The sequence below is a fragment of the Nesoenas mayeri genome (assembly GCF_963082525.1).
Source record: "Nesoenas mayeri genome assembly, chromosome: Z".
NCBI classification, from domain to species: Eukaryota; Metazoa; Chordata; class Aves; order Columbiformes; family Columbidae; genus Nesoenas; species Nesoenas mayeri.
In genome coordinates, this window is record NC_137542.1 from 47,646,205 (window position 1) to 47,790,383 (window position 144,179).

The 144,179-nt window shown below is 39.4% G+C and overlaps 1 protein-coding gene across 2 annotated transcripts; it reads right to left on the reverse strand.

Annotated features, from left to right (window-relative positions):
- Nucleotides 1-35,230: 35,230 nt before the first annotated feature.
- Nucleotides 35,231-118,973, reverse strand: ZNF608 (zinc finger protein 608; the record flags this gene model as incomplete). Of its 2 annotated transcripts, none has more annotated exons than XM_080363004.1 (8): nucleotides 35,231-35,316; nucleotides 36,575-36,728; nucleotides 37,619-37,791; nucleotides 38,341-38,758; nucleotides 40,487-42,938; nucleotides 43,407-43,494; nucleotides 79,492-79,747; nucleotides 118,932-118,973. In XM_080363004.1, 8 exons carry the CDS (start codon nucleotides 118,971-118,973, stop codon nucleotides 35,231-35,233), a joined length of 3,669 nt encoding a protein of 1,222 aa, XP_080219130.1. The 2 variants fall into 2 exon arrangements, with proteins under 2 accessions (XP_080219130.1, XP_080219129.1); XM_080363003.1 differs by lacking the exon at nucleotides 118,932-118,973 and adding an exon at nucleotides 114,800-115,681.
- Between the last annotated feature and the right edge of the window lie 25,206 nt (nucleotides 118,974-144,179).

Below are 144,179 nucleotides of genomic sequence, written 5' to 3' on the forward strand. Positions count from 1 at the left end.
GTTATGCTGATGGCTGTTAAATTCTGGCAGCCTTGTGTGGGGCTCAGCCCACTGTTAGCATTAGGGTTGGGGTCAAGAGAAGAGCACGCCTAAAGCTACAGTAAGAGTGAAACTGCAAAGGAGCTGCCAAAACAAAACAAGGGCTGCCTAGCAGTCACACTTTCTGCAGATTTTTATCATACACTTTTTGAAGGCTGTTAAAAAAGAATAATAACATGATATTGTATTTTTTGTTATCAACCCAGGACTACTATGCAAAGTATAATTGATTGATGTTACCCCGAAAGTCCATTTGAATTTTACAAACTTAATTCATTGCAACTTTACTGACAATTTAAATAGCATAGTTGTTGCCACAAAGTAAATCTCTAGGTAAATGTACTGTCAGCAAACATATTTTACATTTCTTGAAGCCAGTATGTGAATATTGATATTGACATTTTTGTATAGAATAAGTCAAATTTTTATTTTCAGAATTCTTTTTTTCCCTCCTCTGCATTTACCTAGAGAAACTTACAGATAGAATTCTATTTAGCCACAGTAGATTCTTTCAAGGTTAAATCCCAGGCCTCCAGGGGAATGTATTATTCTCCCTGAGACATGTCAGTGTTTCTAAGAATGGTCTACTCAGGAAACAAAAATCTTTTTTGAATAGCACAATGCTGACAACTGTTTTTTCTGGGGGAGAGCGGTTTCATAATGGTCGCCACTTACAAGATTGCTCACAATTTATTGGGATGTCTGAGCTCTAAAACTCTGGTAAAGTTAGAGATTATTCTTTCCGTGTTTTGGTGTACTAATGACTATGAAGAAATAAGGCTGGTTATGGTTTTCCAGCCTTTGTCTTTAGTGTCATCCAAATGTGACAAATACTACAAGACAAAACTGGCTTTGTAAAAGAGCACTGAATGAGGAGCTCTATGTTTTTTCCCTGTAATTATCACTGGTGAGTATTTGTGCTCTCAGCAGCAAAAGGGTTGGTTATGTCAGGAGCTGGAGGGTTTTTACAAACCGGAAGGGTAGTCACTGTGTAAACAATTAGAGGCCCATATTTTTCACTGTAACCTTGCAGTGACCTCAGCTTTGATGTATAAACTTCTTTGTGAGAGGTAAAACATGAATGCCTTCCTGTCTGTCCAGAATAGATGGCCTAAGACATGGTAGTAAATTCAATGTGCCCAAGCCCATTCTCTAGCAATGAGGACAATCTACACAGAACAGCCCACCTCCTTTTCTTTAAATTATCCTACTGTTCAAAAGAAGACAGACAAATCCAAACCTACAATTTGGGTGCAGTTATGTCCCATGCACAGCAAACAGTATAGGCTAAAATTGGGCTGAGGTAGCCCTGGCGTTGTGTTGGTATGGATGGGTAAGCCTAGTGCCCAGCACCATTCCCCAGCTCTCCTTAATTTAATGGTACAGAAATATCAAAGGGGCTTCTTCTTGTGTTCCTCATTCTTTCCAGGGAGTAAATCTGCTCACTCCATGTTCATTTTACTCAGAAAACTTTAAGGAAATACAAGCAATTACCCCTTAAAGGAAGGTCAATAGTCACCAAATAAGCACCTGAGAAAGTCAAATCATATTCGTACATTTTCCCACCTCAACTAGCATATTCCTTTCACAACATCATCCTTTCCCTGCAACCTGTATTTATTCTCGAGTGTAAAAAGGATGAGAGAACAGAAAATCAGCTCAGACATTTCTAGCTGACCTGGTTGTGTGGAATTCTGTTTGTGTCCGGAGACAGGATGCCAAGAAGATTGTATCTATGGTAAATCAATGAGTACTAAATGCTAGAGAAAGTTATCAAGGTTTAATAATTAGTCCTGCAAGGTACCATTGGGCAAGCCAACAGTAAAATATTTTTCCTAAGAGATCATCCAACTGTGTAAGAGCTGAAAAACAGTGATCTGTGATTATGCACTGCACACAAAAATCCAGGGAACTCAGCATGAGAAATTATTTGTATCAGATAATTGCGCGCACACACACACACACACACACACAAACAGGAAGACTGAAATATAACTGGAGAAAATGTGCATGTTTTTCCAATAGTTATGTAAAAAACCTAATGGGGAAGTGCCCTATCCATCCCATGCAATTCCAGAAACATGCAAACATAACAAAAAGATACTGTGAAAGGAGCAAGTATATCTGTAACATTTTCATGGACACTCCTCCTTGTGACAGAGGATCATCATCATCTAGTGTACTAAGGCACCCATGGTCCATGCTTAAGCCACGCAAAACTAAAAAAGTCCTTTTAGGAATATCTAGATATCACCAAAACATTTTTTAATAAATAAAATAAAGTAAATTAAACCAAAGTAAACTAAACAAATAAAATAAAATAAAATAAAATAAAATAAAATAAAATAAAATAAAATAGTAGTAGATACTGGATGCTGGTTAGATCTCAGCATGGAATGTTACCCTCCAGAGTTCATACCTTACCAATGGCTCAAAAATCAGCTAGAGATAATGGCCTGGATGGACATTATTCTGGGCTACATGAACTTTAGGTAGGACTTTGTAGGACAGTCCTCAACAATCTACCTTTCTGATGACTAATGTAAATCTCCTTTGCTGGAACCTCATTCCTTTTATTTTTCAGCCTATCCACACTAGCCAGAAAGTAGAGTTACTTGCCTTTTTTATTTTTCCTTTTGTACTGCTCTAATACTTTCTCTTCTCATCAGACTCTTCTCAAAACTGAAATCCTTCATTTCTTTACATTCTCATTCTCCTTTAGACTCAGTTTACTCCGTTCACATCTCAAAATGTAATGGCCAAAAGATGAACAGGCCATGGAGCCGACTTCTTCCAGTTCCTCAGTGGAGAGGGATCATTAGTTCATGTGTTAGAGGTTATGCTGCTTCATATCCCAGTATGATGTGTTGATGCTTTCACAAGAGCATGACACTGTTGACATGGTTCACTTTGATCTGTGATAGACCCCTACAGAGTGACTACCTAACTACTACTTGCATACTTTATTTTCCTGACCTATGCATCACATTTTGCATATCTTTTGCATTGCACTTTTCCTTTAATGCACTTTCAGCTCATTTCAGTTTGGTAGAAAGAATATATTTTAAAAGGGTATATACTCTATTTTATTATTTAAGTTGTTGATTAACATACTCAAGAGTGGCTTCAAAGCAGCTCAGTGGGAATCCCCTCTCAGTACACACTTTAAGTTTGACCAAGAATTGATGATAGCTGTTCTCCAAACACAGTCCACCAGTCACATTTGTTCCTCCATCACAACAGCTTAATCAACACCACACCTCTCTCACTTCTATTTAGGAGCATTGTGTAATACACAGTCAAACTCATATTAAAATCACGATAGGTAGCATCTGTTCTTATTCTCTTAATGTCCTATCAGAGAAGGAAATTTGGTTGTTTTGTCCTGTTTTGTTCTTGTTTTGTTGACAGTTTACTCAACTCCTTGTTTTAAGTGATTGCAAAGAGTTTATCCCTTGTTGTAGCATTATTCTGTGAATTTGAAAATAAGTTAGCCTACTAGACTCAGCTAACAAGGTGTACTGACCCTGGATTCCCATTTTCCCCACCTTGCAAAGCTGGTGAAATTATTGCTACAGTGTGACACACAAAAACAACTGGTCCAACTGCTTAGGCAAATAATTGTGTTTTGCACACTTACACAGACACTCTAAAAACTCAAAGGTTTTTAAGAACCTTGTGTCAGTCAGCTGTTTCAAGCCAACCATTTCAATCCTATAGCAGTTTACTCATCTCTGCTCTTACAGCAAGTTTGACAGTTGATCTATGAAAATTTGTAAGTTTCAGTCCAAATTTTTGGAAGAAAACAAAACCCAGCAACTGATGACAAAAGAAACAGATGAAAGCCCATCAGCAACTAAACAGAAGTCTCCTGGCATAAACACTTTCTCCCATAAGGTCCTTGGCCTTGTTACACTTCTAACATCAGATTGATGGTTCAAACAGCTCCCCAGCAAAAAGTTAAAACACCTGCTGAGTTTCAAGGTTCAGATTGACTATGGCTCCAGTTTCATTACCACTTTAAATAGCAGAGTGATACTCAGCAGATACTAATGTAAGTTAAACTACTAACTACGTGGGTATTAAAATCTCTCATCGAGGCCTTAGAACAATTTTTTAAGATATAAAATGCAATTGCTTATGGGGTCCTTTTGGCTGCGTGGTAACCAGAGTCCCCAAGTAGTCTCATTTTCACAATTATCATGTATTTCACATTCATCATGTATCATGTATTGACCAAGTACCTCATATATGTGGTAGCTATCTCTCTTTAACCTCAGTAAAACACCACTTGAACTGGAGATCTAGGGTACCCTGAAAGAAAGAACACAAGATCTGCAGTAATCCCTCTGCCACGGGTGCTTTATAAAACACCCTTCTGACACCAGTGTGATAATAGGTGTCCAAATGACTGATCAACAGATTTTCAGTCATTTCTCAAAAAAAAAGAGCTGCCTTCTCATTCTAACTGTATATTCACCATTAATAGTTACAACCAACAGTTACAATCACACAGACATATATATACAAAATTCCTCTGAGTGTTTGTGAAGGACGGGATTAAAGACAATAGCTATAGAAGTATTAATACTTCTACATTCCCATAATCAGGTACTACGCACTACTGTTTTTCTGGGATCTGGCCCAGATTTCTGACCTATTTCTGGGGCACTACAGAATACACTAAATTTATGTAGTAGGCCAGGATGTATGTAATACACAGAACACGCACAACAAGGAAAGCATTTCTCTACATATGGCACTGTGCAAACACAAGCCTTCACATGCATGCAAGCGTGAACTGTGTAGTGGCCTCCTTTTGTAGATTGTTGTCCTTTGTCTTTTGAATCTTTGCCATTGTTTTTAGACTTAACTAATAAAATGGAGCAAAACTTTATTTACAGAGAAGCACGTTTTAAAGAAAATGTCAGTGGCTTTAAAAGTGCCTTTTCTATCGTGCAAGAAATGTGAGGACAACTAATTCAAGATGATAATGTTAATGGAAGTTCAAAAAGTGTTTGAGTAGTCAGTTGTATGGATTTATCAAGTGAAGCATGCATCTTAAATGTATTAGAAAATTATCATCTCACACTGATTAAGGATGTAACGTTTCTTTTCATTGAGAGGTACTTTACATCTGGGAGGCTGTAATGTGGCATGCAAATGGCTTCAGTATTTCACAGACAAATCATACGTTTCTCACTTCTGCATGTTCTGTCACTAAGTGAATGTGACACTAGAAAACCAATCTCTAAAAACGTTCACTGTTTTTCCATCCAAAACAGCCTTTTCATTACAAACTAAGCTTTTTGCAAGGGCTTTAGTCCATTTTGAGATATTTCTCCTGTATTCCCTTAGCAAGCTATGACACAGTCAGACAGACATGAGGAAACTTCAGCCTTGTGAACACTTGCTCACGAGAGATGTAATCCCTGGCAGTGGTGCTTAATCACATTCCTCAGTCAAGTGTCAAACAGAGCAAAGGCACAAGCACACAAGAAAGTTTTGTTTAGAGGACCTCAAAAAAACAGCCAAGTGGCAAATCTGGCCATCTGTGCTAGACTGTGGCTGTCCTGTTTTTTCAGTCTAATCTGTCAAGATAACCATTTCCCCATTCTGTTAAACAAACACAGACTTCCTTGTTTAAACACTGCAACAGTTCTAACAGAGCACCGGTTTTAATCATTCTCTCCTAAGTACGCTAGCAAGAGACTCAGAAAAGAAGCAAAACATCTCAAGCGTAAGCTGCTGATTTTGCTGTGTGGAAAAGCACAGGGCATGTGACCCTCAGGTTTCAGACGGATTGTAAACAGTGAAATTGTAAAAAAAAAAATTATATATATATACATATATATATATATATGTACATATATACATATAGTGTGTGTGTGACTCAAAAAGAGATGAGCTCTTTTTTGCCTCTTAAGTCAAAGAGGCCAAATTAAATTCCATTCCATTCTGAAAGAATAATTAGAATAATTAAGGGGAGGGAGCATCACTTTTCTTTCCCTGTAGGGTATCCTTTCCTGCAGATTCCCTCTGCTACTCAGATTATGTTAATGTAGTACATGTAAAAGCTTTTCCATGAGCAATATAAAATGTGATGAATGTTGAACATTAGTCTATAGGTAGCCACTGTTTTTAATACCAAAATCTAGGAAGATATGCCTCTCACAGAAAGACTATTAAATATAGACTTTAAAAAAAAAAAAAAAAAGAAACCACACAATTAAAAATCAGTCACTTATTTTTCTGAATATAGACTGATATTTTTATTCTCTTCAGGCTTTCCGCCCTCCTTCTCTTTTCTATTAGTTCTGATTCTTTCCATTCACTTCTGTATTATTTTAGGTCTTTTGTTGTTCTGCATGTTGCTCTCTTGCCTTTCTCTTCCATAACTATTTGTTCTTTTTCTCTCTAAAAAGAGCATTTATTTTCCATTCATTCTTTATTGTTTCAATTCTCAATACCTTTAATGACCCAAATGCTTTCTCTTCCCTTGTCCTATGATCTTCCTCTTCTTTTGTCTGTTTCATTTCACTGAATTCTACTGTTTCTTTCTTGCTCTTCCTTACCACATTCATCCTTCTTTATTCCCAATGTCTTCTTTTTCTTGTTACTGAATCCCTCCCTTTATCTCTTTATCACTGTGGGACTTCCCCACATCTTAATCCTCCACCTTTTCCTATTCAACATATGGTGTCTCCTACCCTCTCATTCCTCACGGGCACCTTCTTCCTGTCCTGTTCCAGAGGATACATTTCTATTGACAGAAATGCTACTCTCACATTTTGCTCCTTCACCTCTTGCTTTATTTACTCTACGGCACTGGCTGAGTCTTACCACATGCTTCAGAATCAGCCTACCCAGGTTTTGGATCTTGTGATTTCCCACACAAATCATCCTAATTATTTTCTACCTGTAAGCCATGTCGATGTACTGTGGGTGTGCATTCTTTGTCCTTTTCCCTTGGGATGAGACTCTTAGCCAGGTCAGCGCAGAAGCTCCCTATCTCAGAGTTTCCTTGGTAGTTCATATAGACTCCCAAGAGCTCCTTTTTCATGGCACCCTGGTCAAAAGCAATCCTCCATGGGGAAAAAGAAAATGCACAAGGTCTACAGAGAAATTTTTTAAACACTTTATTCTTGGACAATACAGGAACCACACAGGTTCATGCACAAACAAGAGCACCTATGTCTGTCTCTCAACCAGACTTTATCCTTCCCTCCTTCCTGCAGATTCAGTTTATGATTGAGGCAGTTATACTCTTTTGCTCTTCTTTATTACTCTCCTGTTTTCCAAGACCAGTTATCAGTGGAGAGGGAGAGCAGACAGGTCTGGAGAAGATATTCATGTTCTGTTAAAGCTTTAGTCACCCCTGTCAGGTTGCTCACCACTTTGATACCCCGGTCAGATGGCTCATACTCAGCTTGCAAAGCGAGACTAGGACAACTGGCTGCAAATAGCTTAGTCTAACTGCTTTTGGCAAAGACAGTTAACAAAATACCTCCTTTCACCTCTTACATTCAGGATAAAAAGAATTAGGCACCTAGTTTTACAGCACAAGTGAGATGAAATAAACCAGAAGGAAAGTGCAATGGATAGTGAGTATAAAATACAGTGCGTTTTGACAAAACGAGATGCAGAGGAACAGGATTTTCTTGCACAGTAATGTATAGACACTGGAAATAGTATGTCATATACCTGGAAAATGTTTCTCTTACCCAAAAGATGCAGTGATCTCCTCAGACCAATACTTCAAATTGACAAAAATAGTAACTCTGAAGTGCTCCACTGATACAGTTACCCTTTCTGCTCACTGCTGAACAGTGCCAACACCCAAACGAGCATTCAGGAAGAAATAGTAGCTAAGGATCACAAGCAGCTCAGAACTGGAAAGAATAAGAAGGCATGCATGCAACCCCTAGGAGGCATATAGTCTCAGATGGTGGGAAATTAGAAATAAAAGACTGCAAATTCACCTAGGAAGTATCCCAAGACCAAGGAAATACTAGTCATAGCCACATGAGGCAGAAGTAAAAAAATCATTGGAGGGGGAATAAAACAAACAAACAAACAAATAAACAAACAAAAACCCCGTGACCCAAGTTCTGTTTGTCTCTAGAGGTGAGCTCCCCTCATATTATGCTCACCAAGCGCAAAGTGCAGTTTGCTATAGGGGATTCCATAAAGTGCCAAGTGCAGAACTGCTAGTCGTTCATAGTCTCCACCTGAAAACAGTGATTTTAATGCTTTTCAAACATTTCTAGGACCACTTACACAGAAATTCCTTCTGTTTCTGGAAAGCGTGAGCATCCTTAGAAAACCTTTAAATCCAGAACTTATTTAGAGATATATTTTAAAAATTTTGAAAATTGTTCTGTACTCCTCTGTGCTTACAAAGGTAAGTCCATCTTTGAGTCTTCTATACAGGATATAATGTCAGTGTTGTGAAAAAAATAGTTTGCATTCTTCAAAGTTGTGAGGTCTGTTTTGGAAGATTTATTCTGTCTACTATGTTGAGGTCCTCAGTCAAAACAACGCATCATTGCTGTGTGGAATCTTTCACTTAGTGTTAGAAAGTTCTGCTGAGAGTTTTATGTTTATGAAACATTATGGTGCCTTCCATTAGTTCTGATAAGAAGAATAACATTCACTGAAGGACTATGAATTAGAGACATAACATTCTGATTTCCTTCTATCTGTTCCTTCTAATCCTGCCCTACAAGAGGGTTAGCTAAACAATTTCATAATCTATAAAACACTTGAACATTCTGCAGTTATTAGTCACCTCAAGAAATTTACAGCTTGGGGAAAAGGGCATAGTTTCAACATTAATCCAAATATTAGTAAAGGCTGAGGTTATAGAGTTAAAGGATTTTCACACAAAGGGAATATTGTTCTGAAGATTTAAATGCCAGAGGTTTATACAGGAAAATATCATCTCAGTCACTGAAAAATATGACGTTTCATAGAACTAGGTGCAAAGTGCATGAAGTAAGGAATCCAGATGATGGACACTGCAAGAAACCAGAATTAGAATAGAAACATCACAGGCATGAGAACAGAACAAGTTATGAGAAAGGAGAAATCTGAGAATTAAGAAATAGAGCTCTGTCAGACATGGTATAAGTGTCTGACTATTCAGATTTCAGGCTCGTGTCAAGGTTAGAATAAAATTTGACCTGATTTGGCCCAGGTCTGGCCTGTCTTGCTGCCAAGACACACTGCTGGCTCATGCCCATCTTGTTGTCCAGCAGAAAACCCATGGCCCTTCCAGTCAGACCCTCGTCGCTGCTTTTGCTTTTGACTACTGTGCCCCAGGAGCAAGAATTCACATTTACCTTTGTGAAACCTCACACGATTCTTTACAACCCACACTTTCATCCTGTCAATGTCTCTCTATAAAGAGTGCCTGTGCCTTCCCCTCTATGCACAGCTACTTCCACTTTGCTGTCATACAGAAACTTGGAGCAGATGTACTCGGTCCTATAATCTGGGTCAGTTACAAGGGTATTGAGTACCACTGTTACTAGTATTCACCCTGAGGACCTCGGCTTGTGAGGGGCAAACAGTTTGACTTTCAGCCATTTAACACCACCAATCAGTTCAGACAGTTTTCCATGCAACTTGTGGTCCATGTGTCCAGTCTGTATCTTAGTGGCTTGTCAGCAAGGAGGCCGTGGGAGGCTGGGTCAAACCCCCTACTAAAATCAAGGTAAGTGATCTTCTCTGCTCCCTGCTCACCACTGAAGAAGTTGTTTCACCACAGAAGGTGACCAGACTAGTCACACCCAATTTACCCTTGCTAAATCCGTGTTGAAGTTTATCCAGACACATTCTTGTCCTTCACATGCCTGGATACAATAGCTTTACAAGATGACCTGTACCACAATTTTCCCAGGGACAGTAGTAAAGTTTGTAACATATTGGATCTGTATGTGCTTTGATCTAATTGTGATTTCCTGGAACTGTTCTCAGTTTAACACCACATATATTGAAAGGACACAAATGAGGTGCCTCTTAAGTTTGTGTATAGTACTTGAGAACAGGTCACACAAAATGGCACAGCAAAGGTAGATGTTCCTGTAACTCATTCAGTCCCTAAGAAGCTCTTTAGAGGTTCATTTGGGTATTAGAGAATCCTACAGTGTAGCTCATGGAAAAGTGGAGAGTTATAGAGGAAAAACAGAAGAAAAAATTGTATCTAAACTGTGAAGAATGTCTTCAGTACATATGTCAGGGCAAGCATCAATGATGGTACCTCTCACCTTTTCCCAGTGACCCACTATGTGTTCAAAACTGTGTTGCCCACATGTACATGCAAACAGAATCTGATCATGGGGAGGTCCTGCATGCCTGTAATATCAGTACCTTCACTAGTCTGCCCCGCAAGGGGAACATTTGCATATACTTTGGGGGTTCTGTATATTAATAAGTTGGGCTGTCTGTGAGTGTTTATTTATGAAGTCCAGGATGTTTTGATTTGATCTCTGTGTTGAGGAGCTGAATGTCTTGTCTGAACACCTCAAAAACCCAGGAGGTAGGATGAATATTTGTTTGACAGACTCAATAGAATAGATACCTGAGTTAATTTCTTATAGGGCAACACAAAAGAGGTCTTACAAAGTAACAAACCTTACTTTGAATATTTGCTAAGAGAAGAAAATGGTTTTGTAGAATAACATAATAGTGAAGGAATAAAATTGTCAATAATATATATCTACTGTAGTATATCCCTGCCTTTACTCTTATGCAAGATATTTTCAGATAGCACATAAAGTCACATAAAGGCTTCATTCTTTTTCAGAAAAATGTGAATATCAGCTATTCAACAGTGAAGCAGATTCAAGACCCTTGTTGGCACAAACAATATAGTTTTATGAATACTTACTTTATTAGTGTCATAAATAATTAATCCAATCCAGGTAGACTCCTTTAAAAAGCAATTTACTAAGCTTAGTAAACCATAGAGTCCAACCATACAGCAACAAAATACCAGGAATACACTTTGCTAAGAGGCATAATTTTTAAAAAGGATTAGTTACTAGATTAAAAATATGATACTTTTCTTCTGAACCTGCAGTTCATTTGCAGCACAAAAATTCACAACTCTCTGAGGCAGAAGGACAAATATATATATATATATATATATATAAAATTTTAAATAATAAATATTTTAAAAAACATAACATACTGTAAGAGATATTTCCCATCTAGAGGCAGTGGTAAATTAATGTATTACTTCCTTCAGAATGATTTAAATATTGCTCAATAATTAATGCTCTACTGTGCTAACACAGTATTATAGAGAAGAACTAATTCAAAGACAATTAGTAGTATTAGATAAAAGTTTTGCTTTAGGGATTTTTATTATTTAGAAGCTATTTTTTATCATTAATTTAAACTTGATAGCTTACACTTAGGCTTCGGTGGCTGTGTCTGTGTGCTACATACAGACTCTGCTGGAGATACATATTCCCAAACCAGTCAGTCCTCTCAGCTCAGAGACAGTGACGCCAGAACCCCTCTGCGCATTCAAGCTGTCCCATGGGTGTGCAAACATTTTTAACTCTGCCACCTCCTCGTTATTGTACCTAAGATATAAGAGAAGAATGCAGTATCCTGGCTTTGTCTTGCACTTCAGTCCCATGGAGAGGCAAAGGTTAAGAATGAGGAAAATTAGGCAGACAGCCCTGTGTGGCCCAGAGAAAGACATACTACCCTGTGGGGGCCAGGTCCCCTTACATAAATGGAAGAAAGCTCAATGAATGAGATCATTTTGACTTCCTTCGCTCACATGCTAATGTGAGCTTTCTTTCCTTTAGTTAAAGCAGGTCAGCCATGCAGGAAGGTTCAGTACTGCATTGTGAACCATTTCCGAACCCCCAGTGCCTGGGCTGCAAGTCGGGTCCGAGGGACATGTCTGACCACGATGTTCCCGTGCTGCAGCCTGTGTGCGAGGGTCCAGCACTCCTGGGATCCACCATCCTGCTCCCACACAGATCCCCGTGCAAAGCGTTCAGCAATCCACACATCCAGAGGAGACAGGGAACTGGGCTGGACTTCAGATCGCCTTTTGGGGGCTTGCTAATATCAGATTTCTGTAACCCAGCCTTCATTAATAGCAAATTAAATTTTAATGGAAGGCAACTCCCCAGCATTTAGGAATGCCAGTGATCACACACTAGTCACACTGAGGAGCTCTCAGACAGACAGTCTTTCTGCTGCTGTTTGTTCAGTGGCTTTTTTTAATCTTTGTCTTACTATGCACCCAAATGCTTTTATAGCTTTCTCACTGAATTACGTTCAGTCCAGAGAAGTGAATCCAGTTTCTTCTGTTCCCACCATAATCATCAATTCAACCTGAAGTGAAAGGGTCAAATTTAGAGGCAAGTAAATGGTGGTGTAAATTTCTCATTAGCAAATCAATGCAAATCTGTGAAATTCAGTGTAATTGAACCACAGTCAGCCCTGCTTTAAGTGAAAACAAATTCCACTAATTTCTGTGGGAATAGCATGGTTTTGACTCTGTGTTTGACCCATTGGGCCAAATTACCTCTATACCCTTGACATCACTGTGAATTTGAATTAATTAGGGAGGTCAGCATCTCCGACAGAGTAAATGTAAATCTGTACAATTCACCTGCTGAGAAAGGAATGGAGCTGAAGCAGCAAAAAAAAAAAGAGTCAGAACAACAAAATAAACTTGGCCACCATAACATTTTTATCATCACCCTGAACCTCACTGGTGGTGGCAGTTTCTACCTTCTCAAAATGCGTGCTGCATTAACAGATTAGTACACTCGATGGACTTGATGGCTGGGAAGTGGAAGATAAAGTGGCCAAAAGGAGGCTGCCATGCATACAAAGCAAAACGCATCTGTGCTGCCCTGAAGCCCACGCTTGGCTGGCACCACTCAGGCCAAGTGATGCTGCTGCATGGAGGAAAGTAGCAGAACCTCTGGATTATTGGCTAAATATGTGGTGAAAGGCAGTAGGTTATCTTACATATGTTTAAATCTTTTAAAACAAATGAGAAATAGTGATGAATGAGGAGAACACAACACACACCCCAAAATCTGTAAATGTCCTTCAGCCAACAGCTCTCCACCAGCACATGCTGTCTGCTCTCCTTCCCAGTGGTTCATGGTGCCTTGCATGCCAGTGAGGGTGGTTTCTCTCATTGCACTAATAAGAGTGGTGCAATTTATTGCTTTTGGCGCATGAAGGGAAACCTGCCACAGACATCGGCCAGTTCTGGGGGGCACTCTGGACCAGCAGTCGACAGCAGGTCACGACTTCTGCATCCACAGTCTCTCTGCTAATAAGACTCCTTAATCCTCATTGGTTTGTTTCCAAAATAGCCTTTAATCAGGCTTCTGCACTTACTGAGAAGCTAACAAATTAATTTACTTATGCCTTTGAAAATATAACATGCAATTTAATTGTTTGAAAATCCATAATGCCATTTTACATACATGTATGCATGTATACATATATATATATACACATATAAATCAATGCCTATAAAAATTTAAAAGTAGCCTTGCATATAAAGTGTCACATATTAGAAATAAGAAAAACAGAAAGGGAAAGAACTTTACTTTACACTTTACTGTGAAATTCAGTCTAACTGTAAGCTTTTTAATGAACCTTTATTAATTTAAAGTTTGCATCAGATCAAATTTTCTCCTCTTTTTCAAAAGACATCTTGCCAATGCTCTGTCATATTACAATCCCACTGTAAGGGATTTCAGTTCTTACAAAATGGATGCATTAGTCAGGTTAGGTCACATTCAGCAGTAATGTTGTCAAGGACAGTCTTAGCTGCTCTTTTTTTAATTATTTATTTTTCACATTGTCCAGATTTGCTTGATATGGCTTTGCATTTTTAGCACTGTTATCTCTCAAAGCCAGGATGAAGCATTATACAAGAGTCTTATGATTATCTCAGAAATGCATATGAACAAAGGCATATGCAAAGTATAAGCAGTTTGGAAAAAATACTATATCCAACATGGGAAATATTTCATGGATCAGATTCTAGTTGGTCCCTTTAGGCAGAGTTGTTTCCTCCCCACACATGCATGCAATTAATATTAATATACTTTTAAAGGAGATTTGTGGGCACTTAGCTCTGTGTACTTGCCTGTGAAGAGCCCTACAGAATTCATATAGCAGCCAAAATGAATTTGCAAACAAGCCAAAACAAGACGATAGCACCTACAGATGTAAAGGCCACTGAACTGTATGCCAAGCACATGGGGACTTGTTTTTTCTGCAATAGACATCAATATACCCTCAGGCAGACCGTGCTGTCTGGAGTTAGCACTGGGGTCTGAGTTGCTGTCGTGTATCTGTTTCCAAGAAAAGCTGGAGTTTGATTTGCAGTCTGCAATACTGTTCCTCATTTGACACTCACTAAACACACTTTTAGGAAATGGTAGAGAATTGCAATAAATTTCAGGACTGTAGATGTGAGGACATACAGACTTGATTCAGATTCTTGGCTCTGAATGTTTTAGATTTCAAATCTGGATCACAATTTAAGCAGTCAATGTTGGATTTGCTGTGTTCAGAGTCTCATGTGACCTGTCAACTGTATTTCCCATCAAAATAGCAGGAGTTTTATGAAAGCAGCCGTTCTAGGGAGATTTTTTGCTGGTCTCCAGACTGACTTCAACTTGCTTTTATGTACCTTGCACTATACTCAAACTCTGGGAAATGTCCTCTGCTGAGTAACTGAGAGATGAACCTGTGGTTCACCAGCAAAGACTCATCTCACCTTCCCACTTGGCTTGCTGGTGGGTTTATATATGTGAAATACTGAAATGGCAGAGAAGAACTGTGTGGTGTAGTATCTAACACACTGTCAAACAGAGGAGCAAACACCCAGTGCCTTGGTGAAGGCTTTCTCTACCTCCCTGATGTGAAGCCCCATCCCTTCTGCTGGGAGCCACAGGAATATTGAGAGCAATACACAGCTGCTGGAGGCTGTGAGACCTCAAGTATGCAAACCAGTAGTTAAAACCTCAGCTGGTCTTTGCACATCCACTCTGATGGATCATAGTATTGAAATCACTTCAGCATAAGCTGGAGTGTCATGAATTGCTTTAACTTCTACTAGCTTTTGATGGCCCCCTCTGGGGTCATTATTCTACTAGGACTGAACTTCTCAGCATACACACTCTCTCTGCAGTGGTATGTACTGTATATTACATAATTCAGCCAGTACTTCAGGAATTATTAGTCACTGACTTCCAGTGCAGTTCTTTAGATCTAACCGTCTATTTTTTAATAACTTAATTGGAAAAACAATAACAAGGATTTCTTCCAGCTCCATGGGGATAACACTCACATCTTGGTCCTATCCTATTTGTCATTAAGAACGAGAACTGATTCATGCTGCTGCTGCTGCTGTCAAACCAATATATCACCTTGGTTAAAGTCTACAAAATCACAAGAAGTATAAGGGAAAGAAATTGTTTGCTGTTACTTCCAGTACAAAAATCCATGGTCATCAAATAAAGGCAAGAGGACTGCATCCAGGACACAAAGAGGGTCCTCATGCAATGAACAATGCATGTGCAAAGCTCCTTGGCAAAGGAGGACACTGTGGATCCAAAAGGTTTATACTGAATTTAAGAGGAAATTGAACAAGCACTGGGGGGAGGGAAGTTTGTAAACTATTACACAGAAAAAACAGAAGAGGAAGTCCCTTGCTGAAAATTGTCGGAAGATGGGAGAGTATTAACATAGATACATTCTCTACTCTTGCTCTTCTCTAGGCATTTGCCTGTGGCCACTTATCGTGACTGGCCTAGCTGGGAAATGGTTGTGTTTCTGTTCTTCGACCTTCCTTTGCCCAGAGGACAACAAAGAGTGTTGAGTGAGTAGCTCCCCATGCCATGCCTGAGCGCAGCTGGCTCACTCATGGCCATCGACTTTCCTGCCTCCTGATTGATATGCCAGCACTTTGAACTCCCAGTATGGCTGATATACGTGTGTCTTCTCGAGCAATGTACACACGTCTGGAGACTGCTGCATGAGTCTTTGCCATTAATCTAAATATTAGCAGACCTGAAACAGTGGGAGTGGGAAAGTGAAATCGCTGGTGGTCTCTGCTGTGCTCTGAACCTTCCTATGGGAAGACCAGCTGGATTTCCAAGAGCTTTCAGGATCTTTGCAGGAATCTCAAAATATGTCTCACAAGATAGTTCCCAGATGCCTAACTCGATTTGATTGCAGTGTGATAGCACTTCTGAAAATACATGACACCTATCTACATCTTGAGGCGCTTAAATCTCTCTAGTGTGCTGAACCTGTGCCCTCCAGAACTTAAAAATAACTTTACCTAATTGGACTGCTACTTGACCCCAGCGTGGTCTGAGGTCTGCTCCATCTGCATAGGCTGAAAGGGCAAATGAAAATATATTAATCTGAAGTGAAAAGCACTTACCGCAGATGGAATGGGATCCCTTGAGGTATATTTCTGATCCCAAAGTTGTAGACAAGCAGAGCAATTTTAATATTAATACTACACCTTAAATAATAGAGAAGCTGTGAGATTATAAATTTATGGTGTAACAAAACACGAATCACACTGTTATACACCAGATTAAAGGACTGCAGTCTGTAACTTTTCACGGTTTTCCACTAACACAATACTATAGTGATAAATACCATTCGACAGGAAATTCCTATATGTGGAAGGTTTTTTTTTCCTTAACACAACAAAAGAGAAAGAAAGGAAGAAGGAAAGTGACAGGGAGAGGTCTCTGTAAGTGTGTTTGTGCAACACTGAGCTGAGCAAGCTGGCAGCTTTCGTGGGCAAGGTAAAATAATTTAAACTCCAAATGAAAGACCTCAGAAAGGCAAAAGACAGAGCAGGACACAACAGTATTACACTCACAGTGTGTGCACATGTGCCGAAGGTATATCTGATTATACCAGATGATCTTGCATGTATGCATATTTATCTGAGAGTTACACTAAAAACTCTAAAAGAGCATTTTTGTTATCAGAGAGAGGCATTCCTGTGTTTGGCACATTCAGGATTTATTCCCATGTCTTTGCTATTTTTTTTCCCCTTTTCTTTTTTTTTTTTTTTCATTCCAGTCTAAGGCACTCTAAGCACATTTTTTGGTTCCTGTTTAGGCAGAGATCTTCTTGTCCAATTCAAGGACACATTCACTCTCATTTTCAAAGCAGATGATTAGCTGTTCCTTTGCCAAGACAGTGGGAGTTGCATAGCTAAATCCTTGTGAAGGTCTTTGAGATTATTCTCTCTTGATAACTAATTGCAACAGCTGACCTTCCCAGTTTCACATCCATCCACAGTTTCCAAGCAACCGTGCAATGCACCACCTACTATGCCAGTTATCCAGTGACTATTATTTGCGAAACTGCACAATTTATTTATTTTTTCCTCTGCACTTCATTCACTGTTTTAAACTCAAAAGTGGGTAAATGGGTAATGTTGTGATCATGGGTCTGATCCTGCCCATCTGAGCTCAGTGGCAGCTCAGAGCTTCAGGATGTTGCTATCCCCAGCTGCCCTCCTCACCTCTTTAAAAAAAAGATGCTATGCCCATGTGAGAAGCAGCCAGCCAGGAGGTGCAGCTGTGCCTCCAGTCCCCCTACAGGGGTTGGTGTCAGCCCACTGTGGCCAACAGCATTGGTGCAGCCTGAGGCAGACATGGGACAGCTCTGTGCCATGCCACAGTGTTGTCCCTGACACAATGATCACACTCAGCCACGGGGCAAGCTGAGCACACATGTCAACAACAGCCTAAAGCCCCAGAGTTAAAATTGCCACAGCTCTTCCCGCTGCTCCCCGAGGTTACAGCTCAGGAGGAGCAGGAAATACAGAAGAAACTCTCCTGTTGCTCTCCCAGCCAGGGCAGAGGCAGACTGCAGCACTCTTGAAGGGCTTATCTGGGGTACAGTAATTATTGGCTGCATGTTTATTGGATCATGCCAAATGAAAACATCATGTCTTCAGCAACACCACAAAGGGCATTTGATCAGCAGTAGAGATGAGTCTGTATTAAAAACTCAGACTCAGAAAGTTCATGTTCAGCCTTTGTGGCTGTAACCCTGCTCAAGTCAGGATGTATGCTTCCCCCAGCTATTTATTTAGCTGAAACACATAAAACTCTTATTAGTGCAGCTTGGGTTGGATATTTCCTTTTTCTCCGTTCCAAGAGAAGCATTGTTCTACAAGAAGAAACAGCTGTGTCTTAAAGTAAATAAGATAGCAAAATAGCTGGTGTCAATGGGCAACATGAGCACTCTCTCTTCCCATAGAGAACAGCTCTTTCATTTGGGTGGTTAAATAAGAAAACAGGACTCTAACTGCAGGTACCCACATGTGAAAGTATTGGCCTGTGTTCCTGAACTGAATCCTCTCATGTCCTAATTCAATTTGTAACATTCCTGTACAGCAGACTGGTGAATACTAAAACTGGATGTTTGTTGTAAACAAACAAAAATCACCAGTGCAACTTCAGTGATAGTTATCTGAGCTCCACACTGTGAATCAGGTATATTCTTCACTTGATATTTCCTAACGCTATATGTACATGTGCCTGAATGGGGAAAAAAAGATCCCCAGCAGCCACACCAACCTCATTTGAACATTAGATTTTTCACTTTCCCAACTAATCAATAATTGTTATAATTAAAATTGATAGCTGCAAATAACATGACAGAGTGTTGCTGCCAGAATACTGATTGTGTATTTGGTTTGGAAAGATAGGTAGTAGTGTGGAACACTTATTTTCCAATTTGCTTTTAGCTGTGTGCAAATTGCTTTAGCTGTATCCAGCTGATTTAGACCTTGCCTGGAGGTACACTAGATTAATTGGTAGCCACACATTCATTGCTTACAGAATGGACTCTGTAATTGGTGAAATTTGTTATTGCCAGTTTTAAAATAACTATATAGTTCTGCTTTTTAGTTGCCCTTTCATTAGCCTTTCAGGAAAGGGAAAAAAACAATTAGAACCTTTCAGATGATCAAGATTGCTTTTAAGTCTTTATGTAAAACAACCAGTGTGACTACAGTCAATATTTTATGCAAGCAAACACTAGTATGAATATGGTATTGACTTTTTTTTTCAAACCTGAAAAGCTCTTCAGGATACACAAGAGGGATTTTTTCGTCCTTGTTGTGACTGAACTTTACATAAAGAAACAATTATGTTGTTACTACCCAGAGCTTTCAAAAGAACACTTTGTTCTTTTTTCTATCTTAACTAGCTTATTATTAAACAGTAGAACAATTCATTGTTGTTTGATGGCATCCAAAAGCATTTTTAAAAGGCTCTGGCCATAGCTTTTCTTAAATTCAGGCTCCTTTTTTTGCCAATGTGTATTTAATAGGGACATGTAAAGCCTACAGCTAAATACATAAATAAAATGGACTACTTCCAAGTTACACATTCTTGTGATTATTGATGGATTTAGTAGTCAAGAGCCATGACCTGGGCTTATTTCAGTTTCTCTTGTTCATAGCTTTACTCTAAAACTCAACAAAACCCAACCAGTCACTTTTCTTTACAACAGCTGAGATGCTGAAGATGTTCTACATCTTACTTGTAGTGCAGAGCATGGTGCAAGAGACTGGAGTAATTTCACAGACAGGGTCCTTGCCCGGCCCTGAGCACACCCCATCTTTGTGAGGGCAAGGGAGGCTGTTATGCTCACTGCTGCCTTTAAGGTTTTTGACTGCTCAGGCTACACACACAGCAAGGCCACACAGAGGAGACCCTTGCACAGCTCTCTTTCAGAGTTACTGTGACCACACCACGTGTATGAACTTTCTCTTGCACATGACATTTGAGCCATTGACCAGTTGCAATTAAACTAGATACTCTAATGACACTCCATAATTTCACATATGTTGGTAAGCAGGCAAAGGAAAGAGAACCTGTCAGTGGCCTCATTTAGGAAGAATTTAACACTTTATCTGAGAGTCTAAAAAGGCAAGAAAGCCATTGAAAACGGCTCTTTATTAGCTGCACTGTTCACAGAACTATTTGTTGAACTATTTGTTACTCTTCAAGCCTCTTTTCCTTGGTGATTAGTTAGCAATTTGTTTTTGATGGTGTCAGAAGACAGGTGTAATTCAACTGTTGATTCAAGTAGAACATCTGACCTTGATGCTATCACTAGGGACTAATGGATAGTAAATATAAGAAGTGAGCCGGGGCAAAGCATAATCCAAAAAGGGGTATGGGAATGTGAAAAGAAGATGGGGAAGAGCTCTGCAAACCTCACTGCCCTTAGCTTCCCTGATTAGATCTTTTCCTGAAAGTGTCATGTGTTTGCTTTACAGATTTCACATAGAGAGATTTTCAGTTCTCTTCCTACTGTATACCAATCTTTGGTATGAGTATAGAGGGGTAATTGTGTTATTAATACATGTTGTCTCTGTGAAATCAGTACTTGCTTTGAATTTTGTTTTCTATTGGGGAAGATCCTTTTCCCTAGGTTTCCTGTAGCAAAGACTCTGGCATGGATTCCAGAAATTCTTCTAAAATAAATAACTTACTTGCAAAGTACAACACAGAGCAGCTTGAGGTCAGTTCCTCCTGAAGAGGGACCCTCAGCAGAAAAAAAACTTGGACAATTTTAGCCCACCAAGCCCCCACCCTCTGTGCATCACTCTGAGCCAATTGCAAAATTGGAGTCTAGGGTCCCCCTGTTCTTCATTGCGTCTCTTCATTTTTGTGACACGGGCTGTCAATTAAAGTTCTGACCTTCAGTTGCTATTTTGCACCCATGGCTGGAGAAAATAAGTTCTTGGTAACAGTCAAAACATTCTTTTGTTAGACACCATTCTGTTCCTTTACTTATCTCCAAAGATGAAGCTCCCTTTGTCTTTTAGCTTAAAGACTCCATGGTCTTTTTCACTTAATGAGGCAGAAAGTTAAATGGTTCACAGCTTGCAGAAGTTATGCTAAGCAAACTCTACATAAGCAGTTTTAAAACATGTTCTATAAGAAGCAGTATACCAAATAATCAAATAAATTAAGGCAGTCTATTCTCTAACATTTCCTTTGGATCTGCTGCCAGATGCTGCCAAGAATCTGAATGATCTGTGAATGAATTTTATCCTTTTAAAGAAACAGAAAAACAAACAAACAAAAACCCTGTCAAAGTTGAATTGCTGGAGGCTTATTTTTCCCTTTCAGATGAACAAGATTTAAAAGAAACAAACAAAAAAACTCCCTGAATGTATGTGGCACTTAATATGAAAGTCTAGTACTGATTTTGAACTCGCAAGTATATGAAAAACTGCATCCTAAAGATTCAGCTGAGATCATCTAAGCTGAACACTGTAGTGCTGAAGACTAAAAATATACCAAGCAAAACAAAAGCATCTAGTAAGGACAAAGCTATCATGTTCCATGAGGGAAATATCCTTATTACAGAGAAAAATACTCAAGATGTATTCTTAAACATACATCAGCCAATTAATGAGCAGATATAGGTCCTTTGTACTGGTGGCTAGTAAACTAATGCTGCAGTTTAATGGGTCCCGAAAGAATGTAAGAATCAACCTACTTGATGACAAGAAACAACGAGAAGGAAGGTTCCAACCAGCTGCTGTGAGAGGAAGTGTAAATGGAGACACACACTTCTGGTCTGTCATGCTGCCATGTGTCGTCTCCTGGCTGATAATTTTCTGTTCTTCAATAAAGTTTTCTTTCTGTGTAAAAAAGGGACTCTTCCTTCTTCCTGTGTTCACACGGAAGGCAGAAAAGGCTGCTTCTGGGTGTATAGCAGTTGGAAGCAAGTGAAATCGTGTTCTCTTGAGGTAGGGGAGTTGCATATTAACAATGCGACAGGTGTAATGACTTCTAAAGACAAAGTCATCAAGGCCATGCTTGAACTTTAAGGCTGCCTCGTGCTTTATCCTATCTCATCTTCTGCAGGTTGCTCAGACTTAGCAAGATAATTCTCAGCACATAAACATAAATAAACCGTAAACACCCTGTCTCTTGATGCTGCAGACCTCTGCTGCCAAAGAATGCAGAGCATATTCACACGCTAGCTCAAAAGCCAGCAGCATGGAGTCCATAGCAAGCACCTGAGCATGGCAAGCACCCTCCTGCCCAATTTGTTGAACATTTTGGGATCCTTCATATGGAAAAAATACACACAAAAAGTACCTTTGATTGATACAAGAAACCGCTTGGGATAACAAAATTATATTATCTCAATATTCCTCAGACACTCTTCAGGTTCTATCTGCAGGAGGTCAGATGTGCACCAAGAGCATTTGTACCACATTAGCTGCATAGAGGTATGCCTGTCCAGTGCCGGAGCTGTCTTTACTAGGAGGCATCGCAGTCCACAGTATCAGTGTTTTCGGATTTTCCTGCACTTGCTCAGTGACTTATGAGATGCCAGGATTCCTTGTGCTGCTTGGGTGACCTCTCTGGACTCACGACTCTCCACATCACTGTATTTCAGTACAGAACTCAGCACTGAAGTCTCTAGAGCAGACTCTGGAGTTTTCAGCCAGGTCACTTTTATGTCAAAATCTCCTGTTCTCCCCATCCATCAGGGCCAGCTTTAATCCCTCCCTCCCCTTCCTGTATATATCTTGAATTATTTGCCAGGCCTATACACTGACATATGCATACTGCTCTTCTTTAACAAAACTTAATTTTAGAGAATTCACAACTCAGAAGAATTAACCCTTTTGGAAGTGGGACAGGTTTTCAAAGCTTGTGATGTAGTGCCACTGCAGAAAAAAACTCCAAAGCTTGACAGTCCTTAGTACTCTAGAGAGCTGTTTTATTGCCAGTGGGCTACAAAAGAAACCCCCAAGTGAATTAATATCAAATCACACACACAGCATTTATGTGTGACCCTCTAGCAAAGGAGAGAGTGAGCACATGAGCATCTGAGAGGCACTTACATGTCCATGTACTCAAGGAAGAAGTAAAGCACTGTACTGAATATCAATTATCACCCTGACTCAAAGGACCAAATCCTTATCTGAGTTGCAGAATCAGAACCCAACTAAGACTAATGAGAGATGCTCTGATATAAAAAACAGTGGGCTCTGTCTTACTATTTTTAGTATTTTCTTTTTATAGTTGTTTCTTCTGCACCTTTGTTCTTTAAGGGAGTAACTCCAAAAATGAGGGCAGATTTTTGGCAGATAAAGAGGAAAGTGGGCAGCTGGTTTCAGCAAAGCCATAAGCCATTTACAGAGGCTGAGGATTTGGCAAATTGTCTACTAAAGGAAGCCAGCTTCTTTCCAAGGAGGAAGATCGTGAATTAGCAGAAAGATATTTTCAGCAAAGCTTGGTATTAAATTGTTATGTTCCAGTGTACAGCATGAGGAGACATACTGTGTCATTGACATTTTAATGACCTTTTCTGTCTGCAGCTCTGCTTAAAAATCAGTGGCTTGATAATGCTCATCACTGCACATACTTAAACTGACTTAGCGGCAGAGCTGAGGAAGAGTATGGACAAAAGTAGATTATAAAAGCCTTGTTCTGGTATGCATAAGCAATGGAAAAGCAGAAACTTCAGCTGTCCTTGCAGTCCATTGTATGGGAAAGCCACAAGAATGGCGAGGAGGAACATTGTAAGTACACTCAAGTGACTGTAGCTGGGGTGTAGAAAAGCACATGAACCACAAGTAGAACCTCTGTGTTTAGATAATGGGCCTGTGAATAATTGTAAAGGCACCTTGCCATACATCCTTGAGATTCCTACAGACAAAGACCAAAGCAATGGTGCAAAATGCAGAATTAGTGCACAATGGATTCTCCCTTATTTCTAATGGGATAACCTGTCTGGCACACCCTGCTGAGACCAGTCTATTTCATCTTTTTGTCTTGCAGCTTTCTGTAAGATGAAAGTACAATATATCGTCCTATTGCTGCTGAAGGTCCTGTTGGAAATGAAGTGGAAAACCTTATTCAGATGGTCACTGACTACACTGACTACAACCAGAACTTTGAACATGATGCTTCATCCAGTTGTAATTCTGTTATTCTAACACTATTGTTACTTGAAATTATTTTCTGTATAAGAGTCTGGTGCACATCTAAGCAAAGACACCCTGTTTGTTGCGAGAAATTCCCCAATACTATGATTTGTAGTGATGTTTTATACTACTAAAGCTGTTTGCTTAGACATGAGTTCACATGCACGTTAACACTGTGTATAGATGATATTAACATTCAAACCAAGCAGTTTACCAAATAATTGGACTCTTACCACTGAACTACAATATGCCACGTATTTATGACATAGAGGCAAGAGGTAACTGCACTATCACTCTATGAGAGAACAAAGTGGGTTGACTGTAGTCAGGGGGTGGAGCATGGTGGGTGCACTCAACGACCCCCAGCCAAACCAGCACCCGTCTGGTCCAGGCTCCAGAGGAGGAAAGGGCCTGAGCCGCAGCCGGGCCACGAGCTCCTTCCAGGAGACCCACAGGGAAGCAGAACAGCAACTGAACGCCGGTGGCTTGTGGGTGCAGGGAGTCTTGTGCAGACTTTTCCTACTGTATGCGATTTGACTACGAGTCAACCCCTTCATTCTATAAATATGACAGCCTGGATGAGCCCACTTTGGGCTCTCCCTGCTAAATAAGTGAGTGGTGTGGTAATGGTTTTACTACTCACAGGTCAGTGGATGAGCCTAATTCAAGTTCAATATAGTAATCATTTAGCTTAAGTAGATGTGTGTTAAATGTAATGAGTTATTTAGAGATATAAGGTTGTATGATTTTCAATATGCTCTTTGCTTCATGTTACTTGGTAAGCTGGATTTGCTAAAATTTTAAGCTGTAAAGTTCTGGTCATATTTACTAAAAGCAACTACAAACTACACTGAACACTTATAAGATACGGCTTATTTTGCACTTTGATAAGAAAGGATTTATTCAGACAAAACAGTATCTGCAAGGCTATGGACCAAAACCAATGTCTACAGCTGAATAAAACAAAGGTCCATGTGGAATCAGAGAGTGGGGATCCAACGAGAACAAGAGGACCTAGAGGTGAAATTTTGCTGGGGGACTGGAACTTATTGTGAATGGTCTGTAAAGATATAAAAATTTGTAGTTTTCTATGCCTGGGGGGACCTCTGCGCAGGTACCCAGCTTGAGCCAGCCCTTCTGCTATTCTACTACATTCAATTTTTCGTCTTCTAAGAATTTTGCCTCCTGAAAGTCTGCTCTCCATACGATTATCAGGCCTCACCTGCAAGTTTGCCTCTGCAGTTCTAAAACACAGACGCCAGAGCGACCGGTTATCAGGGAGAGAAGAATCCTGAAAGTTTGCTTTTGCAAATGGGCACAGGCCTCGTCCGGAAGTTTGTCTCTGGAGGTCCAGGACACAGCCCCCAGAGCAAAAGGTTATCACTGGGGAGAAGACGCCTCAAAGTTTGCTTCTTGAACAGGTACGGCCATCTGGAGAGCAGGTCAGCAGCATTCGGCTTGGCATGTTTCCACCATGCAGTAAATAACAGAGTGCACCCGCCACCGAACTCTTTTAAGTTGCACTGCTCTTTAAGAAATCTAAACATTGTTCTGCAGCAAGCAGAACCTTAAATTACTCCCCCACGATATCCATCTAGCCCTTGATCTGGTTCCTCCCACTCTCTTCTGGGGAACACCGAGCCCCAAATAGGGATGCAGAGCAAGGTTTCTGAAGCAGCCAGCAGAGCTGACCACTGCTGAATAGGGAGCATCTCAAGGAGAAACCTGTTCTGTGTAAGGAAGGTGCTTCATTTGAGCACATGTATTAAGGGTCAGCTCCTTTTAAAGCCAATTGCAAATCTTATCCCTTTCAGTCATTCATGTTGTATGGGAAGAGGAAAAAAGTTCCCCTCTCCCTTCAATTCATTTCTAGTGTCATTTGGATTCTCAAACACAAGTTTATACTACTGAGGAAAAATGGGAAAAAATTAAGGAAACAATGGACTGTTTCTTCATGGCGGCCTGTTAACTATGCAGGAGGTTCTTCAGTCATAAAACTCTGTGGCTTTTTATTCCACATCTTATTTCCACTGTTCTGTAAGAGTTTGATTTGAAACATATAAAGACAAAATTTCTCTTTCACCTTTCATTTGCGTAATTAAGAAAATATTAGTAAGGGACTTACTGAAGGCTATTCCCTGCTTACCATACTATTAGAAACAGCCTAAACTCAAGCCTCCAAAGAGCAGAAATTGTTCATCCTTGTTCATAACCATGAGAGCATAGCCAGAGCTGAGGGCTCTGAGGACTGGCAGGTTACATCCCACAGACCCCAGCTGGGGAATGTGATAACTGGGGTACAACCCCAGCCCAGGGCATCAGGCAGCCCTGGGACAGAGATGGACAGACACCAGCTGAGCTGAAACAGCCCCAGGCCACTGAGCTCAGGTGAGGGGAGGCTCCATGTGGGGCTGGGCAGGGCCAGCAAAGTTTGGCAGTGCCCTCAGGGACCTGAAGACAACTAAGAGAATAGCATTTATGCTACCTGTCAAGACACGTGTGTTAATCTTTTTTTTTCCTATAATTAAGAGTTTAAACAGGCTTTCAGAGAATCTTTGCTTCCTGATTTAGCTCTTTTTCAGCAGACATTACTGCACCATACTCTTTCATGAAGAAATCATGTGGCATCATGCTCAAAGCAGTAAATAAGCGCTATTCTACCATCAGCAAACTCAAATGATGGGAACCATCTGATTACCATACACCATTATATGATCCAAAACGATTGCAGGATGCTACTGAAACAACAGTGAGGCTACTGGAACTGAACTACAGGTGTCAGCTTGGCCTGTAGGAGTTCATTTGTCTATAGCATAATCTGCTTTAAAAGTCCCCAGAGCACTTCTCTATAATATTATGTGGAGAATAACAAATTTTCTGCATGATAAATATTGTTGGGCTACAACTACTAATCATCTCTACCAAATCCTCAAGTTTGCTAATTTATCAGCCCAGACAAGAAGGTTTAGAATTGCTACTGAAGTTGAAAGCACTATGTAGCATATGCTGCACAAAAATTACTAACAGTGAGAGCACCTTAGTGATATCTACATCCTCGTCACAGCTGGGACATGTCACATTGCAATGTGTAACTTCAGCTGATGTCTCCTCCGCTGAATGAAAAACTCTTGCACTTCTTGGTAAAAGTAAGATTCCCTAAAAAAAAAACCTTACAGAAAAGGATGAAGCTGTGACAATTTAGGAAATACATAAGCAAAGAGATTACATCAAGGAGAACGAGAGTTCACAGTAACGCTATGGAGTGTTTAGTACAGAAATCTAAGTAAATGGCTAAAACTGAAACAAATTAAGAAAACAAAGCTCTTTTCCTAAAGCAGAATGAAGCTGGTTCATGAAGTAATGACTGTATGTCTCCATTTCCCTTTGATAAAAGGAGATAGAGCTTCAGACTTCCTCTATGGGCTTGGCATTGTTACCCATTTTTGAGGCATTAGACCATTTCAAAATACCTAAGATATCTTTTAAAGCTGTAATGATTTTTGTCAGTTACGTTAAGGTCCTTGTTAATAATGATCTGCTCTTGCTACTCATGGCATCTTTTGCTATCATCTCTGAGTTGCAACAGCTATTATTCAGAGGGAACTACAAATATGAACTATGCTGTATGACTTTGAAGTGAGGCATGTCCTCTGTCCCAAACACTTTAGGCTGAAGAGAGACAGGATACATTAACACAAAATAAGATACAGGAAAGAAAAACCAAAACGAAACCAAACAAACACACCCCTCCACACACACACACATGAAAAAAACCAAACCAAAACAAAAACAACAAAAACAAACAAACAAACAAAAAACCATCACAGGTCAAAGGAGGGAATGTGATAAAGAGAAAACTAATCAAGGGCTGAGATCACAAATGTATGCAGAAGGTTTTTAGCTGCACAAATAGAATGAATTTTGATTATATCAAATGGATGTAAGAGGGCTTAGTAAGTGGGTAAATGGGGCAGAGCGAGAAAATAAAGGAGTGAGAGAGTGTGGCAAGCAAACATTTGAGTGAGATTAAGAGGCAGAAAGATGAGGACAGTACATTTGTCAGTTGTGACAGTGACAACACTATGATGCCAGGAGGAAATACAACCTCGATTCCATACTTCACTCTTTCACTGGTTCCCTGAGAAGAGCCAGGCGGGGGAGCTGCAGAAGAGCACTGTGGTGTTCTTTGCTTATGCCAGTTTTTATGCTATCAAGAATCTCTGAGGTGTTTTAGTATGGATTCAGAGGGTCTTGAACTTCATGTCCTTTGGTGGCACTTGTCCATGCCAGCACTTGTCAGAGTGACAAGTAGGACTAATGACTCAGTGGTTAAGTCCAACCAATGCACCTTTCAGAAGCAAGGTGTGGGGAGGTGGGGTGGTGGTGCCACAGCACAGAATTCACTCAGTGAGTTCTCTGATGTTCCGTAAGTCTACCAGGGAATCTAAAATTACAAAACTGGAGAAATGTTACTCCCAGCCCGCATTTTCACCAGCTCTAGTCTAGCCCAGGTAGCCAGCGAGCTGAGTCAGACAGACCCATGTGGCAGGTGAACTCCTGCTCAACGTTTCCACAACTCCAGAAACTTCTTGACCTGATTATGGTCATGTATACACCCCAACTTCTAACCCCAAAGCCCAGTTCTAAGGGACAGAGGCCCCGCTTTGTGTTTTCTTATGAGACAGATCATTCTGTCACTAATTCTAGTGGTTTGCGATAGCAGTCAGTGTGGACGCTTTGGACCTGGATGGCAACATAGTGGCAAAAATGATAGTTGGATTCACATGAATGATGAATCGGACCTCAATAATAATTAATTTACCTACCCTCAGATCAGCAGAAGACCCTTTGCTGATCTCTGTGCAGGACATTAACAAATTACTAACCCTTTAACTCACATGGGAGCAATGTAATCATTGTAGCTGGAGGTTTAGGGAGACCAAGGGAAGAGCCTATACTTATATTTCCTGTGGTTGGTTGCTTGGCATGGCAGATGCTGGTTTAGTGATTATATTCTCCAACCTACCCATAAGGCCATGGGGTGGGCTTTGAATGGCACCATGGCATGCCCCAAGGTTCCACAGGGAGCTACTGAATACAGCTCTCTATAGGATGTTGATGATCATTCTCTAGTATATAGGAAACCACTAAATGCCTCATGGTGCATCAAACACCCTCTGGATGATAGCAATGAATGCCCCACTGCATGTGTTAATGATTCATTACACTGTCCTCTTAACTGTAAGTGGGCCAGGTACAAACATGCACATGGAAAAGCGTAAAGTATCTCCAGCATGGGAATCTCTTATTCGGAATTGCCAAATGGAGATGGGATGCAAAAATGTAGATGAAATGCCCCTGTTGTGGCTATATCCCCCTGCTCAAGATGCTTTGATACAGGGCTGCCCCTGCAGTAACATCAGCTATCTGCAATCCTTCATCCTGAATTGCAGTAAAACCAATTACATCTACTGCCCAACTATTATTACCATGCCAGGTTGATGCCAAACATCATTTATCTCTGCACCCCTGATTTAGTGTGGGCGTGTTCTGACGGCCACCTATATTCCTGACCATACTCAACCATTCCACAACTAGCCTGCAAAATAGCTGTGCTTTCTCTCAGTCCATTTACCAGGAAGGACCCATACCAAAGCAGTGTTGAGGCTGTATACCAAGGGATTTACACATGGGATGGCAGAAAACCTTGGCATGAGTGCAGCTGGAATCGACTTTTGGGATGGGAATTGCTCTGACACAGAACCAGCAAGCTATTCTAAAACTAGGCCTGCAGCTATGAGCATTAGCCTATGCCACATATGTTAGTTTGGGACTCCTAAAAAATCAACTACAAGTAAACTGAACCTTCAAAACTGAGCCATTCTGGAGTTTACACTATCAAAGAAGAAAGGTATATGTGAAGTGCTGAACGTATCAGCAGACAATTGTTGCATCTACATCCTGAATGTATTGATGCCACTTCAGGACCAAATCAACGAGATTAACAAAGTAGCCAAGGACTCAGAGGCGTTTGTTGCCACACTAGGATCTAATTAGTTGGAAAAGTTTTTTGGCATATATTTTATCTTTCAGGGTGGCTAACCAGTCTTTTCCAAACTTTAATAGTATTTGTAGGTGTGATTATTATAATCTGGATTATTATAAGTGTGCAATAATGAAACTTCTGGCCACCGTGGAGTATTTTCCCTCAGAATTTGTTCAGGAAATTTATGTTCCCTTAAAACCCATTCATATGATTGATGTCCCTCTGAAATCTTTGTCATACAATTTTTTCTATTGTTGACTGACTACTGATTGCTGATATCAATTTGTAACAGCCAGAAAACAATGCAGAATGATGATCCACAGTGGCTGTTAAAACTCACCAACACTGTGTTCCCTTTTAACTTCAGAGGCAAGAGATGACTACACCACTGCTCCAAAGAGACCAGCTGAAATGTGACTATGGTTATTGGGTGGATGCCTGGCATCTTCTGCCCCATGCCCCTCTCCTGCTTCCTACAACTCCAGAAACTTCTTGACCTGACCGTTGTCATGTATGCCAGGCAGTGGGAGAGTGGGTAAGGCAAGACCTCACAGTTGACAGACCCTTAGCCACTGAGATGCCTTGGTCGAGAGAAGTGTCTAGACCGCTGACCATATATGACCACAGATCTGATTCGATCTAGGGTATAAATGGGGCCCCATCAGAGATCCCATTTGAGTTGGTCCTCCTTGGAGCAGCGGGTCTGCAGTTGGAGATGTTCCCCTTGGGCTGGGATGCTGCCAAAGGACACTACGAGGACTGAGTGCCTTCATCTTTCTGGTGAGGGATCATACCTTCTGGACACTCTTGAGTGCCCTCACCTTATGGGTGGGTGATTGTGTCTTCCAGGCTGCCCTTGAGGGTCCTCATTTCATGAGTGGGTGAGTGTGCACTTTGAATCATCATTCCTGTGTGTTTAATGTGTAGCTGTAAAATCCCAGCCAGTATCTTGAACCTGTGGTTTGCTAAACATCATCGGAGTGATGAATAACTTTGGATAAACTCAGTTAAAATTGGTTTCCTGATTAATGATTTTTGGTTAGAATAAAGTTTGTCACCTGTCTGGTTTAATTTTGGGTTGCCTCCATGATATCTGTTCATGTTTCAGTCTCTAGAACTACATGATTGCTCAAAAAAGCCCCAGCCCCTTCCCTGTTCACGTCCATTTCTTCCCAGTACAAGCACCACAGGCAGCAGCCCCCTGGATGTTTTACTTGGGTCTCTGTGATGGGCTCCCACTGACAGACCATTTCTCTAGCTGCATTCCATGAACAGGCTGGACACTTAAATAAAAAGTGTGGTGCATGAGCCCTGCTTCAGCTTTGCAAGACATCCAGCAACATCTGGATGGAAGACAGGAGTAGGGTCACTGATCACTGTTGCTAGAAGAGCAGAGTGGTGGAGGCGTCAGTTGGAAGTAACAAAGAATACAAGCCCTTCCAATGGAAAACAGTGCAAACGTACCTGGACCATGCTGCTCCAGCTGCCCCTCCCGGTGAGCAGCCTCTACAGCTCTTAGTTCCCAGGTTTGTAAATTTTCTTCCTCATATTGCTGCTTCAGTTTGCTCATCCTTTGGATGAAATGACCATAGCAGCTGCATGTCAGTGCTGGGACATGTGAGGGGATACCTTTTCACTTTGGGGATGCTGAACCAGGGAGTCATGCTCACTGTTGCACAGCCTTTAGGGAGGTCAGCATGACAAGTGTTAAACCAAACGGAAAGCTATAAATGTAGAGGGAAGACTATAAGTGGAGGAAGACAATAAATGAAAATGGACGTTAGCCCCTCTTGCAGACTTCAAGGATATAATAAAGCTGTAACATCAATTATAACTTTAACTGTTGCATACCCTGTATCAATCAGAGTAATTCATTCCAGTTACTTATGACGCTCGATGTTAAACCACATTAAATCAAAATCACCAATAATGGGAATTTATAAGATCTGTTTTGCTGCAGGAGCATTAATGGTCTAGGCTGGAAAAAAAAAAAAAAATCAATGGTACATTTCAACACAAAAACCATCTGAGCCTTTACTATAGAAGTAATAAGGCATTTATTTTTTTTTTCAAGAGCCCTGCATTCACAATATCCCCTTTCAAAAGAAAACACCCTTCCGTCCCATTTTTATGAGGCTAATTTGTAGTATGTCACCACTGTGAGACTTTAGAATGTATTCAGAACAAGACAATAAGAGTAAGCCACAGATGAACGATGTGTAGTAAAAATCAATAAACCTTATAACTAGTCACTAAGGGAACTTATTTTATGCCTATAAAAATAAAACAATTATAGCAATATTAATGGCAGATTCATCATAGTAATATAAAAAGTCCAAGTGTGCTTGTCTGTTGGGAATCTTTAATTCATCCTTCTGTATTAAGTATTCACAAGGTAGAAGAAAGGAACTGACTTCAAGAACAAGTTTTAACTTGTAGGAATTCACCCTGTCAAAAACAAAACAGAACAAAACACAAAACCAAAAAAAAAATATCAGTAAAACTTTAAAAACATTTTTGACAATCAATATAACTGGGATACGTAGGAAAGGAAAAAGGTTAAAGCCTTAAAAACCTGACCAGTAGATCTGATTTTTTTTCATGTCATGATTAGTGATTTCATATTACTGTGTACTGTGTTAACCACACTGTAACAAAACAGGTGGTACAGCCACATAAAATATTTATTTTGTGGTAATGCAGGTTAAGCACAGCAAGGGACTTTTTTTTTTTTAAATTGACAGGTCTTCTGGTTTTAGGCATCTATTCAGGGGGTGGGGGGCAATACACATATAATAGAAAATTTGCCTATAATTTATAGCACACAGAGCTTCTCTAAAACAGGTATTAGAGGTTTAAGTTCCATTAATACCATACAAAGTGTTACCATGGGCCTTTTTTGAGTCTATCCGGGTCAACTGAAAGAGGTCCACTGCCATCTGGCTTGAGCCCTGCACTGATCACTGGGAGAGGACAATCTCACAGGCCCAGCAGGGACACAGGGGGTGGCTGCAGGTGCCCACCAGCAACTGAGCTCTGGGAGAACCTCTGGGGACACACACCAGCAGCTGTGTGGCACCTGCAGCCCCTGACATCTGCACCTATGACACATCTTTCAAAGTGGCCCACAGACACTAAGAATAAAACAACTTTTTTTCTTTCTTCTGATTGCCAAATTGTTTAAGGCAGGTATAAAAATGAATGCATTCAATATACATTTTACATTAAACAAACTAGATTACAGCATAAAACAAGTAACCAGGCAATGGCATTAAAGTCTCTCTTCTAAAACCGGGTAATTGTAAACATTAAAAAAAGGACTGCAGGACTATTCAAGTAATAAAACAATCACAGATGTCTTCTGGTATGCAGGCTATTAGGTTATCTGCCATTCAAGATTATCAAAAAAGACATTTCATTATTCACAGAAGTTCATTATCTCCATTTAAAATCTATACATTATATACAACACAGTTTTTGTGGTACTAGAATCCCCATGCCTTCCAAAGGTATAATTTTTCACAATACACAATTACAATGAAAACAGTGAATACAGTAACATTTTACACTTATGCATCTTAATAGGAGCCACCAAATAGACGTCTACATTGTACCAAAGTGTCATCACAGTTAGCCTCTCTGAGAGCTTGTGGGAAACATCAGAAGGGTATGCAAGGTTCAGGCACACTGATACATAACATTATTTATTTACAATTGGAAAGGGAAAAAAAAAGGAAGAAGAGAAAAGAAACAAACAGCCTCTTGCGGTTAACGCTTTCTAAACATGACAAATACATATCTCCTTTTACTGTGTGGTTCGCAACTTAGCAGCAGACCCTGTGTGCGAGCCCTGGTACTGATACAAAAAAAGTAAAGAATATATATATATTTTTATATATATATGTATATATATATATACGCATATATATATATATATAAAAACAGAAGTCTAATTACAGCAACATTTGTTACTCTGTGATAAAATCTGCAATTTACAAAAATGAAATGACTGGTTTTTGCCTGCCATTAAGGCATTTCAAATTAACACCATGGAACTGATGTCTGTAATAAAGCGCTTCCTCATGTGATCCAGTCACATGACAATGTACATCTCCAAACTCATTCTCTGAAAAGAGAAAGAAGAATGTTTTAGTATGCAATATCCTTTCCTCCTAGATTTTTCTGCATCTCGGATACTCCATTAAATGAAACATGCACAGCACTCTCAGTCCCAAGAAGGCAAGACAGACAGCCATGTCCTTGTCCCTCCCCTGCCGGGAACAACATAACAATAGATAACCTGTGTCAGGATTTATGTTCCGGGTCCTGAAACCATAGCATCCATCAGCTACAACCCTTTCTCACTCAAATAATTCCAGCTAAGAGCCTTACATGGCTGCTTGTTTTCAGAGTCAGCTTTCAGAAAGACACCCATAATCATGGAACGTTACAGTACTATTTAACACATTAAACTCTGAGACTTAACATGGCAGTGATGAAAGAAACCCTAAAGTTTTGAGTTTTTCACTTGAGATGGTATCATTATAATACAAAAGAGTCTCTGTCCTCTTGAAGAGTAAGGATGATGGTTGAAAAAGCAAATTCTACTGAAAACCTAGTAAATAACTGAGAAGCAAACACGTGAAATGGGTATGTAACTTAAATACGATATGACTTCTCATGGACTCCCAAGCAAACTTCTCTGAAAGTAAAATCAGCAAACCAGGCAGACTTGCAGAATAGATAAAATCCTGAGTTTTCCTGGTAGCACATGGATCTAACTGAACATGAACTTTAAAACCCTTTGATAAAAAATCTGGATGTTAAATCATAATCACTCTTTCTATCTCAGTACTGATCCTTAAAACACAGTCTATGGAAAATCTCAGAAGACATACTACTTGTTCCTTATCAATGACCTATGTTACAGCTAAGGGACATAAGTAAGGACAAAATGTCACCTTAAAGAGAATAAAACTACAATTAAGCCAAAGTCCCAAGTTCTTCTTCATCTATAAAAACTGTGTCAATCAAAAAACTGCAGACGATCAGGCTATAAAAGCTATGATTTGCTTTGTCCTCTCTACATTAAGATATATCATTTAAGATTTACTGGCTATTTACCTTCTTTGTGCAGGAAACATACCAGATGCAGATGCCTGTGCAGCCACCTGCTGAGTGGCAACAAGGGCAGCAGAGGTCAATCCTGAGGGAAAGAAGAAACGAAGGAATGTTGATGTACTTCTGGGTTTAATACATTTGTGTGCTCAGAGAAATGTTAGGAAGAATTTCTAAGGCAAGCAGACAAAAAAACCCCACCAACAGAAAATGGTGGGGTTTTAACACTATATAAACGGCAAATGTCTCAGGCAACAGTGTTAAGACAGTCTGCCCAGTATGATCAATATGCCTTCATACAGTAAACTGAATTGTCCTTGCTAGATATTTTACAAGAAAATACAGTATTCCTACTTATTGTATTCCTTTCCAAGTACTGCACTGCATGATGCTAAGTGGTTTGTATGAGTTCCTGAACAGGAAGCTCAGTAGAAATATCAAGTACCAGGAAACAACAAGAACCAAAAGTCACAGTGAATTACAGAAACGACATGCCAGCTGCTCAGAATACAATACTTTCATAATAACTTATCATTTTTACAGTTTTCCTACTGAACAAGCATAATGCATCCCAAAAGGCATATGGAATCACTGAATCAAACTGAGAAATGTCAAGACTTCTACACAGGAAAAATAACTGCTGAGACACCAAGTGAAGGTAATGAATTAATGTCATTTAGCTACCAATTGTGATAGCATGTACTTTGCTGCATGGTAGGAAACCTCCTTTAATTCAGCTGGAGTTCAGGGTTAGAGAAAAACAGTCCAAGACTGGTATAAAACCTAGGGAGAATGAATCACATCTTATTGTGCTGCTTTTTCCCTGACTGCAATTTTGTGCAGTGCATTTGCCAAAATACAAAGAGTCCTTTTTCAGATGGTCAAATTATAACAAGCTCAAACCCTTGTGACTGCAATGCCTTGTACTTAAAATACGTTCAGTATAAAAAGCTTTTGTCTTTGCTACACTTCTTCCACTGCTTACACAACCCTAATTATACAAAAAGGAGGTTGTTTGGTTTGGTTCTTTACTGCCTTTCAGCCTGTTAATGCCAGTTTGCAGTAGGAATCAAAACATTCACGTGAATGACAGCCTAGCTGTACATCTTTAATAATGTTACAACACTCAGTTTTGGAAAAAAACAGTTTGTGTTTCTGAGGCATGAAACTATTCATTTGCTGTTAGTCCATGCTGTGAATTTTCAAGGCTTCTTCCCAAATGTAAAGCACTTTTGATTTAACAAGGGCATCTCTCTTCAAAATGCTTCATGTAGGCATGATTTCCTGTGTCAAGGTAACAACTCCATGAGGCAAGCTAATCCCACCACTGGGAATCTTCTGCTCACCTTGAAATGGGTCATATTGTCCAGGTATAAGGGGGTAACCCATTCCAACATGTGTGTGATGGTGTGTATGGAGATGCCGCTGGCTAAAAGGAGAATGACGGTCTCGTTCCCTTTCTGCTTCCCGTTCACGCTCAGCTGCTGATTTTTCCACAGTCTAGTAATAAAGGTGAAAGAAAACTAATGTGAGAATTTTAAAAGCGACAAAATCACAACAAAACCACACTTGCCATTACCTGGCAACAACCTCTTAAATTCAAATTATGAAGCTGACATATTCTGAAGAAGTAGTATTTCTACTGGATTATTTGCACTTGATTCTAATCTAAAACTGGTGTTATCTGGATAATGGAAGATTTTCCAAGGCACAGAGATTTTGAGGCAACATGCTGCAGGCTGAAGCCACCACAATGACTTCTGGTTTTGGGTTCCCTTAAGACTGGCTGACTTGGCAATGCCTGAACAACCTAGTTAAGCTGCTGAAAGCTGATGTAAATGAATCCTCAGCCCGCTTTAATGCACTCAGGGGATCAAGCCTGCCTGAATAGCAAGAAAGCCCTTTTAAAAATAGAATTGGAGTCAGTGACTTGCTCACAATTAAAACTAGCAGCAGCTTATTTGAAAGTAAAATAAGTGTGTTTGCTCCAACATGGAAATCTTCAGAAATGCAGGCTGGTAATCTGCTATTTGGAAGATGTGGCTTCTTGGCAAATACAGGGAAGGGATATTACCAAATCCCACAGCACAACTTCCGATTTCATTATCGGTTTCCAAACAGGAGTTTCCTGTTTAACTGCAATAAACTGTGCACCAGGAGGTATCTCTAAATCTGTGTTTCTACATGAGTCCACTCAATTAAGATAGGAAGACACTGAATGCAGAACTGACTCTGATACATTGTGACTATAAATCGCATTTATTTTAAGCATTACTAAAAAGAAGCATCATGCATTCAGAGCTTGATGCCAGACTGTGTGCTTCTTAAAATGATATTCTCTACCCCTCCCCATATGTACCACTCATCAGTAACAACAGATGACGCCTTACAACAGGGGACTTGCTGCGATACTGGTTGGCATGCTGCTGGAGCAAATCCAGTGCTTTGGACTCAGTGGTTGATTTCACATTGATGCTTGGGCTGGTATTGACTTTCTCTGCCTCTTCTCTCCCTGACATCTTCCCATAAACTGGATAATGAAATCCTGGAGAGAGATAGGCCCCTGCAGGTAAACAATAAATACCACATCAAGTTACTGGTTTCACATTTTGGTTATATCAAGGTGGGAGGAGGGGATGACAGGACAGAGGATAACATCAAAAATGGATCATGTGACTATCACAACGCATCTTTGCTCTTCAATTTCTTCACCTAGTTTACCCTGCTGAATGGAGGTTATAAAGAGGGCTGAGCTGATAGCCATTTTAGTGAAGTTTAAGTGAAAGGAATAGTAACTATAATGATTCTGACACTAAGTGCTTAGAATATTTTTATAGGCAATAAATTATCTGTCAGTCTAACAGCAATAGCAGACTGTCAAGGGTTGAGAAAACTGTAGCGGAGAACTGTGACAGTTCATAAAAGGAACATCTTGTATTAAATCAGTTTCATCTACAGAACTTCCTCTAGTGGAAACACAAGCAAAACAAATGTCAGCCATGAAGATTCTAATTCAGCCTAGTTACTAACAGAAATATTAAAATGCAGGCTTTACTGCACTTTGAGGGTGTAAATCTTAACTAGTGTGCAAGGCAAATTTCAGAATACATACCAGGATAGCTGTGCATTAAGACAGGAGAGACTGCGCGATAGGCTGGATGGTTGGGATCGTACATCTGTGGATAAGGATAAGCATGCAAGTACTGGATATATGACTGATGCTGACTCATTGGTGACGAAACCGCTACTCTAGCACCTCGAGAGTCCTTCCAATTTACAGGAGTCTTTCGATCATCGTTTTTTATCTTGCTCTCATCCATTGATTGAGAATCAGAACGCTTGACCTCTTTAGGCTCCTCTTTAATGCTTGTTAATGAGACAGGAAGGTTAGGCAGGGAACTTTCCTTATTAGGTGTTTTTCTAGGGCTGTCTTCCTTTAACTTTTTCTCACGATCAAGTTCTTCTGATTTTTGCTGATCAAGGTACTTGGGCTGATAGACATAATGATGCCATGTTCGTGAATCTGGATCCTAATATGGAGGAGAAAAAAAATTTTGTTATGAACTTAGATATTGAAGTAAGATCATTATTGATACTTCCCATACTTCAGTTAATGTATTTTTAATAGCTGTTTTAATAACATATCCCTATTACACAGAGAAGAGATTTGCTTGCTACAGAGTGTCTTGAGCTCAAAGTCAAACGAATATTCCCATGAAAGAGCAAGAGACTACAATCAAAATTAAATTCAATCGCTTCATCTTATATCCTTCTTCATGCCTTTAACTAGTTTAATCATGAAATACATATGCATTGTATCAAAGTCCTGAGACCATACTATTCATAAGATATTTTAATTAAAGCCCACGGAAAGATTTTCCCACTAGAGAGAAAAAATATCTGTGAACCACAAAATGAAAGCTGGCTAATGATATGCCACAGCACTTAGACTACCTGGAACAATGAACCTGAAAAACTGATTTAGCTGGAAAGATGCTAATGCTGCCTGCCTGATGTTACAGACATTTAGGAATCAGTGGAAGTCAGACATTAAGGCAGACTTCTTCAGCTGTCCATCTTATTTCAAGTTTATAAAATTACACATGGATAAGTATTTACAGGATCAGGACTACACAGTTTAAAGTACACATATAGGATCTCATAAATATATTTTTGCACAAAATATTACATAGACTGGTTTATAGACATGTTATAGAATTGGGTAGGTGAGTTCTTTACAAGACTACACCAAATCACTGCTGAGCAGTAACAGGAAATGCAAGAGCTGACTGTAAACACTGTCTTCCATTGATACACATTTATGGCACATGCAACGGAAACATAAGCACACAAGTAGACGCTTGGACACTCTGGTTCAAGAACGCATTTGAATGAGAAGAAATATTCTCCTACTTGAGGCTGTACTACCCCACTTCCTTCAGAGCTCCCTAACGCCCAATCACCTGACCCCACCACATCTTGAAAGACAGTCTGTAAGGGTGAAGTCTGGGATGTGCCACACACCAGAACATGAAAGCATCAAGGCTCCAGTTTAGAGCACAGAGACAGTTGCATTGCCTCGAATGAAGGCAGTCTGACATCTAAGAAGGTCAGCACAAAGCTACTGGATGAAAACCTGGTTCCACTGAAGTCAATGACAAACCATCACTAACTTCAGTGGAGAGCGGATTTCAACCATTGTGTAGGTCTGTAGGGGCCTGAGGTTGGCTGAGGAGAGAAGGGGAACTTAATGGTTTCAAAAAGGTCACCTTGGGTTAAGATAAAGAGCTGAGCTTCAAAGAACCAGCTCACCTATCTTTAGTAAATGCCAACTGCCATTTAACAAAAAAAAAAAGGAACACTTCAAACCATGTTTCAAATATACTTTATAAGTCCTCTCATCATGAAAGCTGCTTATTTTGCTTGAAATTTCTCATTTCTGAACTAAGCAAATTGCTTAGAATTTACATCTGAAAGAGAAATCTAATTCTATTTTATTCATGCATGTAATTTAAAATGGTCTATTCAGGTCTTAAGCCTGGATTCTGTCACTACTTTGCAAGATTTTTTTTTCTTCTCAAACAGCTGAACTGAAAGGTGTGTTGGTCTATTCACAGACTAAAGCACTATCTAGTGTGAAAAAAAGGATGGCAGAGCTTGTTTGACTGCAAAGGTAGAAGAACATAGCAGAATCAGGGGTAAAACTTCACATGACTTAATAAATCAAGACACTCTTGCCCTGTTTCCTGTGATCTCACCTGTTTAAATCTTGTGGTTGGATCTACTCCTGTTTGCTTCATGGAGTCCATAACAGATTTCATTTCCACAGCCTCCTTTATAAGTTGGTGATTTTCCATTTGTTTGGCTTTGAAACTGTCAGACTGAAGCTGCTGCTGGTGATTGGAAAGGATCTGTGATTTGCCTGTCTCCTCACCTTTGTTAGGGACTGATGACCCTATTTTAGTGTTATTTTTGCTGGACTCTGGAGTTGAAGGGGCCTTTGAGATAGTGGCAGATGGAATATTCTTCTGCTTGTTGTCATCCTTCCCAATCTCCTTCAAGGAGGGTTCATTCTTCCTTTCACAGTCCCTCCCAGTTTGTGCCATTTTCTGTTCTGCTAGTCTCTGGTCCTCATAATATTTTTCATACTGCTGCCTGTAAGCAGGGTTAGAGGCCATTATGGACTTTTGGTCCATATAGAGCCCATAGGCATACTGTCCATAATAAAGTGACTGAGCAAGTGCAGGGTGTCTTTGTGTTATTACTGACTGATGCTGTGGCTGCAAATTAGAGGAAGTGCTTTCGCTTTTCTTGGCATCTGATGGTTCTGCCTTCTCTTTCTTTTCAGCCTCTTCCTCAGTCTCTTTTTTGATCTTCAGTCCCTGTGGGGTACTGCTGTTCCCAGCTGCTGGGGCACTGACCTGTCCAGAGTGCATGTAACTTGGGGAATAATAAGGATCGTATCCATGGTAATAGGGAGAATGGGACTCTTTCGCTTGAGCCGACTGTGCTGTGGCTGAAGAATGTCCTTTTACAACAGCGTCCTTATTAGAAATAATATCCGACGGAGAGCTGGCCTTTGACCTCATGCCCTCTGACCTGCTGTCAGACCCACCGTCATCAGCCGCATCAGAAATATCCGAGTAAGCAGGGCTGTTGGTTTTAGCAGCCACGCTATCGGCACCATTTTGTGTCAATACGTGCAGTGGCGCCATGGCAGATTGTCCATTCACCAAAGTGCTGCATTCCATCCTGGAGGCGCTCCCTATGGAAGGGCTGGGCGCATTGTCTGTGAACGTGTAAACCTTATCAGCTTCAGCCTTAATACTTGCCATCCTGCTTTCTTGAGACTCTGACAGACCATTAGCTAGCACTTCATTCTTGTTGAGATGGTCCTTTAAAAAATGTCCAGATAAGTCTTTCCCAGACCCTTTTGAATCCTCCAGTTTTCCGAGCTTAGAATCCATCTTGGGGCTTCCTGTCTCTTTGCTTTCTTTGTCTTTTAGCTTTCGCTTCTCCTTTTTCTTTTTGTCCTTGAGGGATGCGAGAGCTGGGTTTACAGTGCTTGGCTCTCCCATAATTGTAGGCTTTGGTTGAATAGGTTTTAGCGGAGGGCTCTTTGGTGTAGCCTGAACAACAGTTGTTGTTAGAGAGGGCAGTCCTGGTATTGTCCCTGTAGTGGTGGTTGTAAAGGCTGCAGTAGGTATAGCTATTAATTGGGGTGGAGTTGGTGCTGGCGCTGGGGCAATGGGCCTGGCTGTTTTCAGTTTGGAGAGGTTTTTATCCACTTTGCAATTGTTTGCTTTCTTGCCTTTATCACCCAAACTTTTTTTGTCGATTAACCCTTCAGCCTCCAATTTAGGCATTTCAGTTTGCAAATTGCCGTCTGCTACCGAGCAATTATCCAGTGTGGCTGCCATATTAGAAATTACCGGAAGGCTGTTCAATTCACTGTTCAGACCCTTCTTTTTGCCAGAATTCTTGCCAGTTTTGGAACTGATAACTGAACTGGGGCCGTTGCTGGTCAATTCCCTTTTTCCTTTGGGTGTCCCCGGCGTAGTGATGGAGGAAGGAGACATTGGAGCTTTTAGCGGATCAAAACCAGGCAAATTTGTGCTTGGCTCACTGCATTCAAGTGCCACATTACTTAATGCCTCTTCACAGTCTGAAATTTTGTCTTCACCGTCAGGCTCAAACTCCAGTTTGTTTTCTGGGTCTAAATGTGCATGAGCCTGATGGTATCGTAGTCCATTAATGTGCTTGTACTTTTTGTTGCAGTTGGGGTGAGGACAGTCAATCAGCACTGGAGAAGAGCAGCCTTGGTCCAAAAAAGTAGTCTCAGGTTTCCCCTGTGGGGTGGTGGGAGTGCTTCTAGAGTTAGTACGAACACGTTTTCCAGATTTATTGTCCTCTGAACTGGAGTTCAAATCTAGCTCCATTGGAGGCTTAGTTTTTCTCTTGTTTGTGGAGGAGGGACTGGCTTTGACTTCATCCATGGCACAGTTCGGTGGTGTCCTGCGCCCACTTGAGTTAAGGCTGCCCCTCCTCCCCTTACCATTGGCACCACCTCGATTCTTATTTTGAAGTCCTCTGGACTCTGTAAAACTCGCATCATTCCCAGGTACAGCTGCAGCTGCAGCGGACCTTGCCCGCTTTCCCCTGCCCCGTCCTCCACGCATTTCCAGGTCACTTGTTGGTGATTCACAAAACCTATATAAACAAGAGTAGATTTCGTGAGCGGGAGCTGTGAACTGAATAAACACCAAAAAAATATCCCGTCCAGTAACAGAATCATCATCATGTTAAAGGAAGGATGTCCTTCTTCTAAGTGAGAATGTTACAGTCCCAAAGGATAAGTCAATAAAAAAAGACAAAAATGGTAAGAACAAGACCACCTAATTAGAACAATAGAAAGATTTTCCAAACTTACAGAAAGGCATTTCTAAATTAATTGCCCTCTGAATCCCATCTATTTCTCCTTCCCTCTCAAAAACACAAAACAAAAAGAAATAAAAACCCCCACGCTACATTTCAGTGTGGAACAGAGAATAACTCATTTCACTGGTGCATGTTTTCAATTATAACCAGTTGTTTTTTATTAATCTCTGTACAGTCTCTTGACAGAGGTTGGGAGTGAAAATACAGCAGAGAAAAAACAGACTCTGAATGATTGCCTACCTAGGAGGGGCCCAGTCATGCTTTGTGCAGTCCAACAGTGTTCCCACGTAAGTCTTGTTCCTCCACGTAACATTTACCACTAGGACACCTGCCAGTGGGAGAAAAACAAAGCATTATCACAGTCAGAACAAAAATTGAGGTAGGCTTTTTGTTTTGCTCTCATTTTTTCTCTCCTTCCCCACAAAGTGAGAGCTTTATTCTCATTTGCTTTCAAATGCTGTGGTCTATACTCTTCCTCTTTTCTGGTTTCAGTGACCTCAAGTTAAAACCCACAGGGAAGACTGCAAATGACAAAGATGACTCTGTGTGTGCGTGTGTATGTGTGCAGGACAGAGTATGTGCCTGTGTGACTGTGTGTGTAATCAACATACAGCTGACAGAAGGAAATGGGTGTTGCCATGTCCTGCTGTAAAACAGCAACACTCACCTCTTAATTTTGCTATTATTGCACATAATTGCTTTTGCTTGGCAGCCAGCCAGCATAAACCAAGCACTAGTTACAGTGTTTAAATCAGTAGGTGACTGAGAAGAATCTGCTTTGAACAATATGATAATGATGCTTCTATTTATTTGAAATAGCATATATCCAAACACAGAAACACACACACACGTATGCACTGCAAGTTTTATTCAGCAGATATGGATAGAAAAGTCTATTATTTGCGTTGCTTTTTCCTTTTGTGCAAAGCGAGGAACTAGACGTGAACTGCAACCATACAGTAAGGAGGAATAATAATACAGAGAAAGAGAGATCTTTTTAAAAATCCAATTTAACTGCTTTTCCCACTGATAAATTTTATTAAATGTAAATTCATATGTCTACCTAAAGCTGACTTCTAATTCTGGTTTATTTGAATTTTCCCTGTAAATGCATGCACAGGAAGGATATTCTAAGCAACAATAAAAGAGAAATGGCAGATGCCATTAAAATGTTTTCAGGTTGTCCCCAAACACTTCTTCACATAACGTATCATCATGCTTATGGACTAGCCAGCATAACGACTCCTTTAATTCATTAACTGCAGCAGATAAACACAAAGTAGTATTACTGAATCAGCACTCTCTTCTCATTAGAACAGACATTGAAATAAAAAATACATTTTACCTAGAAAAGAAAGGGATGATGCAAAATGCTTCCAGTTTATGAGAAGCATGAAGAAACAAACTCGCAGCTGCCAGCCTTGTGATTTGTTTTTCCTCTACACTTCCCTTGTTCTAGCTTTAGCCTTTCTGTAACGGATATAATAATGGCATTGTGCCAGAATGTTTCCAGCTGGTCTTTTTTCTTTGTCTTACCAGTGCGATTTCTAATTTTGTACTAAAACGATCCCTCTCTGCTGCACCAAGGTAAACATGCAACCAGCGCTTATTTCCTCAGGGGCCTTTTAACAGCGGGGAAGCATTTGAAGTGTTGTTAGTGGAGGTACCAAGGAAGAAGGGATTTCCTCAAAAATTCTCTGTAGCAGATTTGAAAATTATTCCCCATCTGGTTTTAAGTTGCATCATGATACGGCAACTAGATTTTTGTATGCTGGGGCTACACGGTCTGAAGGATGAAAGATAAAAGGCTCTTCCAGCTAGGGTCAGAGCCAGCCTCTGAACACCTAGAAGGATTAGGGTTAAACCGCCATGCTGTATTTTTATGATGTACGCAAACTTAGCAGCCTGGAAAAGAACCAAACACCTCTCACACTCGCCCCTTTCAAATGGAAACGACCACCAGAGTAGGTGGTGGTGGGGGCAGGGACCTGGGGCTGCCCAGGGCCAAGGGTGGCCTGGCAGGCTCCGGGGGAACCGGCCCCCATGTGCTTCCACAGCGCCCCTGGCACTGGCACCAGGGCGGAGGGTGGCGTGTGGGCTCTAGGGACAGCAGGTGCTGAACTCGCGCCATGTCTTGAGTCCTCCAGACCCACCGAAACATACTGGCAACAAATGTGGAGAGCAAGAGGAGATCCACCAAGGAAATATTTTGTCAGTGGAAATTGTTCCTCGCAACAAGCAACTCCAAACTACATTCCCATCTGCCACTCGCACACTAGAGAGAGGCATTAAAAAATTGTTTCTGTGGCAACCCTGATGCTTTTCCTCCACCACAATAGCTTGTCAGCTGTGACTCCATAGTGCTCTGAGTGAAAATCATGGGTATTTTCCACTGCTAAATTCTATTGTGTCACACAACCCGTACTCCTGCAGCAGCACAATTGCTCCCTCCTGTCCATTTGCCAGTGTTCATCCAATCTCCTAAATGCACAAAGCAAAGAGGGCTTTCTGACTTCCCATAGAGTATTACGGGAGAATTAACTGTGCCTTTCATTTCCCTCCAACTAGTTTAGCTTTGTCCTTTGTTAAAATGTCATTTTTTGTTTGGTTGGTTTTTTTTAGTCAAGGTGTATTCCTAAATAAATCTCCATCTTCCTTAGTGTCTGTAATATGTCTCTGCATGTTCTTCATTTTTTTATATAACAGACCTAGTGATATTAATAAGGTGAAGTAGAAGGCATGGAGTAGGTATAACAGTAAAAATCCTGAAATCAATACACATTTCAGTAATTCTTAGAAGACATTCAAATGACCTTCCAGGGTAAGAAAGTCAATACTTCAAAAGCAAACACAAGTAAATTCTTCCCTTAAAGTCAGTTACATTTAGCATCTCATTTTGTAGTCTTAGCAAAGGCCCTAGTATGTAAGTAAGAGGAAAGATTAATCTCCATACTGCGTTACAACAACTGTAGCAAGGAAAAAATTTCCTTTCCCTAATGAACAGCCCATTTCTCAGACACAGGTAAGATTCCACAGAACTGGCAGTGAAGGTAGCTCATCTAATCTTCTAAGATTATCATGGAAATGGGTCAAGAGAGTACAAGTAACATGGGAGATAGGACTGACCCTTCAGGAAAAATGCAACTGGAGGCTTATTAGACCAAACACTGGAAAATGAAAACAGAGACAAGAAAGCTAAATAGTCCACACTACATTCCAAATGCACCGCTGAAGAGAAAGGGTTACTTTTGCTGCACCCAGACAGGATGTACTATTACAAGTTTCTTTGATCCAAAGTACTTGTCCTGGCAGAGTTCAAGCTCAGAACAAAAACCCCTGCTAGATCTCCTCCACTCTGTCTGGGAGGCAGTATATAAATAGTACTCCCGCAATCTCCACCTCTGAGTATTGCATCTGAGTGCACTGGGCATGCAGTCATAGATGCACTAACCCGTCTCGGAGTTGTTCCAGCTCTGCTTTTGAACGTGCATGTGGTGAGGCATAGCTCTACACATAATCCCTCCACCTTCTGAAGTAAATAACATATCACATAAAGGATCAAACCTCCCTGAGGCTGAGTCCAGTCACAAGAAGTCCCCATAATAAGAGTTCCCATTACACTTTACTACAGATGACACTACACATCCTGTAACAATCATTTGTTTAGCATTGCCTGAACAAGAGTGAAAAATGCAAAGACAATCTGAGGAACCCACACATTTCATAATGTCTGAATACAGATACGTATTTTCACCTTAAAGCCCAAGAGACTAAACTATTTAAAGTAACCATTACTGAAGAATAGGAGAAAAATTCAGATGAGTGTAATGGAGTGTAGCTGAGGGTATCAGGGCTCTAAGATTACAATTCATGAAACCTGGCCAAATATCTAATCCTGTTCTTGTGAGGCTGGATCAAACAATAGTGAATATATTCTGAAAGCATGCAAATGGTTCTTCTACCGAGTAAGGGTGTCGACTAAGGAGTCTAAGCAATTAGCAGAGCACAGTTCACTAACTTTGGATGTAACAGAGAAACACTTAGCCTTAAATTAGGGTGTAAATTTCTTGATTTAATTTAGTTTATCATTCCATTTGCAAACTACATAACTACACACAGTGTATCTGAAATTATCAATATCCTCTGCAGTTCTCAGTGTCAAATAGCCTAAATTAAAGCAGCCAATAATAAGAAAACAAAAATTTCAGAAGTTACTACCCATGCTACTCTTTATCATTAATGAGTAGAAATAGTAAGTGGTGAATGTGTTATGTGTAAGAATTAAGAAATAGTGTCTAACACAAGAAAATGGGGTCAATGTTACCTAGTGGTTTTACAGGTCACCTACACTACCTTTTCTGCCAAAATCCATTATTAGCAAAGGCAGGATCACATACAAAAGCCTTAATGTACAGCCAAGGTGCACACAGGATGTTACCTAGTGCCCACCACTGTCAATGGAAGTCCCTACTTTAACATCAAGAGGAATTTAATTAGCCTGGTAGGAGCAAGAAAAGATTCTGTATTTTGCTGTTTTCCTTCACAGTGCATGTACCACTATGAGCTTTTTTCTTTATTAGTCACATTCTTAACTACACTGTTTATGGCAAAAAATTAGCCAACAGGAAAAGCTAACACATGTCTAGAGGAACAAAAAAACATTTTACATAAGCAGTTCTGATAAATATAATGTAATGATCTGTACAAAATAACTGGGACAATTTGTACCTGGCTTTTATTATGGAATGAAAGGTCACATGTCACAAAAGTGATCTGCAATAAAATTATTTTCAGAAATCTACAGAAAGAAGCACTTTTTATGATTTCTGTGGATGCAATGTATCTGTTCTCTTCCCCTCTTCCTTCTTTTCAGTGACTGCATAACAAAGACCAGAACTAAAATTGGCTATTCACAATTAACTCAATTTATAGAAAGAATTACGTCATCATAAATTGGAAATGAACTACCTAAATTCATTGTTCACTATTTGAAAAGAGAGCCACACTCTTCTGAAGTCTGTCTAACAAGTACAGATGTGCTATTTTGACATTAAAACATCACAACCACAAAGCACCTTCAGTATCCAGCCAGGGTACCATGCATGTTGACTGCCTTGACACTACACTTGTAGTCACATCAAGCTTTTAAGGATCTATTCAGATCTAACAGGATACACTCCTGCAGATGTTCTTTCATCTAAACAACAAAAGACTGAAGGATCTAGTCTAAAATTGATACTAATCCTTTTTATTTCCTGACTCTGTTTTCTGCAATGGACATAAGCCAAGAATTTTTATGCTTTGTATTCAAAACTTTGAAAATGAGATCATGTCATTAGGAATCAAATTATCACATTAATATCTTAAATGCAGGGCCCAGTTTTTGAAAACACTGGCTTTAGAAAACAAACACATTCAAAGTCCAATATAAGTAGACATTACTCAATTAATTTGACTGAAAAGCCTGACGTAATGTTTACAGCATAGGCTGCTTTTGTGTTCAGATCACAGCAACTGCTACAAAATTCCGTTTCAGTTCAGGTTGATTATTTTCCCAGAAAATTCAAAGACCAGTTATCTGAATGGGTAAATGGGTATGCGTCCATTCCTGTAAAAGGAGCCGTTCCCTCTGTTCTTAGTTGAGAATCAGTTCAAAAGTAGCTGCAAAATTCTGGAGAAAGCAGATATGTGTGAAGTCTTTTTGAACAATTCTGTAATTGATTTGATAAAGAATATTTCAATAATCTTCCAAAAATAGGAATAATTTGTTTGCTTTTCAGTAACCAAAAGTCACTTATGTTTAAAAAGTCATGTAAGTCACATACGTTTAAACATAAAAGGAGTCCTCAAAAGGAGTTGCTCAAAATTCCCATTTGGCTAACAGTTTTGCCTACTGCCTTTACTATTCCAAATGCCATTTTAAACAACTTTTGCTGATGCCAGAGGAAGATCTTGCAAAGTACACTATGCTTTGAGTAATTTTATAAGATTATTTCTAAAAAGCTAAATATGACAAATTCTTGTAGCAATATTCCTGTGGCGTAGCAGCTCTTCAAGGCTGTGAGATGCAATTCTCAGTACTGAAAAGGCATCACATCATCACCTGATGTAACATTACAGCAAAATCAATTCCACATATCCCTATGATCAGTGAATCCACAAATTCATTTGCAAACCAAATTCCATTTGCTTTTTGTCCCAATGTCACCAAGTACAAATAATACAGACATGCCTGGGACAGCTGAACTATAGCATATCTGTCACCAGGGACTACACAGCCACCATGGGTTAAACACATTTTATTCCACATCTGGTACTGCAAAACTTTTAATTCCACATATAACTATTTGGCATCACTTTTCTAACAGAACTAAAGTACATTAAGTGCAAAAAGATGTAAGATGAAAATTTGCAATTTTAGGATTATCTCAAGTTTTTCATTGCCATTGGATTAGTAAGAGCAGTATAACTCATTTGACTCTGAACATCCACCACGTCATCATCAATCCCAGAGCCACATATACACCTGCAATTCATCCAGGCATAAAAAACACAGAACAATGTTTATGTTAGACTTGCAATGCAAATGGCTTATTTCTCCCCGATTGCTTCCATCAAGAAGGTAATCTAAAATTAACAGTAAACATTCTACGTATAAAGTCAAGCCTTCCACACTGAATACTGATCTGGTAGACGTACAATTTATTTACTACTTTAATCACACTCTGTATCTAGCATGGCACATGATCTTAACTACATCTACAGCAGGTGCACATGTAAAAGACATCAACATCAGAAAGCCTGAGAATGTAATGACTGTCAGGTGGCCTGGAAATGCAAGACTGGTGGACTCTTTTTTGTTGTTGTTGTTTTATTTTGTTTTGTTGGTAGGGGGTTTGATTTTGGTTTTTTTAGAGCCCTACTGCTGCGCTTAATGTTTGAAAAGTCATTTAACCACATCCTGTAATCAAACCATCTGGAGCACAGATCTGCAGTTAGTCATCCTGGACACTGGACTTTATCTGAACAAATACAATATAGCAATGAAGCTGAGAAGATTGGATAGCATTAACGAAAAGAAGCATAATGAAATACTGCTGGTAGAGTCATAAACCTTTGAGATGCTTAGCCATGCTGTTAATTCAGTACTTTATGAAAGCATAGTAAGCTTAAAGGTTAAAGGGCTGAGAGGCTACAACCTGCTATTTTAGTTAACATTGGCCTGCTGGAGGCTAAAGAAGGTCGGCATCACTCTGGCCAAATAAAGTACAGCAGCTTCTTCAACAGCATAACAAACTTAGTTCATATCCATGTGATTTCCAGTAAATTCTGAGTAATGTCCACCTAAATTTCATGTACACTTCCTTCAAATGGCATGTCATTGCTTTCCCCCTTCATTATGAAGTCATCAGTACAGTATATATAGAGTAGCAACCACCACCCTAGCTTGAAAAAGCTGTGTTATACCTTTAATGATACACAAACAAAACATAAATTCCCTGGACTTGCATTATACACTGCCATTTGCATTCAGAAAAGAAGCATCAACTATACAGTGAAGAGTACCTCTTGAAGCCATGGAGTTGGGCCATCAAGGAGAGAACTTTTTCATCCCACATAATTCTGTTTTCTTAATCTAGAGGTTTACAGAATAAACACTGAAATAACTGAAGACACCCTGTTTCCCCATGTGCCCCTGTGCTTAATACACAAAAGAACACATAGGCAGTTTCATCACTGTCACACCTCCCGCAGCCTTTGTTCTGAAGCCTGATGAGCTGTATTGATTTGGGAAAATCATGGAGCTTCTTGGAAAACTAGACTATTCTTACTAGCTTATTCACTGCCATCTATTTCTTTCTCATGAAGACAGCTGGTCAATTTTCAGTTGAGTGGTCAGCTAGAAGCAGCTCTGGTTTCTTTTATTTTTCTTGCCTCCCTAGTAACATTATCCTTTTCCAGCATCAATATAAAACAAAAGAGGTGTTAGGAAGACTTGTTGCTGAAGGTGAGCTGAAATGGCTCAGTCATGGGTGGACAAAGCTATGACCGAAATTCTAAAGGCAGGCTGGCTTTGGAAAACAGGGCAGCATCTAATAAAAAAGCCTGTGTCCTTTATCAGTTATAACAACAATTTTTTGAGTGTATATTTCTTCTAAAGACAGTCTACCTAACAAATAACCAATAAGCAAAATCTAAACACAAATAAAGCAGAAAGATAAACAAACAGTCCTAATCAAATAGAAGGTTACATTTTACACTCATTAAAAGTGCAATAAAAGAACCAATGAAAACTGGGTAATACCCCAGAAAGTACATCAGATTGGATCCCAAATGCCTTTTAGGTTTATCCACAGCTGAAAATACAAGCTACTTAGAATGGCGTTTTTGAAAACTATGAAGCAACAGTAACCAACATAATTTTCTCCTGTCAGATTTATATCAAAGGGATTAGATTTGGACAGGACAAGGAAAACTTTCAGATAAATTGCTGTTACACATCTTGAATGTCATACCACATGTCTGCAGTGTTTACAGGAAAAAGTGCCATTACTGTTATTATAAACTAACCATAGATTTCTGACCTCCACAGTACAACTGAAGATTTGCTTTTGCACAAACCCTACCTTTTCTTTGGCCAGAGTAACTGAACCACTTCACTGTTCTACTAAAGCTTGAGAATAAAACTGAAGTCTTACTTTATTTCAGCTGACACTAAAAATGCAAGTTGAAAATAATTTAACATCTGTGTGTTCTGAAGAAAACCAAATCTGTTTCAGAAATAAAGTATTTTGTTTCTAGCAGATTTTTTCTCTTTTACTTCAGTAATCATAACTGTGATTCACATAGCCTGACACAGAAAAATGTCAGTCTCAAGAGGAAGGAAATGCCATTCTGTAATCCCCTGAATTTCCCACTTGCTTCTCAAGGAGTGCTATTTCAGCTCCTATATTGCTGCCCTGTGGAACACACGGACACTCTTCTGCCTTCCACTAGCACAGAAGAAAAAGAAGCCCCACAATCCACCACCTCTGCTTGTGCTCTAATACCATATGTCACTTGAGATAAGCAACAGAACATAGGGCTTTTCAACTCATCTGTCACACTTGCTTCCTGCAGTTCATATTAATTACAGGATCTCTTCAGCTACTGATTTCTCTCCTAAATTCTTTCACCCTTAAAACCAACTAAATAGCAAAGCAAAGCAAGACCAGAGTGCAGCCTAAAGCAGTAAGACCAAAAAGGGAAAACCAAAACCACTTTTTCTTACCCTGACAAGCATTCAGGAGTTCCTTTAAAAATTATCTGCCTCTATTCTTAATCTCAGACACTAGACCACAGAAATATTGTTTTCATCAGCAGACTGTTGAGAAACAGCTGCAGAAATAGGGAAATGTGTATAATTTCGAGTATGCATGTATCTATTAAAAAAACCAAATAAACAACAAAACCAGAAACTCCCCACCAAATACAAAACAAACAAAACAACAACAACTAAACAAAAACCCAAAAACTCTTAAGGAGCTCATACATTTTTATTTTTCTTCCTGAGGTGAGTATTAGGACATCTCAATAGAAGTTTGTGTCCCAGCTCTGAAGTTCTTGGTGATTAAAAACCAAGAAATAACAGATTCCAAAATGCACCTATAAACCTTCAGGTGTGTTTGCTGTTTAGCTCCCCAGTGCTCTACATCATGATAAAGAGCTGCCAGGTGCAAACAGTAGTACAATTATTTATCAAACAATGGAGCAGCTAATGAAACATAAAGGAGTGGGAGACAGAAGAGAGAGAATTTGTGGAAAAGAAACAGCATGGATAAAGAAACAGTTCCAAGCCCAAACCATGAAAATGCTTCCAAATCTGTAGACTGCAGATACCAGAACTGCAGTCAAGCCAGGCAGGCAATTCTGCTCATCCTCAAAGAGCTGCTGCTGATCCATGTACCTCATTGGGATTGAGACGCAGAGCCTCTTATAAATTATGATGCTTTATTTAAAGTCAAAGCATTCATTTGCTTTTGTGCCAGCTTTGGATTCTTTTCATCTCTAGCTACCAGGCCCAAGAGAGAACACGTTCCTGTAGCTCTGCTGGCAGCCAGCTGTGGCCTCAGTAAATCATAAAGCCTCCTAACAAGCCATTCTTTACAAAGGACAACTGCAGCTACTAGACATGATAACTTCTCTATTATTCCACTCACTGGAATTTAAACCAGCAATTTAAAGCAGTGGCTGAACACACTGAAAATCTACTGAAGTGCATTTTACATCTCTTTTTCTCTCCACATTAAGCTTTGCTTATTTCCTAAGCCTGGGTAAAGGGTAAGTGCCTATCTGAGACAGACACATCCAAGACAAAGGAGAAGGGGAAAAAAAAATTTGGGATTTATTTTACAAAGCTCCCTCAGGATTTCTTATTACAGCTAATAGGAGACAAGTACCTCTTCTTTCAGTTTGTGGGACTTTCGGGGATTCATCTTTTATGTTTGTGGAGGTAAACTCCATTAAAATCTTAATACAGTAATAGCCCTACCATGAAACTTCACAGTAAAATATATAAGGCTAAAATTGGTGTATAGTCAAGCATGGGATGTACTTTAGAGCCCTATGAATACTGCAACTGTAAATGAGGAGTTCTGTCTCTTCTACATCTTTCCCACCCATGCATTGAAAAGGAATCAATCAAGTACAGTAAGGTGAGGCCCACCATTCCACTTTTTTCTCTGTCTAGGAAAAGCAGATAAAGAACCTTACACATCTGAGACTCTTGTTCCTATACAATTGCTTCAGTTTAGGATTTGGAGTAACCATATTGTAATGTATTTTGTTGCTATAGTTTACAGATTAAAATTGAAACTATGCTTTACACTCCACCTTTTAGACCTGAAAACCACAACACAAATATTATGCATGGCCAAGACTAAATCCTACATAATTTTTATAGCTCTTATCCCACAAACTAGTTCTTTTCCTTAAAAAGTAGTCAGCAGTGCTGCCCTTCCTATTATAAAAGTCTTGTATTTTAGTGGGGGAAAAGATGCACAGATCAAAGTATTTAAGCAACACAGCTAAGAGGACACCAGTTCTCTTTTGTAAACAAGCCTAATGAAATATGACTTCTAGTGTTCTCCCTGAGAAAAAGGTAAAGGGGCTTTTGTTAGCATCTACTAAAGCAAAATACTAAATTGCTGGGACAGAGGCGAAGTGAGCAGCTTACCAATTAACCAACTTCAACAGGTGTCAAAGTTCTGCAGAAGAGTTCACTGTGATCTTTTTCCTCTGTTTTAAATTACATCCCAAATGAATAAAGTAGTAAAACATCTAGTTAACCAGTTACCTTATTTCAGCTGCTTGTCAATACTGATGCAATGCAAGGGCAAGCTACCAGCAAAAGGATTTCCCACTAGTGATCGGTACAATTTCTGCTAGGCTTCTCTTGCCAGCGACTACTTGGACAATTTTCTTGTAAGTGTCTGTTGTGTAGGATGCCCCAATTTCTCCATTGATTAATAAGAGCCTGGCTAGTTTTCCCTGACCTGCTGTGAACTATGCCACTATTACAGCTTTTTCATGCACTACTGCAGATTTTTCATGCACCAGAGCTGATCCACCTTTGACCCTCATAAGTTTAGAAACAAACTATTTAGACACTGAGGACAGACCAATTATGCAAAAAATATAAGTAAAATCTTACAGTCCTAGGAATCCTGACATAAGCCAAAAATCTCTACATTTCTTTTGGCAATGAAACATCCTCAAAGGATCATCACAGGCATGCCCTCCCACATTAAATACCACCAACATGACGACAGAAACACATATTCTAGTATTAGGAGACTATTTTCCCATGTCACTAAAAGAAAAAAAAGAGGCTGGACTTTCAGATGTGACTTAATTCTTTCCTTGGTAAGACAAACAATATAAAGATAAAGCTTGCTTTAGTCCAGGATCTACACACAAATTTCTGTATAAATTATTGACTGCACTTTAGCCTCATCTGAAATGTTGGCCCCCGAGGCTGATAAGCTTTGACCCCAGGTGGCACATGCAACCTTCTCACACAAGAAGCAGGAACATTATTGCTTTGCACTGAGGACTGCAGCCCAAGAGCCAATCAATCAAGCCCTCTGACAGGTTTTACAGCCTCCTCACATTACGCCTAAGTCAAACTCCATGGCTCCTATTGTATTCTTTCTTCCTCTGCTCTCATGAAGTTAGGGCAAGTCCAAGGCTTCAATGAAAAAGAAAAGCTATTATGAGCAGCTCGGAGTTTATTGACTCTGAGCTGTACAACAAAGGCCCAAAAGCCTTCTCCCTGAAAGTAACACATGCGTAATTGCTAATAATCATCAGCGACAAAGATCAGCCCTTAGGCACATACTTGTGTGAAAGAAAGGTGTAACATTTGAACAGCTAGACTCATCATCTTCACATACTGAGAAAGATTTCCTAAGATAATTTTATGCACTGCAAGAACACTAACCTTTCAGTCACACAGAACTGTCATACAAATGTTGCTATGTTCCATAACATAAGTTGTGCATTAGAAAACCAGTGATCAAACCAGATTTGGCTAAAAATATCCCTTTTGGAATCATGCTATGCTAACTATGGACAAACAGATACATTCTTCTTTAGTCACTCTATAGTATTTCAAAATCAATATCACATTGTTCTCAAAATTGAAAAACACTTTCGCAACTAATCACCATGTCGTTATTTTTCCCGAGCGTTCTCCTGAGGTATAAAGAGCATTTAAGTTGGACTCTTACATGCTTCACATGGAATACCGACTTGTCTTTGAAAGCATTCACCCTTAATTATTACTATCATTTTTAAACAACTGTGTATCACATCAATTGCATGCATAATTCTTATTACCACTAACAGGTAATTTACAGAATCATACTGTGCTGTCACCAGATATGCAGAAACCCTTTTTTGTGTAAGAATTTCAACATTGTGTACTGTGACTAGATTTTACAATTGCAAAAGTCTTCTATGTTGTTTGGTTTTTGTCGTTGTTTTTTTTTTTTTTTTTTTCCGTTTATCAAAGTTAAAACGTGTGGTGGGGGAGGAAAGGAAAGTTTTTTAAGGACTAGTTTTGATAGGAATGGAACTTGTGATCAACTTGCAGCAACCAACTGCACTAACTCCAGAGATCGGTTTTGCTGGGTATTGAAGCAGAAAGAAGAGAGTGGTTCTTTCTCCTTTTTCTTTTTTATTTTTTTAAGTTAACTAAGCTGTAGCTTGACATGATTCTGACATCATAACTTCAGCTAAAAACTGAAGGATAATCTCATTTCAAATTACAGAACAGAAATTGATAGCCTTAAGGAATACTTATTTACTTTCTTAAACCTGAATATCGGTACTAAGACAGTGAGAGGCACTTCAATTAAACTGTTTCATCCACGTGTTTGGTAGTGCACCGACCTCACAATTGCACCAAACTGGTAAGGGATTCAGAGACCTTTCTGGGAAGGTGCTGGTTGAAAGAACAGCAGCTTCCTTCTGCTAAATCCCCTGATACAGCAGCTTGCCTCTTCAGCTGTCATTCAGTCCAATGTGGCTTTTCATATAAAACCAGAGGAGATCAAGTGTAGACTAAAACCTTCTTTCAAATGAAAGATTCCCCTTCCTGCCTGGCTTTCAGCTGAAAGCATATTTACACCCAGAAGAATGAGAAGAACTCATAATTTGCCGTCCATCAAATAGCTTGTTTTCAGATTCTACTGAAGTTTCACAGTTATTTAGGTGGACACCTGAATAAACAGAACACTAAGCACTGGTAGTACTGGAGCAGCATAGTAAAAATTAAAATAGAGCAGGCCTTTTTATTTATTTATGCAGTTACTGTCGATCAAACAGTGACAGTATTAGTAACTCAAGTTATTCTTATGAATATTCTCTTATTTCCTTTCTTAAAAGTAAGAGTGTGTGCAACCTTACATTTCTTGTCCTTACAGGGATGTAAGACATAGCTGAGAAAAACTGACAAAGCAGTGTGCGAAGGTAAGCACTGCAGCATCCAGGACTGTACGCTTGTAGTGTATGAGGATTCCTGTTTACAACGCTGCCAATTAGCTACCACTCAGAAGCACTGCATTCAGTTTGACCATTTTTTTAAACGGAAATAAATGTAGTGCTATTCTTGTCAATTTACAAAGCTGAATGCTGCTATATTTAACCTAAGTGCTGTTTTTCATGAGTGCTCTGTAGGATGAATGATATCTGATTTAGAAAAATGACAGTGATTTTGCTTAGCTTTCCAAAATCAACACCCATTTTAGTTGAACAAAACAAGAGGCTGCTGAAGCACATTCGTCTCCCTGATTATGTATATTCACCAAGTACAGCCCATAACCCACTTACTCACAGCAGCTTCAGACAGCCAGCCTCACCCACAGATCCTTACAATTTAATGAACAGTCATATCCAACAAATCTTTTACCAATAGCCTGACAGGAGTTTTTCTTTTAGATTCCAGGCCTAAAAGAGAAATTTGTCATTGCTTAAATAAATTTTACAGATGTGATAAAGGCAATAAAGAAAATAGGGCTTTTATAAAACAAAATCGACAGAGCAGAAAGCTGTTCTACACTGTGCGCAGGCGCACTGGGCTTGTGTGTACTGAAGGGAAATAGACAATGAAGATTAGGAGGCATGAAATGACAGCCTTCTTTGCTTTTCAGGGAACGTAAATTTTATTCACAGAATGTAAATCTCAAAGTCATGGTTTTCAATCTGCATGCGTGATCACAAGAAATTGATTTCAAGGAGATTTGGAAGTATTTAACTCATTGCTCAGAGATGCAAATCCCATCTTGTACAATCATTATCGTGAAAATAGAGAAAAAAAATGGGTGACGTTTCAAGGACTCTGCCTATACATTTTCATTTTTCAGATAGTCACAGCTCATTAAGCTTCCATTTCAAATACAAACCTGTCTGTATTGAAGCACCCAAATAAAGCTGTGTATGTTCCTTATGTTTTAGGGCAGCTTAAAACTCTCCATGAATAATACATCTCAAATGAAAGACATTATTGAATATGTTTGCCACAATGTAACACACCCATGCTTATATTCCTCCCTAAATGAGCAGGAGAACATCCTTTGAATGCTTCAGCAAACATGCCAGCAGTCCTAATGTGGATGCCGTACTGAAAAGTTTTGGCAAATGCATAAAAACACTGATTGACTTTGGTATGTCTGCTGCATCTCACGGTGGTTTTCTTATCTTTTGATACCTCCTTCTTGATACTTCTCTGTTTACCACAAAAACAACCAGGTAGAAAAACTGTTATTAAATTAAGAAATCCCAAACCACAGATTCTTAGGCATGGTGTGTCAAGTTAGTACGTAGTATCTCTGAAGTGCAGCCTTTTCTAACAGAAAACAGACCTATTCTGGAACACAGATGAGCTTCCCCTTCATCAATAAACACAAATGGACTCTGTTTAAAACACAGAGGAAACTGGTTAATTTCTATCTCAATAAAATTTATGAAGCAATAAAAACTTTGTAGTACAAGCTTTGTGGTTTACTTCATTTCCTTGCCACATGAATTAATGAGGAAAATTCTTCCCTTCATTCTGTAACGCAGACTTGTGCTGGAGAGTGCACCTTAAGCTGACCAAAGCCCTGACAGCCTAATTGTGATTTACACTCCGTGCCCACAATTTATTTCTAAAATTCGCCAAGGAACATTTTAATTTCCCATCTTTGTGATGACATTGTTTGTGAACTCAGTCACCACGACACTGTGAATTGTGCTTGGTAACACAGTGTAACAGACAGCAGGGAAAAAACAAGGACCAAAATGGCATGTCTGAACTAGGCAAACTGTCACCAGATCACACTAGTATAACCCTTAATCCTCTATTTAGGATACTGAAAATGTCAGCTAATTTAAATTTCTGCAACCTCTGTATAGAAGCAAAAGGGAGGGGGAAATGTACTGAATGTCTGAAAATATATGCCTGCAACAGGAGTAGAATAGACTGAAAAAGACTTTATGTGTCATATTTAGTCAGATTAAGTACAACCTTCCACTGCATGTTTTATTGTCATTTATGTTCTCTCTGTCCATATGAAGAAAGCTGCTTCTGACTGGCCACAAAAGCAAGGCTTCTGGGAGTATTTTGTTCTCCCTCTTCAAATTCTCCAATGCATTAATTACCTGACCTCTCTGCTAATATAAAACTGCAGCTTACTCCTTACATGATCATCTTTGTCGGAACAACTTCCACTCAGACAGAAGCTAATCCACTGCAGCTAATGGCTTCTGTCAGGAAGGAAGGAAATGAAATGGTGCTATCATTGTACTACATGGAATAATCTACATACCTCACGTGGACCTCCCCTTTCATGAAATATAATACCCGTGTGATGTTTCAAACTCACATAAAATCAGGCTCAGTCTGAATGTGGGAATGCCGCTTCATTTAGCCAATGCATTTCTTGTGATAAGGTTATAGCACTGGAGATTGTGAGTGCTCACTGAGGTATTTACCCTCCCATAGGCTGGGAGACAACTGCATGGAAAGACTGCTCCCTTGATCTTGGTCCTCCCATGCTATTTGTATAGTTGTTTTCATCCCTCTAACTCACCTACCTGCCTTATAAAGAAGAGTGTTTGTGTTTCAGGACAGATCACCTGAAGATGACCATGTGAAACAACAAAAGTAAATAGCAAAAACAATACTGTGTTTTTATTTACTTTTATTTACTGTGCAATATCACCAGCAGATTAAGGAGAGGGAAGGATGGAGCAGTATCATAGAGAATCAGGGCACTTCATCAGGAAAATAAGGCAGCACTGACAGGGAAAGGGTGCCAGTGGGGAAAAGATCAGACCTCCGTCTGCCTCCACCCACACGTTTCTGTTGATGGACAACATCTCTGAGCAGTAGACAACCAAATGCAGTAACAACAGATGCCACAACGAGAAGTTTGTAACACTTCAGGAAGGTGTGAAAGGAATGACAGCTGGCTGCCTTTCTCAAGTCTTTGGCAGAAGCCTCCCTCCTCACCCAGAAAGCAGATTCCTCTGTATAGGCCCTTTTTTCCTCTCTTAATAAAACTGCGTATTGACTGAGAACTATTTCTGAGAACACCAAAATCCATCAGAAATGCAAACTTGACTGAATAGTTCATAAAGACTATTCGTATAAACATTTTCTTCACACTTTTAAGAGTCCTGAAGGTATAAGCACACTCAATGAAACAACTTGCATTTCCCAAACAGTGATGAATTTAACAACCATTTCCTTCAAGAAGCTTCTGTTTTTCTCTGAAAATAAAGTTTTGTATTATCTTTAATGACATACAGATTACTGCAAAGACATGACTCAGTATTTCATATGACAAATGACACAAGGCAAATCTGCTAAACCTGAAAAACTTAGAAGTGGAAGTAGCACATCCCTAAACCAAAAAACTGCAGGTGATTCTTTCAGTAGAAAGGTAAACCAGAATTATTCCAAGGAAAATGGCAGCCACTGAGTTTATTTCAATTACTTTTAAATTTCAAATATTAACACCCACTGTTTTAGAAAAATTAAAACCTATTTTTGTTGCTGATACGTCTGTATTTAGGTGTTAAATATATTCACTTCTAGTGTTATACATTTGGGAACTGCTTAAGAGAAGCCTATGAAAGTCCATGGCTAGGAGGCTCTACCTGAGAAGGGACTATCAGAAACATACAGAGAACAGAAAGATAATTTATTCTCTCCAAAGGATTTTCCACCTACATCATCAACAGTTCCTTGGTAGTCAAGTCAGAATGATTCCAAAAAGATCTGAATCAATCTGGGCTTTGTTTTTGAAAGCAAAGGCACTGCATACAGAACCTTCCAAATTGCTCTGGATTTCAGATATTCACAATGACAACCACTGCAGACATAAAGAACGAATTTGTGTCTAGATAAAACTGCTTTGAACTTATTTTTCTGATTCTACCATCTCACCTGTCCTGTCTAGAGAATATAGAAGGCATAATCAAAAGTTAAGCTGTTACTGGCTGAAGACCTCTTGTCTTCAAAGCCTTCTCACTGAGTGATTAGTAAGCTATCTATCTGCATTAAATACTTCTAGAGAAGTGTGGGGTTTTCTCTTACTGTTCATGAAAAAACTTCCTCTTTCTTTAGAGATTCTAGATGGAAAGAAATACTGTGTATTTGCAAGCTACTTGCTCACTGGCAAAAAGATTCATGGTTAGATAACCTGATGGGTAAAGACTGTTCTTCGACAAAACAGTATGACAGACCAACTCAGAAATTCATGAGATCTTCAGACTTCATAAAACTTCAGGAGTGCAAGGGAGGGCTGCAGAAAGAACTCAAATGAATCAAAGAGTACATTGTTGGTAATGCTCACTATTACTCTTTCTGTCACAGGAAAATCATCTATAGAGAAAGCACCACTGAGATAGGAAAATCTTGAATTCTATAACCAATAGGTGGTAGGAAATTATGAGAAAACTGGAAAGACCAGGAGTGAAATTTGTCTCTTTATGGCTAGCTGCCAACTGTCTTATAGATGCCATAAATAAAATATACCTGGCTGTATATTTGAGACCTTGAAGAGATTTTTTTCTTCTCTCCGAGCAAAACTCAGCATACAACCAATATTCCTCAAAGAAACACACAGGCAAAAATGTTAATATCTATTTACTGCTGTCAACATATTCCACTGAAAGGAGTTTGAAGGAAAAGAGGAGTATGTCTTTATTACTCTCCAAACTGAAACCAACAGCTGTCCTCACAGAAGGAAGATTAGTATTATTTATGTGCCTCACTCAGACTCAATGGTATTCTTGGATCTCAATATGCTGTACTATGTTTATAACACTGCCTTCCCTCATTTCTCATCAGACAGCTTTTAAAGATTATGTTACAGGAAAGCAAAGGTTACTGGAGAAGCATCCTTCAAAATTACAAGATATTTACTAGCTAGGTATTGATATGAAAAAATAAAGAAAAGCACAGGGGTAGCTTTCCAGCTGAGTGCCTACACTCCCATCTTTTTCCTCCAGCCGTACAGATTCAACAGTTGGTCTCTTCATCACTAGGCTGCCCGTAAGAGAGTTGTTCTCTGTTCCGTATTTGTTTCTCATGAGCCCTTGATTAATAGCTGTCTGCTATAATTTATATATAGCCCTGGTTTTGGCAGCACAACTTCCTTTTTACTGCCATTGTATAATATTTCACTAATGCTGTTCAACTAATTTTAAATCTAAAAGAAATACAGAAGGTGACACACTGTGTCACAATTTCTTAGGAAATCCCCATGTGGCAAGTAAACAACAACAACAAATCAATTATGAACCATCCTGCTCTTAAAATCACTGAACTATAGAGCTGAGGGGACCTCAATAAGTTGTCCAGTCCACCTCCTTCAATTCTGAAGCAGTATCAGCGTCTATCCTAAAAAAATGCTTGCATAGATTAACAGAGACTTCACAAGCTGCTAGACAGTCTACTCCACAGCCTCATTATCCTTGTTGTTAGAAATGCTTTTCTAATGTCTCACTTGAATCTCTCTTGCCACAACTTAAGATCATTATTTCCTGTCTTTTCTGTCATGGTCACAAAGAGCAGACCAGCCTAGTGACAAACAAGATCTGATCTGACTTAATACCCTCCCCAAAACAACAAAAAAAACCCAAACAAGTAAACAAGAAAAATCCTAAATCAATTCATTTACTTCAATATTGTGATATATTGTCTAATCTATGCTATGAGGTTATTTTCTAACCTACGGTGACCTTCTTCAGTCAAGATTTGGGTTTAAGCAGAGCTGGGGGCAAAATGGAAACTAATTAAAACCTGTGATCAGGAACATAATGCTATTTACTAGTCTATTGCCACCAAACCTGTGTTTCCTGCATAAATGCACTGTGGCTGACCCAGATTTTCTGTCATAAACACCTTATACTTCAGCCGCAGTTAAGCATTACTTATTTTCCAAAAAGTATTGCAAGGAATGGCTTTGGAGGGTAGTTTTTGTTTAAGGATCAAAGAGGAAAGACTGTTGTACTGCTGCTTTTGCACTGCTTAAAATAGAAAACCTCTTGTGAGGTCTTCTAAAACAACAATTCAGCAAAAAGCAAATGCTGAATCCACTGAGTCAGCCTCTACAAGTATTTTTTTTTTAAGGCAGCTTTCAATGAATCCATTTTACATGTTTCTCAGCTCTCCCTCCCCAGTTATTCTTACATAAAAACTTTCCCTCCCAATCCTTTCTCTTTGAAAATTTGGTAACCGTAGTTTCTGTACCCTGCTGAGACTTGATACGTAGAGCTGTATTCTACCTGCTATTAAGCTGCTGATAGCAGTGTTTCTGTTGCAATTTATGAGAAATGTCAGTTGAAGGCAGAGAGTATTGTACACACTAAATTTTCCCAGCTGGATACCTCTCTGAACAGAAAGCAAAAACATGAATACACATCCACCATACATTTGAGGGAGGGGAGGAAAGAGACTGCAGGAAAAAAGGCTTCAGGTGAGATGTGATTTTGGGTGGTCTAAAGCCAGTAGAAAATGAACACATCAATGGGAAGATATCTCCAACATTATTAGAAAACACCAGACGTTCTTAATGCAGTCCTTGGTGCTACATCACCAACACAAAGACGCCTCTGTGGACTCCTCAAATGCCTTTTTCCCTTCCACATATAAATTGAATGGCTGCATTCTGAAAACTGTAACATTCATCTGTTTGTTTCTCTGACCCAGGCCAGCAGGTTCTTGTTTAACGTTCAGCATGAACACAGTTCAGCCACCTAAACGTCTTCAGTGTTTTGTGTGGTTTTTGCTTGTGTTTGGTTTGGTCTTGCTTTTTTCTGCCTTCATAGAATGAAAACCAAGTCACCAAACACAGGAAATACAGCTGTCTCTCGTCATGCTCTTCAATGCTCTTCAACATCAGTTTACTTACTTCAATGATAGCAATATCATATAGCAATGAATTTGTTGGTGCAAGTATTTTAGCCTTCCTTGGATAACAAGGATAGCAATTTTCATGTTTCTTCTTCACAATGACAGCTGAAGGTAGTAGAGTTAAAAAGTGAGGAACTGAAGTCCTATTCAGCAAGGAGTGGATAGGAATTAAAGCAAAATTTTGGTTTTGTCTCCTAAAAACATAACGGGACCATAGCTTTTTCTACACCAGAAGGTACTGAAGATTACGAAAGTATTCACCAAAGATCATTACTCTTCAAACACTGTCTCCCTGGAGATCAGAGTTTTGTGGCCATGACCTTCTCTCCAGAAAGCACTGTATTGAACTGAAAGTTTTCAGGCAAATAGCTTAACAAATCCTACAATTTATGTCTGCTTCACAGTTCACACTATACAGAAACATTCATCTGTCAGGGAGGAACTATCTCAGATGTAAAAGTCACCACTAAAGAAGAGACAGATTATTACAGAAGCAAAATAATTCATTATGGAACACATGTTCCTCAAATAGCATATGTGCCTTCCCAAAAGTTATCAAGTTTTGTCACTAGTAACTAGCTTCCAAATTTGCAATTAATCTTTGTCATTCCCCAAATCACCTCCTCCATTAGAAGCACAAAACTCAAAATAATGAAAATCGCAAACCTACTGAAGTTAAAATGCTCACAGTCAAACTGAGGACAGAGCCAATTACCATTTAAATAACAACATGGAACTCTTTGAGGGAAAGGCCTTTTCATCTTGAAGATTCAAATGCTGAACAGTGAGAATCGGAGTTCTTTCCAGGGAAAAAGCTACAAAAAAAAAGAACTATGACCCAATCTGTCAGTCATGTGCTTAAATCCCTAGCATTTTTTACTGTTAAATGTAGCTCCCTTGGCATGTAATTAGTGGTGATATCATCATCAATACCACAGTTAATAAATGCTTAAGTAACTCTTTTCTTGCAGGTTGTTCTGGTGTTGAGGCACATGGATTAGCAAGAAGTGAAGAGCAGACACACCAAGGGTGAAATATTAGTTGCATTTTTCATCTTTTCCCCTGTGGAACATTAAATGTAAGATTTCCAACTTTTGATCAATTCACACTTAGTTGTTAATACAGATTTTGCAAATTTTAATGCCTTGTTAATTTCAAATACAAAATAGTGTAAGGTCAAGTAGCATTAAAAATCTCATTTGGGTAGAATTATGAACCATGTGCCTTTTGAGTGGCAAAGGCAAACAATAAAACTGTACTGAACTGCAGTTCAAATTTCTGTCATTTTTTTAATCCTTTCTCTGGAGAGCTGTGAAGGAATGATGCTTTGAAAAGTGCTTTAGCCTCTGACAGTCTGTGGAGTTTGCTGATGTCACACTTCCTAATTGACACAACACAGGGTCTGCATGGCACATTGCTACAACATTTGTTTTACAAGTGCACATTTCACAGGAAACCAGTGATTAATTTCCCGAAGACTTACAGGCATACATTTCCAAAAAGGGAAAAATAAAACTGCTACATATCCACACAAATCAAAATTTACAGAATCATGGCAGCCAGCCAGCAAAACTACTCCAGGTCTGCTTTCCCATCTGTTTGGCCTGTTAACTAAAAGAAAATAAAACCAAATTGCTCCTTCTGCAACTAATTATCAGAAAAACTCCCTAAAACTCAAATTTCATTTTAATAATTTTAATAATGCAGAATGCCTTACAGTGATCAGTAAACCTCCTAGCACTGTACAATGTTGACACAATAGCTCAGAAATAGGTATTGAGACAAGAACAGTTCCCTCCTCTCCCAGCACTGAAAAGGTACTGTTACAAGCCACTGTTGCTGACCACGGAGGAGACCTCTCTTCATCCTTCTAGCAAACTAAGCCCTCCAGCAGATGCATTTAGCCAAATCTTCACATAGTGGGTGATGCTACCCCTTCCTGTACATCTGCAGCAGCCCTTTGATTCAGGCTACAGCCTTCAGAGCAGGGTTGGTGGAAACCCATATGTATCAGATCCTTGGTCATCCACAGTCACAGCACTAATGCAAATGAAACTAGCACTGGTTTATGCAGGCTTGTGAATTTGCTGGCACTGGAGAACACACACAATCCCTGCTGTTGCCTCTACTAAATGGGAGGTAACTTACACAGATCAACTGGCTGAGCAGTTGAGGTCAATAACACCTTCAGCTATTTGTCTGCTGGAGCCCTGACAAGTGATTCTCAATTTATGGCAGTGTACTACGTCAAAATAATTACTTTTTCTTTTAATCTATAAATTAAAAACCCATAGTAAAGATTTGCACAGCTTTTGTCTGTCTACCATTGCAATGGTATACAGTACTTAATATACTACAGGTTTCCACTTCATAGATGAAAAAATAGTTTGTCTAAGAGCACTTTCAACAGCTGCCCATAAATCAGCCCACTCTCAAGAGTTCAACTCAGGAGTTATTGTGTCTATTGTGCATCTTAAGGTTCAAAGAAAGATTATTGATGCATTCATTCATAGCCAAGAATGTATCCCAGCAATGAAATTTACCCTTCAAAGCTGACCCAAGCTTAACCACTGGACTGACTAAATAATTTAACTGTTCAACGATATGCTACATCTCTTCCCTGAAGATTGCATTTTTGGTGAATTAAGCTAGGTTTATACCAGTGGTATGTTAATGGCACATACTCCAAAAGCGTAAGCAGCTGCTGCCCACAAACATTGCCAAACTGAATAATAGGAATGCAAACAAATCTCCTGGTGCAGTTAGGTTTTTTTTAAAGTATTTAAAAATTGTAGGGTTACAAAATTACTTTTGTGGAAGAAAGAGGCAGAAAATAGATGAAAGCAAAGCTGTTATTTACATAGAGCCTGTAATAACTGAGTAATGTTGCCAGTGTAAGAACATTAATTCTGTCACCTCTTTTTCATACCCAACAATTTATTTTCCTTTCTGCGCAAAAGTGTTTCTGCATCTAGATGTAATCATGAAAAGAACAGCAAGTGTTCTCCTCACATACTAGAAAATCAGAAGAGTCCCACAGCAACTTCTCGCCTGTTAGGAGAAGCTATCTGGTGCAGCTAATTCAGTCAACATTCCAGCCTTTCCTAGCTACACTAAGCCAATACAGCTAGACTGAAGATTAAGGAGAAGGGAAACAATTACGCTGTATGTTACTGCCAAGGATGCAAAGACTCTAAATCTCCTTGAAGCTGAAAACAAATTAGCAGCTTTGCCTGAATCAAGCTGTCTGTCCAAATTGAAGCTTCTTTTTACAACAGCATTACTAACTGTGCTCCTTGAAGATAACGCTTTGAGGATACAAAAACATTTTCTCTAAGTTCTTTCCTGTCACTTGTTTGTCTAGATCAACAGAACCATTTGTAACCCAATCACCACCCACTGCCCTGCAGCAAAACCAAGCACAGATTTACTCCTATCCCTCAAGAATCCCTCTGCTCCCTTATTTTTACTAATTTCCTGTGCCAGTTGCATGGGCAGAATCAAGATAAGATATAGTGTTAGTCTGCTGGTTCACGTTTAATAAAAATGCACTATTAACTGGTAAATCCAAACCTCTATGCCACCCTTAATCTTTACCTCAAGGAGAAACTGCCTGTCAGTTCTTGTGGAAAAACCTCCAGAATAGGTATCATGAAATAAATTACTAAAATGCTACATAACTTAATTCCTACTGTCAACAGGAAGATGTTTGCAGTGGAGGTGTAGTCATTTCAAATCGGTTTAAAAGTTGGCTGGCATCTGCAGTTTCCCAGGTCAGCAAGAGGTCATAACTCAGTGTAACAGTGTGCGCATACGCCCACACAGAAAACCTGGGAGACCACTCTCAAATAAGATGTGAAGGTTTGTTGTGCGAAGTTTCCAAAAGAACTAGATTGGAAGAAAGTGCATGTGGTTCAGTGATACCTCCGTTCTCATGGGCTGGATCAGTGGAAGTTGGAAGCACTGTGGAGATCTTTCAGCCTTCCACCAGCACTTCTGAGGACGACTTCACTGCTGCGTTTTCTCTCCCCACCAGAACTATGTTTGAACGCTTTCCCAGATAAATCTGTTTCTAACCAACCCTGAATAACCAACTTAATGAGAAACAACTACTATGTCACTATATTGCAAAACCAAGATCTTTCACTCTCATCTTAAGTAGTCCTCCACTCTGGAAGGAATGGGGCCTAGCTGGGGTTTCAAAAAATTGGTGAAGCTGAAAAAGCTCAGAAGTTGGCTACCGCTGGGTAAAGAATTGGCTGGATGGCTGGGCCCAAAGAGTGGTGGTAAATGCAGTTAAATCCAGTTAGGAGCTAGTCACAAGCGGTGTTCCCCAGGGCTCAGTATTGGAGCAAGTTCTGTTTATTTAACAATCTGGACAGTGGGATCACGTATGCCCTCAGTAAGTTTGCAGATGACATGCAAATTGGGTGGGAGTGTTAATCCACTTGAGGGAAGGAAGGCTCTACAGTAGAATCTGGAAAGGCTGGATCGATGGGCTCACACTAAGTCCAGCAAGGCCAAGTTCAACAAGGCCAAGTGTTGGGCCCTGCACTTGGGTCACGACAACCCCATGCAACACTACAGGCTCAGGGAAGAGTGGCTGGGAAGCTGCTCAGTGGAAAAGGACATGGTTGTGCTGAATATGAGCTAGCAATATGCCCAGGTGGCCAAAATGCTAAGGGGATCCTGGCTAGTATCAGAAATAGTGTGACCAGCAGGACTAGGCAGTGATTGTCCCACTCTACCGGGTGCTGGTGAGGCCCCATCTCAAATACTATGTTCAGTTTTGTGTCCTTCACTACCAGAAAGACATCGAGGTGCTAGAGAGAGTTCAGAAAAGGGCAATGAAGCTGGTGAAGTGTGTGGAACACAAGTCTGATGGGGAGCGGCTGAGGGAACTGGGGCTGTTTAGCCTAGAGAAAAGGAAGCTGAGGAGAGACCTTATCACTCTCTACAACTACCTGAAAAAAGGCTGTAGCATGGAGGGTGTTGGTCTCTTCTTCGAAGGGATCAAGTGATAGGTTGAGCAGGAATGGCCTCAAGCTACACCGGGGAGATTTAGATTGGATTTTAGGAAAATCTTCACAGAAAGGGTTGTCAGGCACTGGGACAGGCTGGGAAGTGGTAGAGTTGCCATCCCTGGATGTGTTTCAAAGACATGTAGATGTGGTGCTTAGGGACATGGTTTAGTGGTGGACTTGGCAGTGTTAGTTTTACAGCTAGATTCTATGATCTTAAAAGTCTTTTCTAACCTAAAAAATTCTACGATTCTAACTAAACTATACTCCTACTTACAAGTCACACTGGTCTGACATCCTTAAAAATACTGAATTTTTAGTTTTTATAAGACTACTAAGGAAAACTTATTCTTTCCTTTATATAACAGTAGAAAATTGAAAGGCTTTTTCAAGTGTGTGGGGACTGTGCTGAAAGGTCATTCTCTCTTTCAGAACTGAACAAAAATTACCTCATTTTCCTTAAGTAATGAACATAAGTAGCTTTCACTGGCCCTAGTTCAGGGTGTAGCACCTCTAAATACAGGTCTTTAGCTGGGAATTGTTCAAAGCAGGAACAATTGTGGGTTTTAATTGCTCAGGCTTGTAACCAGCCATATGTCTTCCTCTACAGCTAAATGAAGTCCATCAATAGCCAGCTGTTCTTCTGCATGAAACTGGCTTGGAGGCTAACTTGTACTGGCTTCATTGCCACCAGTAGTGGTTTGAACAAAATTTCTCAAGAAGCAAATATTAATACATTGCAAGACTTCCTCAGAAACCACAGAACTTAACAATCGTAACTTCCAGGACTTCAATAAAGTTGTAGAGAATAACCAAAAAAAGCCTTTTTTTCTTTCTAAATCCATAACACACATTAGAAGTCATACTCTGCTAGAGGTTGACATCAGCTTATCTCTTCCCTAACGAAAACAGATCCTTTAGTGAAACCTGAGACTCTTCTCTTTCCAAAATCTCCCAACTACAGGGGGTCACATCGCCTCAGGCTTTAAAAAATCCACAAAAGCCAGCGCTATAGGAATGCAAGGTTAAGAAGTACAGGTTCAGTCGCTGTAGGGGAAAGTAAACAGGCAGTAAAATGTAATCACTTGTTTCAGCCTACTTAAATGTAGAAGTTTCAAGTGACTGTGGTGTGGATGTGGGGGGAAACAACAAACACCATCTTTAGATTAATTGAAGATTGATCTGGAACTGCTCCTGCTTGAAACCAATTTTCCACAGCACTTTTCCTTAGTGTTAGGGACCAGCTACAGAACTGCCATCTACTGACAACTAACTTAGTTTCATTTTATTAATGGGAATCTTCATACTGTTGGGTACATCACTAGAGAAAAAGCAAATGGCTGGATCTGCCTGTTAACACTCATATAGAAACAATAACAAAACTCAAACAAAACAAAAAAAATCACTTAAATACACTAAAATATCACCTCAAGCAAAGTCCTGGTAAACTTCCACACTAAGCTTAACAAGTAACTCACATCTACTAAAACAAAGTACACGAAAAGAAGACTTTTGTTAAATATTCTCCTTTATTCTGATTAAACCTTTAACAAGGGTAGTATATCCTGCCCTTAAAAATTACATCTATCACCTTAGCTATATCCAGCTATATCCCCTTATTTGAGATTCAAATTTGCAGCTAGTAAACACAAACTAGTGTTAATTGTCATGGACATAAAGTGTGCCTGCTTTAGTTGATAATCCTTAAAATAAACAAACAAACAAGTGAAAACAATTAATTAAAAAAAAAAAAAGGCAAAGTGCTCTAATAAAGGACTTTTTTTTTTTAATCCCGAATGCTGGTGTCGGTTTGTTTTTTTCCCCTAAATCTCATCACATTTGGGGATATAAAATTGATGAACGTCAATTACAGTTTCCATTGCAACACTAGCTTTAATAAATTTAGGCCTAGTTTTTCAGCCTAAATCAAGAAACCTAATTCCCTTGACCTTTTATTTTTGACATTCTTTGTCTTCACCCTCAGTCTCTACTTTTCCTGTCTCCTTCTTTTAGAACAAAAATATAAGATGTAATCTTTTAGTAACCCTGAAGACCATGTTCAAAATTTAAATGGAGGTTTTCCTTCTGCTTTTTGGATTGCATCTTGTCAGCAACAGTTCCAGACTAGTGATTAGATCCTACCACATCAGTAGTAACTGGAAAGACTTATGAGTATGCCCCCAGGGTGAAAAAAGTAAGTTTCCACTGATTCTAAAAAATGAAAAGCTGGATGTTAGCCCATCCATTGATCTTATACAGGCAAGTTAGTCCCAATGCCAAAAGCAGCTTTTCACTACATAGCCTGAAATGCAGAAAAAACTATTATTGAGATTTATCTGTATTAGTGAAAACATATAGTAGTCCAGCAATAAAGAGAATCTGTCATTCACCACTACAAAAGACCAGCAATACTTAGGAGTGTAACAAAATGGGAAGACCACAGCTTGTCCTAACTAAATAAACTGTGTACAAAATCAGACTGACTGTGAGAACATCCTTCAAATAAGTGTTTTAATTCCTTAACTACACCAGTTAAAGACACCATTTCAGTTGTGCTTTCATTCCTTACTCCCGTGGTATTCTTTAGTAAGAAAACACTTGCACGCATACACACTTTCTTCATTAGCAGTCATCTCTCCCCCCTGCTATCTACAAATCCAAACACCACATGTTGCAAGTATTTTCTGCTGGAACAGTCTCACTTTTATGCAATCTGCTGCTATTGAGATTTTGCTTTTGAGCAGTAAATGCTCAAAACTGTTTCTTTTCTCCTTCAGTGTTCATAACCTCACTGCTTGAGCAGGCTCAGTTTCACATTCAAATAGCTCCAAGCAAATGTTTCCAATCTCAATTATCCTCCTTCCCTTTTCTGTGCACCCTCCCTGCCCCCATATGCTTGTTTGTAAAAGGGATAATTTTCTATGTATGTACAAGAGCGCAGGGAGTCTTCCTCTGTAGCAGTCTGGCAATATACACTTTTTTATGTAATGTCTGGAATTTGTTAAGTTTTTTCATTCTCTGCTTTGAGTTATACCAAGAGAGTTGGACCCTGTCTTCTCAATGAGCTGTAAAATACAGCATTTGCCAGGTCCCTTAAGATATGCTGGCCCTTACTACCATGGCTACAGAAGACACTTGAGGTACTTTTGGTCTGTTATTGCAGCTGTATTGTGGCAGTGCTCTGCTTAGCATTACATCTGTACTCGTAAGAATGATGCAACGAGACAAGCACTCAGCAGTAAACAAACCACGCATCCCTCCATGCAATAGAGATGTACAGCCTCTCTCAACAAAGCTGTAGAACTAGCACTAGTTAGACCCTGTGGTGTGAGTATGTTTAAGGAGGAATGCTGTAATTTAAATACCAAATTTAACATTTAACAGCACCTTTACACAAAATTCCTCATTGCTTTTCTTCCAGTGGTGGTCTGCAATTTTTAAAAAACTCCTGAAGCAGTGGTGTTGAGAAGGAACGGAAGGGGTGATGAACTAGCATAACTTCTCTGCTGCATTAAGAAAGCCTGGAAATGAGCAGTGATTCTGTTTTCACATGATTTTTTTTCTTTTTTCTTTTTTTTTTTTTCTGCTACAGATCTTCATTAATCTGTGATGCTTCTCATCACCTATACAAACATCTTGAAACTTAACTTACTGTTTAAATTAATAGCTAAAAATATCTCTGAAAAAGGAGTGCTTTGTAAAAGCATCAGAATTAAACTTGAGATCAAAATATATCCCATCTGACATACAGCTTTGCCAGCAGGGAAGATCCATAACTTATTTTGCATTTCTCCTTCACTGAGAAGGTCTGTGCTGACATGATTTATCTACTGTTTGCTGTGCACAAAGAGCCTGCAAAGCTTTGGTTATCGTAGCCCAGCTGATTCATGGCAACTCATCAAAACCACATCAACTCAACCATGTAGACTTGGTTCATAACAGCCAGTCCCAATGGTTCAAAACCATTTTAAGGGGCTTCTGTGGATACACAGGGGTTTGGCTATAAAAATTACTATTTGCTTCATTTATTTTAGATTAAAACAGTATTGAATAGACTACAAGTAGTTGTCTACCTGGGAAATTGAAGGTTGTGTATGACAGTGTCTTATAAGGAGTGGCTGAGAGATCTGGGGCTGTTCAGCCTGGAGGAGGCTGAGGGGAGACCTTATTGCTGTCTACAACTACCTGAAAGGAGGTTGTAGCATGGAGGGTGTTGGTCTCTCCTCCCAAGCAGCAAGTAACAGGACAAGAGAAAATGGCCTCAAATTGTGTTAGGGAAGGTTTAGACTGGATATTAGGAAAAAATTCCTCACGGAAACAAAGAGTTGTCAGGCATTGGAACAGGCTGCCCAGGAAAGCAGTTGAGTCAGCATCCCTGGAGGTGTTTAAAAGATACGTAAATGTGGTGCTTAGTGACATGGTTTAGTGGTGGATTTGGCAGTATTAGGTTTACAGTTAGAACTGATGAACTTCAAGGTCTTTTCCAACCTAAATGGTTCTATTATTCAGTCAAAAACAGTTCCTTTTTTGGTTCTCTCAGCACAAATGTTTTGTGTTATAGCAATAAAATATATCAATATTAAATTACTGTCATACTGGCTTTGACCAAGCAGTCCAGCTAGCTCACTCATTGCCTCTAACATTGGCCAGCACTGTATATTTGTATTGGATTAGTGTGGCACGGTTTTGGTAGTGGGGGGGCTACAGGGGCGGCTTCTGTGAGAAGCTGCCAGAAGCTTCTTTCAGTGTCCAACAGAGCCAATGCCAGCTGGCCCTAAGATGAACCTGCCATTGGGCCAAGCCCATCTGCAAATGTGGTAGCACCTTGGGGATAACGTATTTAAGAAACGGGAACAATCCTGTGCAACTGCAGCCAGAGAAGAGGAGTGAGAATATGCAAGAGGAACAACTCTGCAGACACCCAGGTGAGAGAAGAAGGAGGGGCAGGAGGTGCTCCAGGTGCCAGAGTAGAGATTCCCCTGCAGCCCGTGCTGCCGCCCATGGTGAGGCCAGCTGTCCAAAACCCACAGACATTATAATGCAAGCCCATGGCTTCCAATTGTGAGATACAGCCCATTTCTCTTTTTTGCTACTAGTTTCTATGTAACACACACTAGGTATTAGACTCTAAGTGTCTTAGACAATACAATGAGAGAGCGTATAAAGAACCCCCTATCTCAGGCCTCTTGAAATCCATTGATTTACTGGGTGTGAGATCACAGACAGTAGAAAGAGGGAAAAAAAAAAAAAAACAAAAACCAACATAACATCTCAAAATGTAAACATGTTTATAAGCTTTTTCTGGACAGATGACATTTTTATTTTGGCTGACATTCATTCTGGTCAGCAGATGACTCATGTGACAGTAGAGAATAGCTGGATTTTAGGTGTTCTGTTAATGCACCTAACAAAAAAAAAAAACCAATCTTCTCCATGATCCACTTCTCTGTAACATGGACATAACAAAGCTTGTTTTTTTAATAATGGACATCTTCATGCTTCTCTCCTATGAAAATACCCATTTCAATTCTGAACTGAATATAACAGTTAACAATACCAAACCACTGCTTCCTGTATCCAGCAAGTCAATGGTCTACATCACACAGAAAGGACATATAAATGCACCCAGTCTGACAGCTTACCTGTTTTTTTTAAAAATGTATCCCTTTGTTTAATAAAGGATATTACCTCTCTTTATAAGCCTTGCCTCAGCTCAAGACAACAGTGTGATTTAATCATGTCTATCTGAATTTCTATTAATTATTTTAAGGTCACTTGATAAAACAGATTTTTAAAAAATATCTAATTTTTGCATTTGTTTATTTACATATTTGATATGGCTTTCAACATTAAAAGTTTCGTTGTTTCATCATGCCTTTGTATTTCTGGAAGTAGGAAAATGTGGTTGTTAAACCACAAAAATTGCTAAGTGGACTCAGAGGCAGTCAGACTACCTCTCATTCTTATATTTCTACAGAGAAGTACACCCTCTTACTTATACAAGCATGTGCAAACACATCTATAACCAAAGACATTTAAAACAGACTGTTATTTTAAAACAGATTTTGCAAAACAACGGTTAGTAAGGCAGGCAGGAATCTGCGCCAGCTCTGTGCAAAGATATGTTTTCAAAACAATATCTATGCACAGGAGTTGCATATGTGGCAGACTGGGAAACCCATACACAACGAATACCAGGATGCCTCTTTGTCATCTAAGCATTCTCCTTTCTACTAAAAATTTCTGCAAAATAGTGTCAGAACTGATGCTAGGATAAATTTGGAATACCCTGGAGATGATCCCATCAGATTTCTGAGGCCCAGCAGATTCCTGTTTCTTACATTTGACAACTAGTCTCAAGTTATGAAAACCAAGAAGCTAACCTGGATAAGAGGACACTAAAAAATACAACTTATTGCCCCGCTATTCATTACTGAACAACAACAGTTTGTACCCAAACTGCACAATGTCAGTGCAGCAATGCAAGAACCCTAACAGCATGTGTAGGCAGCTTCTTCTGTACCCAAAGGCAGCAAGGTGATGGATGGCTGTCTCCTACATAGTTTTCAGGCAAACAAGACATCATTGGAACTGTTGCTTCCCACATCTGAAGGCAGACTGTGCTACTAGATGCAGAACCAAAAATATGACATGACCCAGGGCAACTGTGTATGAGAAACTAAACAAAAAAGCAAGCTCTAAGTGATTTAGAAAGTTGGTTGGCGGTTTCCCTTTTTTCTGGGTCATTTTTATTTCCTCCAGGCAGGGCGAAACAATTACTGCTCCCTTCAAAAGTGTTTACCCAGAAGATAATTACACAATTTAGCCAAGTACCTAATTCTAGATAAACCTTACTGCTCAGTATAGAAATACAGACTTTCAACAGCTGGTTCCCAGAGTATCAGAAGCACCAACCAAACAAAAAATACACTCTAATAACAGCTGCTTTTTGTGAAGGACTTCCACTGTTACTGGATGGTAGTTTCTCGGGTCAAATACCTGCATCAGCTGCCAACTTTAAGGATGACTTGCCCATAACTATTTCTCATTCCACTAGTACATATCCTTCAATATTCTTTTCTACAGCCACTAACACCACTGTGGACACATTATTGAGTCGTATCCAAACAAGGTCATTATGCAGATCTAAATGCCTACAGTGTACATACGTAGAAAGTAAACACTACACAACTTAGTAAAACTGAGAAATGCCCATGTGATAACCATCAATTGTGTGAGTAACCAGCTATGGTTAGTTACAAAGCCCTGTAATAAGATGTGACAGACTTCAGATGCCAGCTTCCCTGTACAGGTTTTAAAATCAAAACACTCTGGAAGAAACAGTCAGATTTATTAAATCTGCTGATCAAGTCAACTGAATAGATTGGCATGGAATAAATTAAAAGAGCTGTAGTAACAATGCACTTTTTGATCTGCCACAGTTCTGTCTGAAATCCAATACTGCTTTTATTCCCTCCTTTGGAGAGATTATCTTGAAACTATGACTAATAAAACCAAACATCATCCATTTTCTGACCTTGGAGAACAAATGCAACAGATTGTGACAACTTGTTTAACATTCCTAAATGAAAACCGGTTATTTCAGATACCAAAAACCTTGAAAACATGAATTCTCAAGTATACATGTTTTCCTCTATAAAGCATGTATTACATTTAATAATGAGTTCTACATAAACTATCTGATTTCACCTTTCTCTACTCACTCTGTTATTCTTATGCTAATAACTATGATCACCACATCCTTTCTGTATTTGCATTCCCACAGCTAGTTGCTGCAGCAAATGAAATCTGCTCAGCAGCACATTTGATTCATACTTCCCACGTGCCATAGAATATGCAGACATCCTACAAGCCTATTCTAATCACTTCACAAGTCATCTGGCTAGATCAGATATAAAATAATTCAAACATCTCGAAACACAAAACAATGTCAGAAATGTTCATACCTTGGCTTCTTAGGATTGTTTTAAATTAAAAAGCTAACAGATACATAGACAGCTAGATACATGTCAGTTTGCTTCTATGTTTTTGTTAGGTTTTGGAAAGTAGTGAAGGGACTGAATATGAAAGAAACATATGGCTATCACAAAGTACATTTGTATTTCAGTTGGTCATTATGAGCATCAAGATGGTTTTAGATGTCACCAATTACAAAGATTTCAGTTACAGTATTCTGGATTTACACCAATTTAGGAAAGGTCATGTTCTGGCCTAATTAAAGTCAAAATCATAACTGGAGAAAATGAGTATTTTATAATCTTCCTTCTGTTAAAGATGAATTACGAAGACCCATCTGCACCCTGTTTTCTACAATATGGCAGAAACACAAGCTGTTATATAGCCACTTTCACGAACACATCACAAAATTTGAAACCAGCTATATATATACATATATATACGCCTCAAACACCAAAACTTAATTAAAATGCAAAAATGATCATTAGTAACTCATTTTTCATAATACAGTGTTGATTGTGAACACTAGAAAAAAGAGTACATTTTTTGTCATTTTCTTCAGTCAGCAGGGTCTGAAACAGTAAAACACAAAGAGCACAGTACAAACCATAGAACATGAAATCATATCAATTATCTTCAGTCTCTTAATCTACATTCTAGCTATATTTCTAGAGGATTTTAAAATCCCATTTTATCTGTTATTGTAGTCACTCATAGATGTAGTGTCAACAAGCAGTATTTGTAAAGCTGTGAAAACAGGCACATTCAAAACCGTTTCACTCAAACATGCTGCCACTGAACTCTGAGTTGTTTCAGAAAATTGTTTTAGACAGACTGGGAAAAGGTTAAGGGAGTTAATTTCTATTAAATAACAAGAGTTTTTAAACCAGTAGAGTGCTGAGAAACTGGTAAGTGGAATGTCATCCTGAACAGAATGCAATTTTTTCAATACTTCATTTCTGGTGACAAACCTTTAACAAGGCAAGCTTCTTAAATTCAGTGGAGGTCAGAAGTTTAGTTTATTCAGCAAGAATAACACTATTAACAGCTACTGCTCTTTCATGTCAACACAGTTAACGCCCACACATTCCAACTCTGGTTAATACAGGCCTGTCAAGGAAGACTGGAGCTGCTAAGGGCAGTCATCTCTGCAGGGGTGTTTTAAAACAGAATTTATACTCTGTTTTAAAAACAATCTAAAAGGATCAATCTACCTTATGAATCTGCTGTAGGCATACACAGAGAGAAAGATGGATGGATGAAAGCATATAAAAGCAAGTAAATCTGACTCTATCGATTTTTGAGAGGACAGTGTAGAGCACTTTGGTGAGGTCTTATATATCACTGCAAAGGACCAAATGCCGTTGTTCATATGTCTGAAGGATATCAGGATTTATCATGCAGCAATGCACTGCTGTATTTTTTCATTACATCCTTCTGCAAATAATATTTTTTTCAATGTTGAGGGAGGTAGATCACTAAAAATTAAATACTCCTCAAAACAAACATAAGAACAATCACAGGAAGACTCTCAAGCAGCTATAACTGGAGAAACCTACTATTTTTAAACCAAAAATTGCAGAAGTTTAGTGTACACATGCAGTATTTTTAAGAGCAAAAGGAGAAAGCTGCTATTTTAATAGTGAGCTTTTGAAAACCAAAATGGCAAAATTTGCATATCACAGCATAATCCTCTTCCTGCTTACTTTGTTCTAAATCATAGCAAATAACGTTCAGTATTCCCCAAAGCTCTTCAGGACTCCTACTTGGCCAAATGCCTTCAAAGGATATTAACAAAATCGCTCTGGTTCAAACAGCACTTCTCCACCAGACAGAACACTCTTCTCCGAGCAAGAACACCTTACTCTTAAAGCATGTTTCAAATAACCAAAAAGCAAACAATAATCACATCAAATTGAATTTCTGCAAGGATCTCTGGGGCTTCTATTGTTACATAATAGTGGCATTTTTTTTATCATAGTGTCTGAATTCCAAAATATTCATCTAAGTTCTATTCATATATCCACTCCCATCACATATACCCCTTCATGACGTACATTTAAATAGTACATCTATGTTATTCTGTTAAAGATTTCTTCATATGCTTTTCTCAATATAGCAAAAGAAAACAATTCTGTTGTTAGCCGATGCTACATGGGTAGGTCATTTGGAAAATGCAGTTGCTTAAATAATTAAAAAAACCTGCTATTTGTTTTTAAAATAAAAACTCACTAACTGAGCTATAGAGCTGTGACTGCCATTGTACAAAACGGTGTCCCAACAGACTAGCAAGCCCCTAGTTAGCACCCAGGCAGATATAGCAAAACCTCCTCCTTGTTAACATATCTTACAGACAAACCTAGTGGAAAAAACAATTTACCTTCTTCAGTTTCATGCCACACAATTCCTTCCAAGTTCACGCTGGTCCCAGGCTCACAGGGTCCAAGGCATTCGGGTTCTGTTACTACTCCAACCTCGCAAGTATTTACACCCACTGAACGAGTCCGTACCAAAAGCTGCTCGACTGGTGCTGCAATATTGGATGAAGATGGGGAAAAGTAGGAAGGCAGAATCTGAGGTGTGATACTGCTGGAAATCGGAGGTGGAGGTGCAGGCACTGTAAACAGGGGATCAACCTGAAAACAACAGACAAACTTACTATAATGGTGCTGTGAGATTTAAAAAAAAAAAAAAAAAAGAAAAGAAAAAATAAAATAAAAATAAATAAATAAATAAAATAAATGAAAGCCCAGTTTGCTGAAATTGCATTTGTGTATGCAGGGATTTGATGTATCATGGTAATTTCAGTCTTACGAGTTTAATTTTTTTGACATCAGCCCAAATGCTGCACATGAAAAATTAAGTACTAAAATATCTATCACGCTAAACAAGGCAAATTGCTAAGTTTCTACAAGACTATTCCCTGTTGTCATAGACTGCTACTATGAAATAATAATAAATTTTCAAAACAAGGATTAAGGCCACTTTTTTCTTGGTGTTGACAGAGACTGATTTGTGAATGGAAATTAATTTTGCAAACTGGGAACTGCATTTTCTATTTAAAGAAAAACATTCATAAAGACAGTACAAAGACATATAAATGCCATTTTTTTTTCATGTGCATCACAGAGAAATTAGCACTTGGAACAATTCTAAAATCCATATGGCATCAAATATAATCTTTTGTCATCCAATAATTTAGAATACATTATGATCACCCACCTAACAGCTTACAGATAACATTTCCATTTTTCTACTTGAAGTAACACATGAGGACTTTTACAATCATGAATCCAAACGATCTAATTTCTCAGGGTTTCCAAAATGCATATTTGGAAGAATACAACTCGCCAGATAATCAGCCTGTACACAGACAATACACACAGAGACAATATCTGTACATGAACTGAAGAAGTTATCTTTCCCATATGACTCCAAGTATACCCAGTAGCAGATTTTCTGTCTGCAAGTTTAGCCTGAGGGTTCTCAGTATTTTACAGTGGCCACAAAGTCCTTTGTTACATAAAAGATACCTAAATGAGGATATGAGTGTGCTCACTCAAATAGCCAAACCACATAAAATTCATATTTATTTGGCCCACTGGATCATGGACATAACACCAAGAAACCATCCTTCAATCCAATTATTTTCTTAAAATGGCTGCTTTCTAGCTGCTTTCAAGTAGATCACCAAATGTCTTTAAGTCGATACTGGTTTTAATTTTGGACCCCATAAGAACACTCAACAGAAAAGACATAATGACTCGCTATACATTGTCATTTAGGTTTCACTCAAATTTATCTTAATGTAGATCAAAGTTAGTTTTTGCTTTATTTTAAAGCCAAGTTGGCAAACAGGGATACAAAGAGAAGGAGGACTAAAGAGTATTATCCTTGTATTATATATCCTCTGTATCACAGATCAGCTCACACCATCACATGGCCATTTTTCATAATGAGAAAATAAAATGGAGATCTAAAATTAAAAAGAACTTTTTAAAAATTATAACAATTGTTACATGTGGCCTTTGTAAGAGTTCTTTTGCTTTGTGCATCATTCATACCTACAAACTGAGAGCCAACACCTTTAAGCATGAATACAAGCCTTAAGTGTGCTAAACAGTTAACAAAAATGTTTTGTATTATCTTTGTATGACCAGCCTGGATTCTGATCTCAGTCATACTAGAACTAGAGAGAAGAGAGGAGGGACCTACAACCACATTCTTCTCCAAACTCTTCCTCATTTCGGGGGTGTGTTCTTTTTATTTAGGACTAAAATAATATTCAGATTAGAGAGAGAACAAAGTGGGAGGAAAAAAAAAAAGGCAAAAGCAATACTGAGTAAAGCTGAGTTCCTGTGGCATAAAAAATATGCAGTCAAGTAATGATATTTTTATTATTTTCTTTATGCCACCACAATTGCATAGTTCAAGCCCATGCAAAAATGCTCTGCAGAGCAGACTTCAATGCACACAAGCAAGTCAAGTATCAACTGACCCCCAAGAGCAGCATACAGAAAACCATAACCATGTATGCCTAGCACAGGGGGACACTGATTCTAAGCTACACAGACCCTGGCTGGCTGATGCTGAGTTGGGTCAAACAGTTGGATGGCACAGAGCCCTGCTGCCTGGCACTGCCTGTGTAATGGGACTCACAGTGAAATGGGATCGTGTACCCCATGTCAGAGGAGTTTTTAATGCATCTTACTTCAAGCCAGAAGAAATCCAGGATTCATAACTGGCACATAAATGGAGTCCAGTGCTTAAGAAACACTAAGCCGCATCCCTGTTTGATAGTTTACATGGTGTTTCGTAAAGCCGTGCAAAACCTCCCACTACACATGCAACATATTTCTTTCATAAAACACACTCATCACAAAGCCTGAGAAAAAACCCAAAATGTTTGCTATTATCATACTAAAATATCCAATGTTTTAAGTGAACGTGGACCAAACTGGCAGATGTGTCTTCCATTTTCTAAGTATTCTAAACAGTGAGAGGGAGCTAAAGAAAGCACGGATCTGACAGTGTACCCAACTAAGTTCTTTGTTACAAATATCTGTACTCAGCTCTGGTTTATTTAGACCTACTAATAAATGTTCATTTTTTCCACTAGAAACACTCACACAGGGTAAGACCAAAGAGTGGCTACTGCAATAAAAGAGGCTGTGAAATAAAACACTATGCCTTTGGTTGAGAATAAAATGGACATTCATCATACCTGAGTTTCATGTTCATTGCACAAATATGACCTTACTCATAAGAAAAAAGATGCTGAGCTTAAGTATTGCCCTAGTTTTCCATGTTTTAAAGTTATCCCATCTTGTCTGATAATCATAATGTCAGCACAGCAAAGTGGTGGCTCTTAGCGATCATTGTGGTGATACAATTGTTTTCATTAATTCTCCAAAGGGCACTGATGTAAGCTATTAGAGGCAAAGAGAGGCAGGAAGGCTGCCATCTCCAGTGGAAAAAAGGCACATAAGACTAACATCTGGTGGTGGCAGTCTGTCAAACCAAGGAAAGTTAATGTCAAGAACAGATGCTCTGCAGTTTCTCACTGTTATTTTTGCATGATTATTCCCAGGTGTTGGCGCATACTGAGCAGTAGCCTTGCTGTTTATCACACGAGAGATTCCAATATGAGAATGAAAATCTAAATCTGAGGAAGGTTATTTAAATAGATGCTCTCTTTATACACATTATCAAAGGGCTTCAAAAAAAAGACAGAAATATTCAAGCAATATTTTCTTCATTCACCTAATTCCAAGAGCTTTTGAGAGCTGATTAGTGACAAAGGCTACAAAGCTGGAGTGTTATTCATGGCAGCTTTCCACTGCCAAGTATTTGATTGTATCAGAGCTATGCCTCTCAGTAGCAGAAAGCTCACAGAAAATGAAGGATGCCTGCCAAGCAATGTAGTCAATGGTCCATGGAGCTCCACTATCTGAACATGACCAAAACCAAAATATTTTGGTATCTGTGTAACATTAGTCAGTACACCTAAGAGGGTATGGAAGAGAGAGGAAATACCATCCTAACCAGAAACAGGCAAGACTTTCTCATAAACAAGGCTCTCCTTCAGTTACTTAGGCACTTGACATGCTGGAATTATGTTCTGCTCATCAAAACCCATTTTTCTGATGCAGTGTAAGCATCAGAAGTATTCTGTGTGAAGATTAACATTATGTGTCCTTTGTACACAATTTCCTGGCAACCAGGGGAGAGATTCCAGTGTGTAATGCCGAGTCCACAGATGAAGGTATACAGATCTGAGGGGATTTCCCAGATGAGAGCGTGCCCAATATCATACTAGTGCCATAAGCCATATCATATTCCCAGTCCTGCAGGAATGGGAGAATTTTAAGCCTTTATGAGACAGAGTATCTCTTATGTACTCCTGTGGAAAACGCACCTAAATGAAAGTGAGATACTAGGAATACCTATATCCGTATTTGACATGCTACTAATCTGACAGAAGCAGATTTACAGTAGTATTCAAAATAAAATCACTTTTCACAGACATTTAAATGGATAATTTTGATCACATTATCAAGTGGAAGTATTCTGTATCTATGTATTCCATTCATTTCAACTTTGAAAACTTTCAGAAAATCTGTATGTTAAGTGTGAAATGTTTCTGTCATAAACCACAAAATGCAAACTAGAAAATAGCTGCCATGCAGCCAGGCCACGTGATGTGACCCATCAAAGAGTGCCACCACATGCATAATCATGAATGTATGTGTAGTTCCACCTCATTAATGAAGGTATATCTTTGAAGATATATCTCATTTCTGACACAGTCTACCAACTTAAGATCAAACAGGGTCATACCCTACTGTAATGTCATCCATGAGCTGATTTTGAAATGTACAAACCAAAAGCCATTGAATCCATATACGAATATATAGCTTGAAGAAAGGCAGGGGCAGGTTTAACTTCAGGATAAGCCCTTGTGAGAGGGCACTGTTTTTTTAAGCTGAGAAAAAGATCTACTATAAGCATACCCAGTGGGAACGTCTGCACTAGTAGAAAGAATGTGGAAAGAAGATCCAAACCCTACTAAGGAGCGTGCCTAAAAAGCTACGCCTGACCTTTTGCAAAACTAAATCCTCCCTTAAAAAATACACCAACATAAAGGCTGAAAGGAAAAAGAAACATCCAACCTTGAAAATTACATTGACAAGTTCTTCAGAGTCATGAATTAATACTTCGCAGAATCACTATGGCTGAAATGAAAAACAGGAAACAAAGGAATTCAGCCCTACATAGAAGCTTTGCCTTCTCCAAATTGCTTTCTCTAGATTTGGAGGTGAAAGGGAGATAACTTGGGTTTTACTTGCCTCTACCTTAATTTTCTAAAGCAACAGTGACCTCAGAAGACCTCATTCTAAGATCATTCACAGCATCATAAATCAGAATTCTAATGAAACCCATTAAACTACTTTGGAAGAAAACAAATGTAGGAGAACGTGACATGAGATGACTGCATGCTCAAGAGTGTGTCCGCATTTCTAGACATCTCATTGATCTCTAAATCTCTTCTTGCTACAAACCTTGTTTCACAAGAATTTAAACGTCTAAAAACTAATGCTATACCTTCATATGCTACCATGTAACAGAAACTACCCCTATGAAGAATCTCCATTTAATCTGAAAAAAAATCTCAATTTAATGTCAGTTCAGTATTTCTTGCATCTAAATTCACATAAGAAGCCACACAGAAGCATCTGGACAACAAACTTAACAGAACTGATGTTGTATTTTCTTAAATAAAGTAGTATAAATTTTGAGATGAGAAGGATTTAATTATGCATATGAAATACTGGTCACTACCTGAAGTTATTTTAGTTATTAAACCCATGCTTATTATTTAAAAAAGGCATTTTTGGCAAAAAAAAAAAATGCTCTACACCAAACTGTCAGAAGAAAAGGTCAGTGCCATGACAGATATGCTTAGAAAATAGGAAAGAAATACTACAAGACATGGATGCAGAACGAGTTTTTCTCACGAAACAGACATATCTATTACAAGCCTTACATTCAAAATACAGGAATGTCGGCAGCACTAAAGAAGTCACTTATTTTGGTCAACTTAGTTGAGAATCACAAGAGCTTGAATATTAAGGAAGCACGAAGGAGATTCAGACTGCCTAAATTTAATCAAAAGTTTAGACTTAAAAACCTATAGTCGAAAATATACTTCTATTTTACAAATATTGTAGTATGGATGAGGGATGAGAAACCTGACATGTACTTGTGTTGAACTGAGTAACACAAGTAGCATTTACTTGGAGACTTTAAGTAACTCCTATTCTTAAAATCAACTTCTCCACTCAATGAACTGAGTAGTTGAAGAGCATGGGGGACATAAGGGGGAAAACAAGCAAAAAGACACAATAACAGAAACTGACCTTTTTTTTTCCCCCCCAGTAAATCAGCAAATCGCTCTCATCTGGAATAATTTCAATATTCTCAATATTTGTTTTTAAGAAAAAAAATCCATTTAAAAATCTTACTATGCTACTAATCTTTTACTACAAGGAGCAAAGAAAAAAATCCTACTTGTAGTCAAGCTCTTCTGTGCTGCTCCCATCAGCTCCTGAACCAGCACACAGTTCTGTAAACTCATAATCTTTGGCAGTTATATATTCTTTCTACATGCAGACCTCCAAAAGTCCTAACACATTATGTGACTGTATCTACAACACTTCCACTGGCACGATAATGCCACTATTTTTTTAACACAGCATTAATGTGTAATGAAGACCATGATGAGAACTCAAAAGCTCTGAGTAGGGTCTAATGGAGAAACAATGGCTCTAAACAACAGGCAAGGAAAATTCCTTGTCCTTTGTTATATCTTCTGTTATAGCTCAGATGCCTGTGATTTCCCAAAGCCATTCACCCATTTTATTGTGGGAACGATTAGCATTTGACAGCTGCCAGTGATACCCTCCTGCCAAAGGCTGCATCTGTGTAAAACTGTATGTCAACTCCAATGTTTGGCAGTCCTGGGAGGATGCCCAGATCACCACCTGCAAATTTCTACTGAAGACATTTCTCCTCTTTCAGCCCAATAAAATTGTATTCATTGAGATAATTTTGTCCATAGGTCTCTAGAACACTTTCCTTCTTTGAAACTTGAATTTCTCCTGGTCAGCTCCTCAATCTGCACTTGGAAACTTTTCTTCAGTCAGTCTGGGTGCTTTGCTAAGCTTTCATATAGAATAAACACTGAAATTAGCTCAAAATACCTATCCCATTTAGACAAATACAGCGTATTCCACAGTCAAGAAAGGATTTTTTTCTGAACAGTCAAGAAAAGAATTTCTCTGAACTGTTTGGGTTTAGCCAGAAATGTGTGTAAGATGATCACCAGTATCAGATGGTGTCATGTGACTGAATATGGTAAAAATTGAGGCACAGCCATGTGCTAGTTAGATATTGCTTTATCAAGTTCTGTGACCATCTAGAAGCTTTTTGTTTTAATGAAAAAAGATTTTCATTTTAAAGATGACAATCAATCACCTCTTTTTCTTCCCAACTTTCTGCTACACTCAACCTTTCAGGGTTCTAAGCCTGAAAAAAAAGAAAGAAGGGTATTTGCTTATGGAAATCTCACAGCATTATTAATAAACAGTACCCTGAAGTTGCCAATCATTATTTCTAAGAGGTGTGAGACCATGACCCAGCAATGAAGCTATGCTTGCTCTATAACATATGAAGACACCAAATAACCAAGGAAAATCTTCCCACTTTTAATTGTGTATAGGAAGATAATAGATCATTTAATTGCACCATGACTGAATGCATTTTACTGTTACATTTCAAGTTTTCATTCTCAATGTCCAAGCAAATCATGTCACAACTCTATGACTCCATCACAGAATTTCTCTATTACCAAAAGATGCTTTCAGTCAGCAATGTTAGTGCAGTTCGGTGGAACAGCTGCCTTTTCAGCCATTCTGGAGTGCAGGGACATAGAGAACGAATATAACTTTCTGAGTTTATCCAGGAATCCGTAATGTATTATCCAGCAGCAAACACGTCTCAGAAGATAAATTACTTGTTTGCACTTCTTCGACTTCCTGAATGTCAATGGCCTATCAGCAGGTTTTTGCTGCCTTTTATCAATTTGCAGACTACTCTACTTTGCAAGTGTAAAGTTCCATGTATTATTATTTGTGCTGTTGCTTTCTCAACTCCATACCTTTTTTACTGAGAAAAGTCAGCTAAACTATTACTTTATCTTCCAAAAGCTTGTCAAAGAACCTCTGTAATCCCCCCAAAAAGAATTGAGCTTCCTTGATGGTCTATCTAAACCAAAAATCTTTTCGTTGCCTAACTAGATACTTATGGATGACTTTTTTAGAACATCCTGAAAATCCATCGTTTTACTTCATGGCTCTCTATTCATCAGGGTTTACAGACCCCTAATTTTTTAATTTTGCTAACCCTTAGGCTTCCTAAGCAAGACAAGTGGATCTTTGGTTAATTTATTCCTGTATTATTGCCCTTATTATTGTCTCCCCTTCTGGGCTTTTCAATAGTGTGTAGGATCCTGTATCAATTAGTTTTTCTCTGTATTTCTTAGACCAACTTCATGGTATTAGCCACAGACACTACCAAGTACATGATACTATGTTCAAATTTTATTTAAGAACAAGACAATATTATTAATTTCAAGAATGGGATACACACGTTCATGATTATTTAGCACATCACTAAAGGAAACACTTCTAAAATTACCTTTCAGCTTTCGTTTTCGCTATGATGCTCCACTGAAAAATGAGCTAAAGCATTATTATCTAGCTACCCCTGCAACTACATACTGCTGAATATGTATACTTAACAATAAAGTCTTTATTCTCAGATGCAGTTTGATGTACTTACAGTATCTTAGGGAAAGCAAATTTATCATAAGTCTTTTTTTTTCTCATAACTGTTTTTTTCCTCTAACCTTTACTCGGATGTAAATCTAGAGTAGTTCCACTGAAGCATAACTATAGCCAAAATTTGGACTGTAGTGTTTGTTTTACCAGGGAGAAGAGTAGCATTTCAAATAATTCTTCAAGAGGTCTAAAAATATTCTGAAAATAATACATGTAGAGTAAAGATTTTTAAGAGGAAATTAATCCTCGTGAGGAAGAAACTGCTAATACCTTTTCCCTCCAAATTTTGTTTTGTTTTTTTCCTAAACTGAACATGATACTGATGCAGTCTCCATTAATCCTTAACAATAAGACTGAAGGATTAAGCTTACAATACAAAGGCAAATACAAGAACTGCAGTCAGCAGAGAAGACCTTTCTAAATTTACTTACCTACATGCCTCAGTTCTGAAGCTGCGAAGTTTTGGTAGGGAGAAGAAACACACGTTTCGTGTTCTTCTAATTCTCTTTCATGAAAGGATCAACACTATCAGCACCAAATCATCTGATTACAGGCTACTGAACTGACAGACACATCTTGTAGTTTCTGTGGCTTAGAAGCAGGTCACCTTGAGATCTCTGTTCTAATGTCTCTACCTCAAAGACATTTTTCCTTATTGATTTTGCTTTAGTACCTTGGGATCCTCATTAGCATGCTCTGCTAAGCATCCAAACACAGACAAAAGTTTACATTTGCAGAGTTGCAGTAAGCGATTATCATTCCTGTCTTGCTGTCAAAGAATGAAAGCATGCAAAGGATTTCATCCAGAAAATCCCAGACACCATTGTTGAAACACGTTATGTTTCAGTACAGCAATCTAACCTTTAACTTCCTCTTTTCTTAGCCTGTATCACAGACTATTTTTAGAGTGTAATACTATGATCAACACCTGCTGTAATTGAAGCTGTCTTTCTGTTCAAATTGTCCTGTTTTCAGCCTGGGTGAAGTTAATTTTCTTCCCAGTAGTCCATATAGGACTGTGTTTTGGATTTAGTATGAGAAGAATGTTGATAATACACTGATGTTTTAGTTGTCACCAAGCAATGTTTATGTCAAAAGTCAATGATTTTTCAGCAAGGAGGCTGCAGGTGCACAAGAAGCTGTGAGGGGGCACAGACAGAACAGCTGACCCAGACTGGCCAAAGGAATATTCCATACCCTATAATGTCACATTCTGTATATAAACTGGGGGAGTTAGCCAGTGGGGCAGGGATCACTGCTCAGGGATGGGATGGGCATTGGTCAGCAGGTGGTGCATCACTTGTTTTGTATATTATAACTTTTAGTATTATTACTAATTTCTTTGCAATCCTATTAAACGGTCTTTATGTCAACCCATGAGTTTTTTTTCTGGTTCTCCACCCCACCACACTGCAGGGCTGAGGGTAGGGAGAGAAGAGAGGGACTGAGCAGTTGTGTGATGCTTGGTTGCTGTCTGGGTTTAAACCATGACACAAATAATATAAATCAGTAGTCCAAGTGTTCCACTTCTCATGTACATACATGTAATTCCACAGTTACATGCACCTTCTACTCTCTCCTCTGCTTTAAGTGTATATATCTTTTACATGCTACCCACTGCATGATGACCTTGTAACAAAGACAAACATTTTTGTACACTTGGTAGAAATTCAATTATTTTGCTTAATTGAAATAAAAAGTTAATCTAAGCTGTCATGAAATCATGAAATTATTCTGGCAGTTCTATCAAACTATATAGACATGTACAGATCCTTTGAAGAAATGAAACTGCAGTTTATCAAGTGTGATTTATAAGCAACACTGATTTAGCTGGGAGATAACATTGCTGTCTAATCATTAGTAGTCAGACAACAGCCATGTGAACACATCAATTATGGGCCACTGCCAAAAGCCCTTCAGATCCCAGAGATTAACAGCCAATCCTCTGTTTTACAAGCTCACATCAAAAAGAATATTAATAAGAGGAGGGGCAACATGAAAGCTTGTCAGAGTAACTCACACACTAAAACAAGGCATTTTTCCCTCTGCTCTGCCTTGAACTGGTCCATGAAAAAAGCTGGCATCAGCTACATAGCACAATGCTGCCAGTTTCTCAGAAAACGTTTCTCATTAACATATGGGAAGTTGTGAAAGGCTGCAAAAGCTCTATTTGTTGGATAAAGGCGACAACTTCTATGTGTTCCTTTCCTAAATGTATCAATTATACAATCTCAATCATTATTCAGATATTTGGAAATGAACATCCATGCACAGAAGTGTTTGATGGCTTTTATCTCCCTCAAAACTAGAGCTGTTTACTATTATGACAAATTAGCCAGCTTTCAAGGTATCCATTTACTCTCTCACACCAATGACTTAGAAAAACTAAAGTAGAAATACTACCTATTCATCTTCAGGTTCATTTTGGTCTTCAAATGTGTGGAAAAAAAAAATCCCACAATTGTGCCTTTCTTACTGACTTCTATGCAGGATGGCTGACCAGCTGTTTACTCTTCTTACATATAAATGAATGGAAACAAGACAAGAATATACCTCCAAAGGGACCAGTTGTTCCTCCATACAAATGTAAATATGCCTATTGAGATGGACCTCAACCAACCCGTTGTTGGCATTTTAAATGCAGCAATATTAACTGGATAGTCTTTAAGGTTGGTCCAATCATTGCCCAGTCATCAATTTACCTGTCTGGATTCTACTCAAGGGTTTAAAACCAGAGAGATATCTTAACAAGCATGGCTGCAAACAACCTGTGTTTAATTCTGCCAATACCGTATTTAAGGGTATGTGATCTGGAACAGAGAATTTTGTTTATGGGCACTTTCCAGAGGTACCTTTCTATCAGCTATCTCAGGTGCTGCCAGCAATTAACCTCTGAGCAAAGAGGGGCAAGAAGCAGGGACTTTTTAGACTGCATCTGCTACCTCAGAGCCAATAATGTGAAAATTACACCTTTAGGCACAGCTCCAGAATACATACGCTTTGTCAGATGAGCCAGTTTAAAAGCTTCCATTTTGCTGTGGTCTTCTAGCCACTCCTTCCCTTCATTTTTTTTTTTTATGTGGGATATTACACATACATATAATACTGGAGAATGGCATATTGCTAGTCAAACTGACACAGCTGAGGTCCATAACCACACATGGAAGGACACAAAGGCAGGAAGTTTCAAGTAGCAGATTGATATTGCAGAACTGACCCTCTAGTAAACAAGTGGAGAAAAGAGATGTCAGTCCCAGACTGTTTGCTCAGGTAACCACAGCAATGTTAGCTTCCACAGCTTTACCGCTTCAGGGACATCTGTAATGGAAATTTTAACTAAGTCTTGAATCAGTCTTTGTTTTCCTACAACTGAATAGTTGGACAAGATGTATCTGGCCAAAAACAAGCCCACAAATTGTTTCACACTTCTGGTGGGATTCATCTTGACATGTCAGTTAGTTATCCAGGGTCCATGGGAAAGTTAGACAGTGACAGCTCAGTTTGAAATCGGCTTCTGCAGAGACGGAACCACAGGCTCAGTGTACAATTTCCACCGAAAGGGACGTACGATGCTCTCACAATCACTCTGCCAGCACAGCCACAGAGATGGCAACATCTTTAACTCACACTGATGATAGCTTAATACTGTGTGTGAGAGTCCTTTGCCTCACTTTTCCTGCAGCAAAAGCAATGCCTGGAACACACCAGGTCCTTAAACATCTATCACTAGCTGCTGACAGCTGACACAACTTTAGAAATAGTTTTTCTTTTATCCTTGACATGTTTTGGGAATATATCAACTGTTTTAGAAGAAAACATATCCTAATATATATCCAAAAAGAATACGTTTCTCTTACATGTCCAAAAAAACCCCATCATGCTATGACAGCCACCTTAAAACATCTCACGTTTTTAATTTCTATGTATTCTCTCTTTCTGTCATTCTATGAAAACTAGTGATTTTGCAATTTAATTGCTTAAAAGCAAACCTGGGAAAACATTTATAAGGAAGATGTCTTCCAAAGCAGTAACTTCATAAGTGCATCATAAAACAAGAAAGTGATTCAACCATTGTTCAGTTGGAAAAAATAGGAAAATAAAAAAAAAGGGGGGGTGTGGGAAGATTGAAAATAAGTTAAATTTATCAAGAGGCCATGTTTTTGTTCAGCTGACCAGGATAGGAATTCTGTCTTCCAAACGTTGTTTGTTTTCAAATTTGAATTAACTAATATAACAGTAACAATAATAGTAAACAGTGTAAAAAAAAAAAAGTAAACAATAATACAAAATGTTGAACTTCATGCACCAAGTGACATGAGTTAAGTTTGACAGGAGTGGCCTCCCAGTATCTAGCAAATTAAAAAGAGAGACTGTTTATCTATTTTTAGATTTTATTCAAAACAGGGTAAAGATTTTCTAAATTTCCAACTTAAAGACATCATTTTCAGAAAGCACTGAGCAGCGGGTGCACAAAAATCTGTGACTTTTGACATGTCTCACACCAGGCAATTAGAGACCTCTTAAATAATAATCGAAAATTTTGATTTAAGAGCATAAACAACCAACATAGCACCCGGATCAATGGCATCCTATTAGAAAAGTGGAGAATTTAACTGACTCTAATGACTTTCAGATTGGCTCTTACTATGCCTCCTAACTCACCACCAATAAACGCAGGATAAACCAGCAAGTTAAAAGACACCTTTTCATGAAGTGGATAGCAGGACTTAAATAAATTAACTTATTTCTGGTGGTGATCCTACACAAATGCTCTGCAGACTCTACATGGCACAGAAGTGTCAAAATGATATAGACAGGAGTGCTGTAAAACAGAGAATGCATCAGAATAATTGGATGATAGCCTTAACACAGAGCTCTGGATAATGTGCAGCAGCAGAATCTTTATTCCAACACCACTAGTTACTTTTTAAATTGACTATTAGAAACGTTTTCAGTGCTGTGTCAGGCTCTAAACATTTATTTGCTCTAAGACAGTGTTAATGACTTAGCTAATCACACAATTTTATAGTTCCATAATGTACTGTGCTGTAAAAATTAAACCAGTGTTTATTACACCTCTGCTACCTTCCCTTTTCTTCTTATTGGACTAACTCTTAAATGGGTTAAAGCAAATACTGTACTACAATAAAACATAAAAAGTACACTGGTTGACAACCGTTCTCAATATGTAACATAGTATTATAGTTCAAAGCCTATTCACAAACAAAGTAGTACAAAACACTATGCTCAGATACGGAAATTAGTGGCATACATATTTTTCAATTTTGAGGGAGCTACTCCATCTGAAAACATATGAAATTGTATCAATGCTCAATTAAATTAAAGGGACAGATGAAAAATGAAGCTACATTTCTTGTATTGTTACTAGCATTTTAGATAACTCAAAAAGGAAGAAGCTACATTTTCTTGTCATTGTTTTTCTGTGCTTCTGGAATTTCACTCCTTTTGGAGACTAAAACCAACCTAGGCAATTTTTTGTTTTCTATCTGAAATACAAAAAGGTGTAATACAACTCGGTTTGTATTTTTGCAACATTACACATTTTTGCAAAGCCTCTTTGATGTCAACATTTATGTGACAGGCCCTGATACTGTATGGTTAAAACCACGTTGAGAACAAAGCTTCCTTTATCATTGAAGAATCAATATGACGAACAGCCAAGCAGAAAAGACTGGATCAAAGATATCTGAAGATATGCTGCTTATGTGTTGAAGATAGAAAAAGAGGAAAAGGCACACACACAAGAACATTGGAAAAAGCATACACGGACACGCAGGGTACAGCAACAAACTTTGAATATAAGCAAAGAACTTCATACACATTCTTACATCACAACCTAGCTTTTCCACAGAGAAAATATAGAAAAAAAAAATCAGATAAACACAAGTTTCTTTGGTATCGGTAGGCATGATATGGAAAATTTTTCACTCTTACACAGCAAAGTAATAAGTATTTAAGCTATCCTAGACAGGATTAGCTTGAGTATCTACAGAAGACTGACCACTTGCTTTCAATACTGCTAATAATTAAAAGGTAATCACCATCTGTTTTATTAAAATTAGTTTCACAGCACTTGAATTGTGAATAGTACTTTTTAGTCCTCCATAGAAAGAACACAGTATCTGCTGTTCTGCCCCTAAACAGGGGAACATTATTTCACATTCCCAAATCATGTTACGGAGTCTGATGATAATGTAGGAAAGGATACAGTCAGTGCTTATGGCATAGTATGGCTAATTTCCGTGGCGTAATGTGAACAATTTAATTTGTGTTTCCAAAACCTAGGAATGTTGACATCACTGATGCATTTCTTTTGGTCTCGATTTAGGGTCTAAAAGCCACTTTTGATGGAAATACATGGGCAATTTTCAGCAACTATGATCTCTACATCTCAGTTTCACTGACTATAAAATGGGGATAGCTTTCCCCCACCGCTTCCCTCTCTCTGGCATTGTGAAGCTTATGGCCAGACTGTGTACTATATTTAATTAGAACTTAAACCCCAGAACTGATGCCAGATTTTCAAAATAGCTCACAAATCAAAACAAGAGGCCAGATGTTCAGAAGAACAAAGCACACTGGGTGCATGGGTTTCCCTCAGATTTTCATAATGGCAAAAGTAGGTGCTAGACTGTTCAAAAATCTTACCATAGTTGTAGGTGTTAACCGCATTAAAAATCTGACCTTCAGAAATGAACTCATAATGCCTCGAAGTGGTTTGAGATCATTGGAAGAAAAACGAAATAACCATGTATTGAAATATTTAGAGCTAATTCCTCTCTTCATTCACATAAAAGGAATCTGGAATTTGGTCAGCCATCTGTTTAGTGGCAAGGAAGAGACTGTTTCTTGGCTTGCTTTTTGCTTAGTATCACACAGAAAGCTTTCTGGGCTTTTTGCACGTGTTTGTTCAAAGCAAAATGAGGAAAGATGACTAAAACTGGAGTAGGATAGGATGCCAGTGGATACCTCTGACAAATCAAGCTATGTTTCCTTCTCCCACACACAAGCCTTCAGCTTAGTTAAATACAAGGCAGGAGGATGTATTGGCTTTTTTCTGTTACACTCACATTTGCATGAAAAGGAGCAGTCAAACGAAAATTAAGCACTTAAACAGCTTTAAAAAAGCACTAGTTCAGAATACTGTACTTCAATAAAATATTCATTGTTATTCAATGCTTGGCAAATGACATTGCCATCACATGCTAGTAGAAGAACCGTGAAGAGTAAATTCTATCTGAAAAAGAGGCTCGTACTTATGCAGCGCTAATGACCATCTAAAAGAGCAATTCTGCATGGTTACATCCTCTTTGAGATTCACAGCTGCAGTTTCACACGAGCAGCCATACATCATAATCTTCAGCCATTTTAGGCTACCCTTGTGCTTTCGAGAGCAGTATGGGCAGTAAGGAACTGCTAATCTGCAAAATTACAATCCAAAACAAGTTTATTCAGCGGTGATGACTGAGGAGGAGCAGGCATTCAGATGTTAATACTGACAACACCTTAGACCGTAGCAGGAGACACACGGGGAGATCTCCACATGTAGTTTCATTAGGGAGAAAACATACTCATTAGTAAATTTTCATTTCTAACTCATTATAACAGTGGCACAAAGCAGCACACAAGCGATTCTTTCAAAAGGTCAGATAACTGTATTTTAAGATTGTAACACTCACGTCTTAATTAACATGAGGAATTTGCTTATTGCACAACATGCGGATCCTATAAACATCATTAATTAACTGACATACAGTGACTTTTCAGAAAGTTAACGGTTGGGGAACATACATTATTTCACCATATTTTGAAGCTGTTCGATAATTAAAGGCAATGTTAATATCTATTAAATTACTCACGGATATTGTGTGGAAACCAAAGAAGGCCTCTACTTTCTAGATGCACAAGATTTACAGCCACACCCCTCACATCAAAATATTTTCTCCAATTACGTACACTTCTTCAAGCTGAGTTATATGGAAACGACTACAGGTCTCTGCATGGTACCTGTCTGTGGCTTATTAATACAACTCTTTGGATCTTTAATTAGGTTAGACACATTAAAACAGCCTGGAAACTTTTTTTGTCATTACCGTGCTGGTTTGCCTCATACACTAAATACCTTTGTCTCTTTTTACAACCACCTAAAGCACATTTCTCAGGCCAGGTCATTCAAGCCAGCCCCCTCATTGCCCTGTAAATGGCATCAGTCATCATCATTATAACTCCTACAATATCTGCATATACAATTTTGGAGGAGGAAGCTCCAGAAGAAATGGGACTGATGCTAGTTTAAGCCACCAAGAGTTCAAGCAGAAGTTAACTGTAACCAGGAAAGATGGTGTTTTGCTTTCAGCACCGAGTACTGCAACAGTCAATATGCATCTCTTGTGCTTCTTAGGCTTCTCTTGCTGAGATCAAAGTAGCTTGAAATCCAAGTAACTACAAGCATAAGCATCTATATGAAAATGCTGGAGTACTGAAGAAAAACTCTTTGCTAGTCAGGGACAGCCATAGGCTCCTCTACGCTGTGAAAACACATCTAAAAGGAAAAAGTTTACACAAAATGTTCACTGATTTACATTGGTTACTGAGAAACTACATTTCAGCATTAAAGACAGCACTTGTGATATCTCACTAGAGCCACAGATCGACAATGAAGCCAATATTCATTAGTCACTCTGTGTCACAACCCTCAGGTGGGCAACACAGAGACTCAGTGTCCTTCCCTCACTACAGGCATACACTCTCTTGCTTCCTTTCTAAAGAGGTAGGTTTGTATTTCCTCATCACAGGATAGCTTATAGAAAGATAGCTAATGTGCATTAAATGCAGAGCAACAGCATGTTATTTCTATAGTCACACCAGTACCTGGCTCCCTAAACAGCACAGATTTGCACATAAACATATAATCTATCAAATTATATAATTTGCCCAAAGAATCATATGGTTACCTGTTTCCATAGGTTACCATTAACTATTTCACTGGGTACACAGAGATACCAAGGGACCAATGAAAGATCCCCCAAAAATGGTTTAGCACCCAAGAGTGCCATAAAGACAAGGCTGTTCCTGGCTTGGACCAGCTCCAGGACCTGTGTTTTCCCGAGTCTGGTGGCAAGCGTGGAAACTGAGAGGGGAAAAAAACCCCAGCCCTCCTTGTGAGCAGAAGACAGATGTTGCTCAACCTCCCCACACCACCCCACACCCCAAAACAGCATCCCCCTGAAGAAACAAAGGGTGAACTTTCATCTTATCTAAATGAGGTTCACTCACATGAAGAGACCCAGTTTCATTATGCCTGCAAATACCGTCCTTCTTGCTATCTGTCACATTCTTCCTAGCTACGTCCAGAGCACCTGGCCACCAGACAGCCAAATGAGAAGTTTCAAATGTTGCTAAAAATGGAGACTCCCAAGACAGGACAGCAAAGAAGACAAGGATTTCAGGAACTGAGTTTCTACCAGCACTGTCCCTTCAGGTTAATGAAAGCTTTTCAAAAAGAAAAGCCCCGACAGAGCTTTTCCAAATACTCAGCGTACCCTGGAGACTTCTATACATTTTTGCAGTTTCACAACACATTTTCCTATTATTTTGGGAACACTATTCTCTCCTCAGCAACTGGTTGATAAATCCACAGAAACAACAGAGGAAACTGACAGGATGCACCAGGGAAGCAGAGATTTGACTACATATACAATCATTCAAATGAACAGGAAGGTCTTGAGGAAAACCTTCTCCCTATATTCCACTTCTTCTACTAACACTGAATATGGTACAAGATGAGAAAAAAATGAAAAAGGCACTAAAGTATGAGATTAAAATGCAAGGATGTAGTATCACACAAATGCAAGTGAAAGTAAGAATAACCATTGATCTTGTGGAAATGAGGAGAAAATTACACATGAAGTCATGACGGCCTTCATGAAGAAAGCAGTCAATGCGACATAATAAAGACTTTCAGTGCCCATTTCTCTTGATATATTTTTTTAATAAATTGCTCTGGTTAACCAAGAGATTGCAAATGTCAGTCTAAATACCCAAATAAACTCAATACATTTAGGCTGGAGTCACACACCTTGTTACAGCTGCCACCGAGATCACTTGTAACTAGGGTACCAAACCCAGCTACTCCTCACCAGCTCCCACCTCATCTATTCTGGAGATCACTGCCTTTCTCTCCACATTGCCCATGTAACCCCACCTTTCATCCCAGCCAAGCTGGCCCACCTTGTAGAAAACTAACGGGGGAAATTAAGAAAGTACTCATTAGTGATAAGTATTGATAGTAATGGGGGTAGGTAGGTGCCATTAGAACTCCACAAGGGATTATAGCTCGAGTCTCATTTTCAGAAAGTAAACAGAACTGTCCCACTGATACCTGCAGGCTGAGACACACTCTGGCACTGCTAGCTGTCCTAATGTCATTCCATTCATGCCTGCTTCACAGATACAGCTTCACTACACATCCAAATGCAAGGACTACAGTACAGCCAAGATAGCTGCGGAGACTCTTTTGTAAGAGACCTGTGCAAAACCTTTTGCAAGAGAACTGAGCTAAATTGTGACCTTTCACGTCCAGGAATCAAAGAAACAAGATTTATCATAGCCCACTTCCACATCCATAAATATATCAAAGAATTTCTGTAGTACTCTAAGAGAAGTTAGTTTTGGAGGTACTGGTTCCTGTAAGTGCAGCCTGACTTAAACCAAACCAAAGAAATTACATTTCCCTCCTTAAAAGACATGTAAAGATGCTTTGCTCTCACACTCCAAACCAATAATGCAATAATTAAACTCTAAAGTGTGCTATGAGTTTATTTTGAAATGAAACTGTAATTTAAAAGGAGAGTCTATTAATCATTAATATTTCCTTCCTGCGCATAGCCTGGTCTCTCAGAGAGTGCTTTACAAACTTAGTAATGACTAAACCAAATCTGCCTAATTACCTGGAAAACCTGGTATGCTGACTTTCCATTTCCAGATCAGATGACCTTCTCTAAGTCAAAACACTGAAAATACTAGAAGTACAAGAACGAACAACGAAGGTGTCACACTCCTCATCCATGGAGCTGGTCATTATTCGCAAAATCAGAAAAGCACAGTGGCTCCTCTGTGCAACAAAGGCCAGACCAAATCAAAAACACCCACAGGCCATACAAACGCAAGCCAAATAGGACAGAGAAAAAAATGTACTCTGACCTCTGTATTTAAGCTTACCAAAGATTTGTCTGCTGCAAGAGACTGAAAATGTGTTAGTGCAGGTTAAACCACTACCCCCACTCAATCCTGAAAGTAATTTATATATGCATGGCTTTTCTTCAAATAATTAGAAATTGATAAACATATAGAAAGAGAAGCTCTTATGCCACCATAAATATTATCCAAAGCTATTTTTATCTTTAGTTAAAGTCATGTCAGCAACTTCCTTTTTCCTCAGATTTTTACCAGCCCTTTGACTTCCAGTACAACAATGAAAATCAAACCAAGCCTGTATCAGTTTCAAAAAAAATCCAGAGACTAAATAATTTATTGATATTAAATTGTTTATTTAGAATGCAAATCTCCTTTGAATTTACTGAGGCCCACATTTAAGGGAACATTGCTTAATTATTGTTTTTTAACTCTACCAAGGAGACAGCGAAGTTCATTAAGTCTATCAAGCACTTAGATATGGTATGACCAATAAGGAAAACCCTTAACTTTCTATAATGTACTTCACTACATTGATCCAAAACGGAAGACCTAGCCTGGAGTGAATTTGTCTACTGGCAGTTAAATCTCACATACCTGCAAAAAAAGAATAATTTTGTCCTGAGAATTCATGAAACTTAACTTGTTATTTCAATGCTATCATTTTTAACATGCACCATGAAGACCATCCATGTATCTGTTAGAAGCAGTAATAACAATAAAATTATAAACTTGTAAGTAGATATAGAAAAATATTACCATGCGGATGCTACATCTTGAAATTTCCTATTGCAGAATGGTATTTTAGCTCTGCCACTCATCACATTATACAAGTTCTAAAGTACAATGTGAAGAAAATCACAACGCCAGAACATAATGTAAAGTTATTTAAGGGTGACTTAGAACACTGCTTTCAATCACTTAAAACACTGTGTCAATGGTCATTTTAACAAATAGGTATCAGATAACAGACTGGTTTAATGTTGCAATAGAAATAGTCATTTCACTGTCTAGGGAGAAAACAAAGGGATATAAACATACACAAATATGCATATAATTAGACTGCATATGAGAAACCAAATTCTTACATAACTTTCATGGCAGTATTCTGTTTGCAGGGGTATTAGTGCTAATGTTCTTACCCATGTCAAAGCAATCAGATTCTGCCTCTAAATGCAATGGGCAAGGTGGACTGTTACTTGGGAATACAGCCATATGCAATTCACCATGTACTATCTCATCATTCTCTAGATAAGGAAATACAGTGAAAACTAATATAAAGAAAAAATATTCTATAAGGAAGAATACTATCATTAAAGTTACTACACATACAACTCTTTGAGAGTGTAGTATTTTTAATAGCACACACTACTAACAATGCCCTTTATGTTTGCTTATATATAAGCAGAGAGAGTAATATCTTACATACTGTCAGTAAATTTCAACCAAGCAAAATAAAAGAAACAACACATAGAATTGCTAAGCACATAAAAGGTCACACTTAAAGGTCATTAACTTTTTTCCTACTACCTTACAGAAACGATGCAATATAATGTACACTAAAAACTTTGGTATTTCTGTACTGAATTTCAAATATGAACAACTATTAAGTTGTTTTTATTCTCGAATCTTTCGATTTTTCTTTACATAAACTGTTCACTAGTCAACAAGATAGAAAATCCAATGCCCATTTTATTATAATTTTAAGGAGATCAAACTAAAAGCATGTTTTATAATGACTTCCAATGACCAGACACAACTTGCCAAACTCAGCTATGCTCACTCCCGCTCTCATGCACAGCTACTATGGCCATTCATGATGGAAAACTAAATATTTATAGCCAGTTTTACATAGGCCAAACATATTCTTCAGGAGGTTCATAATCTGATAAAATCAAATCCAATTTTCACGATCATTTTCCAAGAAGGCTTTGCTCGCCAAGCTAACGGCAGCAGGGATGTTCTGTATAAATAAAATATTTTCTTTTCCATGCTGGGTTTTCCCCACTATATATTTTCCCTATTCAGACTTTGTAAATTCATTTCATGGCAGTGATGGTAGGGATATTACATTAAAGAAGTAACAGAAAATTCAGCTCTAAAGGCAACAGTTTTGAAAGGCTATAAATTACTGAAAAAAGGAGGTACAAATGAAGAAGCGTAAACAACCTTTACTGCAGAGGTTACTCCACTTCTGCTATAATGCTTTCTTGACTTTGATCTTTAAACCAATGACTCATGAAAATGATATCTTCAAATTTACAGGCCACGAGTAAGTGAGTCTTAAAAGAATGTTGTACAACAATAAAGCGGGAACCACAAGCACTTCTTAACCATTTGAACTGTGAATTAATTAATTACAGTACTGAAACAAAGGCCCATTTAAAAAACTTGCCCTTAAGAAGGGGAGAGGTGAGAAAAAGAACCAGGGAAGAACAGGAAAAAAGGTCTTGTGAGCAAGCCAAACTGCATTTCAGGGAGAGGCGTTCAAGAAAATGTATTATGTTTACTCACATTAACAGAGGCATTTCTCCCTCACCCCATTCAGTGGGAAAACAAAATAGGGCACCTCCTCTTGCTACCCACCAGTACCCCATAGCTAGAAGCAGCTCCAGTTGTCAGGTTCCTGTAAGCGTGTAAAGCACATCAACACTTCCCTTTTCCCACCCTTTTGTTCCTGCTTAATATGTGCACTTTGCTCAGCAGTCTTTGCTGTTAAACAATTCATTTTTTTCCTTGCCTCCTCTGCTTTAGGAGGAGGAAAAAATAGCAGGACTTAGTCACAAAATATAAAGCTCATTTCCTGTACCTTGGTGCCTCATTCTTTTCACCTCCTTGTCCATAGGATCTGGCTACCAAATAGGTCTTAATCTGTAAACAAATGATTTGCTCTACAATTAAACCATTCAGTTCCTTCCCTGCACCCCTTCCCCCCCCCGCCTTGCTTTCTTTGGCTGCTTGGCTGCTGTCCAATGTGGAGGCTCATAGGTTCCTTCATTATTTAGTGCTGGTTAAAAGGCAATAAGCTCATTTAGAGTGTATAAAACTATAAGCTATCAACAAAGGCATTTAATGCTTCTCTGAAGCACTGTGGCTTTTGCCTGGAAAATTAATAATGTGTGGTTGTGTGTGTGTACACATGTGTGTGGATGTGTGGGGTTTTTTTTAATGTGCTGGCCTGGTTAAACACTCTGGGTATCTTTAAGTCACTTATCCTAAGCTACAAATATATGCATTTCACTTCAGCTTTAGTTGTCTATGTACTTTTTTCTCAACAACTGACAATCACCTCAAAGACTTTGATGTTGTATGAGAAAAAAAAAAGTCACGCTGCTGCAGCATTTCACAATGTTTGCAAATATTGTTTCCTTATTAAACAATGTTGTGAATCACAGGAGCCTACCAGAGTAGGCGAAATCTTTAGAGAAGTAAATAACATGTTAGGTTTCTCATCTCTGAAGTTAGAGAGTCACGCACAACCCAAGAGAAAACAAAATAACATCAAGGGCATTCTCCTTTATCTCTGTTTCTACACTTCTGTTCTTGGTGGAAAGTAACTTCTCAGAGACTATGAACCAAAACACAGTGTGTGTATATTCACCTTCATTCAGATGTTTATACATACAATATGGGACTAGCAGGCTACCACCTCAATGTAGGAACATAAAGACAATTAACTTGTTTTTAAAATGTGTTTATAAATAAGTGAATTACTGTAAATGAAAAGATAAATTTGCAGGTGCAAATCTCATTTAGTAATGACAGGTACTTAGCAACATCAACTTCAGCAATATACTTTCAATGAAATTTTGCCAGTCTATTTGAAGTCTGTTACGGCTGCTGACATCAATCTGCCAAGCTGCAGAGTGCTAAGCTCCACTAAAGATTTGCACCTATAAATTTAGCTACTGGTATATTGGAATTAAATACACTGTATTACTCCATATAGGCAACTACAGACGTGAGGCATTAAGGTGGATGGGCAATAAAGCAGAATTGTCAGGGAGCCTCTCATGCCAGTTTTGCCACACCGACTGAAGTTCAGCATCCCACTTGGGTTCAGATTCCAGTCATCTCCATGGTCTTTTAGTCTACATTTCCACACTTTACAGTCAAAATTTATGTAAAATATTTTAAAGGTGCACCCATGCACTGATATGTATGCATGCACACACAAATACAGACACATACAAAGGGACAATCAGAGATTTTAAATTAGCTCTACCTATTATTAAGACTCAAAGAGCAAAATGAGCCTCTATCTCCCTCCCCCCAGCCAAATTACAATTTCTGGAGTTCCAGATAATAAGCGGTAGGCAGACAGGTGGCAGATAATTATGTTTGTCCTGAAAAACTAGTTAAAGGTTTAGAAAAAAAAAGTTGCACTAGCCCTGGAGGAAATAAATGCCTCATATCCTGAATTGGCACAGTAATCACAAGCAAATTTTAACCTGAATTATAAGTACTGTTCATTTTTCAAATTTATCCATATGCAATATACCTTCAATAATTACCGAGCAGCGGAAAAGGCTTTGTAAAAATTAAGCAGTAAAGGGCATTTTAATCCTATAACAAATATTACAGATTCAGGAAAAATGTAGATCTTGGAAGTAGCTTGAAAATAGTTGGCAACTCTTCCTCCTAAAGTACATCTGAAGGCTGAAATATAAATATTCAAGAGCATTAATTTGTTTCTAGATGTGTGCGTGCAAGTAAAACAGCAGCCATAATGTGGAAATTTGAGTCACATTTTGCAACTAATTGGAAGCAGATTAGAATTCTGCCTCAGGGGAACATTGTCAAACTAGAAGCTGGAGCAAATGAAGAAAGAGGTGAAAGCATCGTGAAGAGCTGACAGATTTACAGTGCTCAAGGCAATAAACGGGTACTAGATGAAAATGAATGTGCTTCACTGTACTGCATGCAGTTTTCAGTCATATCTCAGCCACAAGACCATATAGCCATGAAACTATTTGTATCAGAGAGACGGTGAGGGACGGAGTGAGAATGAACAAAACACTAAGCAGATGGTATGCCCCCAAAAAAATAAAAAAATAAAAAAAAATAAAAAAAAAATCAATTGGTCATACTGGGTCCTGTTTTGTAACCTGGACTCATCTCAAGTAGGCTTACACAGATATAATGCAATGAACTACTTACTTCAGAAAAGACTGTAAGCCCTTGCTCACAGTGAACAAGAGTCAAAGCATTAAGCTCTTAGGAGCAAAAAATAAAATCAAACAGATTTTACATTTTTAAGGCTAAGAATAATACAGAACCCTGGAGGCAGATGAATTGGAGGCAGAAGGAAAAAATCCTTTTTAGAGGGTGATTAGGAAAGGTTGGAGGGGAATATAAAACTGAAAATAAACTGTAGAGGCTAATGCACCAATGCTGTAATGGAAACAGCTGCTAGCTTTCTCATTCAATGTTTGGCATCTGGTGCAGCATCACAGGAAAGATTGTTAAAAGATCTGGACATGAAACGTAAATATAGACTATCAGCCAAAACTTTGTTGCTCTATTCATAAAACGGTAGCAGCTCTTTTTTTCATGTATGCATACACATATACCCCTCCCCCATATGTATAAGTATATACAGTGATATGCATGCATGCATACATGTATACAATCCTGTCCTTAAACAGCAGTTAGTAAAACTATTACACGACACTGACCTTACTGCTGGCTGAAGTGGGTAAGAACATTAATTTAGTTTTTTAGTAACACTGGGTGTGGAACAACCACTTTCATTGTTCTCAAATTGCAGAAGTATTTTTCCTTCGAATTCCAGAACTCAAATGCAATTCAAGATATGCTGCCTAACATTAAACCCAGGGCAAATATTAACCAGTAAAACTTTGTGTCAAATATGTTCAATATATCCAGAAATACTCCTAGAATATTAGATACTTACTGTCAGGCAGGCTAACTAAACAACTCCCTGGACATTTACTAAATCAATTTTAAAACTCCTAGCAGCAAAACAAAGTTAAATTGAGTAATGAGGTTCATTTCTAATTGTATTTGCTTCTAACTATTAGCTTTTGTCGCAGAGATACAGATCTAGTTTCATTTCCCTCCTTCAAAAAGGAAGAATTGGCAAGAACATAAATGCAACTACTACCATTACTCCACTGCTATAAACCTATAATAAAGCACAGATTTGATAGTACAATCCATGTAGTGTGGCAAACCACATACAAATAAACAGTTCTCAACTAAGAATGAAAACCCAAAGACCAAACCTTTCAAATTCAAACACTATTGTTGCTTTCAACATAAGCCATCCACAGAAACCAGCCAAGGAGGTGACAGGAAATCCAAAAATAATTTGGTCTGGCCCTACACATTATGAGAAAGGAGATGGAAACTTGCTTTCTACTCTTCTTACTGGTTGAGGGAATAAATGAAAACTGTAAAATCTATGTTTATGTAAGAGACACCTATGGTACCACTCATGTGACAGATATATTTCTACCACAGTTCAGCACATCATCACTGAAATTCATCAATAAAGGTGGCATTTGAGCAGTGTGAATTTATGTTGGGTGGCAGCGGGGGGGACCACTTAACAAAACCCCTGAGTTAATTCAATGGCTAATGCAAATGACTAAATGTGTGCAAAATCAAACTGTCTATCACACACAGTTAAAGAGGCCAGATGCGCCTCAAAATTTCCTGGGAAACCAAGCCTATACTTGGCACTTCCTTTTATCAGAATGAAGAAAGCGAGCTCTAGAAGTTTACAGAAGTGTGACCAATTGGAGCTTAGTCTTCTGTTGTTAATTGAAGCATGAAAAAAAGAGGCAGTTTCTGAGGGCAAACTACAAACATATACTTTTAATATTCCACTGTCACATGATAAAAAACAGAATAAAGCTGACTGGTAGAAACTTGACTGGCAACCAAAGACCAAGCTATTATTTCAGACTCTTATGGGAAAGCAATAAAAATGCTACCAGGTCTCCTCACATTACTCTTCAATAAAAAGAAGCCATCAGGGAAATCAGAGGAAAAGAAAACACATCAAAACCTCTAAAGTTTCTTTTAGTAAAAATACACTTCTGTGGTATAATGCCATCTGCTTCCTGGTTAACATAGTAAGACAATTCAACAACTAGAATAGCAGTGTATTGAAAATATCAAGTAACTACAATCAATACATCTTAGTTTGCTCTTTTGACTGCAAAACCAGTATTCACATGCCACTATTGGCATATGCTTCAAGCATCCCCATGAGAACATTCTTTTTATGTTATGATTTGGTAGAAATTCTCAGAACACAGAAACACCTTAGCCAAGCTGGGTTTGCACCCAGGGATAAGATTTAGGCTAGGAAGACTAAAAAACTGGGAGAAGATGTGAGAGGATAAGAGAACCAAATGTTCAGAGTTGGTTTTTTTTGAGTATATCAGTTAGCCAAATGGCTGAGGAAGATTTATCATAAAGAACATACAATTCAACATAGCACGTCTTCACTCAAAGATCAGCGAGATTTAATTCTCAATGGCTTTGATTTGAATAGCCTCAGTGGATACTACAACTAGATGCTAGAAAAGTTGATCCCTTCGTTTTGAAATTTAGCAGTATCTGCCAGCTTCCGGGAAAAACAGACATATTATAAACTTTTGAACTTGCAGTGTTGGCTTAAGATTTCAGAAAATCTAATCAACAGCATAGTCACTCTAGAGCTGGAAAACCTACATATACGGTCGTCAGTCCCATTTCATTGCATGCAACTTAGCCTACATGCCCACTTAAGTTGTTCAATCAAGTAGTCTTACATATAACCATATATATTATTTATGTGTACACGAAAACAAGGGCATCAGAGGAAAACACCTATTCCCACCCCCCTGAATTTTCTCTCAGCTTTTTCAAAAAAAGGGAAAAGAAAATTACAAAGAACTTGCTTGTCAGTCAAGTCACTCTGAATGGTTTTACAACCTTTCATTCAAATGTAAAGGCTTTGTTCCAATTGCCAAGACCATTTAGTCAGAATTAAAAGAGAAAATGCAATAGAGAGTGCTTACTGAAACCCTGGCTACAGCATAAACAAAAGTCATAGTCTGATCTTCATATTTGCCCAAATGGCTACTCACAGCTTGCAGTAAACTGTAGTTTTAATTCAAGAATTTAATAATTTTTTTTAAACTTGTTATTTAAAATTTCATATTAAGAAACCCCCTCAAAACCTACTATGAAACCTGGTAAATATCTTTATTCAAATTAGCTAATTTCAAACATATTTTTAAGGAAATTAAATAACAACAGCTTGTATTATTATTCATTTTGGCGAAACACTGCACCACAAAAGACCTCTACTGTGCACAAACACTCTGGTGCAAAAAGGGAAAATGAAAGAAAGTTCATCACATTGAAAAAAGAAATATAAATGAACTTTATATACTTAAAAAAGCTATTTCCTTTTTGTAGTAATGTCAATATCATAAATTTTCATGGAACACAAGTTTGTTGTCTTTCATCCAACAGAGAACATGATGTACAGGCCAAAGTTTTTTAAAATAGCAATATATTTTCTGTGATTATAACTAAGAAATAGAAACAACTCCTTGACACGTAAACACATAAAAGCAAAAACTATGTCCAGTCCTTCAACTGAAGTCATTGCATCCATAGATCCACAAGTGTGACCCTATCTGAGGTCCCATGGGAAGATTTATTTCTACTGCAAGGAACAAAGCACAATTAAGAAGTCAGATAATCTATCCAACCTTTCAGGAAACGCAGTGATGTATCCCCATGTACATTAGAACACTATGTAGGAACATTATAAAGCTAATAAACTGCTAAGCATAATATGTAAAGAAAAACCTTGTTGTTGGATCATCTGTACAAAGTAGCTCAGCTCAGATCAGGACAGATTCTAAAGCTTGGTTAAAATTCAGCAATCCCAGTTGGATATCATCGAACAAATCTGGAACATGTAGCTGACATGCCATTCAAAAAGTGAGTACTGTGTCAGAGAAATACATAACATGTCAATGACACAAAGCTGCCTCAGTAGTTGCAGAAGTAAGTTTTTTTTCCAAGGCTGGGTGATGGAAATCCAAAATATATACGTCTTTCTCCAAAACAGAAGGTTGTGTTTCTAATAGCAGAAGTGATAGCATTTCTCAGACCCTATTCCTGGTGATGCTTGTAAAATGTGCCCAGATACCACATGTACTATTCACACTGTGTAAGATGTACAGGAATATAGATTTTTTTATTCACTCTTTTGCTGTACATAAGTAAAAAGAATGCATCAAAAAGAGCATTACAACCAAGACCATGGCTCCAGGGGTGACGAAGCATGCCCAGTGTGTTAGCAGTATCTTGACAGGCATTTTGAAGGAAATTCTAAGCATGTCTAGGATATGTCTCCCAACTCCATTTCTTTATACCTTCTCTTCAGGCAAGTCTTCTCATCTACTGTTTCACAAACCACATTTGTTGACCTTTAATGCCATGTGTGGTTCCTCTTCAGTGGCTTCAGAGAGGAGAAAAGGATGCCAGGATATAATCTCATGCTCATTACTAACCTCACACCTGACACCTTTTTGGAGATATCTCACACACCTGTCCTCCTACCTGTCCCACAGATTTTAACAAATAGATGCATGCAGTCTAGCTTTGAACTGGAACAGCCTTGAGATGGCCTGTGTAGTCACCAGGATGTACACATGTGTTCTGAGACCTAAATATTGACCATGGAGACCACAGAAAATTTACAAAGTACACAAAAGGTACTTCGACCACCATCTCACAGGCCAGGAAGTACAGAGCACGCTGATTATTTTCTGGATGTGTGCAGGAAAGCAAGGGAGAAAGAGAAGCAGATCTGCATAGCCCCATACAATATAAAATTTTCAATTTATAATGGGTACAATGATGTTCCACCCTGCCACCTACTCTCAAGTCTTTTATCCAAGGAAACATAATTTTAACTTTTGTGAATTGTTGATTTTTTAAATACACCTGTTTTACAAAGCAAGCACAGGACAAAGACTGCTCTCAATGAAGTAACAGCATTTAGCCTATTTGTACAAATGCAAATCGCTTAGACAGCACAAAGAGATAAAGGGAAATAAAGGGAAACTTGTATTCAACATACAAAGGATGTGTCCAATCAACAGAAACAGAATCTCCCACAGACATCAATACAACGGAGTCTAGAGATGGCACCTTTTAAAAACTAAATCGTTCATTGGGAAAAAAAAAAAAAAAAAAAAGAAAGAACCACCACCACCAAAGCCACGAGCTTTACCGTGCAGGAAAAACTGCCTATTTCAGATACATGATTTACATTATTGTCAATAAAATAGCTTTCCAATTATGAACGCCCTGGTAGGAGAAGCTGGAATGTATTATGTGTTAATGATCACAACCAGGGGTCCAAGCTTTACTCTTTTGTCAGAGCTACAGCAGATCCTCCCCGCAGCTTCACCATTAACATGTCTGTTTCCTGTCAGACCACTCAGAGATAATGTCATTTATCTCGGGGCGGCACAAGACCAGTCATTAGCTTCAGTAAAAAACCTCAAACAAAGGCCGGATGGCGTTTTATCCAGACCTTGTAGGCTGCAGCCAAGAATCTCATTGCCTAACAGTTCAGAACTTAAGTTATCTTTAAAAGAGTAATTTTCCCCCATCAACAATTCTAGAACACTTCTCTGCAGAACAGAAAATCGCTGCACGGAAAATTTTAGTCAATAGTTTTATCATATGCAATTAGGTGACTGATAACAGCTTGCTAAACATATCCTTGGAGTGGCTTTTTTTCCCCCGCACTTCCATTTTACCTCTTAGTGAAAAATCGACAGAATAATTCAGATTCTACCTAAACAGTAAGATCTTTGAAGACCTGACCCTTATTGTGTTTGCCTGCAGGAGGTGATTCACTATTATAAATTCTTCAATGACTACGCTTCTGGAAATCTCTTTAAATGAAAGTGGAACTGGTTAACTGTATGTACGAACATGTGTTTTCACAGTCCCTCCTGTATTATTGCTTTTCAGAAAGCTTCTATAAAGTGCCAGGTGAACATTATTATGATAATAATAAAATAAGAGAGTAGAAAAAAAAATATGAGCAAATCTCAGCTATTCAATTCCTGGTTTTATGTTGAAAACTAGGAACAGATGGTACTTCCCATGTTACTTGAATCTGGTTATTGAACACCTCTATGGTTACGGGACATTTTGCTTAGCACTTTTAACATACATTTCATTTATTGGACTATAAAATGCTACTTTGGAAAAACAAGTCTTTATATAGCTATAATTAAAACAGTCTTGCAGGAAAGCCCTTTAACATGGAGAACATGGTTAACCTCATGACATCCGGACAATCAATCCTTCCCTTTTTACTGGGTATTTATGAAGTTATTAAAATTGCAAAATTACTGATGCCCAAAGTGTAATATTTTTCTAGTAGTTCCTAGTAAGGTTATCAGCTTCCCTGCTTTATTTTATAACTGTTCCATACGAGGATCCATTGTACTGAGCTAACTCTTGCTTTGCACAGGAATTCGACAGCAGGTCTGGTCATACATATTGGCAGAGGTCAGCAGGTTCACAGGGAAAGCTTTCGTTGGCCAAAGGGCAACACCTTTTCACCCAGCTCAAAAAGCATGGTCACACTACTAGACAGCACTACAGAACTTTAAGAACCTTGAGCTGTGCTTATTGTTAGACACCCATAGTTATCAATGTTTTTAACAGCTAAATCCCTTATGTAGCTTTCAAAACAGTTTGCTGTCAAACAATAGACTTTGTTCTTTAATCACAGCAAGTGACCTCCCTGCCGTTTTATTTCACAGTGAATAAACTACACCCAAGGCCACTGAGAAAAGTACATGTAATGCATATCTCTGTAAAATCATTAATCAAAGACTGTACTTAAATGAGTTACATCAATAGGTAAAATGCAGAGTTTCCTGATGAAGTGTAAAACATCCTTAATCTTGCTATAAAAAGAGAAAATAAACAATAGCACCCAGTATGTTAATTTGCTGAAGACAATTTTGAGATGTGAAATGCAGTCTTAATGAGAAGCAATAGGCTATACCACTAGACTTGATTAATCTAAAAACTGCAACTAGACACCTCTGATTATAGCTTCATATCTTCTGCGTTGTTTTCATGTAAACATAGTGATTTTCACATGCCAAATACAATATTACTGTATCTCAGAGTAAATTGTGACTGAATCTCAAAATCTCCCTGTAATACACACAAAGCAAGTTCTTGTAAATAGTCTGAACACTACTCAATGTGACAGCTGTTAAAAATACAAAAAAAAAACCCTCTTAGCTAAAACAGATGAAGAGTTCATGCTGACAAACAGTCAGTAATTGTGCTAAAAACAGTATGGATGAGAAATGGAAAATGGAGACAGGTTTTAGCACCAAAAATCTTAGGAGTGGTAAGTCTACCTGTCAAAGCTGCTTATTCAGACATGTCACTGGTGGCTTAACCACAAAATGGGCTGCACGAATATAGCTCAAACATCTTAGAATTACAGCTTACTTTGACTTTATCCACATATTAGGGGAGTGGTGACTTTTACAACATACTTGCGGCTTTTACATAAAAGAGCCAGCAGAACACAGTCATTGATTTAATTAGGCTTCATAAGATCCAATTTATCATGTTTTACATGACTTTCTGCAGCAAGGAAACAGAATAAATAGACCAAAAATAGACATTGAAGCATGCTGTGAAAGCTAAACAGTGACTACAACTCCTGGGAATCTGCTCCACGCTCTTCACAAATAGTAAACAAATGCAGTATTATATTCCACACTACATACAGAAACCTGTAATTTTGAATCAGCAGGCATGAACTCATTTGTATCTAAGAGGAAACATCCAAATTCACAAGACATGTTTTTCACAACATTAAAGTAACTGGAAATTGATTTTAACATGCAGACTTGAAAATTATCTATTTATCCACAGACACAAGCTGCTCTGTGCTAGTACAGCATATATATTCTAGTGTATAAACTGTAAAACCAAGAACCCTTAGAGAATATAAAAGCCAGGAAAAAAAAAAAAAAGAAAATGATTACTAAACATTTGGGAAAAAAGCCAGAACAACAAACATAAAACACTTAAGTTTCACTAACAGTACCACAGGCTGGGCTTAAGGTTGCAACCATTGTCAGCAACAAGCTTATTATTATTGTAAATCTAGAAGGGAACAATCTTTGGGAAAAGAAATACTAAGGGATTTTATTTAAGACAGAGAGCAAGCACACCATTGTGCCAGACAATGGCCAACACTGCACGAGTCTAATGTGCGAAGCCTATATTAGAGTCAGTGTGTGCCAACAGCAGCGGCTGTTCTTGGAAATGCAAGCTCCAAACCTCCTCCAGGAGCCACAGCTACAACACAAAGCATAACACTAGCTCTACACCACTCCATACGTGTTTGCTCTGAATTTGCATGCCATCCAATTTACACTGCACGTAACATTACTCGCATGTCTATGGATTCTTCATAGAATTTCCTGTGTGACTGCAGAGTGAAGGAACACAAAAACGGGAGAAACCACACCACCCTCTAATCTCTGTTGCCATGACAGCAGCCTTTGAGATACTGAAATGTTCAGATTGCCAGCTAAACAAAATTGTTGAATGTGAACATTTGGCTGAGAGATTAAAAGGCTAAGGGGGTTGCAAAAGGGCAGTACCTCCCACATTCCAGGCAGCCACTGAATCCAATCAAATGGCTCTGACTCTTTAACCACAGCCATTGTGAAGACCGGATTAGGGCAATTTATCTAGATAGTTAAAACAGATTAGAGAACTGCAATTTGAAGACTATTGGCAACAGAAGTAAATGCCTACTGTACTAAGTTAATAAAGAGACCACGAGATTTTAGGACACCTCTCTGCCGCCGAAAGAACCTTCATAAATCAAAGTGCAAAGATATACACATGAATTACAGAAATCTGTTAGAAAAAGTCACAAGGCTCAAACAAATTCATCCGTAGATATGCTATCTTAAAAGCAATAATATGCATACAATATGAAATTTAATTTATTCCTTGCCTTGAACAGAAGCCCTTGAAATTATCTTGCAGTTTTAACAAGTATCTTACGTCACAAACACACAAATCTAATCCTCCGGTCAATATTATGGAAACTTCAACATGACTGAAACACAAAAACAAGTCGGTAATCCGTCGTAAAAAGACATAACTTTTCCCTGAAACCTTCAGCCGTCCCAGACACTTGCAGACCATACAGTTAACACCGACGTGTAAGTTTTCTCATCACTGAACATTCACTCAGGGAAGTTGTAAAAGCATGTAATTTAAGACCAACAGCTAACAATAAAGTCACAATCTATCCCCCTGACATTGTTCATCTGGGGAGTGTTCGTTTGCTTTATTTTTCAGGAATACCAGGTTATCTTTGTTAAACAACCTGTAGAATTCATCTGACTTGTAATCCTGGGCCAAGGTTTGTCCCCAGGTTCCCCAGAAAATGCCTTCTGCTCTATGGACAGAACAAATCTCACCAGCACCAGAACCCCCTTGAATGAGTGGTTAAAAAAAGCCAAGCTCTACTCCACCCTTCAAAAATAATTTGGTCAGGCCATCTATTCTTACAGAAAGCATCATTGATAATGTTAGGGAAGAAAAACACACACCCCAATCTGATTTCTTTCATGCATTTCAACCACTCAACAAATGAGCCGTTCACATTCAAGAGCCAGTGAGGATCAGACAGGAAAGCTCCCCAGACAGGAGACAAACTGCTCCCCTCTGTTCCAAGAGCTGTTTTGCACACAGGCATCTCAGCACAAGGTGGATTCCCCTCCTCCCAGCCTCCTCCTTCCAGGAAGATGAGAGGCACCGCCTGCCTGCTGTGTCCTTCCTCCCAGTCCTCCACACCAGCACACCTCTGCTGTGCCACCGGCGCCCCCAGTACAGTTAAGTATCCCGTGCCTCCATGAACCGCAATGGCGGAGCCCATATTTCGCCTCCCAAGGACAATCTCAACTCCAGGCAGTGGGTAGGGGGAGAAAGGAGATAAGTCCCTTCAGACTCGGAGAGAACAGCCACGAGTCCCCACCGCCGTTGTGTGAAAGTGTCAGCACATACAAGATGTGCTGCTCCTGGAGCCTGAGCTGTTGCACCCCCCCAAGGCAAACACACAGACCTCCAGCCTGCAAACACATGCCATCCCACTGGTACCAACACTGGTGCTCTCTGTTAAAACCAGGGACAGCTCGGTCAGGGTCATCTTGTGGTGCCTCCTTCTGAGTGAGTGCGATCAAAGGAACAGACAAAACCGAAATGTTCTCCAGGTCTGACAACACGGAGGGGAAGTCACAACAGAGAAAAGCACACTCAAAACATAGTGTCTTCTCTCTAAGGTAGAGGTGTCAGGGTTGCTTGGGGTTTTTTTAGAAGAAAGAGTAAGAACAAATGCATGTCACAAATACACAGCAGAGAGAAGACACAGGAGCCAAACACACAGTTGTGGGACATTTATTATAGAGACAGGGAGACACAGAAGAGAAGAGGTGGAGAGGAGCTTTGTCCTACCTTTTCTGTTTTCAATTTCTTGATTCGCCTGTGGCTCTCCTCCTCCTCCTCTTCCTTCTTTACCAAAATAGAGTTCCCCATTAACCCCGAATCCGGGGTTTTGCTGACCTCCCCCATGGCAGAGGAGGTGCAGTGGAACGGGCTGCTGCTCCCACCACTGCCCCCTTTGGCCCCAAAGCCATAGAGGTGCCCAGGGGGAGCTTGGCTGCCGCCACCCCCACTGCCATTGGGGTGACCCTGCTGCAGGTCATGCTGCTTGTCCTTCCTGGATTTTCCCGCATCTTTATCCCGCTTGGAGCCTCTGCTGCCTGGGGCTTTACCTGGTTTCTCGTCTTTGTTTTTCCCACAAGAGGCAACAGTGGTGGTGTTGCTGGTGGTGTTATTATTGCCGTTTGGGTTACTGCTCATGCTTTGACCCAGTGCTGAATTCATGCCAGTTGCCTCTCCAGGGCGCCCTTGGACTTCCTGCCTCTTGCCAGCACTGCTGATCTCGGGAATCCCATACAAGGCAGCAGAAGGCAGAGATTTATTAGCATCCTTAGTTTTACTCCTTTTCACTTTTGATTTGCTAGTCTCTTTGTGAGAGGAATTCCCCTGGGGAGCAGAGGGCTGAACAGAAGCAAATTTTAGGCCGTCAGCTAAGGCTGAGGTAGTATTAGCCCCACTGGAAGCCAGACCCCCGCAATCCTTGGAGCTGGTGTTGCTGCTGCTGGTGGTATTAGTAGAATTATTCATCTCAAATTTCTGTCTGTCCTTCTCCAAATCGGCGTCCAAATCGATTATTAAATTCCCAACACCGATTTCCCAATCATCGCCACTGTCGTAAGTGTCAACCGTGTTTGGATCCACACCTTTTCCTGCAGTGGAAGTGTTCAATGACATCCTGAAGATGAGATCTCTAGAGTAAAAATCCTATGAACTTTCCTTTGAAAATGCGGGGACATTCGTTTATCTCCGTTGGGCTCTCCTAAGTTCAACTCTTCTTGTCTTCTTCCCCCAGGTGCATCTAAGTTCACAATCTGCAGTTCACGTCCACCTTGTCCTGTGAGAAAAGGAAAAGTTGAATATTTGTCTGGGTGTTATCACAATATAATAAAACTAATAAAAAGGGGGCAAGGTAGGGAAAGCAAAATCATTCATTTTTTTCTTAAGTTTGTTAAACCAGGGGCAGTGGCTGTGATGCTTTTATAGGGAGCATCTTTAATCTAGTTGTATACCAATATCCACATTCTCTCTTAAATAGTCATGTCCACAAAAAAAGGAGAAAGGAAAAAAAAAAAGAAAGAAAAAAATAACTACATGATTTAAATCCACAAAGCTCAGGAAACACAGTCTTAGAAGTGGTGCCTAGCTGTTGGAGCACATGTTGTAATCTAACCCCTTGGACCACCACCTAGGCACAAAAGGGAGAAAAGGAAGGACACAGATTCACTCTTCACTGCATTCCATGGATTTTGTGGCTTTAAACCAGACCCTTGAAGTTTTGTGACTCTCCTATATTATCTTTTACCCCCCTTCTACTTAATCTCTTGAGGGGGGAGGAAGCACTAAGGGAAGTGGGAAATCCAATTTTCCTTGCCACAATACAGCTTCTGTTAAAATCCAACAATCTATAAACACAAATGTCTACCTGACAACATTAAACTCCATAGGTTAAAAAAAATAGAAAATAAAAAGCTCTTCTTTCTTTTAAAAAAATATTCTCAAGATAACAGTTCTAAAAACAGTTCTAATGTACTCCTAGGTCATACGATTGTTAGGTCTGTTAAATATAGTATTACTGACTGTACAGGAAACTGATTAAGACATACACTTTAAGTGATCTGCACCAAGGTGGCCTCAGTGACCACAAATGAGTGTGTGTTTGACAAAGCTTAGTTAAAACGATTTTTAAAGGGATCTCTCCCTTTTACAGTCGACTGTCGAAATATTTATACATATATACACATAAAGCTTACCTTTAATCCTTTATCATTTTTTAATTAAACCAGCAAATCAAAATGCTGTTCCCACTCGTCTCAGCAACAACTCTGTGCCTCATTTTACTTAAAGAGCAAGTGATCAAGAAGTAGAAAGCAAGTATCATCTCAGCCAGTATAAATCGGTCAATAACATATCTCCCCCTACTTTGGCACACGGATCAGAAGTCCTTTTTTGTTTGTTTAGTTTTTTTTTCCTCCTGGCTTAAAGAAAAAAAAAAATGCTGATTCCCACAACTTTACCAGCTGGTAGGTAATATTTCACATTCAGAACTGAAGCATCAAGGAACAGATTTTTGTTTGTTTGCTTTTCCTAAATAAGCACCGAGAGGTAATAATCATCACAGTAATTTAAAAAAAAAAAAAAAAAATGTTTCCCCAACTTCACACTCCGTCTTCAGCCCCGGACCAGGGAGCCATCCTGATCAGTAAGTAATGATCCCATGAAACAAACCTACAGGCGCCCGGGTGTTACAAGACAGAATGTGCTAACATCGGGATAAATTAGTGAAAGGGAGGAAGGAAAAAAAGAAGAAGAAAGGACTGAAAATCTGGGCTGGATTCCGCCTGTTAGTTGGGAAGTGGCATTTTTTTCGCCCGTCCTGACAGATCTGATTTCTTGAAGTAACTTGAGGGGAAACGGGGGGAGGGGAGGAAGGCGGGGGGGGGGGGGGGCGAGGAAGAGGAGGAGGAGCGGGAGGGGGGAATCACTGATCTGATAAACCGGTTATCAAAACATTTTGTGGGAGTGGAGGAAGGACAGCGTGCTCGCAAACGAAGCAAATTCTCCGAGGGATAAGATTTCGGGGAGGGAGGTGTCTGTCCCCCCTTGCCTCAAATCAGCGCTTTTAAAAAACAGTGATAACAAAAGCATGGGCACAGATCAAAGTTAGAAACTGCTGTCTCGGAAGAAAAAATAATAATAATAATAATAAAAAACCCGTGAGCTTGGGCTAATCAGTCATGCGGTAAATAATTCAGTCATTAGAGTCCGAGGAGATGAAGCAGACGACCTTTTTTTCAGGACAGATCGCTCCCACCTTATTGTCTCGGCAAACCTCGCAGTCTACTCCTATCCCCCCTTCCTCCCCTCGCCCTCCTGCCTCTCCCCCCCTCCCAGCCGAGTCAGACGGTCTCGGAGCTTTAGCTTAGTATTTTTAATTAGCCGGCGATGGGAAGCTAAAAGCCGTAATGAATTGCCGGTGGCGGGCAGGAGGGGGAGGGGTGCGGGGGGAGGGTGGGGGGGAGGGACGCGGGACGCTCGCGCCAGCAACCGCCAACCCCCGAGGCGCGGCAGTTCCGTTACAGTTCAGGCCGCCCGCGTCACGTGAGGCTGGCGGGCTCCATTGGTTGTCGTGAGAACAAAAATGGGTGACAAGCGTATCCAGCGAATACGGGTCTGGTCTTTAACACACAAAAAACCACACCACGACAGACAGACAGACAGGCAGGGCCCGTCAGCTCTGCCTCTCTCCCCGGCCTCTCACCGCCACCCCCGCGGCCGAGGGCATCCCTGCAGCTCGGGGGTGCCGCGGCAAAGCGGGTGCTCCCCAAAAACACCTTACAAACCTCCCCGCACCGCCCGGCGGGGAGGGGGATGCAGTTACCTCGGGGCTTTTCACTCCTTTCGCCCGGGGACAGCGAGCGGCGGCCGGCTGGCAGACCGAGGCGGGGGAGGGGAACGGCCAAGGCACCGGCGAGCGACGGCGATTCCCACCCCCCACGTCCGGCCTCGCGTTTCTGGCGTCTCCGTGTGACAGAAGAAATGCCTCCCGTGCCGCCGGGACCTGTCGGTACCCCATCACTCCTCCTAACGAGCGCCTCGGTCTTGGGGCCGAGGGGGGAGGGGGGAGTATGCAGGCTTGTCTGTAATTGTGTCACTTTTATTTTTCCCCCTTGGTTAGTTAAAACCCCAAAAAGGCACTATGCTTTAACGCCCCCCAAGTGCACCGTCAAGAATGATTTGTGTGACTACACTGCTTTCACCCTCTTATTTCCCTCAAATAACTCATCTTGCTTGTGGGATTTCTCTCTTTTTAAAGCCCAAAAAAACTCTAGTTATCTCAACTCCCCAACTCTTTAAACACTCCCCTTTGCAGAGAAAAAAAAAATCCCCTCTAAGTGCTATAGACACACCACGCAACCGTACTTACGGTCTGTATTGGATCGAGTTGACCTTTTCCTTCTAACTGCATTGAGTGTGTTTTTGTTGCAGCCGCTTTTTATTTTAGGAAAAAAAATCTAATGTCTTCAACAGATTTATTGTGTTTGGAAGAAGAGAGCACCAGATAGCATGAACCTTCCTTTCTTTCTAGAAACAAAATTAAAACAAAAATAAAAACTGGGGAGAGAAGCAAAAAAAACCACCTAGGCATCTGTCCCCCCGCACGCGCACACGGTGACACACACGGGGGACACGGGCGCTGCCCCACGGCGGCCGCGAGCGGCGGCCGAGGCGGGGGAGTGGGAGCCCGCTCCGCGCGGTACCTGAGAGGGACTTTTCTTTGTTCACAATGCCCTTTCCCTCTCGGCCAATCAGAAGCCAGCTTTTATGAAACCGGGGCCTCTCATTGGTCCGGCGCTCCTCCTGCCTGCCGGCGAGGGTGAGAGACAGAAACACGGACATACAGACACTGTACACACAGGCATTAGGCGCACGCAGATACACATATTCCCCCCCATACACACACATTAGACACACACACACACATTAGACACACACATAAAAAGCCCCTCGCTCTGCAGCCCTCAGCCTACACCGAGCCCTACAGCCTCCTGCTGCAGCCAGATACAAATCATGTTTCCAATTTCAATTATCCTACATAACATTTAGGGCTTAGGAAAAAAAAAAAAAGAGACAAAGAGAGGGAGGAGGGAAAAAAAACCCAAGGTGGAGAGTAGCTCTGCCAAGACTCACACATTGGGAGGAAGACTCCCTCATTTCGTTTTAATTTAATTTCAGGGCAGTTTTCAATGCGATGATGAATGACTTTTCTGTGCCGGTTTCAAAGAGGCAATTTAGAATCTCACTCATAATTTTAAATGCCCCCTCATTCAAAATTATAACAGCTTGAAGTCAGCGAGAGAGAGCTGGTGATACACATGTGCGATTATTTTCGTGCTTGGTGGAGGAGAAAAGCAAATAGTGTCTGGAGGAAGGTGCCAAAGGGAAATTCAGGGCAGGGCAGCACCCCCACCTCTACTCGAAGGGACACCGAGGCGCTGCTGCGCTTTCGGACTAGCCCTCCTTCTTGCACTGACTCTCCTCACGTATTTTATTCCACGTTCGTTTTTACAATATGTCTTGAGTTAGGCAGATCAAGTTTTACCCCCCTCCTCTTTTTTTTTTTTTTTTTTTCCTCTTTTTCGGAAGGAGGGGGAGCAGAAAATAACTCTTTTGTTTCCAGGCTGCTGATTTACTGCCGCACGCACTGAACTGTGAATGCCAGCGACCGTATAACTACCACGTGAACATCCTTTCACAGGAATTAGTAACACAAATCTTCCCTATCGGGCTTTGTGTAGCTCGAAAATATCCCCCTTAATCATTCCTTTTGTTTAGGTTGGGAGCCATTATGCTACACCACTGCGTTAAATTGCGTTTAACCCTTCGCAGACGGCAGTGGTGGGTGGGGGCGGGGGCGGCGGCGGGGGCGGCGGCGGCTCCCACCCGTGGGCACTGGGGGGAAGGGCGGAAGGGGAGCGCTGTTCCCGGCCGGGCCGGGCCGGCGGTCGGACCCGGTCCTTTTTCATGCCCTTAAGCAGGTTTTACTTCCCCCCTCCCCGATTGATCTCACTGGGAAAATCGATAGGGGATGTTTTTCTTGCCAAAGGCACGCGTTGCCCAAGTCAAGGTTTCCTGCAAGAAGTCAAAGCATGGCATTTACAATGTCCTGCACACCCGTGACAGGGTGACATAATACCTCTTTGGACTTCATCCAGCTGAGCAAATTACGGGCGTTCGTGTCCCCATGTTACACGCTTCCCATCAAAGGCATCATTAGTGGAGAAGCAGTGGAGTAAAACCTCCTAAACCTGATCACTGTTGGGGCACCAGGGAAGGTGATGCAAGATGGGGGCTTAAAAGCCACTAGTGATGTGGCACCTAGTCATGTCTTGGCCACCAGGCCACCATGACCAGGGCGTTTAGGAGGAAAGGTCTGCCCGATTGGTCTGGTGAGCCCCAGCTCCCCATTGCCCTTTTGGCCTAATGCCGAGGGCTCTGGGGTCACTGGCACATGCTCCCTTGGGAGGCCTTGAAGCCGCCTGGAGAAGACCCACTCTCATTTCTCCTGGTGTAAAAACACTTGCCCTTTAGTGGCTGATAACCAAGGGTTTACTAGCAGGAATAAATTTATTGCCAAGGAGGGCCCTTGGTCACATTAAATTTTTAAGTTATTACAAATGGTTATTACAATGTGTGTAGTGCAAACAAGAAATGCTGCACTGTGAACATGTCCCTGCCCTCCCACGCTGGTGCATTCACAGCGCTGGGACATCCCAAGGCACGGCTGTGAGGGGCTGCTTCCCAGCCGGTGTGGCAGCCAAGATGGCTGCGACACTGCCAGGAGCACCCAGGGGTGACCCGCCTGTGCCTGAGGAAAGCAGCAATTCGTGGGAGAATGAGCACGCATAATGTTACAAGGTACTGAAAATCGCAAGTTCCCCAGGGTAACTTTTGGGTGATTTCACTCAGTGGTTAGCGCAAATTTTAATATTAGCAACACCAAGCCTACTTTTTTTAGTTTATTTAGTCATGGATCACTCTTCCTGTTTCTTTACAGTATGTATTTTTCAGATTTAGGTAATGGCCCTGATTTTTCAGTATCGACCTCTGTTTAGACACGTTTCACTTTCAGCTGCTTCTTGTCTGCGAAATTACAGTCATTTTCACATTATTATACAGTGAGTAGGAGACAGTTTGTATTTAGCATTGGGTGGGGGAGGGGGTATTATGGGAAGTGATCTGCTACGGTCAGCACATAATTTCAGCCCAAAGAAAATTGCTTCTGAATAGATGCTCTGTTAACTAGCCAAGGAACAGTCACTGGGAGAGATTGCAAAAATGCCAGTGCTTTATCTGCATTACACCATCACTTTAATTTCTGAAAGCAACAGTCCGTGGAAGAGCGGTTTCCCCAAACGCAACTGCCAACTGATCAATAAAATATCCTCACAAACCTGCTCAGATCATGAAATTCATACAGGAGATTCCTCTCTTGCCCCTCATCCCTCCTGGCCTGCCCAATGTACTGCAAGATTACCGAAGGAGGGTTTTATTTATTTATTTCTGCGGCAGAAATTCGGCAAGACCCCTGGCAGGCCCGTGGGTGCATCTGCAGCAGTCGATTCCCATGAGCGGCTACAAAAAGACCACTTAACTCACATTGTCTTGTCAGGTTGGAAATGTCCCCATTTCAAAGAGGCCAGTGCCTGCTGGGTGATTTAGTAGCTTTTTCGCTTTAATTCCTGCCTGCTCGCCAAATTAAATTACGCCTCTGTATTCGAGTACGTTTTACAAGACAGACAGAAGGCAAATAAATTAGTGATGTTTGTCTAAAATAGGAAATCCGGTTTTAATTAATGCAGCTGCAGACTGCTAATAATCCCAAAGAGATCCCCATCCATCCTTCTCCCTCCCCCTCTCTTCTTTCTTTTTAATCTTGCCAGACATACGCGTAATATACACCAAGAAAAAAATGCCGGCGAACATCAATTTTTAGCGAAAGGAATGTGAGGCTCTTATCTTACACTCCTGGACAGCTTAAAAACACCTTTGTTACGAGGAAACGCTCCCTTTCCCTTTCTCCCGGAGCAGCCCGGCGACCAGATCAAGGAGCGCGGCCCGGCGGGGGCCTGCGGACAGCCGCGGAGCGGCAGCGAGCGCTTCCCTCCCCACCCCCCGCCTCCCGCCGCGCCGCCCCGCTCCCCGGCCGCCGGCGCCCCAGGCGCGGAGCGGGCAGCGACCAATCATCGCTCCAGAAAACGCTTTCCCGCCCTCTCATTGGCTGAGGCCGGGCGGGGGTGTGCGGCTGGCGGCGGCGCCACTCACGGCTCGGCACCCGCCGCGCCTGGCTCTGCCCCGGGGGGAGGCGGTCGGGCGCCCGCTCATCCGTGTTCCCCGAAAGCCCAGGGCGCCTGTGGCTGGAGACAGATTTCGTTGGTAAAATAAAGACTACAGCGAATACTTAACGCACGGACAACTTTGGGAAGGCTTTTTTTCAACCCTTGCCGGTGTCCCGCTAATGGGACGAGCTTTGAGATGGTTGGTGTTAAATGCCACGTAGTCCTACCGTCATTTGCAGCTGAACCTTAATTACGTTTCCGCAGACGATCTTTTCCAGCTGCACCCTTTGTTCTTGCGTTTCAAGACGTGTTTGTGCACACAATCCCAGAATTACACACAGCAGGTCCGCAAAGATTAAACCATCATTCCTTTTTTCTTCAACTTCGTGCTGAAGAGAGGACAAAAATCTATTTCTCTTGAAGACTTATTTGCGAGATTAGTTGGTTAAACAATGACTGGCATTTCTCTCTTACACAACATTTTGCACATAAAGGGCTTCTTACAGCAGATTTGAAAGCAGTACGTTGGAAATCATCATATCGATCCAGAAAATTTGAATTAGCATATCCTTAAAACCCTCGGAATTTATCACAGCCTATCCTGCAGTTTAATGGACAAAGTTTTAATTTATATGTGCAAACTACTAGCTCTGTAAATTAGTTGTGGATGATTTATTACAGCGTTGCAGACTGCCAGTGATCCATAGACAGGAGTGTTGGAGCTGGAGATACAGTCATACAATTGGCAGATACTTACGTTAGATACTACTTTCATTTTGAAAGAGGCAATGCTAACAATGTTTTCTTCCTTTTTAGAACAGTTCATAGACTCTTATACATTTATCTGCATATTCACAAGGAGTCTCAGTTTGATATCTAATCGGAAAGTCAGTGTCTGATGCTCGAGCACACAAATATAGGTTACATATTGAAACAAAGTACCCCTTTGTTGTTTATAGAAGAGCAACAAAAATGGCCTGGCAACGGGAAATTAGAGGGAATGATCTGTGAAAGACACTGTGTGTTTGTGTGTGTGTGTGTGTGTATTTATTTGGGGGTGAAGAGTGTAGAAGGTAGACAGGGTAGAAACTAGCTTTCTGAGACCACAGTGGATTTAAAAAAAAAAATTATAGATTAAAAGAAAAATTCTCAGAGTGGAATGGGCTAATCAGTGAAATTAATAATGTCCCAAAGGAAGTTCCAAAGTCTGATTGCATAAGACTTGAAAATTAGGCTGGAAAATGCACTAAAAATAAATACTGTGGGGAGTGACTCCATTTTGGCATTAGAATGGACTGAATGACCTAGTAAGTCTTTCCCATTTTGTAACTTATTAGTTCTTTGGTGTACTGCTGTAAAATTTGAACTACAAACCTTTTACCCAGACATAAGTGTAGCCTTCAGTTCACCATATAAATACTTGATGTCCTCTAGTAATTTAAACAAAGGCTGATTTATTTACATGGTGCATTGTGTAAACATTCAGAAAAAATTGAAAACATACATTTCTTGCTTAGTAGACTAATTTGCAATGAGAAACAGGCAATGCATGTTTAAATCTGCCTTTGTCATAGCCTTAGTGCTCTATTAAAAAGGATATTTTTTGCAACTACTTTCATACAAAATGTCTTAATGTTTCATAGTCGATTATAATTTGTAATAGAAATTATGGATGCAGATTCAGTATTTTAGTTGGGCAGCCTCCACATTATAGTAGTGCTAAGGTGAAAGAAGTACAAAAAGCCAGTGGCTGGGTGCCATACTTCAGATTTCCAGAGAGAACAAATGAGCATGGAGAAATGAAATTGAGGCCTAGGGAATAGGATTGGATTGTATTATTAGAGAGAAGGCTGGGAGTCATAGCCCAGGGAGAGGGAAGATGAGTCTTCAAATGGAATTTGCAGGGAAGCAAGCAGCCAGTTAGACATAAGGAGTCTATAGCAGAAGTGATACTGACAGGTATTTGTTGTCCAATGTGAAAGGAAAGCAAGAAGCATGGTACTGGATGAACAAGAGGAACAGGCCAGAGTTTAGATAGTACATGCTAGGAGTAAGATAAAGATTACTAAGAGGCAGAGTATGCACTAGCTGGTGAAGTGAGGAATGAATCTGTGAATGTTTTCAAAGCCAAGGTTAGGTATGTCATCCTCAGGGCAAGAATGTGGAAATGTGCTGCTACAGTTTTTGACAGAAAGGAGCTTGAAGAGGCATGACCCTGAATACTCACCAAAGAAGTTATCAGAATGTGTTTGGGAATTGACATCTGGTACATTTAAAAACTGCAGAGGTATGAGAGCAGAAAATAGATGCACTGGGACAAGAGGAATGCCCAAGATCTTGATAACCAGGCCGACAGACCTGCAAATGAAGTATGTGGGCCACTGGAGCTATGAGTGAAAAGACTATTCCTAAGAACTTATTTATCTGTACAAGAGTGGGTGACTGCTCTGCTCTTCCTTTCCTGACTGTTCTTGTTGCTCTTTTGTTGTTCCCTTTGCTGTACTGAGGCAGGAAGAGAGAAACATAGAGAGAACTTGATAGTCTCAACTGCACAAGAAGGGACCTGCTGGAAAAGAAGTGTGAGGGGAGGAAACAGAGATCAAGACAGTAGGAGAGAGGGGTTTGAGACCAAGAGAGAGACAGAGAAGAAGACAGTGTAAATACAAAACCAGGTGGAATGATATAATCAGTGCAGAGGATGAGGAACTGGGAGATCTGTTCTCAGCTGTTTCACAATTATTATCTGACCTTGGGGAGTTTGTGGTACTTCTCTCTGTGTCATGACCATCTTGCCTTGAAATGGTAATTAAAACAATGCAAGGATGTAAAAACATTCTTAATTCCTCAGCCATAAATAATGCAGCCTTGGTTTTTAGTGGAAGAGAAACCTGAATCATATGAGGTGTTACTCACTGTCAAGGCTTACATTCTCTATAGAACTGCCTGACACATTGCAAACTGCATTCTTGATGTTTGAGGAGAAGACCCATCCAGCCTCCAGATATTTTCTACATAGGTATGATTCCAAGAGTCTAATTTAAAAACAGAAGAAGTCTGATAAGAAGAAACCATCAAGAAAAAAATTCAGACAAGTCCATTGGTAAGGAATATCAAATCACAAAATAAATAAATTGTGTGAGGATTTCCCACAAACAGCAATACATCAGATCAGAATCCAGAAAATTTTATACAATGTACAAAACAATTTCAGTGATGTTTTATTCTGACATATGTGGTGTTTGTACAACACTCCCATATTCTTGTTATGCTCCTTGGTTCATTGTGGAGGAGTTGTACCTCAGCAGGGGTCAGGAAACTTAGCTGGTGTTACAAACCACAGCTGTGATACAAGAAAATTACAAACACCATCGTCACTGATTGATCATTCTTCTCATTAGGGAAGAAGGTTGTGACTGTAGCTAAACCAAGTGCATCACTGATGTCTCTGTTTTAAAGCAGTGTCATGTACTCAAGCTGGCACTGTTCTGTCAGGCACAAGGCAGAAGTTATCAAGCCTCTGCACAGTCTGGACTTTGGAACCTGTAGGTCTCCCCATCACAGTGCTTCTGCTTCCTCACTTGTAATTTCATGTAACAGTGATTACTTACCTTACAGGGTGCCCTGAGGACTGTGTTTGTTAAAGATGTTGAGATCAAGTGTAATGTGATTAAAAACATCTGCATTAGATTTAGACGTGTACTGCAAATAACTGCTATTAAACCAGACCTTCCAGTGACTGAAACTGCTCTCTTCTTTGGGCTTAGAGAAAAGAAAGACAGTCCAAAGAGTCACAGGTCTCAGCTTTATCTGCCTTATGTAAAGATTCTTTGTGCTTTCAAACCCTTTGGGCGGGGATAGCAGCAGACTTTTTGTCTTATTCCCAGAACAGACACACGAATGTGAAAAACAACCTGGTGCACATTTTGTTGTTCTGATTAAAGAAGTCTTGAGTCCTTATGAGATGCTCGGACATCCTTCTGGAGCCTGAGGTCTCTGTGGTGTCTTGGAGCTAGAAGTGCTATTTTTTCATCCATCCTTCCACAGCAAGACTATAAGAGAACCTGGAAGAAGTGTTGTGATCTACAGAGTGTGTTCTAGCTCATTTCCATCAAGACTTCCCAAAAGAAGATTTCCAAATTGTACTTAAAATACAAGGTTACTTATTAATTATTCCATACTCCAGAACATGGAATAGTATTTTGCAGAGTACATATTCCTCCTTCCCTTTCTCTCCAGATTTGAAATTCAGAAGTTGCAGAATTTTTATTATAAAATTTTGCTTTTCCATTTTACAGTTCTATAATTACAAGTGCACAAATATAATGACCTCAGAATTAAAACACTTGGGTTAAAATTTTGCCCAAAGTGAAGTTTTATAGATTTTAAATAGTGTTGTTTGTTTTCAATTTTAATGGTGATATTAAAAGATATCTGTAAGTACATTGATACTAATAAGAAGTATTAAAATGCAGTGGTTTTATTTGGATAAATTAATTTGTGTGAACTATTTCTAGCTCTAAATCTTTTTATCTAGCACTCTGTATTTTGCTGGATAAAAACATTCCTCTGAGGTCAAATAAAAATTTGTAATCAAATGCAGACCGACTTTCTCTCATACTGCTATTCAAAATGGGGAACTAGTTCTGAAATATAGTCTGTTAGCATAGTATTAATGAAAACATTTAGCACTGATGTCAAGGCTATTGGGGAAAAAAGGAAAGTGCACTTTTTTGAAGAATATTTGCTATCTATTTTTCTTACTTGTTCTTTGTAAAAAAGACTGGGTTATAATTTGTCTTTTTGGGGGAGTATATTGCTGACAAGAATGCATTGCAAGTGCACAAAGTAAGTGGACAATGGCTTCTACATGATTACTTTGCAAGGAGTAGGTGTGAGAACTGCGCCTGTGTTGAGCAGTACCCTTATCACATCCCTAGTTCCACAGGCTTCAGGGTGAGGAAGAATGCCGGAGTGTGACCCTAAGCAGAAAATATGAAGCCGTAAGTATTAACTGCCCAACACTTGAACATGTTCACATACTTCAGAATGATCAGAAACTTCCAAGGATACTTTGCTGTATTCACACAGTGTCACAACAACTCAGATTGCAGACAATTGTTCCTAAGTTCAGTTCTCCAGAAGGTATTTGTAGAAAGAGCTTTGAGGAAAATGTGATTGTGTTCCTTTTGTTTCACTCTATTTTAGTCTTATTAAAGGGAGAAACTATGCATCTGAAAAGAAAAACATGAAGAGGAGACCCCATTGCCATTACTTTGGAGAGCTGAGAGGTGGAGAATGAAAAAGCCATTGGTCTCAGTTTTACTACCACAATGGCTTTTTATGAGAGGGATTAGATACGCCTAGAGCTGGTGCAGCATTCAGTGCTGCCCGGGACAACAATCTGGAAAGAAAGACGATAAAAATCAGTTTGTCCTAAGGTTAAATCACCACAGACTAGCTAGATTGGCTTTTCAGATTGTTTTTTGTTTGGGGAAAGGAGGAAAAACAGAAAGAAAGAGAGAAATATGACTTAAAAGTTGCCTGCCTTCCTTCCTTCCTTCCTTCCTTCCTTCCTTCCTTCCTTCCTCCCTCCCTCCCTCCCTCCCTTCCTTCCTCCCTTCCTCCTTCCCTCCCTCCCTCCCTTCCTCCCTCCCTTCTTCCCTCCCTCCCTTCTTCCCTCCCTTCCTCCCTCCCTTCTTCCCTTTCTTCCTCCCTCCCTCTTTCCCTCCCCCTCCTTTTTTTTTTTTCAATATTTTTTTCTTTTATTTTCCTTTCCTGCAAGATGTAGCGTTCAGAAAACATGTTCAGTGAGTTGAGGCATTAAAAAGATCAGTGTTTGGTTGCTGAATTGAAAGACTGTTGTGTGTGTGACTCACATACTAAACAGAAATCTGCCTTCAAAGCCTATTTTACTGCCTAATTATATATACACAAAATGTAGCTGTCTGTTTCAATCAAATCATAGGAAAAAGAATAAAACTCCTCTTAAGATGCAATTTTCATGGTTTTTCATAACCTTAGAACACACACTGCTAATGCAAAAGAGGGAAGTACAGCTGCAAGGTCCAGATAAGGCACCAATAATTGTTTTTCTTTTAATTATTACTTTATAAAGACATTATACCTCCCACTCAGAATGAGGAAAATTAGTGTCCTCTCTTCCTTGTGTCTTTTTTTTTTTTCTTTTTTTTCTTTTTTTTTTCCCCTTAAGGAAGCTTGCTGTTATGCATTTCAGGAGCAGCCAGCAGCTATGGAAAGTACTTTTAAGCAGCCTCTGTTAATAACAAGCTTTCAGAAGGGATCCAGGAATTCCAGCCCTCTACAAACCTTTGTATTGCACTGAGCGCTCCATATGAACAAACCAAATATAGACTGAAAGAATGCACCATAAAATATAAAATAATTGCTGGCAATGAGCTCTCTTGGAAACTCTCAAGCTGGACAACATGTGTGAGCCATTTCTTTTAAGAGAGACAAAAACCCCCAAACAGATACTAGCTTTTCCTGCACAAATGTATGTGCATGTGGTTGAGTTTATGTGTGTGTACATATATATATAAAAATATATAAATAATCTAATATTCAGAGGTCTTTTTTTAATAACTTCAACTATAAAGTTTGATAAGCCATTACTAATTTACATCCTCTTGCAGATACAAATCATTAAAATGAAATGATGAAATTTAATGACTTATCCAATATGTATCTAATTGCTTCTTAAAAGTTTCTTACTCTGAAGACATGACTGGATATTTCCCTGGGAGACTAGAGCAGTAGAGACAGACTGACCCAAACCCTCCCTAGACGAGGGGTGTCAAAATAATTCTCACGGGGGGCACATCAGTTTTGTAGTTGCCTTCAAAGGGCCAAATCTGATTTTAGGACTGTATAAATGTAACTACTCCTACCCCTGTCCTAGACCATTCCAGCCAAAATGAGACAAATCAGCAAAACTATTTTCCCCATTGCTTAAGTAGTTGAATCCACTTAGGCAGAAGTGAGGGGGCTCTTACTGGAAGAGATGAAGTTTAGTTACTTCTGGGAAGAGGCATGGGAGTACAGTGATAAGTCACAACAGACTTAGAAAATAACTTATCTGCAATGGCTCTTTACAGCCCAATAGTAATATCCTGAAGCTACCTCTATTGTTCATGAGCTGTTGATTCTAGTAGAATATTCCCGCTAATTACTAGGGAGAATAAGGTCGGAACTGGTCACTGAAAATTTAATTCAAAAGCGCGTTTGCTGTCCCAGGCACTGGCATTACTTGTGCTCACAAAAAAGGCTGATGTCTCCAAAACTGGGAAATGTTTGTTAATTACAGAATTAATTAGATAAGCGGCTCGACATGTTCTGCTGTGCAATGCATGTGCATTCAGCCAGAAGTTATCTGGCAAACCTTTCTCCCACCTAATCAACGTCTAGAAATTTGAACTCTGACATAAAGCAGTGATGGGGTGAATGGGTAAGATTTAAGAGTTCTGGTTGGTGTGGCGATCTTGCAGGTTTACTGTACTTCTGAATGCCCTGGCAAATGGGTATCCAGCTCACATGTATTGTGTCGTCTTTCTCCCAGACTGGTTACAATGGGGGCTTGTTGAACATAATGGCTGTACTTTAGCTAGACAAAAGGTATGCTAAGGAGATTAGCTGAAGCTGCTTCCCTTACCTGCCCGCAGCGAGGGAATTTGGAGAACAAACATAGGACAAAAGACTTATGGATCAAGTGAAGTTCCTGCAAAGTATGCAGGGGTGTGACTTTACAGCACACTAACTACTGCACTCTTTCTCATGTGGGCACCCTTTGTGCATGGTGAGAGTGCAGCTCAGCCAGACACTTGAGCTGCTCTAACAGCTTGCTGCTGCCAAAAGGGGCAGTCCCATTCATCAGACCCTGTTTTCCCACTTTTTCTGCAGCCCTTCAAGCTATGTGGTCTCATCCTCTCAATTGCACAGCTCTGGCACTCATTTGACCCCTAAGTGAGTCAGTGGAGTTTGTTAAGCCAACAAAAAACTGTTGATTGTTTTGAGGGGTTAGTTTGCTGCTGGCTCAGTGAGCTGAACCAGCTCTCTGCAGTCAGGGGGGCAGCTGTTGCACCTCTAAAGGGGTCACTGGCAGCATGTGGTTTAGGTGAGAGCAAGGAAGAGAAAACTGAGGGCTGAACAGAGCAGAACCACCCGTTTTAGTCACAGTAAACCATTAAGTTAGGTTATGCCATTTCATCTAACTATACCATAAGGACAGAGACCTGCATCTTCTCCGGTTGCTGTCCCATCTGCCATCACCAGATCTGCCATCTGAATTGCCAAAAAATATATTTTAAACATAAACTAATCCAGTTCATTTTGCCAGGAGCAGACTAAGACATTTTCACGAAAGCACTTCATTCAGAGAAACAGGTAAAAACTTTTGGGGGATAGAAACCACTTTCTCTGGCACTGCTGCAGTAAAAAGAAATTATCTGCCTCTGTCCTCAGAGCACCCTCACTGTGAGGGATTTAGTGCAGAAGAATGACTGTGCTATAAATTCACAACAGTATACTTTGCAGTAACTTCCTCACTGAAAATAAAAAGGGGGGGGGGGAAATCAAAGTGTTGGAACAAGGACTTATAGAGACATCTGGAAATCCTAGGCAAATAAAGGGCAGAAATATAGCTGCTTTCATAAAAGAGCAGAGAGGTTTAACTCTTAGATCAACATATGTAATAGAGGATGAGCTGAGCTGAAGGCAGTAAATGGTCTGGAAGATGAATGGTTTGGAAGAGTCACACAGAATATTCTGGGCCAGGACATTGACTAGAGAATGTTCTAAAATTGTAAGAAATCAGGAGTAAGAAAATAATTGCATATTTTTGTATTCAGTGAAATTCATTGAGCAATTTTAGAAACCCAAAGTAAATCTCTGTATGACTTCCTTCAAATACAAGGAACCCCATACAAAGTCACTTGATTTCTTGCCCTGTTGCCCACTGCCTTCTCCCCTGTTTTCTGGGCAGGCTACCTGTTTGTTGAGGCATTTCTTGACTGTTTCAGACTTGGCCATGGGGACTGCTTCATGCTTTATCTCCCTTGGCCTTCAGAGCATTGGTCTGGGATGCATTTGCTGGCATAAATGTAACCACAGATTCATATTTTTTTCACAGAGAGAATTTCAACAGTCTATTCTTCATTGTAAATTTAACAAAACCAGAACTTTTTATTGACATTCTTGACACATTTGCTTTGTTTCTCCAGCTCTAAATTTGAGCACGGAGAAATACCTCTAAGAGGCATACCTACTCCTAGAACTGGCATAGACTCACTATTAATTCCAACTCTGTAGTGGGATATCAGTCATCCAATCAATCACTCAATCAATCAAACAAACAAACAAACGATTAAAAAAAATAAAGGACTCAGAAGAACATTGTTAGATTCTTATGGTGGTGGAACTTCAACTATAGTAATACTACCAACCCAGCATAATACCGTGGCATCACCTAAAGTCAATGGGGCTGGTTTAATTTAGTCTCAGATAAAGCCAGTGGTAAACTCTGATTTCCATGGGTAATGTTGTACATGCAGTTTCATATACTGCAGCAAGCAAGGTCCTGTCAGTTGGCTTTAAACATGCATTTATGAAACTTTTGGAAGCAAATATTCTCAAAGGCAGAGAAGAGGAAACAACACTTTATATTTTTTTTTGAGTTTTCTTATATTGTTTTTTTTCCACAAAGTGTGGAAGAAAGTGTGGTTTATTTTTCAAACAGATGTTCATAAATACTCCTTCAGAATATGTAGCAGAAGCTCAAATATGACAGATATATCTGTCATACACAAACTACTAGACAGAGAGGTAGTATGGACAAGTTCGAGTTCAAGTGTCATGCGTGAATGCTATGGCAGAGCTAGGAGCACAGTTGAAATGTGAATCACCATTTTGTAAAAGAACACCGGAGTATGAGTTTGGAAAGGATAGAGAGCCCAGAAAGACCATGGCTCCCACTAAGATAACAGTAAGTTCTCACATTCTCTCCATTCTAATTCAAAACCACTGGAAAGTTGTGTGGAAAAAAAACATTAAGTCTGTCCCAGAGTGTTATCTTATTATTCTCAAACTAAACGCAAACAATGACAGTCCTAGCTACAAAAAAAAAAAAAAAAAATTCTAGTTGCATAGTTGCATGAAGGAAATTTACTTGATTTCAGTCAAACCAGCACACCAATGCTAGAAGCCTCTGCAACAGAGGGGAACTTGTTAGAGAAGCCTCCCAGACAACCACTGGAAAAAGACTATTTCTATACAGAAACATCAAGAGCACATGCCAATCAGATTTGAATAAAGATTGTTTCCAGACAACAGTTTGGATTAAAGTCGTGGAAAACACACATGAAACATATGTCTCATAAATTTCCTTGCTACTAGAAGCATCTCCTGCTTTCAGCTGTGACCAGGGCCTCTGATGATAAGAGGAACATTATTTTCTACATACAGGGAAGCATTAGGCTGTCTCACTGCTTTCTGTTCTGCTTTACTCCAAAAAGCCCACTCTTGCTCAGTGGAAGTTCATAGAGAAGGAGATAAAAAACTTCGTAGTGTCTGAACCCCTGCAGAAACATTATGATTCTCCTAAAGCTTGTAGAGTTTGGTGCTAGGTGTCCTTTACAGGATGAGGGTCTTTGCCAAGGTGAGATGCCACCACAGCCTTTCCTGTTGAGGACCCTGGGGCAGTGACATCCCCCTTGCACATCATGGAGGTCAGGAAAGCAGTATGGGACTTTCCATGAAGAGAAGGATTGGCTCCTGTGCTCAGTTCATCCAGCCCCAGACCAGAGCCTTTTTTGTGCTCTAATGAGATGGCTGTTTGAGAGTGTGTTTTATTTAATTCTGTGAGCTTGTAGAACTGTATAAGGCCACAACCTCATACATATAAAATTAGGGCAAGCCCAGATTTTGGATGTTCGCTGAATGAAAAAACTTTCTGTTGTCATTGAAAACGAGAGCATTTGATATTGCAGGCCATTGCTAGGCACTGAAGAATGACAAAATAATGTTAATCTGAGTGCTTTCATTTTATAGTTCAGCAGTTTAGTTTTCATTCCTGTTGATGAATCACCTAGTTTCCTATGTTTTTTAAAAAAAAACCAAATCAAGTGTTTTTGACACTACAATATATTTTCAAGACAGAGATAACTGACTGTACACCTCATGTCACCATAGATTTTTCTCCTTGGGGTTTCCAGTGGGATTTTTTTGTGCTGCAATTATCCTTTTATGACTGTGTAATATAATAAAAACAAACAAATTTTTAATGGACGTTTACAAGAATGAATTAAGGAACTGTTATAGTCTACTGTGTAGAACATAAAGGCATAGTGTGAAATGCATCTTTTACTCTTGCAGTGACATCAGCATGAAATATGAAACATTATGGTACTAACATATATGGACATACAGAAAGAAGCGAAAGTATGAAAGGATAACTGATTTTAAATACTCTTTAATTATTAACTTTTCTGTCTCAAAATACTGCAGGACTTTATTACCTGTTTTTAAAAAATATCAGAAGCCTAATTTGAGTTATATAAGAATACATTGATGCATTTTAAAATATATGAATAAGTAAAAAGGGTGAAAAAACACTTGTACAATCTAGAAATGATTTTAGTGTTTTTATTTAAAACTTCTGAAAAATGGGTTAAATGAAGGAGACAGCAACAAAGCCTTAAATATAGATGAGCTGACAGCAACATAGTAGGAAAAATCTCATACCATTCTGAAAGCTTGCTACAGCACTGCTAACATATTTTACTACAGTGCTCTCTTAGTCCTTCACCAAATGTCTAATTTCAGATCCGCTTCACGTGCTTTCCTTGCAGGGTTTAATGTACGTGATTAATCCTGACTGGGCTTAATACTGCTAGGAATGTGTCAATGACCTCAGCTGAACACTGGCAAAGTGATTAATGTTACATGAACTGGGATATTTTTTACTCGGGATCCTGAATAAACACAGACATGCTGTATTCTGTTACAGACCTTTGCTCAATTTAAAATGTACTGTGGTTTCAAAGAGTAATGTTTCAGATGCAATAAACAACGTTAGAGGAAACATGGCTCTTGTTAAAGAAAATGCTGTTTCAGGCTAAAGTCCCAGTGATCATAAAAGATATATGATGCAATAAACAAAATGAACCACAGGCAAGACAGGTCCATTCTATGACTAACCACTGATTGAATTTTCTAACACTCTTAGACATTCTGTGAGATAAACTATTCACAAAAGGTCCCTATTAAATATAAGGTTGTCATTTCTTTTTTATTTTTATATTGAGGTCCAAGAACTGTATGAATGTCCCCCATTGGTTGTTTGTGGTTTTGAATTTTTTATGATATGAGAAGACAGGCAAACAGTTGCTATGATTGTCAAATGTCTTAAATCAAGTAGAGAAAATGCAATAAAACGCAGTTTCCATGGCAACACATTGTAACCTAGTACCTCTGGATTATGAACCAGCTCACATCTATGATCATTATTTGTTGACAAGCATAAATTGAGCCTAAAAGCATTAATTTCTGAGATAAAACTGGAATGTTGAGCTAAGTCATAAAAATATTTAAATATTTCCAAGGTAGGACCAGCAAATCAAGGCTAGTTATGGTGCCGTTTACATCATGTTAACAAGCTAAATGAAAATGCTTTTATTTTCAAGCGTTTCTGGAAAGATGAAACAAATATATAAATCTCCAAACCTGCAAATAGTAATTGACATGTATTCCATGCTGCTAAAGGAATACAATAGGACCAATTATACAGAATCATGTAGAAAAGATTGTAATCGGATAATGTGATTTTGGTTTGCAGTTGTACCTGGAGGAAAAAAGAACAAATATTTGAACACCTGTTTACTAACACCATCTCCCTCTTCTGCACGCTATTTTTCCTATTGCCCATCAGACTTTTTTGTAGGTCGCTATGAAGCATGAAAGCAGAAAAAAGGGAAATGAATTTTGTTGTCAGAATTTATGTATGCCTGTCATCACCACATACATTTCAAAAGCATAATGGTGATCACTTTGTCTGTTCTTCACAACTCAGTAAAAAATGACCAAAACAATCAATAAGGATAATGAATCTGTTTCTGAGTGCTTCTCACTTGTACTGCTGATATTCAGAATGGTTTTGGAGCAGGAGCCCCTGGAAATGCAGGTTTCCATTCACAGAGGCTCCAACAGCCGTTGCAGGAAGCTCATCAGCAGGTGTGTTGGACCTCCTGCACATTCCCTATGAAGCTGCTCTGCAACCCAGCAGGTGTCCCTGGAGCAGCCTGAGCAGCGATGATCAGCTGCCTTCACACAGCAGTGGAGAGCAGCCAGTGTACGGGAAGTCTGAGCCTTCCATCCTACTATGCATGCACAGAAGCCGTATTTCCCGCCTTTCAATTATTTGAGATCATCCTGTTTCTTGAGAGGATCCAGTTTGTCCATCTGTGGCTTTTCTGCACTAAAGTTAAAGTCTATTAACTTTTTTAGAAATCTTATGGTGGCTAATCAACGGGCAGGAATAGATGTTCATGTTCATTGCTGCTGAATCAAGATCCCTGCTGTTCAAAGGCTTTAGTATAACTTTATTTGAGATAGTGTGTCTTGAATATTGCCTTTACATTGTGATGGGAGTTTAGAGAATAGACTTCACAAGATAGATCCTAAAGATATATTTGTACTGTTGCAAACTTGGGACCATAGCTTAGGGGGCTATTTAAAGAAAACTAATTGTTCCCCTTTTAGTTAACAGAAGTTAGATTTGATGATCACTAACCACTGGAAAGGGCCAATTCAATAAACATAAGCAGAAGCTTTGGGAACAATGGAAGCATACAGCATGGCACAGCCACTTACAGTTTTAGAGTCTAGTTATGTGAATGAAAAAATCCTTCTTAAAATGTGGATTTTTTTTTTTCTGGCTAGATGGCAACAATTTTGTAGACATTCCTATAGCATTTTGTAAAAAGCTCTTGGCAGTTGCAGAAACAAGTGACACACCTACTCCTTCACAATCATAATTATGTTAATATGCACTTGAGGACCTTTAAAATTACAAGCTTCTTGGGCTTCTTTATGTAGGACAATTGCTGTGACATATCTTAATGTCTATAAATAATGCAGTAAGGGCTCTAATCCTGACCGTCATTACGCCTTACACATTTTGACATTTTCTGTGGCTTAGGGAAAAATACAGAATTGGCTTTCATACAAATATAGGAGAGCTGGAATTTTGTATTTTAAAGATCACAGACTTTCCCAGACATTGTCTGGGTACCTGAAGGACAACATCAGTGCCTTAAGTGACTGGGGAAAAGCTGAAGTAAGAAAGCTAGTTGCACCTGTTTTTGGAAAATTTTGTGTGGGCCTGAGATTTTTATAAGTTCAGTGTTTCACTGAATTATGTATTGTGCTTGAAAAGAATCTTCAGTACAGAGGGAACAAAATGATATTTAAAAATCAGAGGCATGTAGTTATTTTAACTGTACCAGTTGCCTATGATAAATAAACTCCATGAGAGGATGAAGAATTAGCAATTAAACATATTCGTTCTAGTGTGGGGTGCAATGGCACTGATAGAAACCAATGGAAAAGTAGAATCTCTGTGCAGCAGACATTTCTCCTGTTCTCTTTGTGATCTGAACACACTGTCCATAGTTTGCATCTCTTTTTTTTTGACAGAATGAGCATCCTACTTGAATTGTTCCTCCTATATGAGTATCTGCCTCAGGTGCTAGGTGTCCTTAGCTTGGCACCTCTGCATCGAACAATGCCTGAGATATGCTCCAGTTTCCACAGGAGGAACCCTCATGCTCTGTGTTCTGCTGCAATGTTGGATTTCAATACCTGTAGCTTTCTTGTGTATTGCCACTTCTCTGTAGTTTAATAATTATAAGGTGACTTTGGAGGTAATTAAAACTAGAATTCTGAAGGTGATTTCTGAAGCATATTCCTATCTAAATGAGGAATCCCATAATCCTGTCTGTGGATAGATACCACAGCAATTCTGAAGACAGTACCAAGTGTTGAAGCGCTATAGTGATGGACAAATTCTAAAAGCATCCTCAAATTAGATAGCTTTATCTTTTTTCTCAATTATATTACTAAGAAAATAGAGTTTAGAGGAAAGAAAACTCTAAAGGGCGAACTTGGTAGCATCAAGTATAGGCCTTTCTGAAGGAAAGGACTAGGCTGCTGTAATCCTCAGGGTGTTTCTTGGGCTGTATTGCTTGATGCTTGTGACTTCAATGATAAGATCAAGTATTCTTCAATACTCTTCAACAGAGTTAGCAGTCACACAGTTTAATTTCAGTGATGATGGCTGAAACATCTCTGAAAGATCTGGTGCTTCTTTTGGGGAGATTATTTCAACAGACACCATAGTTACTTGCCTTGTTTTACAGCTTGATCTTATTCCATGGTGGTCCAAATTCCACTGGTTTTCAGCAGTGACATTGGCATGGACCTGTTGTACTGCTCCTTTTTTTGTCCAAAGTGTGCTGTCCTCAAAGTCAGTAGAGTTGTCTGGAAGCAGAAGAACATAATTGTGGATTGGAAAAGCACAGGAATGTTGCTTTCACCCATTAAATTCCCAATTAAACACATCATTAGTCCAAATCATTTGCAAAGGCCAGTGCAAGGTCGTGTAGTTTATATTACTTAGTCAGAGTAGTTTATAGCTGGCGTATATGTCCTGCTGAACAGACGATATGCAAACAGGAAATGTACACATACGTACCTTTTTAAGGGACCAAAGCAAAATCCACAGGAAAACTTTAGGCTGTGGGAACTGTTTAAAGTTTGCCAGATCATATATATTTAGAGATTTAAAGGCTCAAAGACGATAACAGATCTATTGAGCTATTGTCTCCTCTCCTCTCCTCTCCTCTCCTCTCCTCTCCTCTCCTCTCCTCTCCTCTCCTCTCCTCTCCTCTCCTCCTTTCTTCTTCCTTTTAAACCACATATACACTGCTATGGATATTCACAGGTTTGTATTCACTTTCAATATATCATGGCATATATGCTCACAGTTTTATGCTAAAAATCACTATGAAATTGTTAAGCAGAATTAATAAACATATGAAGTATCCACTTTCTATATTAGCTATCATGTTTAAAGGGTGTAATTCACTGAGTTCAGTGAGAATGTACTCAGATAAAACCAAACTTGAAGCTGAGTGAAACCAAATGAAATGACATCGCACACAGGTTTAAAATTGGACCTCCTGCATCTTGGCCATTAACACCTGCCTCTCTGATTCAAAAGCAGCTTCATCTACATTACAAAGTATTTCAGCTAAAAGGGATAATCCATGTTGAGTTACGGAAGCTTAGAAGTAATAATACAACATAAAACTCCAGATTGTTTGTACTGCTGCTTTGTCCGGTAGACACTAGAAGGGATGAATGATGAATTTACTAGTGGTAAATTAATGTTTTTTTTGTAGAATGTTTTAAAATGCTACAGCCTCACGTTGCAGCCTTTTGCTTGTCACTGTGCCCCTTACTGAATGTTAAAGGGCTCACTAGTGCATTGCTAACCAGCCTGAAGCATCGTCCTTGGTTGCAACACAAGCCCCTGCAGTGCAGCCATAACCTCTAGGTTGAGGTCAAGGCCCCACCTCTTGAACACCAACACGTCTGGCAGGGCAGCCCACGCATTGCTGCTTACAACCTACTTTCTGAGCCCCAGAGGCTCAAAACCAGCTGACAAAGCTGTTTGGAAGCCCTCCTTCCTTCACTGTGCAGGCCTGCCACATGAATGGCACATTACAACCCTAAGGGTTTATGACATTAGCATTTACTCTAATGCAATTATGACTATTGACTTGCACACATTAAGAGCATGTTGAACTGGGAGCAAAATTTTTCTCTGTGGGTTTGTGTGTGTGTGTTGTTTTTAGTTTGTTTGGGGGTTTTTTTTTGTGCTTCACTGACAGTATTTTTTACTCTGCTTTAATTAATTTGCTTTTGAATTGGATTTAGAAGGTAAGTGACATTTCTGTCTTGCTGCAAGCAAGAGTGTGTTAGTCTTTTACTCCAGCTTCACAGAATGAAGTAAGAGCTGTCATAGCCAATCCACAGCATTTAATTTTCTAAACTCAGTTTTGAGAGGAAAAAAAAAAATAAAAAAACACCACAAAAAAAACCCAACCCACAACCTCTACTTCTACATTGGGAAAAGAAATTAGGCTGAACCAAACTTGAGATAGTTGAAATTATGGTCTATTCAGATTAGGTGGGCGAAGGAAAGCCTGCTCTACTGACATGCCCTTGTTCCACCTCCTCTTATCATTAGTAATTCTATTCCATTCTTATCTGATTATGCAGGGACACATTAACTCACTGGCAAATGAATACGCTATGGAAAAAACTCCCTCAGATGCAAATTAAACAGGAGTTGCTGATACTGAACACAAGGAAGCTTCTTGTACTCCTACCCATCTGCTGACAAGGAGCTGCCAGCCACCCTGAGAAAATCAACCCTTCCTACAAAAAGAAGAGCCCTAATCGAGCAAATATTGCAGAAATTATGCCTTTCTTGTCTCCTTGGATGAAATCTGATATTCAGTAAACCTTTAACATTCAGACTTATTACTTATCTGACATTATATTTTTGAAATGCCACATTTCAACCTTTAAAATAAAGCAAAGAGCAAATGTAGATTGCATGTATGCATCAAGCACAATTGTTGAGCCCATAGACACACTTAAGCCCAATCCTCAGGGGTGCATGATTTTTCCAGAGGCTTGTAATCTCTTCCAGGTCAGTTCAATGACAACAGTAAAATTCCAGCACCTTGCACGGTTGGACAGATAGCAAAAGAACCAACATCATCATGTATTTTTCAAGGTTTCCATTCTGGTAATCTTTCTAAGGTTCACTGACACTCCTTCTCCCAAAGCTTTAAGAGTAGGAAGTGTCATCTGTGTGAGATCAATGCCAGTCAAAACAAACAAACAAAAACTCAAATAGACATTAAAGAAAACTCCAAATAGACCATACACCAAAATGCACACAAGCACTGGGAAACTGTTTGTATGTCTTCAGTTTTGCCAGTATTCAGTTTTTGTTTTGGGATGAAGATAAAGTCTTCAAAAAGTTGTTTTTGGAGCTATACTGGGTAATTTCTAAGCATTTTGCTTTATCTACCAGTGATTTCATGGTAAGCATACCACAGTACTTTAGAAAAATTACATTTAGTTTTACTTTTTAATAGAGTGGAAGTCTAGATGAACAGGAGAACATATTATGTAGTATGCATTTCTGTGCTCTTTGAATACCTACCAGACCTGATTTGCAGGCAAATCAGGGATCTGTGCCTCAAACCAATGCATGCAAAGTGCATTCAACATTCAGGAACATTTGGTTTTGAGAGTGCATGTGGTTGTATATGTTCATAGGCCATTTGTGTTAAGTGGGTACTTGTATTGCAGAGAACTGCACACACAGAGACTGCAAAAAAAAAAACAAACCAAACCTGTATAGGTTGCCAGGGTCACGATCAAAACTCCTATTTTATATCTACAATACAAAGCATTTAGGAAGCAAGTGTGAAAGATGGCAAGCACAGAGAGATGCAAAAAACACAGGGTGCAAATGGCAGGTTGTGTTCTTTGAACTGCTTTCAGGAAAAAAATGCTGATTTGCTGAAGTTCTGTGTGAGCAGATAGAGTGAAAACAATTCTTTTCTATTTTATATATGTCATGTAACGTTACTCGTACCTTTTCATTTTGTTTTGCTTTTATCGAACACAGTTTTATTTTACTTCATCCTTCAGATTAAGGCAATGAAAACTATGAACTGACACAGTATGAACCTACAACTTATTTAATACTTGGACTTTCCAGAGCTCAAATGCCTCTGATCCATTTGCTTCATGGTGTTAGTTGGCTTAACCTTTTTTAGATTTCTCCAAACAAAATAACTTGAGCTACGGCAAGCTGTTTGCCAAGGATTTGAACTCTGGAAAGAATGGGGAAAAAAGGTCACTTATCTCCTGTGGTGTGTTAGAGAAAATCTATTTACTCTTGTTTGTGTGTTAGACTCCTGCTCACCTGGCTTTATACTTATTACTATGCCATTTCTGCCTGTAAAACATGCTCCCTTTTCCAATACTAACCCTTGTAACTTCTTCTGGAAATGTACAGGACATGAGTAAAAATAATGTTAAAAATAGTATTCAACATGAATGCCCTTTCACTATAAGGTGAAGTGTAAATATAACAATTCGTGTCTATAATCTGTATTTGTTCCATGGAAAAACTATAGAAGGTATGGCAACTGCATGAAAAGATCCCTTGTATTAGCACACTCAGGTTCTTTACACACAATATTTTACAACATGGCTTCTTTCACTTTGGCACAACACTAGAGCTTTTCTTCGTCCAATGAAAGGAAAGAGAAAGGGACCAGCCATACCACATAGCAATTCAACTTGGAACAAATAATACAAACCATTACATAAAGTGTAGAGGACTTCAGCAGCTCTGAAAATGAGCTGAGGCTAATGGGGAATAGTCAGCTGAATAACAAAGCTGGATAACTCAAATAAAATTTGAGAGGTGAAATCTGACTTTTTTTTGGTTTGTTTTGTTTTAGGTTTTTTGATTGTTTTTCAGTGGGATGGTTTGTACAGGAGTGCCGTATTCAAGCAGGATGTTCATATTCTGCAGAAAACACAAGGAAGAATCAGAAGATAAAAACTGGAAAACAAGTCTCTCCATGAAAGGTTTGGGATTTACAGTCAGTTTTGTTTGTCACAGAAAAGCTAAATAGGAGCATTGGTCATAGTTGCAAATTCCTATAAGGAACCAGAAATTTGATTACATGGAGCTCCAGCAGAGACATAAACTGCATGGAATTAATTGGTGATAAACTTAGAGGAACCCAGACCATCTCAGTGCAGTCTCAATGGGAGGCATTCTTTTTAACAGTAAAGGTTAACTATTTTTACTGTGTGCAAAATTTTTGATAGATTCTCCATGGATGGTCCCAACACTCTGCCTTAAGCAGTGAAAGGAATATGTGTCCCGTTTCAGACATGACCTACAACCAATTTCTTTGGCTTATATCTCTGCACTTCTTGGGCAGCAGTACAGCATCAATGTGGCGAAAGGCTTCTCTTCCTGAGCAGCAGAGACCTGACATGACCATCCTCTCAATGTAGAAAGTGCCTGTGAAGGCACAGTACATGCCTTCCCTGCTACACCTGGAGAAGGAGAACAGCAAGAGGCAATGTAGGCCAGGCACTTGCCAGCATATTTTGGCCCTGTTGTCATGAGGAGCAGCCATCACCCCTGTCCACAGCCTGGCAGGAAATGCAGGGATCTAACAGGTCCGGGCAATATGTGACAAGACCGCAGGACACATGATACTTGGTACATTTGTCACCCTCACCCTGTGTCTCTCCCAGTGTGGCAAGCAAGCATTAGCTTCCAGAAGTGTGAGAATAATCTAGCGATCATCCACTCCTTGCTTCAGCTTGAGCAAACAATGTGAATGTTTCTTTTTCTAGCAGTGTATAGTGGTGTTTTTTTGTGTGTGTGGTTGCTTTGTGGTTATGGTTGGTTGGTTGGTTGTGGTTTTTTGTTGTTGTTGTTCTTGTTGTTTTTTGGGGAAGTTGTTTGTTTGTTTGTTTTATGTGGTGGTTTTTGTGTGTGTGTGTGTGATAGGGATACATGACAGGCTGGGGAGAAAAGCACTGATTTATTTTGTATGAGTCACTAGGCAGCTTTCAAGTCATGACGACATTGAAACACTAGTGACCCTGCTGGGACAGGCTGTTTTCTAAGTGTGATGTCCATATTATTTGCATGTCTTTTTGGTTAGCTTCATTTCAATTGGGCCGGCTTTGCACTGTCAGTGCCCTTCAAGAGCTTCGTCTGAGTCTCCACATTATCCTCAGGTCAAATTAGGAACCTCACTCAGCCAGTCATCGTGGCTGGTTCAGAGCAAAGTAAGTTACCATCAAAGAAATAGGAAATAATTTCAAATAATGTCTTCTTATGACTGTGAATTCTGAGGATTTGTTTTTCTGATATATATATATGTAAAATGACACACACATGAAAAGAGAGAGAGTGTTTGCCAGGTAGGATGTTTTCCAGCCTCTTACAGCTCCAGAAATATTCTAACGAAGATTTTATGGTGAATGTTTCCGATTTAGCACAATTATAGCAACTGAATATTTGACCTGTTTTCCTTGGAGGAGTGTTTTCAGTGTATCCTTATACAGCAACAATCTCTCTGTTCTTGTGAAAACTGTTGGTTTGGGGTGGTGTTTTAATTTTTCTTTTTTTTTTTTTT